At 37.9% G+C, this 144,179-nt stretch overlaps 8 protein-coding genes and 1 non-coding gene across 27 annotated transcripts; 5 read left to right on the plus strand and 4 right to left on the minus strand.

Moving 5' to 3' along the window:
- Window positions 1-3,082: 3,082 nt before the first annotated feature.
- LOC141589749 (protein FAR1-RELATED SEQUENCE 7-like) lies at window positions 3,083-5,562 on the plus strand. The gene is made up of 4 exons (XM_074410374.1): window positions 3,083-3,094; window positions 3,146-3,164; window positions 4,648-4,931; window positions 5,200-5,562. Exons 1-4 carry the CDS (start codon window positions 3,083-3,085, stop codon window positions 5,560-5,562), a joined length of 678 nt encoding a protein of 225 aa, XP_074266475.1.
- A 2,856-nt stretch (window positions 5,563-8,418) lies between these two features.
- Window positions 8,419-10,167, minus strand: LOC141590906 (uncharacterized). Its single transcript, XM_074411420.1, has 3 exons — window positions 9,583-10,167; window positions 9,304-9,481; window positions 8,419-9,205 (listed from the first exon to the last, which is right to left on the minus strand). The coding sequence occupies exons 1-3, from the start codon at window positions 9,738-9,740 to the stop codon at window positions 8,570-8,572; spliced, it is 972 nt and encodes a 323-aa protein (XP_074267521.1). The 5' UTR covers window positions 9,741-10,167; the 3' UTR covers window positions 8,419-8,569.
- A 24,243-nt stretch (window positions 10,168-34,410) lies between these two features.
- Window positions 34,411-35,328, minus strand: LOC141590907 (glutathione S-transferase U25-like). 2 transcript variants are annotated; one of them, XM_074411422.1, is made up of 2 exons: window positions 34,980-35,328; window positions 34,411-34,772 (listed from the first exon to the last, which is right to left on the minus strand). In XM_074411422.1, exons 1-2 carry the CDS (start codon window positions 35,298-35,300, stop codon window positions 34,449-34,451), a joined length of 645 nt encoding a protein of 214 aa, XP_074267523.1. In that variant the 5' UTR covers window positions 35,301-35,328; the 3' UTR covers window positions 34,411-34,448. The 2 variants fall into 2 exon arrangements, with proteins under 2 accessions (XP_074267523.1, XP_074267522.1); XM_074411421.1 differs by having other exon boundaries at window positions 34,411-34,793.
- A 2,419-nt stretch (window positions 35,329-37,747) lies between these two features.
- LOC141591797 (uncharacterized protein OsI_027940) lies at window positions 37,748-41,814 on the minus strand. Of its 9 annotated transcripts, none has more exons than XM_074412272.1 (8): window positions 41,708-41,814; window positions 40,667-40,853; window positions 39,872-40,022; window positions 39,719-39,756; window positions 39,583-39,637; window positions 39,526-39,543; window positions 39,412-39,447; window positions 37,748-38,119 (listed from the first exon to the last, which is right to left on the minus strand). In XM_074412272.1, exons 1-8 carry the CDS (start codon window positions 41,710-41,712, stop codon window positions 38,043-38,045), a joined length of 567 nt encoding a protein of 188 aa, XP_074268373.1. In that variant the 5' UTR covers window positions 41,713-41,814; the 3' UTR covers window positions 37,748-38,042. The 9 variants fall into 9 exon arrangements, with proteins under 9 accessions (XP_074268373.1, XP_074268372.1, XP_074268369.1 ...); XM_074412271.1 differs by having other exon boundaries at window positions 39,412-39,486; XM_074412268.1 differs by having other exon boundaries at window positions 39,412-39,528; window positions 39,595-39,637.
- A 1,788-nt stretch (window positions 41,815-43,602) lies between these two features.
- On the plus strand, window positions 43,603-46,770 carry LOC141591798 (uncharacterized). Its single transcript, XM_074412273.1, has 3 exons — window positions 43,603-44,108; window positions 46,028-46,149; window positions 46,352-46,770. The coding sequence occupies exons 1-3, from the start codon at window positions 43,763-43,765 to the stop codon at window positions 46,466-46,468; spliced, it is 585 nt and encodes a 194-aa protein (XP_074268374.1). The 5' UTR covers window positions 43,603-43,762; the 3' UTR covers window positions 46,469-46,770.
- A 2,348-nt stretch (window positions 46,771-49,118) lies between these two features.
- LOC141591799 (cyanidin 3-O-glucoside 5-O-glucosyltransferase (acyl-glucose)-like) lies at window positions 49,119-54,801 on the plus strand. The gene is made up of 13 exons (XM_074412274.1): window positions 49,119-49,481; window positions 49,876-49,939; window positions 50,625-50,677; window positions 50,907-50,982; window positions 51,081-51,152; window positions 51,246-51,333; window positions 51,461-51,716; window positions 51,809-51,924; window positions 52,093-52,313; window positions 52,662-52,690; window positions 52,790-52,883; window positions 54,255-54,357; window positions 54,477-54,801. The coding sequence occupies exons 1-13, from the start codon at window positions 49,341-49,343 to the stop codon at window positions 54,724-54,726; spliced, it is 1,563 nt and encodes a 520-aa protein (XP_074268375.1). The 5' UTR covers window positions 49,119-49,340; the 3' UTR covers window positions 54,727-54,801.
- A 2,294-nt stretch (window positions 54,802-57,095) lies between these two features.
- On the plus strand, window positions 57,096-63,841 carry LOC141591801 (uncharacterized). Its single transcript, XM_074412275.1, has 4 exons — window positions 57,096-57,813; window positions 58,883-59,055; window positions 61,214-61,272; window positions 63,221-63,841. Exons 1-4 carry the CDS (start codon window positions 57,660-57,662, stop codon window positions 63,531-63,533), a joined length of 699 nt encoding a protein of 232 aa, XP_074268376.1. The 5' UTR covers window positions 57,096-57,659; the 3' UTR covers window positions 63,534-63,841.
- An 810-nt stretch (window positions 63,842-64,651) lies between these two features.
- On the minus strand, window positions 64,652-71,451 carry LOC141591802 (serine/arginine-rich splicing factor SR30-like). Of its 10 annotated transcripts, none has more exons than XR_012520988.1 (15): window positions 71,319-71,443; window positions 70,960-71,051; window positions 70,308-70,373; window positions 68,407-68,481; window positions 68,209-68,311; window positions 68,070-68,116; window positions 67,881-67,938; window positions 67,699-67,748; window positions 67,540-67,596; window positions 67,267-67,370; window positions 67,078-67,167; window positions 66,300-66,455; window positions 66,035-66,068; window positions 65,589-65,761; window positions 64,652-64,933 (listed from the first exon to the last, which is right to left on the minus strand). XR_012520988.1 is itself a non-coding variant. In XM_074412276.1 (14 exons), exons 2-14 carry the CDS (start codon window positions 71,044-71,046, stop codon window positions 64,930-64,932), a joined length of 951 nt encoding a protein of 316 aa, XP_074268377.1. In that variant the 5' UTR covers window positions 71,047-71,051; window positions 71,319-71,451; the 3' UTR covers window positions 64,652-64,929. The 10 variants fall into 10 exon arrangements, 4 of the variants coding, with proteins under 4 accessions (XP_074268377.1, XP_074268379.1, XP_074268381.1 ...); XR_012520985.1 differs by having other exon boundaries at window positions 66,300-66,606; XR_012520987.1 differs by having other exon boundaries at window positions 67,078-67,170.
- A 19,434-nt stretch (window positions 71,452-90,885) lies between these two features.
- On the plus strand, window positions 90,886-90,992 carry LOC141593655 (small nucleolar RNA R71). The gene has a single exon (XR_012521728.1). It is a non-coding gene; the product is annotated as a small nucleolar RNA R71 (small nucleolar RNA).
- The last annotated feature ends 53,187 nt before the right edge of the window (window positions 90,993-144,179 follow it).

Consider the following 144,179-nt stretch of genomic DNA (forward strand, 5'->3'; position numbering starts at 1 on the left):
CCGTGTTCCCAAATGAGATTTAAATTTCTTGGATTATTATTGTAGGATCTTATTTACCCTCTCCTTTTCCCTTTGAAACAAATCTCACAAACCTCTTAACATTCCCTACCATCTACTGCCGCTGCCACCGCCACCGGTCCTGACTCGTCGGTTGCTAGACACCACCGGAGTCTTGCTAAGAATAATTAGTCTGATTGGAAAAATTAAACCATATACCAATTAAATTAATTTAATCCTAACAAAATTAGGTAATTTACTGATAAACTAATTGATTTTTGGTTTAGTAAGAGATTGAGATTCAAAATCAAATATTTTCGGAGGAACTTAATTATGTTTTGGGTTAGGAGGAGAGAAAATTTCAAGGAAAGGGTGAAGTGTAGAAATATTACAAAAGAGTACACGATTGAGTAAATCGTGTACTTAAACGAATAATTACTAGTTTTATGCCCGTGCAAATTGTACAGGGTTGTCGTTTAGGGTTGAGACTTGAGAAGTGGTGGTGTTATTAGGAGAAGCTCTTTTATGGTAATGTTAATTTGGGAATTCTAAAGATACAGAAATAAATTCTCAAAATTTTAAGAGTTAACAAAAGTAGACAAATTTGAAAGAAATAAGTACAACAAAAAGCTGCTATGGGAACCAAGTGGTGTTAGTCTAGTGGTAGCCGGGTTAAACCTTGAAGCTTGCAGAAGTGCAGGAGTTCCCGGGTTCGACTCCCAACTGGGGCGATGATCACTTGGCCACTGCAGCCCCCGAAAGGGGTGACTTACATAGTCCATGTGGTGGTGCGGGAATGCATGGGTAGCTAACGCCATACATTAAATCGGGCCTGGTGACCGTCAAATACATGAGACTTCCAACCACTTGCTTAAATTGAGTTTCATCAACTTTAACACCTCCCTCATCTTTACTCAATTTTGTGCCTGGCACTATTGGATTCTTTACAGCATTGATGTCTTCTAAACCAAACCTTGCTAATACTTCTCTTGCATATCTTCTCTGACAGATAAAAATTTCACTTGGATACTGTCTGACCTCTACTCCAAGGAAGTACTTCATTTTTCCCAAGTCGGACATATCAAATTCCAACATCATTGACCTTTAAACTCATCACACATGCTTCTATTATTTCCAGTAAAAAATTAAGTCATCAACATAAAGACTTACAATTAATAATTTACCTTCTTCCGACTTTGTGAACAATTTGTGCTTGCTGGGACATCTTTCAAATTTTTCCCGTTGGAAGTAAGCTTCGATTCTACTGTACCAAGTTCGTTGTGCTTCGATTCAAACCAAATAAATATCTAACAAACCAATCATTCTGTTCAATGGTTTTAAGTAGAGTCGTAACCCGAATCGAACTTGGAGTATTCTATACTCGAATAGATGCAAATAAACACAACGCATCCCTCCTGCATTAATAATGAAACAATGATATAACTAATGGAAGTTTCGATGACGCGGGAATTAACTGGAGCAAAAACAAACCCTGAGAATAATTATCATCAGGATCTCAAAATCATATCCACTGCCACCTGCATTTAGACGAATGAAAATTATATGTCAAATAGTTCATCAGACTATATATATTGCATGGAATAATAAGACCGACACTCCATTACTGTGAATATTACCACCACTTCCATTGTTCCACTGTCACAGATCTTCAATTCTTCATACACTGAGATTAACAGTGAACGTTAATCTCACTCAATTATAAAATCCTATTCGATTGATCTCTGTATTAACTTATTATCAATTGATTCGTTGATTTTGATTTTTCGATGTCAAAAATGGCGAATTCGCCATTGTCGATTATATTACACTCTTTTATGATCTCGCTTCTCTTTAATGTCGCCCTCTCTAAAACCCTCAAACGTGATGGTATAATTTTATAATTTTACTTTTTTTTTTCCTGTTAAATTTTGTTCATATTCATGTATGATTTGATACTAATTTAACTGTATCGTGTAATTAGTGGTATTTTTACTGTATTTTAATCTGTAGACAAATTATTGTATAAGACGGTCTTACTCTGCGAGACGGTCCCCTTTTGCAAAAAAATTGTTCATTTATTACTAATAAATAGGTTATGTTTTTTCATTATGAGACCGTCTTACACAGTAACTACGGGCTCTTTTATTATCTCTTTTATTATCTGGCATAGAAAAGTAGAAATTAAAAATTGATTTGATAGTAAAAAACAAAAAAAAATATCTAAGTGTCGGACCAACAGAGTCCAATTAGTTATAAGACTATGTGCAAGTAAACAAGCATGAGTATTAGTTTTACAATATATGAGAAAATCATGCAAATCCCATGTGTTAGTGTTTGACATAGTTATTTAGTTTAAAATTTAATTTCGAAAATTTGGGAAAACGGTACAAAGTACCTTATTTGAGTAATTGAAACACAACTATTACGTATCATTTAAAATGATATTGAAAGGTCCATAAAAATTAGAGGAAAGACAAATTTTAAACCCGTGCAACGCACGGGCACAAAATCTAGTTCCCTATATATATAAAAGGGAGACGGATACAAGTTTTGAGCCATTACGGAACCGTCTATGATTATGTTTGTAGGTAAGGTTAACCAGGATTAGATCTTGAATGATGACACAAGACATTTAAAGGTAAAGATAAATGGACCGCTTGGAGTTGGAACTCATATATATATATATATATATATATATATATATATATATATATATATATAGAGGTAAGATCTAATGAGTCCCTTACCTCACTTAAGTCCTTAAGTCCTTATAAGGACCCTTAGATGGACAACATCTATGGTGGAGATTATTTACAAAATGTAGGCCAAAAAAAAAAAGGGAAAAGCATGGCTATGAGAGAGGACAACAATTCCTGCGAATTGTTCTTACCAATGATTATTTCCAGCGGACAAAAACATATATCCTTTGTACTATGTTTCCACTTCCCACATTCTTCCTTCCTCAACACACTTAATTTCAGTCTTTTTCTTTCTTTCTTCTCTCTAAAACTGGGTTCTTTCATCTCCAAACGAAGATAAAGTTCTCTCTAAATCCTCCAAATCAGCGTAAACATGCAAATAATAGATGGCATCAATGGTATTTCTTCATTTTATTAATTGTTTTCAGTCACATTTTCATATTTTTCAGTTGAATAGGAAGGATGAAGGTAAACATTACGATTTTGCATATTTGCATGTCATTGAATTTGTTCATTCTTGTTTTGATTATTTGTTACTGGGTTTGAAATGAACATTGTTAGAGTTAAATCTTCCTGCTGGGTTTAAATTTGCATGAACGCATCCTGACAACATTTACATGAACATTTTAGTTGTAGTTTTACATTTACACTTTTTATTGTTATATTTTTTATGTGAGTTAGCATTCTGACAACATTTACACTTTTATTGACATTTACACTTTTAAAGCCTCACATTTACACTGCATTATTGCTCACGTTTACACTTTCCCTGTACTTTTAAATTTACACTTTTTTACTGTTATAGTCAACTTTGCATTTTAATTGTTATATTTTTTATGTGAGTTAGCATTCTGACAACATTTACACTTTTATTGACATTTACACTTTTAAAGCCTCACATTTACACTGCATTATTGCTCACGTTTACACTTTCCCTGTACTTTTAAATTTACACTTTTTTATTGTTATAGTCAACTTTGCATTTTAATTGGTATATTTTTTATGTTAGTTAGCATTCTGACAACATTTGCACTTTTATTGACATTTACACTTTTAAAGTCTCACATTTACATGCATTTATTCGCTCACGTTTACACTTTTCTGTCATCATAATCGCACACTTTACATCATAATACATTTTCACTTGAATCCCCTATAACTTAACAATTACACTTCTAATTACTTAGCATTTACACTTTACAATTCATAACATTTGCATTTTTATTGTTATATTTATGTTGACATTTCCACTTTTGTTGACATTTACACTTTTAAAGCATAACATTTACACTGCATTGCTGCTCACGTTTACACTTTTACACTTTTGTTGACATTTACACTTTCAGACAATCACATTTACTCTTTTTGCTATAGTTTTACATTTACACTTTCTGTTAATATTATAGTTTTAATTTGTCTTGGCATTCTGAAAACATTTACACTTTTGGTGTACTTTTGAAGACACTTTTGGTGTACTTTTGAAAACATTTACACTGCATTTCTGCTGACATTTACACTTTTGCTGACATTTACACATGACATTACAGCACATTTACACTTTGTTTCTACTGACATTTACACTTACACTTTTGGATGTTTACTTTTACTATAGTTTTGACATTTACACTTTTGCTGACATTTACACATGACATTACAGCACATTTACACTTTGTTTCTCGACATTTACACTTACACATTTGGATGTTTACTTTTACTATAGTTTTGACATTTACACTTTTGATGACATTTACACTTTTGAAAACACATTTTCACTTTGTTTCTACCGACATTTACACTTACACTTTTGGATGTTTATTTTTACTATAGTTTCGACATTTACACTTTTGATGACATTTACACTTTTACAAATGAGAAAATTTACACTTCATATCCGAGAACATTTACATTTACACTTACACTCTGTGCACATTTCTGAGACTTGGTAAAACAGAATGGGGTTCAACCCGTGTGCAAGAGCTGTGTAAGGAGGTGGAGAAGAGGTTTACACCGTACATCGGCCTGGAGTTTGGGGGTGTTGATGATGCAGTGACTTTTTATAAGATATACGCCATTGCTTGTGGGTTTGATGTACGTAGGTACACAACAAAAAAATGGCGTGGCGGTGAGATCAAGTCAAAGCTCGTTGTCTGCAATCGAGAAGGTTTCGCTCACAAGAAGCCCATAAAAGATCAGGATGGCGGACTGGATGGAGAGAATTCAAAGAGGATATTCAGGGTCACTAGAGTGGGGTGTAAAGCGAGGATACGACTATATATGAAGAATGGTGTTTTAGTAATTGACCGGTTCCACGAGGGTCACAATCACGAGCTTATCTCACTCGGGACGGACAGTTCGTAAATTGTCAAGAACATATGATTATCACAAGATGATAATCGTGTCAAACTCAAGGGTTTGTAATACATAATCAGTCTCTATACTAAATAAATAATTCCATTCATGTTATTTTTATCGACGTATCATTAATGATTAATTGGCGGTGAAGATAGGAGCAACAAAAACATACAGAATCTGCAAAGAACAAGTGAATGGATACGAAAACATTGGAGCAAGCTTAAATGATTTTAAGAACTTCCATAGGGATGTTAAATGTTTCATTCACGAACGGGATGGTCAGTTGTTTGTTGACCATTTCAAGGAAATGACTGAAACAAGAATAGGTTTCTACTTTGACTATGACCTTGACGATGATGGCGCCCTACGTAGGGCCATATGGGCGGACGGTACCGCCCGAGATAATTACAAAATTTTTGGTGATGCGGTGTCATTCGACCCAACTTACTCCACCAATAAGTATTCTATGGTATTCACACCATTCACAGTGTTGACCACCATAAACGATCCGTGACGTTACGTGGGGCTCTAATTGCAAGGGAAGATTATGAGTCGTTTAATTGGGTTTTCAGCCGGTTTTTAATAGCAATGGGAGGTAAGGAACCCGAGTACATAATTACAGATCAGGACCCAGGTATTATCAAATCTGTCCCTCTTGTTTTCAAGACAGCGCGCCATCGCTTCTGTATGTGGCATATAATGAACAAAATGCCAAATAAGTTTGGCGTATCGAGAAGCGACTATAATGACTTCATCTGTAAAATTGATGACATTATATGGGACGATGAGCTTGAGGCAGCAGAATTTGATGGTCTCTGGGAGCAAATAGTTCAAGATCATGGTGTTGGCGTAAATGATTGGTTTGCAGATACATATGCTATAAGGGGACAGTGGGTGATGGCGCATTGCAGAGACTTGAGGATGGCGTCGATTATGAGGACAACTCAAAGATCAGAGAGCGAAAATAGCTTTTTCAAGAGGTTTGAACACAAGTCAGGAACATTGGTTGAGTTTTGGATGCGTTTTGAGAGCGCTATGGACCAACAAAGACATACACAAAAGCGACTTGACAACATGGATAAGCACTCGTCCGCAATGACGTCAACACATCGGCATTAGAGATTCATGCGCAAAGGTGTACACATATTCAGCTTTCAACACATTCAAACAAGAAGCCTTCTTCTCAATTGATACATGTAGAACAGGAGGTTTCACTGAGAGAGGCGAAATAGAGATAACTATTGTCAAAGATTCAACCAGAAAGAAGAATTTTGAAGTTGTGTACAGTACAGGTAGTTTACACTTCCTATGACATTTACACTTTCTGTTTTTACCTCTTAAATTCCTATAACTTAACATTTACACTTCCTATAACTTAACATTTACACTTCTAATAACTTAACATTTACACTTCCCATTAGTTTACATTTACACTTCCTATTAGTTTGCATATACACTTCTATTAACTTAACATTTACACTTTACAATTGATGACATTTACACTTTACATCATATGACATTTACACATGTAAATCCCCTATAACTTAACATTTACACTTCTGATACCTTAACATTTACACTTCCTATTAGATTACATTTACACTTCTAATTACTTAGCATTTACACTTTACAATTCATGACATTTACACTTTAGATCATTACATTTACACTTCTAATGACTTCACATTTACACTTTACAATTCAATACATTTACACTTTACATAAGTCTCACTGTTTTTAACGTTCACACTTACATGATAGCTTTATCTGATGACGAAGGTACACGTAGAGCAAGCTGCAGTTGTACGATGTTTGAAAGAACCGGAATCCTATGCCGCCATATAATATGGATTTTTTCAGCAAGTGGGATAAAGACTATACCAGAACATTATGTTCTGAATAGATGGATGAAAGAGTATCTCCGATTAAGGATTTTCACATCTAATGGTGAAGGAACAGAAAACATGCAAGTCATCGATGAAAAACAAATTGCAATGTCAATAATGTGGTCGAGAAGTTCATGAAGTCTGTAGGACTCCTTCGAGACAAAGGAATAGCGATGTTGACAGCTTTTCCATCGTAATTAGATCATTTAGACAGTCCCTCTCACCATTAGAGGAAGTGTTGAATAAAAATCAACAAATGGAGAAATTTAAGAATTGTACGGCATGTGAGGTAGTCACGATATTGCCACCAAAGAATTCGAAAAACAAGGGGACCGGAAAAAGATTGCTGTCAGACAAAACAAAAGCAATGGTGTTGGCTAGGAAACCCAAACGTAAGTGTAAGAATTGCAAGAGAATGGCAAATCACGACAAGAGAAACTGCCCTAACCCCTTCTCAGCACACACACCATTGTGCGAAGGGTCGTCTGAACCAGAAGAGGATGAAGGAGAGGAGGAGGAAGAGCTGGAGGGAGAAGAATAGACGTCAGATCAGTGACAAGTGTTGCTTTATATATTTTGAGTGTGTAACTTAAAACTTTGATGTGCTATAACTGGAGCAGGCGATAAGGAATTGGTCTCATGGCAGCGTAACTTTGAAATGCAGTTGGTGTAACTTTTAGTAACACCAACATTAGAGTTACACTGGCATAAGACCAAAATCTCTCTGTTTTATTAGATAGCCAAACATTGTGTTACTTGAACTTATTTTGGATTACTTATGTTATTTCAAGTAACAGTTACACTTATTTTCAAATAACTAGTGTTAACATTTACACTTCCCATGTCAGCACATTTACACTTCCAGTAACTTCACATTTACACATACTATATCCTCACATTTACACTTTGAATATCTTCACATTTACACTTCCAATTTACTCAGTGTTAACATTTACACTTCCCATGTCAGCACATTTACACTTCCAGTAACTTCACATTTGCACATACTATATCCTCACATTTACACTTTGAATATCTTCACATTTACACATACTATATCCTCACATTTACACTTCCAATTTACTCAGTGTTAACATTTACACTTCCCATGTCAGCACATTTACACTTCCAGTAACTTCACATTTACACATACTATATCCTCACATTTATACTTCTCCTATATTCAAATTTACACTTCCTATTTGTTGTTAGTTACACTTTTTTTGTTCACATTTACACTTGGGCTGTCACCACATTTACACTTCCCATGACACCACATTTACACTGCATTCAATTTAAATTCAGTGTGTTTATATTCAAACTTTCAGTATGTTAAAGTTGACACTGACAGTGTTAACATTTACACTTTAAGTGTGTTAACATTTACACTTAAAGTGTAAATGTGACTAAATTACAAGTGTGATAACAGTTACACTTGCAATTTAGTCACATTTACACTTTGAATAAACTATGACTATAAATGCCAACAATTACACTTCATTACTGTAAAGCTTCATTAGTGTAATTTACAATTACACTTCATTACTGTAAAGCTTACACTTGCAAAACATTATTTACTAAGTTCAAGAGTGCCAAACAAAATACATTTTAAAAAAAAAAATGTCCACAAATTGTTCACTTTTTCGACAACACAGCCTTAATTTTGCGCTTCTTTTGTAACTTGGCCCATAAATCTTCTTTTCCAGCGATAAACCCATTCAACTTTGCTTCAAAAATGTCTCTGTTGACATTTATGTCAGCTAGAACAAGCGTCGCCACCAACTCGACTACCAAGTACCGTCGATTCCTCTTCCTCTCCAAGTCTGGATGCTCAAAAGGTAGACCCTCGTACATCAGCATATACATCATACAGAAAACCCCTGATTCTGTTATGTTAGGAAGGGGTGTTTGGCGCCTGAACGGGATTTGCCGATGCTCAAAGCTAGTAATCTCATATCCCCTGTCCGTTCTGACGTCCAAATAATCGCTAACAGCTGATGCCACTTGGCGAGTAACATTGCACATCTCAGACTGATCCCAGTTGGCATGATGTTGGTAGTCAAGGAGATCCACAGTTTGTTGTCCAAAATTTATACACACGCATGCAAAGTGACCACCAATGTTGACAGGTACGAAGATAAACTCGGCATTCAGGTTGAAAGTTTTATCACAGTCCTGGATGAAGGTATCCCAAATGTGATACAGCCGATCAGTGATGTCATTAGACTGTGAGCCTGCTTCACGTATATCCATAAGCTGCATGATACATTCCTGTTCAGGGGAGTGAGTGAGACTTCATAATAAAAGAAAGAACTAATGTATAACTTTGAGGCTTTGTGCTTATTTGGGAGGAGGGGGGGACGGTGTACCATATGACGTATCCCAAAGAAGGCCATCCTAGGAAGTAAGTGTTCAGCAGACTCCAAATGGTTCAGCAAAACAGCCCACGACTCAATGACAACAGGCGACATTACAACCTCAGGAAGCATGGTCATGATGTCGGACCGGCGCAGCGTCGCATGCCTACTGTACCAAGAGATTGATTCACTGCAATAAAACACACGTATAATAGTAAGAAATTGAGAAGTAGTTACAAATTAAATATCGTAACGAATTGGCCCTGTTATAAGAGACTGGCAGGAACTAACGAATTTTCAAAGTTGTAGTCGTCTAACAGGCAATAGTCCACCGCATGCTTTCGACGTGATCGAATACCCCGACGGACTTTGATTGTTCCGTAAGAAGGTCGAGACAACAAGAGTTTGCGTACCAGCAGCCCCACAGTCAATTGAGCAACCCAAGCCATCCCCCCCGCCCCGGGGACGGCTCCGTACGGCTGACAACGGTTGGCTACCCGACGACTGCGCTGACGCTTGAACAACAGCGGGGCTGCTTTCCGCCTGTATGGCTACAGGATTGACCACAGGGCTTCCTTCTACGCGTTTAGGGGTGGGCGCAACACGAGGTCGTTTGCGTACGTAATCTCTTCCTCATCGTCCGGACTCCGCACGTGCAACATTGGAGACCAGGTTTTCCAGCGGGTTCGGACCTTGACCATACTTATCTCGAATTGGGTTATCCTTGAGCGAACGCTCTCCCTCACTTTGTTATGGTCACTCGGGATAAGAATGGACACCACTTCAGCCCGGACGAGGTTCAGAACGTCCATCTCACCTAAGGCGCGATCAAATAGCTTCCCATTGAAAAGCAAAAGCATGTGTATCATCATGTACACCCCGCAATCAAACGCAGAATAACCCGTGCCTTGCCATTTAAATTCGACATTCACAAATTTGAACCAAAGAACCTTTGATCCTCGACAAACCCTTTAGACTCGAGATACGCACCCATTAAATCACACTGTAAAAGGAATTTAAAAAAAAGTCAATTGAAGAACAGTGTTTACAATTCGAATACATCAACATGAAGAACAAATTACGGAATGCTATTTATAATTATTACGCAATGCGGGAAATTCCAAAATATGGAAGCTTCTCAAAATCATCGTCGTATCGACGGTTGTCCAAATACTCTATCTGCTCGGAAACGAAGTTTATGCATGCACAATTTGTAATGATCATTATTGCCGGATAAGATCGGGATGAAGACACTGGCGGGTGTGACAACAAAGACATAAAAGATACACTCAGTAAAAAATTCAGATTTACTTTTTCAATAATTCGTCACATTTACAGTCCCTGTGTCATGACATTTACACTTTCCATATATTCACATTTACACTACATATGTCATGACATTTACACTTCGTATTTAGTCACCTTTACACTACCCGTCTCATAGCTTTTACACTTCACTATATCTCACATTTACACTTCCAAAGTGCTCACATTTACACTTTCCATATTCACATTTACACTACATATGTCATGACATTTACACTTCGTATTTAGTCACCTTTACACTACCCGTCTCATAGCTTTTACACTTCACTATATCTCACATTTACACTTCCAAAGTGTCTTGACATTTACACTTTCCATATTCACATTTACACTTTAAATGCGATCACATTTACACTTCCTGTTTAGTCACCTTTACACTCCCTATGTCATCACATTTACACTTTCTATATGTTCACATTTCCACAATACATACATCATGGCATTTACAGTTCACTGTGTCTCACGTTTACACTTCATATGTCATGACATTTACACTTTACATATTTTCACATTTACACTTTATGTGTGCTGACATTTACACTTTCTATTTAGTCACCTTTACACTCGCTATGTCAATATATTTACACTTTCTATATAATCACATTTACACTATACATCATAACATTTACACTTCACTACGTATCACATTTACACTTCATGTTCCATGACATTTACACTTTCTTCTTAATCACATCCAGGCATTTACACTTTCTGTGAAAATCACATATACACTTTCGGTGTGATGACATTTACACTTCACAATAGGTCACATTTACACTTACCATATCAGATCCAAGTTGAAATGGAGACAAACAGGATTGAATCCAAGCATCCCACCCAGCCCAGATTTCGTCCTTTTTGTCAAGAACAATGCCTTTCTTCTTGGCTTTCCAAATTTCCAGTGCAGGGCTCTGTTCAAACAAACGGGCGCTTATTAAATTTAGACACTTACTAATCAATTAAATTGGAACTATAAAAATTGCATTGAGTGAGGATAGGGCAACACGAGTGTGACTAAGCCCGAAGAAACAACGAGAGGATGCAATCAGTGCGGTTTGGTCGTACATCATCTTATTGATTAGTAGGCACCAACAATCGACACAGAATTCATAACTTCTGTCCAGGTTCAAGGGTTAACATGTCTTCCGTGACACGAAGAAAAAGTCGAAAAAAGCGCCAATTCTTCCCTACAAAAAAGTTTGATTTATATAAGGCAAACATGGTTACGACAACATATAAGTATTAATATGTTTAACATAGAAATTAATCGACTCACCCTTTCAACCAAGCTTCTGATTTGTTAAATACGTAGTCCAGGACATATTTCCTTTCCTTAAAAACACCCCTAAATAAATTCTTATTCAAATTTGCAGTCTCTGAGAACAAAGCCCTGCTCGGGCATGGGTTCCCCACAATCCATGGTGCAAGTCAGATTCTCAGGGACCACTTCCATGCACTGTAAGGGCTCAGGTGAATGAAATAGGAAAGGGTGGTGATCCATATTACTACGGGGGACATAAATTTCCCGACCATCCGCGGGAACGGCTGGTTGAGAAGGGCCTGCCACATCAGTCTTTCCAAAATCCTCACCTGGAACCCCCTTAAACGCCTCAGCTAGCTCTGCAGTAGATATAAACGTACACTGAAATTCCGGCAACTTAAACTCGGAGGATGGTGCTTCAACAATAACCTTATCTGAACACTCTGCAACATCCATGGGCTTGTCATCATTCGAAATGAACCAGGGCAACCGGGTTGTTCAAGAGGGCCCTCACCTTCCTCGTTGACCATGCCACTACCAATCTCTAAACCTTCTTGCGATGCATCTTCACGCACTGTGGTCGAAACAACGCCAGGCTCACCGTCCGGTGCTTTCGTGTACCACCGACTTGGTGTCGGTCAACGACATTCCACTCCCGGTGCACCGCTAGCTTCCACAGCCTCACCAGGCACTAGTCCAACCCCGAGTGGTTCGGGCCCGCGGCAGGGCCCCTGCTCTTGGGACGGCTCCATGTCCATGCCCTGCACGGCCTCATCCTGGACTGTCAGTGCACCACCCTGTGCCACTTCAATGTCACCGCTGTCTGACAACTTTTTCAGCGCATTATCGATATCAGCTGTCGCTATAAATTTCAACTCAAATGAAGATGATCCATCTTCAATTGACGGGACTACCACATCCACACCCACCTTGTTTACTACTTTTGAAGAAGACGGCTCCCCTTCGCCATAAACAGGCCCCTGTTCTTGAGCCAGCTCCATATCCATACCCTGCACAATCTCATCCTCACCTATCTCAGACGCAGACCCTCCGCCACTTCACCGCCACCATCCCCAACATCGCCAAACCTTGCAGGCGCATTATCAATATCGGTCAAAATAAATTTTAGTTGAACGAAGATGAACCATCTTGATTGATCGACCTACCACATCCGCATCACCCTTATTCGTTGCTTCTGACTTACACTTCTGGACAACATCTTCAGTTTTCTCTGGGCCACCACTAGTGTCAGGCACTTCCCCTCCCAAACTTTCCTGCTCCTCGTTCAATGAGGACTTTGTGTACGCTTCTTCAACTTCATCCGGGCTATAAATTTTCTCTAGAATCTGCCGATCAGTGTATTGAGACAAGTCGTCAGTTAAATCTAGCCCGCATTCCTCTTCCTCTCGTCGACAGGCTTCGTTAAGTTCAGCGGTGTTGTAGAAATCAGCGGTCTCCATTACCTCTGACATCGCCGCATCACCTGCTTTATCATGTAAATCAGAATCTTCTGCAAGTGATACAGGCTCTACAGTAGGCGTAAACTCGAACTTAGGAGCCTTCGTCTTTCTTTTCTTGCTTGCCTTTCTTTTTTTCTTGGCCACCTTCCCAACATCTGACAATGAGGGAGCGTTGTCATTATACTTTTTCATTTGGGAAGCTAAATTTCCAACTTCTTCAACATATTCCTTCACCTTTGCTCCTTCAAAAAAAGCTTGCGTCGCTTGTGAAGGAACAAGATCGATTGAAGAAGTAGCACTGTTGTTAATTTCTTAAGCATTTCAAATTTGCATCCGTATACCGGGAATAGAAGGCCACGGCGTTCCTTTGAATCTTCAAGTACAGCTCGTGTACACCCTACAGTTGGTAACAAAAAAAGATTTAAGACTCTAGATACACAAAATATACCTGCTCAATATATATATATATATTAAATAAAAATATGCGATTAATTAAACATTCATAACATAAATCTTACATCTACAGCCCTAGCTTTCAACTCATCATCATCTTCAACACCGGGAGGGAGTTCAATCTGAATAAACTTCTTATCGGGTGATGTACCCGACGTTGAAATCAGAAGAGGCGTGGGGCTTGCCAATGGCGCCTTGGGCACGCCAAACTATAGCCAACATCGTATTACCGGTGTCCTTCTCATCGGGGTCTTGTTTTGACATCGCGGGTACATCACCTTCGACAAAGTTAGGCGACCCAGTGGACCCACGTCCAACTCATCCTTTAACCTCTTCGATAGAGTTTTGAGATCCCAATCTTTGAATAAGTGGAAGGCCATCGGGCAACTCTTGCCACGGTAATCATACCGCTGAAAATAAGTAATCATAAGGAAAGGGATACAACCAAGCAGATGTGATCGCACATTGCGAGCCTCGGCTGCAGATTAGCTAGACATTCCAATACATACGAGCACCGGTCATACTCCGGTATGGCACTCACATCTTCAACCACTTTCAAAAGTTTGATTTCAATGCCGTTGTTCAATGTCGGCGCAAGGAATGATGAAATGCTAAGAAGCACAAACAGCCGGCAGAATTCATCACCTCCATCTTTGAATTGCTCTGACTCAATATAATTGAAGACGTCTCCTAAAGGAATAGAATCAGAATTTGATTTCACTTTGAACTTTTTGCGCCACAGTTGTTTTATGCGCACATATTTTTCATCTTTAGCACCAGGCATGTGTCCAGTAGGTACTATTTCCATCTCTCTCTCACCAACAGGTAACATGAAACAGTCATAGACATCGTACTTAGTAACCATAAACTCCTTCAACTCCGACGCCCTGAAAACATGAGAACCATCGCTAAAAGCCTCAAGAAATTCAGGAACATGTGAAAGCGGGAAACTTCTGAGTTTAAGATGAAGCAGCCCCCCAAATCCAATCCTCGTACAAGACTCGTTGGGCAATGTTAAGCTTACCAATAAGCTTGTGAAGCCGGTTGGGGCGACACTTGACGGCTTGAGGGGTAACTTCGGTTGTTGTTCACCTCCAGGTACTTCTCCATCGATACCATCCGAATCAGAACAAAAACTACATAAGAAATGCACAGATGATCGTCAACCTATAACAGTCTACACATTTACATTTACACTTACTCTATCCTCACATTTACACTTCCATTATCTTCACATTTACACTTCCACTTTAGTCAGATTTACCCTTTATTTGTTCACATTTACACTTCTCCTACACTCACATTTACACTTTCATTATCTTCACATTTACACTTCCACTTTAGTCAGATTTACCCTTTATTTATTCACATTTACACTTCTCCTACACTCACATTTACACTTTCATTATCTTCACATTTACACTTCCACTTTAGTCAGATTTACCCTTTATTTGTTCACATTTACACTTACTCTATCCTCACATTTACACTTCCATTATCTTCACATTTACACTTCCACTTTAGTCAGATTTACCCTTTATTTGTTCACAATTACACTTACTCTATCCTCACATTTACACTTCCAGTATCTTCACATTTACACTTCCAATTTAGTCAGATTTACCCTTTATTTGTTCACATTTACACTTACTCTATCCTCACATTTACACTTCCATTATCTTCACATTTACACTTCCACTTTAGTCAGATTTACCCTTTATTTGTTCACATTTACACTTACTCTATCCTCACATTTACACTTCCAGTATCTTCACATTTACACTTCCAATTTAGTCAGATTTACCCTTTATTTATTCACATTTACACTTACTCTATCCTCACATTTACACTTCCAGTATCTTCACATTTACACTTCCAATTTAGTCAGATTTACCCTTTATTTATTCACATTTACACTTACTCTATCCTCACATTTACACTTCCAGTATCTTCACATTTACACTTCCAATTTAGTCACATTTACACTTCCAGTATCTTCACATTTACACTTCCAATTTAGTCAGATTTACCCTTTATTTATTCACATTTACACTTACTCTATCCTCACATTTACACTTCCAGTATCTTCACATTTACACTTCCAATTTAGTCAGATTTACCCTTTATTTATTCACATTTACACTTACTCTATCCTCACATTTACACTTCCAGTATCTTCACATTTACACTTCCAATTTAGTCGATTTCTGAGTTTTAGTGTTCACGTTTACACTTACTCTATCATCACATTTACACTTTGAATATCTTCACATTTACACTTCCAATTGAGTCAGATTTACGCTTTATTTGATAACATTTACACTTCTCCTATCCTCACATTTACACTTTCTGATTGTTCACATTTACACTTCTCCTATCCTCACATTTACACTTACATTTGTCCTCACATTCACGGTCCCAATTACATCACATTTACAATCCCCAAAAACAGGCTCGATTAAAACCCTAACAAATACATTGTCACTACCCATCAATTCAGATTTACACTGTGAATTTAATTAAATATTCATACACACAATAAAATCACAGAAATTGAAACACACAATAAAATTGAAACACGCAATAAAACAATTACGACTGAAGCATAAATTGCAAAATAAAAAAATTTAAACAAAGAAAAGAATAAAGGATGATCAATAAATTACCTTCAAACTGAGATAAAGAAACAAAGATAGGAACTACAAAGGTTTGAATGCGATAGAATACAGAAAAGAAATGGATTTGTTGTATTTGGTAAGCAAGAGAATGGAACAGTAAGGAATAGAAAAGAAATGAAGAAATGTGAAATGAAAGACAGGAATAAGGAAGGACGGTTTTTTGAAATTATGAGGAGGTTGTATGATCAAGTGGAGGGAAGTTGAATAACGTGCAAGTGATCGAGGGGAAACATACATGCAGAATGAACAGTAAGTCTAATAGCCTAAGGAGAGAGGTAATTAGTCTACATATTATTTTAATGTTATAAGTTGCTTTTTGGTGTAATCTTAGCCATTCATCCTCACAATCTAAGGGCTATAAATGGGACTTATGGACTTAATGACTTAAGGTGGACTCACTTGATCCTTCCTCTCTCTCTCTCTCTATATATATATATATATATATATATATATATATATATATATATATATATATATATATATATATATATATATATATATATATATATATATATATATATATATATATATATATATATATATATATATAGTAATAAGATCATCTAAGTCCATGTCTTACACTTGAGTCCATGAGTTCTATTGTCATCCCTTAGATCATGTTATTGAATGGCTTAGATTAAAAGTAAAAAGCAACTAATAATATTATTCTAATGGCTAAAATAATTACCTCTCTCCTCCTACCACTCATAGGGTGGGTATTAGCATGCATGCAAAGCGAGTTGTCAATCAAAACATCACACACACACACGTCCTAAAAACTTCCCCCACTTTCCATCTCTTAATTATTCAAAATTAATTTTCCCCCAAAACATTTGCCCCAAATTAAACCACATTCATTTCAAGATTTAAATCGCTCTAAAAATCCCCCAAATTTATCGTTTTTTTGCTACCTTATTATCGTTTTTTTCTCCATTTTCTTTGCTCACTTGCAAACTGCCATTGTCGTCCATTCAATCACTTCAGAAGGTAATTTTTTTTGGGGTTTTTATAGTTTTATGATTTTTTTCTGGGTTTTTACAGTTTTATTATTTGTTCTCTTCATTTATTTAGACGTTTTTTTTAATTTATTGGACATTGTTATGCTATTGGACTGTATTTGATCACAGTACTTTGTCACCATTGTTGATGTCTTTGTTCTATTTGATCACTTGTTTTTGGTTTCTTCATTTTGATTAGCCAGTTATTTTTAGCACATTTAGGACATGAACTTACGTTATTTTTTATCATTGTATTTTGTCAACTAACGTTTTGAGTATATATGTTCATATTCATTAAGATTAGTCATATTTTTTGGAGAAATCCTACTTTTGTTGGAGAAATCCCACTTTTGATTACCCTTTTGTTAGAATTACACTTTTGATGCTAAAATAACACTTTTCTCTGCCGCAATCACACTTTTCTTTGCTAAAATTACAATGTAATATGTTAAAATAACACTTTATCTTGTTAGAATTACACTTTTCTCATTTCAAATCACACTTTTCTTTGCTAAAATTACAATGTAGTTTGTTAAAATAACACTGTATTTTGTTAGAATTACAATTTTGTAAGCTAAAATAACACTTTATTCTGCTACAAATCCCACTTTTGACCCTTTGTTAGAATCACACTTTTGTTGCTAAAATAACACTTTTTTGCTACAATTAGACTTTTTTGTCACTAAAATCACACTTTTTTCTCGTTAAAATGTCACTTTGTTGCTGTTAAAATAACCCTTTATTTTGTTAGAATTACACTTTCCTCTGCTACAATTACACTTATGTTAGTTAAAATAACACTTTGTCTTTGCTACAATCACACTTTTCTTTTCTTTGATAGTTTTTAATTTCCCTGTTAAAATAACCATTTATTTTATTAGAATTACACTTGTGGCTGCTATAATTACATTTTATCTTTGCTACAATTAGACTTTTGACAGCTAAAATCAAACTTTTTCCTGTTAAAATGTCACATAGTTTTTGCTCGTTAAAATAACCCTTTATTTTGTTAGAATTACACTTTCCTCTGCTACAATTACACTTTTGTTAGTTAAAATAACACTTTGTCTTTGCTACAATCACACTTTTCTTTTGCTGATAGTTTTCTGTTGCCTGTTAAAATAACCATTTATTTTATTAGAATTACACTTGTGGCTGCTATAATTACACTTTATGCTGCTACAATTTTAAATTTTCTTTTTGTCTTATTTTTTTGTATTTAACAATGAATTTTGAGTAATGTTAACAGATGTCAGGTGGAAATGAGGGTAAATCAGGCAAGTCCAAAAAAGCAAAGGTGCCTGTTAAGTCGAGTAAGGAGCTTGTTGTTGCCAAACCAGCCAAACCAGCGAAACCAGACACGAAGAAAATAGCAAAGGTGGCTGTCAAGTGCCGGCCGAAGCAGCTGGTTGAGCTCCTTGAAAAGCTCAATGATGCACAGCGAGATGCGGTACGGAGGATTGGTTTCGGTGGTATTCTGGAGCTTAAGCTCAAAACATATCCGGTGGGGTACGTTAAAGATTTTCTGAAAGCATTCAGTGATGAATCGTATATTTTTCGGGCCAAGGATAAGGAGTTCATGGTCACCAAGCATGACGTGTATGACTGTTTTATGTTACCACTTGGTCCTAAAACTCTTGATCTAGTACCTACGGGCCGCCAAAAGGATTCTCAAGCGCCGGAGAACAAGCAATTGAAAGATAAATGGCGAAAAGCGTACAACATAAAAGGGGTTAATGAAGGCATTAATTTAGGAATTGTCTTCCAAGATATTTTAAAAAAATACAAAAAGGAGGTCCGCACTCGCAGTCGTTTGTTCCGCTCGCAATGTCATCATTCCTAACTCCAACGTCATAAGTGGGGTTGACTTCAAGCTTTTGAGAGTGTTGAAGATGTGGACTCGATTACGCAAAGACGATTGGTGTTCTTATGTCCGGAAAATTTGGTGAAGGTCGCAGACATCGGTGAAAATAAACAGACGCTGCTGGGGTGTATCCCCTTCTTAATGATTACGTACTTTCAACGTTTCGATTTCCGTGGTGAGAGTTGTCGCCACACCCTGCCCCTCATTAAGCACTGGGACCGGCAGACGCTTTCTGACAGACTACATGGTGAGCTTGACAAGAGCCGTTTGGGTCGGCTAACTTGGTCCGTGGTTAAGTATCCTCGGTGCCTACAAAAAGAACTGTTAAGCATTGGTGGGGTGCCTGATAACAGCCAAGTGTTGGCCATTGGAAATGTGGTTAGGGATACGGCATTACAAGTGACTTCAACTTCAGACAGGAAGAAGTTCATCGAGATTGAACTCCCTTCTGGTGTTGATGATGACGAGGAGTTGAAAGCTCGGGCTGTAGATGTAAGTGCTATTTTAATGTTTTAAAGATACTTTTTCTTTCACTACAATTACACTACAATTGTAATTGCGATATTAATCAGTAATTGCTTAAATTACAAGGTTGTCAGTAAAAATTATACTTTTTAAAGTTAAAATTATAGTGTAGTATGTTACAATTACACTTTTGTCCGTTAAAATAATACTTTTTAAAATTAATATTATACTTTTGTATGTTACAATTACACTTTTGTCCGTTAAAAAAATACTTTTTAAAGTTAAAATTATACAAGGTTGTCAGTTAAAATTATACTTTTTACAGTTAAAATTATACTTTTGTATGTTACAATTACACTTTTGTCCGTTAAAATAATACTTTTTAAAGTTAATATTTTACTGTTGTAGCATACAATTACACTTTCGTCCGTTGGAATTATACTTTTGGACCTTAGAATTACAGTTGTTAAGGTTAAAATTATACTTTTTAATGAACACTTTTGATCGAACAATTGTCCAATTATCTCGTATTTTAATGTAGGATGTGCATGAGCTTTACTTGAAGATGCAAAGGAATGCTACTGTCTTCTATTCATGGTATGCAGATGCAGCCATGACGCTCAAAAGGTTAACAGGAGGGATGAACCATCCTAGTGACCCTGTCGCTACACAATGCACGCAATCATTCTTTCAAAGCCAAAGGATGAAGGATTATGTGGAAATGCAGGAGATGGTGAACGAATAAATCGTTCGTGAAATCGCACTGCTCGCAACAAAGTCCAGGTGATCGTGATCGAATGATGAGGTAGATGACGACGGCACGAGAAAGATGTTGGTGACGATGATGAAGAGGAGGACAATGGTGATGAGGACGAGGGAGATGACGAGGATGTTGATAATGTTGGCGATGAGGAGGACGGTGATGATATGGAGGATGATGGATCCGATAATGAGAAAGAGGTGATTGCAGATCTTGGTAGAGACCGTGAAGGCCCGGTGGCCGCGTCAATTGTTTCGGATGATGCAGCTAGTGAGAAAGCACTGGAGGTGTCTACACAACTGATAATGGAGGCCGTGCAATATTACGGCTCCGCTGAATTTACGGACATCAGTCACGAGACGAGTACGAGAAGGACACCGACGTGGATGTTGGTAGTACTCGTGAGATTTCCGTTATATACAGAAGGAGGAAGGCGGATGGAAAGCGGTGGCTGTTAAAGAACCACCAAAATTTGACCGCGAAGCTCTGGAAGATATATATTCAAAAGAAGAGCTTGATGAGGATGAGAAGAAGTTCTATGCGAATCTTTGCGGAAAATCGCAAAGGAAGAAGAGCGAGACGATGGATCCGGGACGTGCATGTGGCCGGGGATAATGAGATAGCCGACAAAAAAAATGAGGCCGCAGAAGAGCGGAAGATGGATACGGACGTGCGGTGGCCGGGGATAATGAGATAGCGGGAAAAAAAATGAGGACGATGGGCCCACCGACGCTGTTCCACCTGTCTCTCAATCGCGATTTCGTCTCGCGGAGATTATTGAAGCAGAGGCCGCCGAGTGAAAGGTCGGCCAGAGAAGACCATGGAATTGGAGAGGTAAGAGAATTTGTGAATGTGGCCTCCGACACTACGGGAGCGGATGTGTATGTGAGTGAAGCTCTGAATGCCGAGGCGGGAAAGGATGATGACAAGATTGGGAAGGGTAATGCTGAAAATGGTCTCCAATGTTCAAGTTCAATTGTGGTTTCTGCAACCCTACACGATGCTGTACAAGTGGACTCTAAATCTTTGGAATTTAGAGGGCCTGATGCCGGGGAGACTGAGAAGGCGGATAATGCTTTGGCGGAAGTTCAGAACACAGAAGTTCCCCCCCCCTGCCACTCAGTTGATGTTCTCTACTGCTGAGATATGCGATGCAGAGCGCGCAGCCGAACAACATTATCAAGAGGGTGCAGGAAACGTCGGAGGCGAAACCACTGACGAGCGGGTGTTAAAGGAAAACGAGCAGCCTGAATATGTATATGCGTTGCAGGCAAAGGAATTTATGGACGTAGAATGGACAAGCACTGTATACTCTTCTGTAGACCTGGCAAACGGGTCAACCGGGTCGGGTTCGGGTCGGGCTAGTTTGGGTCGGGTCATTTCGGGTTTCTCAAATTTTCGGGTTAGTTCGGATCGGGTCAGTTCATTTCGGGTTACGGGTCTATTTCGGGTTTGTTGGTCGGGTGTGTTTCGGGCACTGGTCGGGTTAATTCGGTCGAGGCCATTTTCGGGTCAAAGATTAAGAGAAGAGAGACATTTCAAGTCTATTAGGGTCAATTAAAGTTATATTTTGTCGGGTCATTTTCGGGTTGAGTGGTTTCGGATTGGTCATTTCGGGTCGGGTCATTTACGGGTCCATGAAAGCTCGGGTCATTTTCGGGTCGGGTCGGGTCACTTCGGGCTTCGGGTGTCATTCGTTCAGGCAATTGGTCGATTTCGGGTCTCGGGTCATCCTTTTCGGTCGGGTCAATCGGGTCGGGTTGATTTTGCCAGGTCTACTCTTCGCGGAAGTAAACGCTATTGCTCGAGGAGCACCCAATATCTGTCAGGTTGTGTAAATGAGGAGGGTTGGAATAATGATGAGCCAAATTTGGATATAAGTTCTCGGACAAGGTGGTAGAGAAGGTAGTGGATGGGGTCAAGATCAAGGATCACGGAGGTAATGCCGTGGATGAAGTTATTTAGTTAGAATTACATTTTTCTATTTTAAAGTTACACTTTTGTTATTTACAAGAACACTTTTTTGCCTTAGAATGACACTTTTTCTCGCCGCAATTAGACAATTTGTTAGTTAAAATCACACTTTATTCAGTTAGAATTACAATTTTCTCTACTAAAAACTACACTTTTTTAAGTTAAAAATATACTTTTGTAGCTTACAATTACACTTTTGTCTTCTAGAATTAGACTATTTGTAGTTAAAATTACACTTATTTGTGATAAAATAACACTCAATTTTGTTTGAATTATAATTTTGTCTACTGAATTATACTTTCTTCTCTGCCACAGTTACACTTACTTACTGATGATGAAATAACACTATTTTTATTACAGATGCGGCAGTTGAGGATGTTGCCGGGAAGTCTTCGGAAGGGACTGTCGAGAGAAGAGAGGTATCAGCTGACGTTCTTCCAGAGGCAGAGAACGTTGACATTCCTATCCCGGTCCCGTACGTCCCTCACAAAGTGATCTGAGCTACCATCCTTTTTTACTTCACTCGAGTGAGCCCTTACCATGCATGGATCACGTCATTGAGAACCTTGGGTGTTCTCTTGATTGTGGGGCACCTAATCCTGATTTGTGCTTTGCGACGAAAAACCTAGCATTCAATCGGGGAGCTCCTAGTGCCAATGTTCAAGTGACAGGAAATATGTGATTGACTATGCGTTCAATCAATCGCCGACGTGTTTAACGAGTTGTAAGTGTATTATTCTTTACAAGAGCCTCTTAACATTGCTAATTATATATATATTTGTTGGCTAATTTCATTTTTTCGTTGTAGGGAACAATTGGTCCAATTCAGCGAGTGGTATTTCATTACCCGGGAAGATATTGCAACTTTGAACCCTGGGGAGCAAATCATGACCAGTGTTATTGATGGTTGGTGCTTGCTACTCAACCACATCATGAAACCTTCGGACATATCCCGTTCTTTCTTTGGACTAAGTCACACTGTAAGTTAAAATGTTACCTTTGTGTGTTAAAATTACACATTTGTCCGTTAGAATTATACTTTTTAAAGTTAAAACGTTGGTTTTGTATGTTAAAATTGCACATTTGTCCGTTAAAATGATACTTTTTGCCGTTAGAATTACACTTTTGATTGTTTAAATTATACTTTTAACATCTCCCTTCTGAGTTAATTCTAACACTTTTTTTTGGTTAAAGTTTCACTTTATTTTTATAAAATAGCTCTTTTAATTATCTGTTCACGCATTTAACACTTTTCAAATTACAGTCCCCTGCAATTATGATTTGGGACGCTCAAAAGCTTGGGAAAGTGTTGAACAAAGACGAAGACATTTTTGGTGGCTGGGATTCATGGGCTGAAATGTGTCGTGCCCCATTCCAGCTTGATACGGACATGGTAGGTAACAAAACATGTAATCTTGTCTCATGGTTTTTAAGTTTTAATTGTTCTGATCTTAGCAACACATGGTGCAGATCTTTCTCCCCGTTTTATCCGGCGACGGTGATCACTACAGCTGCGTGTGCATCAACTTTCTCACCGAGCAGATTGACTACCTCGACAACCGCAAGTACGATGACCCAATAGAAACGCTCCCTTACGGAGGGATAGCGCGTATTTCCGTAAGTGGCCGATATCTACAATTACTCTTTCTTTGTTAAAATTACAGTTTATCCATTTTTGGTTGGAGAAATCCCACTTTTGATTACCCTTTTGTTAGAATTACACTTTTCTTTGCTAAAATTACAATGTAGTATGTTAAAATAACACTTTATCTTGTTAGAATTACACTTTTCTCAGCTAAAATCACACTTTTCTTTGCTAAAATTACAATGTAGTCTGTTAAAATAACACTGTATTTTGTTAGAATTACACTTTTGTAAGCTAAAATAACACTTTATTCTGCTACAAATCCCACTTTTGACCCTTTGGTAGAATCACACTTTTGTTGCTAAAATAACACTTTATGCTGCTACAATTAGACTTTTGTCTAATAAAATCACACTTTTTTCTGTTAAAATGTCACTGTTGCCTGTTAAAATAACCCTTTATTTTGTTAGAATTACACTTTCCTCTGCTACAATCACACTTATGTTAGTTAAAATAACACTTTGTGCTGCTACAATCACACTTTTCTTTTGCTGATATCTTAAAAGTCAACGAATTTTAGTGGGTCGTACTACGTTAACTCAATGACGTTTTTTTGTGTCCAGGCAAATATAATGGGGAAGTATTTGGTGTCTAAAGGGCTGTCTAAGGGGGCAAAGGTCAGCGGGTTCAAGATTGTCAACATTGAGTTCAGCTGGCAAGGTCAAGGGTATTCGAGAAATGACTGTGGTGTTTTCATGATGCTACATATGATGTTCTACCGCGGAAGCCCTTTTCAATGTGACCTCGGGAAAGAGGATGCTATGAGTTTGTACCGTGTCGAGATTGCCGCAACACTCGTCCTCTCGTGACATTAACGATGATCGAGAAGATATCCTGACCAGGGTTGGTTTTTTCAAAACGACTGCTGGACATCCGTTGACAAGAAAGTTGAATGCTGTTAAGAGGAAAACAGATGATGACATAGGGCCGGAGTCCACAAAACGTGCTCGCAGAATCGAATTTGAAAAGCCCATTCTCGGGAGGTGACGCCGGTTGCCATGCGCATTCCATCCGGTCAAGCGCTATCACCGTCAAGAGCCATCCCCGTGGAAAGGGGGACGGGTTGGGTCGCTCTCTCGACCGTGGTAGGGTGGTGGTCTCAACACAAATGTGGTGTCGAAGCTGCTCCGGGGCAATCAGGCGTTAATCAAGGATATTAAAAACAGGAGGAAGCATGTAGCCGACTATTGCTTGTTAGATGACCACACTTATGATGAACGGTCTGTCACGCTGGCTTAATTAACGCCTTCTTTATTCAAGGATACTCAGATTATTTTTGACATTTATTTTACTTTAATTAACGACATCTTTAATATTACGGAGTGCAGTGAACAGCTGGTCTGGTACACCCGTCACGCAACGCTTCGGAGAAAAGACATTATGTCCTTGATGCCTGAAAACCTTATGTCGTTAAATGTGATCGAGTGCTGGTCGATTTTGATGAACCATTTGGAGAAGGAGGAATATGGCGACCAAATGAGGATGTCATTCTTTGGTATACGTCACATGGTAATTCCATTTATCATTGCATAATATTTATGTCCACTTGTATTACACCTTTGTTGCTTAGAATGTCACTTTTCTTAGTTACAGCGTTTTAATGTGAATGTTTCACTTTAGTTCTTTTAATCCACAAAAGTGTCATTCTAACCGTGTGAAGTGTAATTTTAAGGGACAATAGTGTAATTTTGGGTGACAATGTAAACACAGTAATCATGTTCACTATTGCCTTTTCAAGGATTTACTGTTGCGTATGCTCGGGACGTTTGAGCAACCAGGCACACAATCGACAAAGAACTATGACGACTGCACCAGACCGGGACACCTTCATCGTCGACAGCGACCGCACCGTTAACTTGAAAACAGACTTGCTATTTGTCCCGTTCTGCATTAACGACCATTTTGCATGCGTTTGTATCAATCACAAATCAAATACAGTCGACTTGCTGGACGGGCAAAGGCATTCTGACTTGAAGAAGTCGCAGTTTGGCAAAGCAGCGCGTTTAATTGTAAGTTATTTTCGATCGCTTTCTTCCGAATGCTATCTTTTTTGTTCAATCAGTTTTTATAGGGTAATTATGTACATTTGCTAGTCTAGCAGATGAGTGATTATTTAGAATCACGGGATAAGGAAAAGAAGAACACTAGGGCACGGAAAATTCCTAATTATGTGTGCGCGCGATACCTTTCAGCGGGATGTCACCAACTCTCAACCAACCGTAGTCGGGTCTGTTTCACCATGATGGCGATGCTCTTATACGAGGGTCTTCCTTTTCAACATGAAGATCTCGAGAAGAAGAAATCACGGCACTATTTGGTGATCCAGTTGGTAGCTACCCTCGTTCGCGCAGACATGAACATTTTGCGCGAAGGTGTGCTCGAGAAGGTCAAAGCTTTTGTTAGCACGAAGGACAAACCGTGGAAGGTATTACAATGAAGCGTAGACAGCCGTCCCAATGTGAAAAAATAACAACCTTAATTTAGTAGTTCTGTTTTTGTTGGAATATTCCCTTGGCTATGTAAACACTTATTTCATATTTTGTATTATTTGCATAAATTGTTAGCAAACTTAATGTAGACAGTTATTTTTTGTGTAAATAATCTTACGACATTCTATAAAAGAATGCCTTTTCCTCTCAAGCAAGACGCAGCCCACAAATGTCTTTCAATGTATCTACTTCAACAATATAGAGTAATATGTTAGCTAAATCATCGAGAAGAAAGTGTGACCGTAATACACAAAATTGTAATTGTAACCTTGAAGTGTAATTCTAACAGCCATATCAAGTGATGATTTACCTTACATTACATAAAATATAAATGTAATTTTAAAAGACAAAAGTGTCATTTTAGTAGTTTTATTTATGAAAAGATAGTAATGTTGTTTTACCTATCTGAAAGATGTTGCAAAGTAATAATCGTGTACTTTGAAGAACATAATTTGTCATGATAGTCAAGCGTTACATATTTTAACTTAAAAAAAGTGTTACTGTAAATAACAAATTATTTAGTTAGAATTACATTTTTTAACTTAAAATTACATACTTTGAAGAACATATTTAAACTTACAAAAGTGTAGTTTTAGTAGAGAAAATTGTAATTCTAACCGAATAAAGTGTGATTTTAACTAACAAATTGTCTAATTGCAGCAGAGAAAAGTGTCATTCTAAGGCAAAAAGTGTTATGTAAATAACAAAAGTGTAACTTTAAAATAGAAAAATGTAATTCTAACTAAATAACTTCATCAAAATACATTGTAATACCAACGGCGACAGTTGTCTTCTGGCGATTTGATGTCTAAACACAATACGAAACATCATGTTGTACCTCGTATTTTGTGTAGACATCCCAAAAAATTGCACTACTTATTACGTCTTAAATTGATTATTCTAAGATGCCTGCTTCTTCATCTTCTTCGTCTTCTTCTCCTTCTTCTTCGTCTTCGTCTTCTCCATCTTCTTCTTCTTCCGACGAGGTTTCTGACGATTGCGAGTCCGGCGGGTGCTCGCGAATGGGTTAGGGCAGTTCCTTTTGTCATGGTTAGCTAATCGCTTGCAGTTTTTACACATACGTTTTGGCTTCCTTGCCAAAGCAATCGCTTTTTCCTTCTTCGACAACATTCTCTTTCCGCTCCCTTTGTTCTTGGATTTCTTGGGCGGCAAAATGGTTATCTCCTCGCAGAGGAGAACATCCAAGAATTTTCTCCAACCGTTGACGTTTATTCAATGGTGATCCTAATGGTGAGAGTTTCTCCTTAAACTGTCTAATTAGACACGAGAAGTTCTCGACATCATTCTTCAATTTGCCCATGAGCAACCCAACTGTCTGATGAATCTCCGACCACATTATCGACATCGCAACTGTTTTCCATCTATTATATCAATGTCCTCGTTGCTTCACCATTACTATCGAACATTTTAGACAACCTTGCATCTTTACACCATCTTTTAACAATACATTGTTCTGGAATAATCTTCACTCCGTTTGATGAGTAAATCCATATGACATGCCGACAAATGATGCCTTTCCTCTCAAGCATTCTCAGCCTACAAGTGGCTTTCGGTGTATCTAGTTCAACATTATAAAGTAATATGTTAGTTAAATCAGTCAGACGAAAGTGTGACTGTAGTAAAACACAAAAGTAGCATTTTAATCAATAAAATTGTGATTCTAACGGATAAAAGTATAACTTTAATCAATTTGTAATTTTAACTACCCAAAGTGTAATACTAATCAATAAAAGTGTTATTCTAACTGATTAAAGTATAACTGTAGCAACCCAACGTATTATTTTAACAACCCAACGTATAATTCTAACAACCCTAGGTGTAAATCTAATCAACAAAAGTATAATTTTAACGGATAAAAGTATAATTTTAGTAAACAAATGCTGTAATGATACCTGGGCAAAGTATGTGACCTCATAATTTCTCTCCCGCTTGCATCTCTTACAAAGTGGTCACTTCTAAAGAGCCACACTCGTGAATCCTCTACTTTTACAAGTACCAATTGACCACTTGGCCTCTTCTTTAAATTCCTCGAATACTTTATGACCGTACACTTCCGCCCGTGCACTTCAATAGCTAGATGCGTTGATATTTCAGGGAAACCGTGTCTCATTACGGTTGTCAACTGCTTTCGTGTGTGTGTCTTTGCTGGTCCATCGCGCTGTCAAAACGCATCGTAAACTCAACTAATGTTCCTGACTTACTCTCAAATCTCTTAAAAAAACTATTTTCGCTCTCTGATCTTTGGGTTGTCCTCATAACACCTCCCATATCTAGGTCCCTACAATGAGCCATAACCCACTGCCTCCTTTTAGCGAACATTTCTTGGAACCAGTCAATGTTATTAACATTGTGTTCCCTGCCAATTTCTTCCCATTTTGCATCGAACTCTGCCGGTTCAATGTCTTCATCCCAGATTATGGCATTCAATTTCTTTAGAAACACTGAATAATCATCTCTCGCCATTCCATACTTGCTTGGAACCTTGTTCATGATATGCCACATACAATAGCGGTGGCGCGCTGTCTTGAACACCAATGGCACCGCTTTAAGAATACCAAAGATCCCGATCGGTGATAATGTACTTAGGCTCTTTGCCACCCATCGCACCCAGGAAACGGGTGAACACCCATTTAAACGAGTCCCCGCATCTTCATGAGCAACAAGCGCTCCACGTAAAGTGACCGACCGTTTATGATTATCAACCCCGTGAAAGGTGTGAATGACATGTCATACTTATTGGTGGAATACGTCGGATCGAATGACACCGCATCCCCAAAACCGAGTAGTTCCTTCTAGCGATCCCGTCCGCCCATATAGCTTTACTAAGGCTACCGTCAGAATCAACATCATAGTCAAAGAAGAACCCTGGTCTAGTAACAACCAATTCCTTAAAGTGGTCCACGAACATCTGACCGTCCCGTTCATGAATGTAGCATTTTACATCCCTGTGAAAGTTCTTAAAAGAATTCAAACTAGCACCGATGTTTTCAAACCCATTAACATGTTCCTTCGTAATTTTGTACGTCTTCGTAGCTCCTATCTTCACTGTTGATTAATGACAATCTTTTAGATTTACTGATTTCATTCATCAAAAACATAATTAAAAAAAGATACAAATATATCAGTTCAAAAAAAGAAAATTGTTGTTTTAACAATAGAAAATGTAATTGTAGACGCAAAAAGTGTAATTTTAGATGACAAAAGTGTAATTCTAACAAAATAAAGTGTAATTTTAATCAAGAAAAGTGTAATTCCAATCAACTCAGCCTTGAATTATAAAGGATTATCATTTTGTGATAGTCTGTTATGTTGCATGACAACTTTTGAAACTCTCTATCTCTTGCTGATAGAGAAAACAGATACAAATGTATAAGTTCAAAAAAAAAAAGTGTTCTTTTAACAAGAAAAAATGTAATTGTAGACGCAAGATGTGTCATTTTAGTTGACAAAAGTGTAATTCTAACAAATTACTGTGAAATTATAACATAAACAAGTGTAATTTCAATCAAGACAAGTGTAATTTTAATTAACTCACCCTTGAATTATAAAGGATTATCATTTTGTGATAGTCTGTTATGTTGCATGCCAACTTTTGGAACTCTCTATCTCTCGGGTCGATACGAGTTCATGGTTGTGCCCACTGTGGAATCTGTCAATTCGTAATTCCCCCTTCATCAAGAAACGACTTAATCCTCGCTTTGCAACCAACACGCCCGACTTTGTGTCTCCTACCCGAGTCCCGGCCGCCACTACACTCCAATTGTCCCTTCTGTTTGAACCCCTCCCGGTTGCAAACCAACAGTTTAGATTTGATCTCGCCTCCACGCCATCTCTTAGTTGTGTACTTACGCACATCAAAACCACAAGCAACAAAGATAAATTCTATAAAATGTCACTCGCTTCCTCTATTTCCAGGAATTTCGACCAACATACGGGGTGAACTTAGCTTCAACATCTTTGCAAAATTCTTCTTCGTTCGGCTTTTGTTTTCCATTGTGCTCAATATTATCTGACAATAGCGTAATAATTATCAATTGTTTTCATAACAACTTAAAGTAACCCATAAATTTGTTCAAATTATATATTTCTTAAAATTAGACTTTTCGTAGTTATAATTACACTTTTGCCTGTTAGAATTATACTTTCTACTATTACAATTATAGTTTATAAAGTTGCACTTTTTTTTATACAATCAACCCTTTGGTTGTTAAAATTACACTTTTCTTTCTTACAATTATACTTGTTTCTATTAGAATTACATTTTGAAAACTGTCAGAAATTGTCTTTTGCAATCACACTTTTGCCTGTTAAAATTACAGTCCAATCTGTTAGAATTATACTTTTTATTATTACAATTATAGTTTATAAAGTTAAACTTTTTCTTACAATCAACCCTTTGGTTTTTAAAATTACACTTTTCTTTCTTACAATTATACTTGTTTCTATTAGAATTACATTTTGAAAACTTACAGAAATTGTCTTTTGCAATCACACTTTTGCCTGTTAAAATTACAGTCCAATCTGTTAGAATTATACTTTTTATTATTACAATTATAGTTTATAAAGTTGCAGCTTTTCTGTTACAATCAACCCTTTGGTTGTTATAATTACACTTTTGTATGTTACAATTATACTTGTAATTATTACAATTACAGTTTGAACACTGACATATTTCGTCTCTTACAATAACACTTTTACCTGTTAAAATTATACTTTTATCACATATAATTACAGTTTTATAAGTTATACTTACGATATTGACAATTTTAATTTAAGATACAAATATTACACTTTTGAAATTCAATTCTACCATACTAATTACAATAATACTTTGGTGGCTTACATTCACACCTTTTGCAGTTAAGATTACAATTTCATCGAATTCACTGTTATAAATTTCAAGCCTGACACTATGATGTTGAACTTATTATTCACAGAGTTTAACTTCCATCATGGAGAAGTTTAACAGATTTTACATAATAAAAAACAAGCTTCAAAAACACTTCCTCGTCATATTTAAAGAACTGTTAATATCTAACCTAATGTTTTCATAACAATATTAGATATTAAGGACTCAAAACAATATTATATATAAACTAACATGAAGAAAATAAAAAAAAAAACAATCCAATCATTACCATGGCCAAATGGAACCATTTGCAAATCCGTCATTTTTTACGTTGGACGTTGGTCTTGTTGTTTGTCTCTCAGCTTCGAGGATAATAATGGAAGATGCTCAAGGATAATAATGGAAGATGATCAAGGAAGCTGATAAAGGAAGATGGGAAATGAAGAAAGTAGGATTCGCTCTCAATTTTCGCTGATCGATGAGTATTTTTTTTTTCAAATTGTGTTTTGGTGGAGTATGTCTAAGAAATGTGTTGAGGAAGGTTGTTGAGTGATTATGCATGTGTTTGTGTGTGCACAGTGGGTAATAGCAAGTTGTACCGACATTGACCCTTCTCTTTCCCGCTCACCCTATTTCCTTTTTTTTTTTCACGCCTATAATGGGCTTAAACTAGGCAAATCTCCACTCTCCATTCTTCTAATCCAAGAGCCCTAATAAAGACTTAGGGACTCAAAAGATATTAAGGACTTAGAAGAACTTATCACTATATATATATATATATATATATATATATATATATATATATATAGAATTAGGTTCAAGTGAGTCCCATTAGATTAGATGAGTCCATGAGTCCCATTCTAGACCTTTGGATCAAAACAAATGAAGGGTTAAGATTAAAACAAAAAAAAAGATGACATATAAAAACAAACAAACCCTAATTACAAACTAGTTCCCATTTCATTTCCTCACTTCCTTTCTTCTCTCTAAACACTCTCTCTAAACCCCTAAAATTTTTCCACCGCCGTCAGCCTCTTCTCCGCCGCCTCACCTCTCTCCTTTTCTGCCTCTCTCGGACTCCACCCGACACCACTTCTCTTCTGCCGCCTTCCTTTTTTTTTTTTTTTTTTTTTTAAATCTGAGAAATGGAGTGGCTGTTGTTGTTGTTGTTGTTGTAGGTGTGGGGCTTGTGGGGGTGGTGGGTCAGGCCGCCGCCTCCTCGTTTCTCTTTTTTTTCCTCAGATTTGCTAGGTGGTGGCGGGCTGCTGCTTTTTTTTTTTTTTTTTTTTCAATTTGGGGGTGCACGGTGGTGGTGGTGTCGTGGTCATGGGTGGTGAGTTTTGTGGTTGTGGGTGGTTTTCGCCGCCTCCTTCCTCGTTTGTTTTTTAATTGCGTTGGTGGTGGGTCGTGCTCTTTGCTGCCGCCTCATTCCCGACTCTCCTTTCCCTTTTTTTTCTTTTTGTTTCCGTTTTTGTAGGTGTTTGTTAGTGATGTCGTGGTGGGTGTGTTGGTTCTCCTTCCTCGTTTTTTTTTTCAGATCTGGTGGGGTGCGTGGTGGTGATGGGTGTTTATGGTGGTGGTTGGATTGACTATATAAAAGGACTCATGACTCGCAAGTCGACTATATAAATGACTCATGACTCGCAAGTATTAAAGTTTCACTCGATTAACTTTAAAGTTTCACTCGATTAACATTAAGTTTCATTCATAAAACAGTGAACTAAATAAATATTAGTCACAATTACCTTATCACAATAATTCAATTTTTTATATTAGAAATCGCCTTAAAAGACTAAAGTTCCATTTTTAACCATTAAAGTTTCATTCGGTTAACATTAAAGTTACATTCATAAAATCAGTGAAATTAAATAAATATTCAAATTTTTAAATAAAAAATGGCCTAAAAATATTAAAGTTTCAATTTTTAGCATTAAAGTTTCACTTGTAAACATATAAGTTATATTCAAAAAGCAGTGAAATTAATTAATAAAATTTATAAATTAGTATAATTAATTAAATTTAAATATTTATATTAGAAATTGTCTAAAAAAATTAACGTTTCAATTTTTACCATTAAAGTTTCTTTTGTAAAATATTAAAGTTACATTTATAAATCAGTAAAATTAAATAAATTCAAATTTTTATATTAGAAATTGACTAAAAATATTAAAGTTTAAATTTTTAGCATTAAAGTTTCACTCGTAAAACATTAAAGTTATATTTATAAATTAGTAAAATTAAATAAATTCAAATTTTTATATTAAAAATTGTCTAAAAAAATTAAAGTTTCAAAATTTAACATTAAAGTTTCACTCAAAAATCAATTTTATATATTTAAAATAAAATTTTCTAACATAAATTTAAATTTTTATTTATAAAATAACCTTAAACATTAAAGTTATAATTTTAAACTATTAAAGTTTCACACATAAATTAAAGTTTCGTTTATAAAACATTAAAGTTTTCATCTTAAAATTTCAAAATCTCAATCATCAATCTTACAAGATCAATGGCTAGGATTAGGACTTAGGGACTCAAATATTTAGGTGGACTCATTTGAACTTGACTCTATATATATATATATATATATATATATATATATATATATATATATATATATATATATATATATATATATATATATATATATATATATATATATATATATATACATATATTTTTGGTACATAGTTGGAACTCATATAGTAAAACGTCTTTTATTAGTACAAAAACTTCCACAAACATATTTTTCCGTATTAATATAGCAGAGAGAATAAAACTAGTATGCAGTCGTCTAAAAAAAAGGAAAGAACATAACATAATACTCCGTAGTAGAGATCAGTGTATACAACATAATACATTAATATTCCGTAGTAGAGAAACATATATAAATCAGTGTGTAGAATACATATTCTTAATCGTTTCCAAACCTCTTCTTAAGCTCCAAAACATAGTCATGGATACGAAACTGGTCAGGAAGACAAGTTTTGACGCTGTCTCTTTCCATGCACCTCTTTCCCCATGAAACGAGTGTCGGACACTCGGCCTCGATGTTTACTTGAGTGCATTTCTCAAAGGCGTAAAACCAGCTATAATCCGGGATTAATACAACGTCCAGATACCCAAATGTATCTCCACCAAAGTAAGGTTTATCTCCGAGCTCTACTTCTAGCTTTCTTAACAAGTCTACGAATTCCTTCTTGTCTTCCTCATTTGCTCCATCCTTTTGTCTCCATACCTTCCTCAGAGTGTGGAAAAACTGTATCATTCTCAATTTAATTAGTAAATGGGTAGATCGATTGAATTAGATTTGCGAGACTAAATGATCATTATTACATTCTCTTAAGTAGAAAAAATAAAACATGCAAGAACGCACACAATAAATATATAACTATGGTAATTTTGGCGATAGAAGTGCAAGAAAATAAACGAAGAATGTACGTACCATCTTATCATTAAAATCAGCCCAAAAACGAGCTTGAGCTCGATGATAAGGGTCAGTAGGCAACAAAGTTGGAGAATTGTGTTTCCACTCCTCGTCTATGTACTCTATAATTGCCAAGGACTCACAAATTGGTTTTCCATTGTGAATTAAAACCGGGATTTTCTTGTGAACCGGGTTCATGGTCAAAAGTAATGTACTTTTGGATTTAAAATCCTCTTGCCTAGAATCATAGTTGGTGATACCCTTTTCTTGTAGTGCAATTTTGACCCTAGTAGAAAAAGGACTAGGCCAAAACTCCAACAACACGATCTCATCCGCCATAATTAATTTTATTGTTCTTTGATTTGCAAAGTTGGAGTTAGAATATGGGTTATATATAGAGTAATTTGAACTCTATATGTATTTTAAATAATTTGTTAATGAAGATTGATGGTGATCAATTTGATGTCATTGCTTCCGTAATCTAACTCTAAAAAGCCCGTAGTACGATGCAAGCACTGACCTTTGTTTGGACCATGGTAATTGATTCATTCATAGATATCATTACACGTGTAGTCTTGTAGATTAATTACTTTACATTATACAATCCTAATCAATGACAAAAGCAAACTTAATTTTATCCAATTATCCATCCAATTAGTCTTACTGAAGACGGGTCGGAGCAAGTGACGGGTAATGTCACTCACAAAACGGATAGGGGGACAAGGTGGGGGCACCCCCATGTGCTTCCCTCTCTCCTCTATTTGGGTCATTTGTAAGAGAAAATGGTATCCGTCACTCCAAAGTGACGGATACGTGTCGTCTTCAATGAGATTTTGTGTTATCCATCTGTTACATTTTTTAGTGTTCATTTATATCGTGGGTGTACAACAGAAGGGAGTTTAACTATATTTCAGACGAGTCAAGATCCACTTAATAGACTATCTCTTGATGTGTAGTGTTATTTCATCCATCCCACTTATTTATTGTCTTATTTTATGTTAGGTGTCTCAGTCAATTGTTATCTAATTAATTTTAGAATAGTATTTGATGAGCAATTTTATCCTTCACACTTAATTTGGTTAACGTGTCATCTTATAATTGGCATCATCCTCTTTCTTTGTTCTTTGTGTTAAAACCAAAGGACAACAATTAACCGAAACCGTAACCTAAAGTACAAATTCAATGTAATTAGATTTCTCCTCCTCCCTCTAACTACTCTCCATATTTTTCTATACTCCTTCAATATGCAATTACTCAAATTATTTTCTTCCTCAATATCGTTTTTAAAACTATTTTAATTATCCATCTCTAAACAAAATAAAAAATTTAATCAATAATTACAATTTGTGGTGGACAAAGCTTCTATGATGGAAGATACATCAAATTTACACGACGCTAGAACTTTATGCGGGAGCTTATCAAATTTATATTTGTTGCAGCTTAGCTTGTTCTTTTGAATTAATAGAAAATCATTTTAAGTTTTTGGGTGCTCATAATTTCTGGTATTTTGACTTTTGATTTCAAAACTATTTTGCATGTAGTTTTTTTTTTACCCGTATTTAATTGTTGTTTTATCAGTTTTGAAGTATTTTATGTAATTCGTTGCCATTTTTTCGATTTCAATAAGTTTTCTCTCTAATTTTTTGTCTAATTTTTCCATTTTAAAAAATTTTGATACTCGTTTGTAATTATATATTGAGTTTTATTTCAATCACTATATATATTTAAATGTTTACTTTTTTACTTAAAAAAATGATCATAACCATTTTCGGTTCTTCAAATCGTTTTTTATTATTATGCAATCATATCAATTATTAAATTTGTAATTATTTGGATTTGAATTTGAATTTGTATATTTATTATGTATAACAGTATAAATCATTACGATGCATTTGTATTTTGGGATTCATAAATTTTGGAATGAACAAATGCAGAATCCATTTTTGAAATAATGGTCAAAAATAAAATATTTGTCGTTTTGGGTCGGTTTTGAAAATATTTGTCAAAATGGTGTCCACGTAGGCTCGGGATTTCTGGACCTAAAACACGCCACTACCAATGGCGTGTTTATAATGAGTAGGGAAAGAAACTTCATTTTGGGAATGGCGGGTTTCGGAAGGTAAACACGCCATCCCCTATGGCGTGTCTTATTTATTATTATTTTTTTTTTTTTAAAAGTTCAGTCAGTTGAGGAAAAAAATTGTTGTAAAGACACGCCACTACTAATGGCGTGTTTCCTTCAGAAAACACGCCACTAGTAGTGGCGTGTTCAGGTTTAGAAATCCCGAGCCTACGTGGACACCATTTTGACAAATATTTTCAAAACCGACCCAAAACGACAAATATTTTATTTTTGACCATTATTTCAAAAATAGACTCACAAATGCACAACGAACAACGAATTAAAACAATGTTGGATAATTAAATGACATATAAAACGTGGGCCTTAAAATCAGGAAAAAAAGAGTAAATTTTGACTTGTTAACTTTTAACCACATAGCGCCACATAGGCTCTGTGGTTGTTCATTTAATAAAGTAGATATCATTGTAAATTTGTAACGCTCTGAAAATTTTCTTCCTATGGTCGATTAAAAAAAAACAACTAAAATTTGGTTGGCCACTTCGAGCATTAGTTGAGGTTTAAAAATGGACCAGTTGCAAATCATAATTGCATTTAACCTCTCGAAGACCAATTTTTACTCCACTAAATCAACTAAAAACCCATCCCATCTACCGCGATAATCCACCCACAAAAAAAAAAAAAGTACGTGTTTAACCTAATATAAGGATCAATTTTAGTAAAAATATCATAGAACCAGGTCATGAGTATAGCACACAAACATTTCTTCAACTCCGGATATCACACAAACGTTCGAGGACCATTAAATCCATGAAAATTCTCAGGTACAAACTACTCCAGTAACTCTACCAACCATATAATAAAATCAAACACCTAGACAGTCATCGATAAAAACGGACCACCCAGATTCTAAAACTCAGCCACCCCAAACACAAGCAAATATTTTCGAAGGTATAGACTGTTGGGTGTCCGCCATTGCTAGCTCAACTATGCCGATCATCTCAAGCTGCTTCCGTTTTCTCAGCTGCGGCTGGCTTATCATCAGTTTTGGCGGCTTCTGGTTTCGAGGCTTCTAGTTCTGCAGTTTCGAAGTTCCATTTTTTATTAATAAACACCTCTTTAGCAAGAAAAGTTATGCTCATACAAGTTTACCACAGAAAACAGACATTTACAACAGAAGTCCTACAAAAGTTCGACTTCATAAAAGAACAGGCCAGCATAGATTTGCCAATAAATGGCGACAACAGTCGGAGCAAAATCGCACTAGGACTATTGTCAGTTGTCACCTTATATATATCGTTCTTGGAAGGAGGCCACTATCTCCTAATAGAAACACTATTATCAGCACAGAGTGTCTCAAGGATTCAAGCAAATAGCCAAGTAGGAGGTCGAATGTACTAAACTTTACCTCTGTATTGCCAACATATACACTGTTTCAGCAGGACTTAAAAACTTTGCATAGATAGCAAGTATATAGTGGAAGGGGAACACTGCAAACTACCTCCCACACATACATATTAAATAGAGTAGATCTTAACAATAACGCAATGCGATGAGCCTATGAGTGAATGTCCTATATTCATTATAAATATACTCCGGGAAAGGATATATAAATGACTACACAGAAACAGAGACAATTCAAGAAGAAAGACCGACAAGGTGATCACTAGAAAATAGGCAACCTATGTTGCTCGGACTCTTCAATATAACCTCGCGTACCCGTGTCGGATACTCGACACTCGGACATGGGTAGGACATTCGGATACTTCATTTTAGACCAAAAACATGATTTTTTTTTCATAAAATAGACGAAACCGACACTTGGACACGCACCCGTGTCGGATACTTCTAACCGAGTCCGGGCAACATAGTAGGCAACACATAATGAAGAGCAAGTCTGCACTAGCTCCTACAACAGGCACTGCTAGACACATCCAAGCTTTGCAGTCTACAATCCACTTATGCTTCTACGAAGGCCCTAGACTTTGAATATACATAGTGTTACTTTGAGAGGTAGGATGATGCTAAGTTAAAATTATGATAGATACCAAATCGCTTTATGATTCAATTGTTCCAGTAGGCCTATCAAGTCCCTGGTTATGCCGAATTCAATTCTACAAAGTTTAGGCACAACATGAAAACATAGGGACACTCTTTAGGTTTAAATCAGAGTTCATGAAATACATATGAGAGGAAAACCTGGAGAGCAACTCAATGAAACAAAGCAGAATAGAAAAGAGAGAAAATATTACTATTTTAAATTCCCTAGAAAAAAAATGGTAACAGGAAACTTCAAAGAAAATGTGATAAGCATTTAAGCAAATGGCATGCGAGGCACAAAAGATTCGAAAGAGTAAAAAAAATAATTACCATCATCATCACTATCATCTTCGAACTCCTCAGGACCTCCCATTCCACCCATTCCACCCATTCCTCCCATCAATCCTTCCATTCCGCCCATTCCTCCCATTCCACCCATCAAACCTTCCATTCCACCCATTCCTCCCATTCCACCCATTCCTCCCATTCCACCCATCAAACCTTCCATTCCACCCATTCCACCCATTCCTCCCATTCCACCCATATCTCCGAATTTCTGCAAATTTTCAAATAGATTAGGTGGATGAAGCAAAACAGATTATAAGTTTTAAATATTGAAAATATGTTGCAACCATACCGAGAAATCCATTCCCCCAAGATCAGGTTCTGCCGCACCTAAGAGAGCAAAGATAATAATAGATTCAGTAAGTTAACACACATTCAATGAGGTTTAGTAGAAAAAACTTCCAAGACATTCACAGAAATGAACAGAAAGAAATAGCTTGCTTACTAGTATCATCATCTTCATCTGCCCATTTGTCCCAATCAACCTTCACATAGTGTGGAGGCTTTCCTTCTTTCAGAAGCTTATTCCACCATTTCTTCTGTTCCTTCACTAGAACACAAAAGATGCTCCTAAGTCCATAGTTGATTTTGCTTTCCTAGAGTAATGGAGAACACAATAAGTGTGAGAAAAATAACGACTCTAACCAGAAACACGATTACAATTAGAAGGATGACAGCAACAGAAGCATGTACAATATCAGATCCATTTGCCTGTTTTGAGTCCATGTCTTGTACAGTTGTACTGTTAAAGTCAATTAACTCTGACAAATGAAGCTTGACGATATTTTAAAATAACAGTGAATCTATACATTCATCTCCTAAATATTCAGCAAGTTTTGAATGTTGTCTACAAAACATTCCATCATCATAATAAGCTAGACCAATCAACCTCAGCTAACAGTTAACAAATCTGCAGCTAGCTTTAGGAGTATCAAACTACCCACCAAATACTCTTCAACACACAATCTAAAAAGCTATTCTGAGCAGAACGTAACATTGGAAAAACTAACAGAAATACTTGGTAAGATAATATTAGGGGTCACGCCAAGACAGTAAACAACCAAACTCACATCTACATTGACTTAAACAGTACCTAACTACCAAATACTCTCTGGCCTATTAACTGATTCAGGATGTTTTAAGCAGAGAATTAAATAAGAAAAATAAATTAGACATACAAAGTTCTTAACATAATACTTGTATTACACAGCATCGTCAAGGATGAACAGACGAAACTCACCTCTACGTTGACTTTGTCACACAGATCTAATTTTAGTTCATATTCAAGATCTCCTGCTCCTCCAGTAGCGGAAAAGGTAAAGGTTCCTTCAGGACCCAAATTAACTTTTGGATTTTTAGCATCAGGCAGCATCACAGTCAGAAATACTTTGTCTTCCCTTTCAGCCCATTTCACTTCCGGATGACGACTGGCACCAAATATTGAAAATATTAAGTACAACACCGTACAAGACACGCATTGGGACACGCCATAGTTAGCTCCAATGGACATTAGAAAAGCATTAAAAATTCAGCATCAAGATGCCCGTTATGCACAATGTATTGGCTACTCATAATGCCTAAACCACATAAATGAAATCCACCCTTTCACGAGAAAGCATATCTTTCAATGCCAGCAAACAAGCTCTCTCAAGAACATAAATTACTACCAAAAAAATATTTTAACGGACAGATTTATATGCAAACGACGGCAGACCCAGATACGAGCAATGAAGCTTCATGCATTTAGCATCACAACACCACCACTAAACATCTTTAATTTAGCTTCTTAAAATTATTTATATGCATTATTATCCTCGCTCAAGTGCTCAACTACACCAAATTTCTCAATCCTCTTCATCAACAGCAATCGATAGCTGAAAGTAACATGACTGTCGAGAATTCCATCAAACCAAAACAAACAAACAAACGTAACAAACTGTAAACCTAATATATCGGTCATTTCGCATAATAACAATACAATCAATCGCAACTGTTCTACAGTTCAAGCTATACCCAATCAAACTATACGAAATAATCAGCGCATAATTATAAAATTCGAATTCTAGAAATATATACCATTCAAGAAACAGATTGCGGAATCAAATGAAAACTAAAGCAGCATTTCAAATGAATAATTGCGATACGAAGCAACAACTGAAAAACCCTAATCCCTAAACCCTAAACCCTAAACCCTAACTATGAAACTCGAGGAATTCAATCAATAATGATACAAGAAAAGTATGTAAAACAAGATTATAGATTGGATAGAGAGATGGATTACCTCATGGTTGATGTAAGAGAGAAGAGAAGAAAACCCTAGAAGAAAGTAGAAAAGGGGGAAATTGATTTTTTTGATTTTAGAAATGACGGTCCATATTTATAACCAACAAGCAAAGGATATTCCGGTCCAGAAAAATTGTGCTCGTAAACATTTTTTTTTTTTCCCAATAATTCTTACTTTAGAGTTTAGACGTACGTTATCCGTTTAAAGCGGTAGACGTCTATACGGATAGTGTTCCTCTTATAAAATGAGAATGGATACCCTCATTTGCCCTCCCACTTGCATTTTGTGAGAGGGTCACTATCCGTCTACAGTTTTAGACGAATAGTGTCCGTCTACAATGAGACGGATTTTTTTTTAATGACGAGTGATCCGTTGTCGCTATTTTTGGTGTGGATTGAGTAAATCTTCGAATATTCGTGATAAACTGCAAACCACTACACCCGGTCAACCACTCTTTTCAGGGAATGATTACTAGAAATCATAAATAAGTACGTCGTTTTTTAAGTTTGATGTCTACACCTTTTCAAACCAGTATTTCAGAACGTGTTGTCTTAGTGTATTGTGTTACTACAATTTGTATGTCAATGGAATAAATATGAGGAGAAAGTAGATCAACTCATAAATTCAACATTGTTGAACATGAGCATATGCCCATGTACTTTAGAACCGACGTATGTGGTCATTGTATTCAACATCTTATGATGTGTTAAATTCGCAATGGTAAAGCAATGACGAGATACAAACGATCATGATTCACATGATCGACTCTTACTAAGTGACAACTAAAATTTGAATGAATATAATCGAAAACATACGAAAGTGAAATTATTGAAGGAATATTTTTTCGTAGGAATTAGAGTTTTCTGAAACTTATTCAAATTTCGATATATAGATGAAATTTTCAAAGGTTATATAAAAAAAAACACTAGTTATTTATATTTAAAAAAAACAAGGGTGTTTAATTTAGGCACTACATACATCAATACTAGAATTGATTCATGGTGACTATTTCAAGACGAAGATGAAACTTATGTTGAAACTTTCGTTTTTACAAAACAACCATAAATTTACTTTATTTATCTTCATTTCAAACCTTTGTAATTAAAGGTTTTAAAACCAATAATGGGCACCAACATTAACCATCACTAAACACCCGCATTAATAAGAGGTGGTTAATCAATATGCACCGAAAATAACGGCCGCGGGTTCCCTCGTTACCAAAAAAGGAAAAAAAAAAGAGGTGGTTAACCTAGTGGATCGCCCACTCTAAAATATAATAATATGGCCGCCTCTCCCCTAGTCATGCCTAATCGTAAAAAGAGTCACAAGTCTGGCTAGATCCCTCTCTACATTACACTCTAATACCTCCTTGATACTAGTATGTCTTAAGCAAACTTAACTAAGGCCCAAGGGTGTTTAAATCACTTAGCAACGACATTAACCATTATTGAACACCTGCATGATAAAAGGGGGCTAGCCTATGGGTAAGCCCATTTGGGCAATCCGTCTGCCTCTTTTTTGACATGTCAGAAATGTCCAACTTATTCCAATCGAAACGTGAGCTGAGATACGGTCATGCATGTGCAATCCCGACCTAGTCTGCACCTCCTTTGAGCTAAGGGTAAGGTGAAGCAGCCCGTAGAAAGCACGATCCATGGTCACCCACTCACCCCTACACAATAACCTCTTCTCTTTTTCATAGAATTGGGTAATGAAAAAATTTTCAAAGCCCATATTGATAATTTTTATTAATTTTAAACTTGACTTAAAATTATTTATCGAAAATGCCTACCTTATTTTAACAAATTAATATAGACAAACATAACATTATGTTCCTTTCTTTTTTCCCTTTAACAAGTTTTTTTGTTGTTTAGACAAAAGAAATTCGGAGGGTAAATGTGGAATTTCCCTTCTGTAAACTATCATCCATGGAGACCTACTACTTAAACCCCTTCTAAAACCCTAATAATTTCCCCCAAAAACAAACCCTAATTGTTTCCCCAAATCAATCCCTAACCCACACAAACCCAGAAAAATCAATCGAAATCACAAATGGGTAGATCAAGAAGAAAGTACAAAGCATCAAGAGCTAAAGTACAAGTAGGTCTTCCAAAGAAGAACCCTAAAATCGTGAAACCAGCATTCAATTTACCCCCAAAATTGCGCGCACTTATCGATCCTTTAGGCGTTAAATGGGACGCACAAGGCAGCGTTATTTCCAATTACAAGCAATTCGGCATTGTTTCGAACCCTAATTTGCTCGGTGTTAGATGCCGCACTTCGCACATGATTGAGAGTGATTCTCTTCAAGTCCCACCTCCGCGTCCTGAAGATCCTGCTGACATTAAGATTGATGAATTTGCGCCTATCGATTCCGGCAGTGACCTCGAAGAAGATGGTTAGTTTCGATAATTTATTGTGAGACCGTCTCTTATTTTTGATTTTGGGATATCTGGAAACAGTCTCTTTGTGTTGCTAACATACGAGTCACGGGACACTGGAAATAATTTGTTTGATGTGCATTTTGTGTAGTTTTTGTGCTAGGAATATTTTAAAGTTTTGATTTTTATGCTTCTTCCTAATCATTTGTTTACCTCGGATTAAAACATTTATCGCGGAGAATTAAAAACTAAACAAATCATTGGTACTAAATACTCCCTCCGTTCCGGTCATTTGTTGTCATTTGGTTTTGGCACAAAGACAAGGAAAGAGGAGAGAGCCAATTACTAAATGACATGTGGATGAAATTGAGGGTGAATGATCAAATTGTTCATCAAATGCAATCCTAAAATAGAAAGGCAACAATTGAGTGAGACACCCTAAAATGGAAAAGGACAACAAATGACGGGGACAGATGGAGTAGTACAGAGTATATAATACTCGTCATAGTTTAAAATGCCGCATAGGTGTAAGGTTGCGTAGCAGACAACCAAAAGTCTTGAGGGACTTGGTAATGTTGTTGCTGTCTTATCGTACCAGACGACTAAAAGTAGCGATGCTAAACGCTCTAGGGTGTTTAGTTGTTAATATGTTATCTATGAATGCTAAATTTGGGAAGCGTAGAGTAGTAGTTCCATGATTACATTTCTTGGTTTAGTAGCGCCCGGATTTGTAGTTAGTGTGGGAACAAATGTAAGGGATCGAATGAGTAATACAGGGAATTCTAAATAGGAATCGGAGAATTTGACTAGAATGTTCATTGTCGGGGTGGCTCCGTTGATATTTGGTAGTAATGAAATGGTGGTGTAACTGTTGATGTGGGCATAACATTAATTATGAACAGGAGGAGTATGATCTTTTCACTCGTTCTGCGTACATGATTCTTTGTCTTGGTTTTGTTTTGCTGTATGGAAGTGGAGATGGGCTGTCGGCGATCTAGGTTCATGTAACCGACTTTGGCGATTGAACTCAGCAAAGTGAGAAGTGTATACAGTTTAGCGATTTGGTTTGTGTATATTTGCTGGGTAGCTGATAATTTGATTACTGGTTTATGTTATTGCTTATTGAGGAGCATGGATTGGTGATTTCCTTTACCAATCCGACACCTTTTTTGTTACTCCTTTCAAATTTTAAGCCATACTGTTAAACATCTCTCTCACTTTTAAATGCTCTAAAATTTCAAATTTATGAAAAAGTTTTTGTCTTACTAATGTGTACTCGTGCATGTATTTCATATTTCAGAATTGAGTCCCACTTTTGTCAAAAGTTGTGCCATTCCGACAAAAAGTGGTTAAGTTTCTAAAACCGTATCTCTGTTGTAAATTTTGTACTCCCTTTTAGAAGGCTTAATGCTCTGATCTTGGGCATGGCTTAGGGGAACTGGTGATCAAATGGTGATGTGTATCTTTTCAATATGAGTCTTACTCTGCGTTTCTTTTCAATAACATCACAGCTTGACAACGTAAAGGCTGGATATGGATCAAATGGCTTAACTGCTTAATATATTTGTTTGATGGCCTATCTAATCCACATGATGTTGGAAATCCTAGGAATTAAGTAAACAAGTTCTTGTTTGGCTGCCAATATTTTTGGGAAGTAGAACACCCCATGAATTTTTACATGAATTGCAATTCTCTTATCGCAACTAAACAACTTTTGTCCAATTCACGGGTCATGTGTATTTAAAAGCTTTTGATCTCATCTTCCCATAGCGAATCAAACAAGCACTTAGGTGTTGTTAGATAAGAGCTATTAGTATTTCTGGGTTCTTTTGCAGTAACCATTTATAAGCATGTCTTTTCACCATCAACAAAATCGAGTCGTATAATACTGTAATGAGAATGTACACTAACACACACATTCTTGACGTTTCATTAGACCTCAAAACAGCCCTCGGGAAGAAGCGCAGGGATGGCAAACGAGCACCATTACAGCCATTGACAGCTATGCAGCGCGTCCATATGCAACCCTTAATTGAAAAATATGGAGATGACTACGAGGTATGATGTGAACAACTTTATTAACGTAAAAGATGTATATGGTTCAGTCTTGTCTACAAGACCAACCAATTAACCCTATAATTAATTGCGTTATTCATAACAGAATTTGTGAGAGCATGTAATACAAGACTTATGATTAATAACTTGCTGGGTTTTTGAATAATTACCCCACGACCTTACACAACTTTCTTGTTTTATGCAGAGCATGTTTAGGGACACAAAACTGAATGCCATGCAGCATTCGATTGCCACACTGAAGAATTTATGCCAAAGATACCACCATTGTAAGGACAAAAATCCTTTGATTCAAGGCAAGTGAAGGCTAGTCACTCAGCAGCAAAATGGCGTTGGTAATTTCTCAAGCAGATTGCAACTCCATCTGTTAGTTCCTATCTTACTCCGATATTCGTCAGAGAGACTTCTTGTATCCTTTTATATAGCACTTTCATTATGTAATTTCATAGGCAAGTGAATTATTGTCAATGACTGCTTTATACATGGATTGCATTCGATCATCAGCGACGTTCTGGAGAGAAATGCTTTCTCTGTGGCTTTTCTCTCATGGTTGCTGTTTTTGTTCTTTATGCTCAAAAGTACTGGCAATTTTTTTTTGAACTGTGATGTGATTGTGCAAGATCCTCTGACATGACTGTGGGCTGTAGCGCAGTTGGGCAAAGCCAGTCCCTACCAATATTGGTCATTCGTAAACACTAGTTGACGGTTTTACATAGGTGCTATTGTAATTGGCAAACTGGTCTTAAGAACGGTAAATTTGTCATACGAACATGGAGTAATATTGACCGGGACAAAGTAATATGGATCCTCTCAATCGCTGGATCCATAGTCTTCGTATCAAAAACAAATGATCATTGGTGGTTTTACATAGGTGCTATTGTTAAATAGCGTTTACAAGGTTCCGGGACACCAGAGAATTTAACTTTTCGTGTATTTTGTCCAATTTTAATGCCAAAAACAAATTGTAATTTTTATGCAAGTATGTTTAACATTTTTATCGCCACCTCGGAATTTTTTTATAGACCCGTCATTGATGAGTTATGACTACTATACTGCAAGTTTAAGACGATCGAATGGCTAATGGGTTTTAATTGAAGTTATGGGCTATTTAAAAATTATAATTATAATCTTATTATGATACCGTCTCATTAGGTCAACAGGTATCTTATTACTAATATCCTAATGTGTTGTACGGAATGATATGGTTACTTTACCCGAGTTCAAGTCTTGTAAAATTGTTTTTTTTTTTTTTTTTTTTTTTTAAAGTTTGTTCTAGTCAATTGTTTATTTTCGATTATAATATTTACTAGTTTTAAACCCGTGCAAAATTGCACGGGTATGTATTTGGGTCAGAATTAATGTTTTTTTTATGTATATTTCTTTTTGCATTTCTATTGTATCTATCATTGTCACCTACCAATTTCGGTGTCTTGTGGTGATAGTTCGGATCCGAGTTTTATATTCCAAGTATATATGCCGTTATTATTGTTTTTTGAAAAAAAAAAAAAAAAAAAAATTGTACCCTGTACTTTTAAAAAATTACGTTATGATTTCGTGGTACAATAATATTAACAAAAATACATGTAATTCATTTTTGTAATTCATTTCCGTTGTATGTTCGATCCCGTATATAACTGTAATTCCTTTCTGAAATTATGTAATTTTATTGTGTAATTTTGTTTTAAAAATTATGTAATTTAATCACATTTACTCGCATTTGTAATTAATTCTGCGTAAATGTTATGCATTTTCTTTACACGGAACGTATAAAATTTTATCATAATATTAATTCGAAGAAGTATTCTATAAGATGATTTTATATAATTTGTTGCATTTTAATTTATCGCGTGTTTGAAAAGACGGATATCTTAATAATTAAATACGCCAGACACCTTCGGCCCCACTATAACCTAGATTTTCCAAAAAAAAAAATTGCATTTATGACGCGTGGCCAGTATTTGTCTGATGAGTATTTCTTGAATTTATATAGATAAGATTTCGGAAGAATTCTAGAGCAAACCGATAATAACAGCTTAAAATACTTATAGCGACACCGGAATAAAATTTTCTGTCTGTCACCGCATAGGAGTAAGGAAACGATAAATTGTGTGTGTCTGGCATTTCTCCGAGGGTTGCTGTTTTTGTACTATATCTGCTCAAAAGTAATTGCAAATTTTTGTAGAAAAATAATGTGTTTGTGTTAATATAGAATCCTCCGGCATGACAGATTGACAGTGGTCCAATTTGGGCAAAGCCAGTCCCTATCAACAACATTGCTTATCGTTTTCTTCTACCGGACCGTCTTTCTTTATACGATTATTTTCGCCTGAAATCTTCAGATGGAATATATGTAATTCATTTACAGTTAAATGTCACCCAGTTTAAAGTATTTTATCATAAAAATGCGATGTAGTTGAAAACTTGAAATGACCACATTTTACCATATAAGGTCATATAAGGCCTTCTGAAGGCTAATCCGTCTGAAATAAGAATTAATGTTCTTCTCTGATTTGTCTAAATATATTTGTCGTCTTATCCTTTCGGAATCCTCTATACCTCTCAACTTTAGAAGGTGAAATTGATCATTCAAGAAGACCCATAAGATTTCTTTTCATATATCACTTTTTTAAAATGCTCATCGTTTATCATAAGATGGTCACTCTTCATCGATCACACGCCACACGATACAATGATCGTATACAATTCACATTTTTATTGCTGGGAATACCACCACTGATGAAGATAATCAAATTATCTTTCAAGTGCCTTTTCTAGAGGGTACAATCATCAATAGTAAAGATTAGAAGCAAAAAAAAAGTAATAAAAAAAAAAGAAAAAAAAAAAGAAGAAGGTGCGTGTAGAAACGCAAATTCTCCCTTGTGACGGGTACTATTCCGTCACAAACACTCTTCACATTTGCGACGGGCCAAATGTGACCAGTTTTTGAGAAAATGTGAGGTATGAACTACTCGTTCTGTCTTAGTCAATTTTTATCATTTTTTTTTTTTTTTTTTTTTTGTATACGTTTGTCAAAACTCATTTCATTTCGTTAATATCTTTACTTCCATGAAGTATTCTCTCCGTCCCAGTTATTTAATTGGTTTATCCACTTTATATAAGGAAGAGAAGGAGGGAGAGTGAGTGAGTGAGTGAAGAAGAAAGTAGTAAGGGAAGACATGGTATTCCTCAAAGTAGTATTATGGTTTGCTGTGGTATCATTGTTATCAAACAACGTTTACGGTGCCGATACCGTTACGTTTGAACGACGCGACTTTCCTTCTCATTTCATTTTTGGTGCTTCTACCTCTGCTTATCAGGTACTCTCATCTCCTTCTTGTCCTTGACTTTTTTTTTTTATCGCGTAAATCATTTGAAATCGTTTTAAGCTTATGACCTTTTCTTACATGTTACTTGGTTTATTGACTATATTGTAAGCTTAAAACGTTATCTATAGAGAATATTCCAGTCTTCCTAATTAAGTTAGTTAGGAAGACTGGAATATTCTCTATATTATCGTTATATATAGACGTTATCTTTATAGGGGTCCTGTGACGCATTAGAAAATTGGTCCGATATGGGTCTAACATATGTGGTGTTATTTTTGGGTAACTTCATGAAAGGACTCGTACTATTATAGTTGGTGGAGACGCTCTAAATATGGCAACTTGATAATTTGTTCTAGTTTCTGAAGTCGTTTTACGTGTGATGAAGGTGGAGGGAGCGGCTTTCGAGGATGGAAGGACACCGAGTATTTTTGATACTTTTGCTCACTCGAGTTAGTCACATTTCCTTTATGCATCAATACTCATCCTGCGCGCTTTCTCTAATTTTCTGAAAGATTGAGAAATCTGTACACGGTATCGCTGGCAATTAGATGAGTGGGACCAAGATTGAGAGCATACTGAATGATTGATGAGTCGCACCAAGATTGAGAAATCTGTACACGGTATCGCTGAATGATTGAGAAATCTGTACATGGTCTGAATAACCTGAATTTTTATGGCTTGGCTAACACAAATTCTCATTATAGACGGGCACTATCCGTCTATACGTATAGACGGATACCATTTCCCCTCACAAAATACCCATTTGCCATAAAGTGAAAAGCACATGGGGGTGCCCCACCTTGTCCCCCCTACCCATTTTATTAGAGGTCTTTACCCGTCTGTTCGCCCCACCCGTCTATAACAAGACCTATTGCTTAGCTAATTAGTTTGTTTGAATACCGGAATCAGATGTAGATATGAGCGTTCCATGTTTTTTAGCAGACGAGAAACATGTTGGTTGTAACCTACTAGTGCTTTCTTGTACTGATTGCTCATGTTTTCTGGTGAAAGAGTAACGAAAAACCAAAGAACGCGTTAACGAATAGAAGAAACCAGTAAGGTGATAGTTGAGGACCAACTATTATATTTATTCTTATTAATTTTCTCCTTTTGATACTCTTTGTTGGTTTTCAGATCCTAAGCCGGGAAATGGAGATGTAACATCTGACCAGTATCACAAATACAAGGTGACTACTCTGTATTTTTTATATGTTATACTCAGGTTAGGTAAACAAATGACCGGGACAGAGGGAGTATATTTATATGTTATACTTAGGTTCATTACTCATAACCATTTAACCCTATAATTGTTTTAGCAATAGTATGTAATGTTTTACTTTGGTTTCACATGTGAGTCGATCTTATACAAAGCTCATAGTAAAAAGTTATACTCATACATTGTTTATCATATGATAGGAAGATGTAGAACTGATGGCCGAAACAGGATTGGATGCTTATCGGTTCTCCATATCCTGGTCAAGACTGATACCGAGTATGAACAATCATATACACTCGTCTTTAGAATACTTATACGGAGTATAAATTACGCTACAGTATCTTTTAGTCTAAGTATTTTCTATTTATCTTCAGATGGCAGAGGACCTGTTAATCCAAAGGGTTTGGAATATTACAATAACCTCATCAATGCACTCATAACCAAAGGTAATAAAAAGTTCACTGTATCATTCTTACATATACTGCTCGAGATTTCGTTTTAGAATGATATTTTCTTTCTTGGTCAATTTTAATGTACAGGAATCCAGCCACATGTTACATTGATTCATTCAGATACACCTCAGGTACTTGAAGATGAATACGGGGGATTTGTTAGTCCAAGGATTATGTATGTTCCTCCCGTTGTCTTGTTTACTCGATGATTTAAAGGATTTTGTTATAATAATACTGCGGCTAGTAACATATTTCATGCCGTGAGTGAAGAGTTGCTGACAGACATTGATCTATGAATGCAGAGAAGATTTTGTGGCATACGCTGATGTTTGCTTTAGAGAATTTGGTGATCGGGTTTTACATTGGACAACGATCAATGAGGCGAATATATTCATTTTTGGTGGTTATGATGTCGGAAATTCACCCCCTTCTAGATGCTCTTTCCCTTTTGGAATTAATTGTACGAAAGGAAACTCAATGTTAGAGCCGTACCTTGCAGCTCACCATTTGTTGCTTGCTCATGCATCAGCTGCAAGGCTGTACAAAGATAACTATAAGGTACTCCGTTTGTAAGATTATGAACTCCGTCAACTATTTATTCCCTATAACACAAATTCTAATATGCGAACTTTTGTAATATTACTATTCAGGGAAGACAACATGGATTTCTAGGATTCAGTTTGTACGCGTTTGGTTTTATTCCTTTCTCGAATACCACAGAGGATGTTACTGCTGCGCAACGCTCCTATGATTTCTTTATAGGCTGGTGAGTTTCAAAATTAGTTGACAACCAAGTAGTGTTTGTCCAGTGGTAGCCGGGTTAAACCTTGAAACTTGCAGAAATGCAGGAGTTGAGAGGTCCCGGGTTCGACTACCAGTTGGGGCGACCTGGTTTTTCCGTACTACAAGGTAAATGCATTTCATTTGGTTTCAGGTTCATGGAACCCCTGATGTATGGAGACTACCCTGCAATAATGAAGAAAAATGCTGGCTCCAAACTTCCCGGGTTCACTCAAAAGGAAACCGAGTTGCTGAAAGAATCATTCGATTTTATTGGACTAAACTACTACGCCGTCATTAGGGTTAAAGACAATTCTGAAAAGCTCAACAAGGAAGCCAGAGATTATCTGGCTGACCAGGCAACATCATGGTCATGTATGTCTCTCAGATTTTTCACAACTCATATTTTCTGAGACGATGATGAAAACAACATCATCAAATTACTTCAATGCCTCAGTGACTCCCACTCGTGGAAGGGTGAGGCCGTGAGGAGATCTGTTGTACGCAACCTTACTCCCATGTAATTTAACACACAGAGACTGTTTCGGAGATAATGACAACAACATTACCCTAATGCATCAATGACTCCCGCCTGAGACAGGATAAGGGAGTCTGATGTAAGTAGTCTTACCCCTGTGGGTTCTCGACATTATGATAAGAGACGGACATGTGCATTTATTACGCATTTTTGTGTAAAACTGCTTACATTTGAACTTGTCACAGATTTAGAAGGCAGTGATCCATTTAGTGGGGTGAGGACTTTTGTTTCAGTTTCTCAATTATCAACTGGTTTTTAATTCTTAATTAAATTCTTTTATCTAACTTACTTTTCTTCGACTTGGTTCGTCTAGAATCCATTTATCAATACACCATGGGGACTCCAAGGAGTACTGGAGCATTTCAAGCAAGCATATGGCAATCCTCGTATCTATATCCATGAAAATGGTTCGTCGATCTCTTGGTGTCTCTTTACTCTAATACAATATGAATTTATTCACTGCAACCTACTGAATAATTGCTTTTCATCTTGGGTTAGTCGGAAACAGCCTCTTTCTGTTGCTAGCACAAGGGTAAGGTTGCGTGTAAGCCATTGAGGCAATGGTGGTAATGTTGTTATTGTATCATTTTTTCTCGAGCCGTACGAGGAGAAAACTTCCTATACGTTTCCAAGGGGGGTTAAATCTATCCCAATGAGCCGTCTATCGAATCGTTGCAATTGATGTTCGGTCCCGAAGAGAGGGAAGAGATCTGCAGAAAGTAGGTTTTTATGATCCGATAAAAAATCAAACTTATTGGTTGGGCCATGGGGGTGAAGGTGGTGGTTTGGGATGATTCGGTTTGCTGGATTGTGAGTTCGTGGCGGATTAACTTCTCGTGAAATTCCGAGAAGGTAATCGGGGTGTCTCGGGCATTGACCGCATCAATGACGGATTGATACGATGAGGGCAAGCCGTCAATGATGTGGTCGGTAACGTCTTCTTGGGAGAGAATAGTACCAAGAAGAGCGAGGTCATCAACAGTAGCTTTGATTTTGTTTAGGTATTCAGTGATGGAGGAGGTGCCTTTGGTGGTGTGTTTGAGTTTGTGACGGAGTTGTTTGATGTGACCACGAGACGGACGAGCGTAGGATGACGCAAGGGCATCCCACGCATCCTTGGTGGTGGCCAATCGGTTGAGAATTGGGTGATGGAAGGGGTGAGTGTGCTTGCCACGAGACCGAATAGAGTCGATCTTCAGGAACCAAGTATTGTACGCAGGATTTGGAACGGGTTGTTTATCTTTTTCCTCCAGAAATTTTGGTGGAGGAGGGCGCCATCAATGAAGGAGGACGAGATCATAACCTTGTAGTAGCGCCTCAAACCGAATGCGCCCTTTGTTGATAGTTGGATCCATCAAATTTTGTGACGGCATGAACATTGACGAGGATGAGCGGTTTGGTAGGCTCAGAATTGTTAGGAATGGTGTGTGTCGACATTGCGAAGGGAGGCAAAGGGACACGAGTTGTGTTGGAATTTTTTTTTTTTTTTTTGTTGTATTTTAGGGTTGGGTATGGAGATCGAACCTTTCTCCTGATACCATGTAAGTTATATTATTAATGTGATGAGTTACAAGATGAAAGGTACATATGTATATATAGCTAAGCAGGATGTTAGTTACCTATATCTAAGGGATTAGATTCCTAGTATGAGTCTAATAATAAGGAGAAGATAAAACAAACTTTGACTATAGCTATACAAGATATACGTAGGATGTAAATCAGTTGCTAATAATTGTACCTACTGAATAATTGCTGTTGTGAATGGAACAATTTGTCAGGCCAACTCAGTGATCACAGTACTGACTACGATACATTACTAAACGACCAATCGCGTGTAGAATATTTGCAAGGTCACATTGGAGCTGTGCTTGATGCAGTAAGGTAAAGTTCCTAGACCTACACTTCAATTTATATATACCATGTTAGGTGTATTAGTATTATCGTTAACCTTTCATTCGCATTCGCATTCGATCGAAACCATGTTCTAAAATTATTTGCAGAAACGGGTCAAATACGCAAGGATACTTCGTTTGGTCGTTCTTAGACATGTACGAGTTGATGTTCAGGACCAAATTTACCTTTGGCCTATACTATATTGATTTCAATGACCCGAAATTGACCAGACATCCCAGGCTCTCCCAAAGATGGTACTCCAGGTTTTTGAAGGCCGGAAAAGTGAGCATTGCTCGACAAAATACCTCCGCCACCTCGAGAAGAAACCCTCGTGTCCTAGGCCTTAACTCTTCCTAAGGATTCGAGTCTCATATTTTTTGAAATATATCAAATTCATTACATAGTTTCTGAAAATAATGCCTACTGTTTTGGCTACTTATGATCTTTACAGCTGTTTAGTGCTTTGATAATATCTGTATTTTATTGAATTTTGTATTATGCAAATTTAAGACAAAGATACCCAAAGTTTCTGACTTGTGAGGACAGTTAGGCAGTAAGAACCATCAAAACATTTGGCCTTATTTTGTAATCCCGCTATTCTTGCTTGTAACGAAAAAATAGTCCTTATAATCATAACCGCTATTCTTGCTTGTAATGAAAAAGCACTTGTGACATCTTACAACAACCTTTATTTTTTATCATTATTTAAACCAGTTGTGAGACGTCGCAAGCTTGCGACGCTTCACAAATGAGAATCTGTGTAATCTTAAATGGCTTGATGTTGAATCGGTAAATGAAATGTTTGTTTTCTTTAATCTGTTGCACCTCATGATGTCAAGTGTATCCTCTCTATTTCCTCCCCTTTTCATTTTCTCTCAACGGTTTAGGTGTTATTTCAAAACGATCTACTATTCATATTTTTTTAGTGATGGATGATAATGTGTAGGTGAAACAATATGGAGTGTATAAAATTGATGCTATGATCCTAAGTATTCCGTACCCCGCATGAAGCCTATATAGATATACATTGTTTCTACTTTCTAGTTTAAGATTTGTTTAGGTTGGCGGTGGAAACACTCTTATAATTTGCAGTCGCAGTATTATTATTCCCTTAAATGCACGCACCATGACAAAGTAAATGTATTTTTTTTTTGTTAACCAGTTAAATATGACATGTAAAGGTTGAATTTTATCTTTAACTCGTTTACAAAACACTACGCACATCCCATTTAAAAGTGGAACTTCATCAATAGTTTTGTTAGAATATTCGCTTGAAAAAAAAATGAATTCCGCCTTTCTTATTAACTAAGAGGTTAAATACTACTTCCTCCGTTCTTATATGATGTACCCATTTATTGAATATATGAGTGTAATATTTTAATAAAATGGGTATGTAGACACCGAAATTTTATATTTTGGTATCTATTTATTTTATAATATATTTTGTATTTTAGAGATAATTATCAGAAAATATTGTGATAATATCTTAGAATATTCTAGAATATGTTGTCTTGCCCTCCAAGCTACTAGACTATAAATACAGCTCTTGTGTTTAGGGTTTAAGAGGAGAGCATAGATGGATTAAGTCTCAAACGACCCCGTCTTCCTACTACCAAATTGTAGGTAGGATGGAATAAGTCACAAAAAGACCCCATCTTTTCTCCCTACGAGATTAAGTCGATAAGACCCTCGTAGCCCTATCAAAACCCTAAATCCTTAGAGATGGAATCAAGAGAGTTACGGAAATTGTAACCCTTAATCTTTCAATAATAAAATTCTTGTTCTCCGTATTATTTTTGTTCCTCTTTATTTATTATTGCAGGTTCAATTTTTATGGTTTACAAATTGGCACGCTCGGTGGGACGATTTTCGCTCTTCATCTCCATTCTCAAGGGTCAAATTCAGTAGCAGATTCGAGACAAAGTTGCAACCGACATCAAAGTCTCTACAACCAGTCTCGAGGGGGCATTTGTAGACACCGAAATTTTATATTTTGGTATCTATTTATTTTATAATATCTTTTGTATTTTAGAGATAATTATCAGAAAATATTGTGATAATATCTTAGAATATTCTAGAATATGCTGTCTTGCCCTCCAAGCTACTAGACTATAAATGCAGCTCTTGTGTTTAGGGTTTAAGAGGAGAGCATAGATGGATTAAGTCTCAAACGACCCCGTCTTCCTACTACCAAATTGTAGGTAGGATGGAATAAGTCACAAAAAGACCCCATCTTTTCTCCCTACGAGATTAAGTCGATAAGACCCTCGTAGCCATATCAAAACCCTAAATCCTTAGAGATGAAATCAAGAGAGTTACGGCAGGTTCAATTTTTATGGTTTACAGGGTACATCATATTAGAATGGAGGAAGTACTACTCACTCGGTAGTCACTAAAACTCGAAAATTTAATCATCGACTAAGTCTTGTTCTTTTGAACTTAATTTCAATTCAGTTGAGCTCAGTTTCATTCAGTTCAGTTCAGCTCATCTCTTTATAACTCCTATTTCAGTTTTGTCAACTCTCAGTTCAGCGCCATTCAGTTTAGCTCAATACTGTTCAACTCTTTTCAACCGAAAAGACCAAGACCTAAATCCAAATACATTTATCATTATTTATATACAGAAAACAGAAACATAAAAATATCTCGCCGAATCGTACACGATGGATGGTCATTAACAAAAGTTATAAAATTATTAAATCCAACCTAAAGCCAAACACTTAGTTAGTTATACCAAATTGCAACCAAAAACACATCAAACATCAAACATTAGTTAGCTTTCCAACTTATCTGTCTATCATGTGATCCTTCTTTACAAATTACATACATACATCCACTCTAGTCTCTCTAGTTCTACTATACAATAACTACAACAATTAACAATTTGGGGAGACAACACCACGGAATGTACGCACCACGTAACACTACAGGTGTAATTCATACAAATTACATACATTACCCACAAGAAACGCATTAAAATTAATGCAACAATTTCTAATTTCATATACATAATTCCCAATTTCAAAGAGCTAAGAATAATAATAATAATAAAGAGAGAAATCAATCAAAATTAAGATAATAAAAAAAGGGTATAATTTTGATTGCTGTGTGTGATCATATTTCTGGGTATTTAACCCAGATTTTTTGATCCACAAGATTTTTTATGGTTTTTAAGAGTTGGGTTTTTCTGGGTTTGTGTTAAATTTGCTGTTTTTTGAGTGTGGAAGAAGAAAGTTGGGTGCTTTTTTTTGGGGGAAATTAAGAATTTTAAGGAAAAAGTTGTTGGAATAATGGAGAGGATGATTGAAGAAAGTGAAAATAAAGAGATTGATTTGAATGTTGAACCAGAATCAGGTGTACCATGTTCTATATGTCTTGATTTGGTGATTTATGATGGGGAAAGATCAAGGGCTAAATTGCAATGCGGACATGAATTTCATTTGGGTAATTTTTTTTTTTGCTCCATTTTTGTTTGTTTTCATTTGATTTTCCAATTTTGCTTGTTTCTGTGGATGATTGTTTTTTTGGTAGGTGGTGAGGATGATGAATTAGTGATATTGAAAATGTTTGAAGTTTGAGAATTGATTGTTGTAGTGTGTTTGATTTTGGTGGTGGTTTGGGTCAATAAGTTTGGAACTTTATTTTATCGCAAATTCTTGTGTAAGGCGGCCTTACAGGCTTACAGGAGTACATTGTAAACCAAGTTAGTTTGATAATTGCTTTTCGACTAATATGGATCATGATTTTTTTGGTGGTTGGAGCTGTTTTACACAATATTAATGTAAAACCGTCTTACAAGAGACTAGTTTCTGTATAGCATTGCTTAATTGAATGATTTATTTCAAATGCTGTTGAAAGTTGGTTTGTAATAATGTGTTGCATGTGTAAGCATCATCTTCCACACTGAAGCAAGGACTTGTTTCAGGTGTGTTGATGTTATGTCTGTTACATTATATCATGAGAAGCTTTTAGAGCTTAGGATTTCTGTCTGATGAGTTACAAGTATCGAATATCACATAGAATAAATGTCGCCATGTCATAGTTTTATTCTTGACATGAATCAACTTTGCTAAGCCTTAAAGCAATGACCATTGGGTTGTGAATTGTGATATGTACATGAGAAATTTGTCGGACTGTTTAGTTATCGTAAGTTCACTAAGTTTGCAAGGAATATTTGATCTTAGGAATGTAGTTATGCCAGGTTTGTGTGACTAAAAAAAAAGAATAAGTTCTGTCTGAATTTACTTCCTATGTTTTCAGTTCCTGACTGCATGCTTATGTTTTTGATTATATGCTGCTACGGAGTATCTTGCAATCTTGCATGCATAGCTAAATCATGCAGAAAATAGATTGAAATTGCATAAACTGCGAACATTATTCACGTTTCAACTGTGAAGTAATATTTGTTTGCTTAAGAGTTCGTATGCCTACTATTTCAAACAATTGCATGATTCAACAATCTTAATTGAATTGCATAATTTCTGACTCTTGTTCTTTGTCAATATCTGTGCAGACTGCATTGGTTCTGCCTTCAACATGAAGGGAACAATGCAATGCCCAAATTGCCGGAAAATTGAGAAAGGTCAATGGTTATATGCAAATGGTTCTACTAATTCATCTCTGGAGTTAAGCATGGACGATGCAGGCGTTGATAATTATCCCTTTTACTTCGGTTTTACTGAAATGGTAACTATTGATTCTTCTCCCCGTATGTGTTTTGCTGAGGTATTCTATTTGCTTAACCTATTTGTTTCCATCTTCAATGAAGATTTTGTTGAGAGCAGTAACATGTCGGAAACCATACCCTTTAGGACAGCGGGTAAATTGCCACAAGAACCCTATACTCCAAGTTATTTTTATGAGCTCGGACAGTTTCTGCAATCAAATACAGATGTGATTACTGGTTTGGTTGTTGATGGTAGTTGTTACACATACTTGCCTTTAGTTCTGTTGAGAGTTGTTGTGATAGGAAATAAAAATAGACATAATATAGTGGCCCTGTTTGGTAAACATTGGATTAATATTGGCAGAAGCAGGTTATGAAAGCGGGTTATAATTAGCATAAGTATTGACAGATCTGATTACCATATACAATTAGCAGAATTTGTTAAAGGTGTTTGGTAATCAGCCATTAAGATTAACAGATTGTTTCCGTCCTTTGTCAAATGACAGATAAGGACAGGAACAAATTATTGATTAAATATTGTTAACTTTTTCAAGGGTAAAAAGGTTTTAGAAAAAAACACAAAAAAAATCCTATTCTACTCATTCAATATGCCGGGGAAGCAGCATATTGAAAAATAGTAGAAATCAAATCTACTACTCCGTACTTGTTTAATACGGAGTATGTTGTTTACCAAACACCCATATTAGCATATTGGTTAGTCAAAGATGCCAAAAGCCCTTAATATGCTACACTTACCAATCCGCCGTTTACCAAATACCCCCTATTTGTTTTGTCGTTTACTCTATAAAAGGTACTTAGAATTCACTGAGAAGGATGGAGTAACAAATAGGGATACTTTTAGGACAAACCAAGATAGAAAATTGGACGATATTAGTAAAACGGCTGTGTCATGTTCCAACACTTTGTTTTGATGAGGAGACAGAGGGAGAACGTCTTGATTAATCATTACTGGACCTTTTAAGCGAGGAGATCTCCAATAGTTTTGATGATGGAGAAATTGTGGAAGATTGGAGCCCACAACAGAAGATTGACCCTTTTGTTTTAAGCTATTTGCAAGTCGAACTTTTTTGCAGGAGTATCTACCACACAAGTACACGGCAAATATATAGATGAAAATTGTTCGGTATTATCTGAACGTTCTATTTGGGGGACCCCGACTATTGTAGGACTTCACAGTCTTCTTGTTAGCAGAAGATTATGTAGCTACTTGTGTGAAGTTGGTGACTGTGGATGAGATCATATGTTTAGGATATCAACTTTTTTTTCTCCATCATAACAATTTAATCCAGTCTAGGTGGCTCATGTGATTGTCGAGATGAAGTGTCGAGAGCAGGCAAGCAGACTGTCTAATCTCTTGCTCTTTTATCAGCTCATATAAGAACATATTTTACTTTTCGAGGATAAAACATCATATTCCCATTTCCAATGGAGCCAGAAAGTCGGTATTTTTTCATTTTCGACTATTATGAAATAAATCTAAATGATAGTCTAAACTGACGACTATTATGTCTTTTCAAACACTAGGGGCTAGGGTAATGTTGCTCCCTTGTTATCCAGGCATAAAAGGCCAAACCGAACCTTATGGGCACATTATTATGATTAGCTAGATATAGAGAGACTCCTATTGTGATACTCGATAAATTTATAATATTGGGAATATCTCTTCATTTATGTTTGCATAGGGGGTATTTGATTAGGCTAAGATCTTACTTAATTTATGGTTAGGAGTCTAGTAATTTTTCACATAATTTATCATTTTCTTTTCTTGTTTGTCAAGTAGCTTTCAAGCAAGACATCCTAATTTTCTATGTATATTGCTAGTAGGTTTCTTACTTGGACTTTTTCTAAGAGTAAGTCTTCTAAGAGATTGTCTCGCGCTAAGATAATACTCCGTATGAGACATTTCCTATAACACACTGGTTGTTAATGCTTTTGAGGTCTTTTGATTGTAGTATTATGTTTTAACTATTCAATTTTTCATGCATTTAATAGATATCTAACTTTTAAAACTTCTTGATTCCTGAAAGTTTGCCTGCTTTTAGGTGGTGCATGCTTTGTGTTCTAGATGAAGTAACTTATGGAAATTTATGCACTCTGTTAAAATTAGTTCTCGAAATGATGGTGTCCCTCTAATTTAACCCTTTCTCGTTTTTGCAGCCCTATAGAGTTCATATTTGTCCTTTTCGAGGATTTTCACAGGTTCATCCATCGCCAGAGTAAGTATTACACAACTACACAAGTATAGATTGCCTTGCTAGTTATTTTTAGCAGCTTTTGCTTCTGCATGCCATGTCTCCCTCTTGTCGTCCAATGAGAAAATTTGAATACAAAATAAAAGAAATTAACCGTACATTATGCCTATGGTATTGTGTGGTATTGTGAGTATTGTCTATCACTCTATTGGCTTTAAATTCTGATTATCCGTTTCTGGTTCTATTTCGATATGTTACAACAACAACAATGTCTTAATCCCAAAATGATTTGGGGTTCACTGACATAAATCATCCTTTGAGATGGTCACTGACCAGTTGCACACCTAACAACAACAACAACATTACCCCAGTGCCTCAATGGCTCCTGCAATTTTCAAATTGCAGGGTAATGGGGGGTCGGATGTACGCAGCCTTACCCATGTGTTAGCGTAAAGAGGTTGTTTCCGAATGACTCAAGATGAAAATTGCGTCGAGAACTGCATTGAAGGACCGCTACTTCACAAAAGAAAGAAGCGCAGCCACTTTAGTGAGCCATTTTGATTTATTCCATTATAATCCATAACCAACACAATGAGAGAAAAAGATAAGGTAGAAAAGGAAAAGATAACTCCCGACACTCGTATCCTCATTTTAGGACAGGTCCATGTGCTAAAAATTGTAATCATACTGAGTCGCACACGTGGATATGTACTCGTGTGCGACACTCATACCCAAGTCAGATTAAGGGGTAATGTAAAAGGGCGGTTCATGAGTTCAATTAAGCCAAAAATGCTCAACATCCTAGGGCATACTAATGATGCTTGATCTTTCAAAGTGCCTAATATAAAGCACTTGATAATCTGCCGAAATTTGAGAATTGGTCAGTTTATATCTTCAAGTGATAGGCTGAAGGGTGGAGTAACTATCAGTTGACGTCATAGTCTTAAGGAAAATTTTTTATCAGTAAACTAAGGGCTTAAGGCCCTGTTCTTTTGGACTTAAAGTCACTTAATTTAAGTTCACTTCAGATCCTATAAGTTCAGTGCACTTCAGATCCTATAAGTTAAGTTAAGTTCAGATCAAATCCTATCCGGTCCAAAAGAAAAGGGCCTAATCTGTGTAATTTCTTCTAGTTTTGGTTTTTGATTGTGATTACTTCCCCACTAGCCAAGGAATAGCCAAGGAATTCAATTTTCTTGCTCAGCTTAAGCTGCTCTCTCTCTCTGCTTCTTTTGTAGTTTTCTTTGTCCGGTCCCATGTCTTTTTTCAAAGAATTAAGTATGTTTTTCGTTTCTAGACATTTTCGAATGAAGAAATATTTAGAATGTGGTTTATTCGGTATGTTAAAACATTTTTATTTTTCATGGAGACAAAACATTGCTTTAGTGCTAGGCATGGGTAAGCAATTTTGAAGGTTTTTGATAGGAAACTCAATTCACTGCGATGTTTCTTCAGTAGCTACCTTATTTTCTTTTTGGTATGTTTCTTTGATATCTTTCAGTTGGATTTTGAAAGACCAATTTTAATGTAATAGATAATTTCCATTTTGGTGCCGCAAGATTTCACTAAATTTCAATTTGGTGAAATTTCACTGAATTTTGCATAGACAAGCTCAACAATACTTCCTTTGTCCCGGTCATTTCTTTAGGTGGTGGGGTGTCTTGGTCATTTCTTTACGTGTCCGTTTTTGGTTTTAAAAGTTATCTTTTCTTCTCATGTGCATGTTGCTTTTTCACTTTTTGTATTTCTTAAAGCATACAACTCTCCTTTTCTTGGTCTTTTCACCAAAAGCAAACGTAAAGAAATGATTGGGACGGAGAAAATATGTCATTAGGTTGCAACTACTCATCCACACTACACAAGTAGGAGATTATTATTATACCTCGATGGATTCAATGTTTTCTTAAATCTTATGCCATTATAATCGAAACGAATTGAGAGTAGCTTATTTATGTCGATCTTATGTTGGTAGGTCAAGCCTCGGAATGATGAACACAATGACCCCCATGGTCAACCATCAACATCCCGGTGGAAGCAGCCCACACCCACATGGATGGCTCCAGTTTCATCATACTCCATTTCCGCATCACCCACTAGCATCAGGCTTACCTATGCCTATTGGGAATGCCGCTGGGAGATTCGACACTCAAAGAAACTTGCCAAGATTTGTATCACCCGGACGAGTTTACGATCCAAATGGAGGTTTCTCTCCCTATGGCGAAAGTCCTTTGAATTACTCCCATTCGTGGGTAAGCGATAATAATCCACATTTTCCGTTGCAATGATGGGTTGTATATATTGGAAGTGACCCCAAACTTAGCACATACTATGGTTAGTCTCATGGTCTTGGGTGCATTTTGCTCCGACTATGATGTTAATAGTATTCCTTGGCCATGAAAATGTGGACTTTGGTGTGGCATTTTATCTTTGGTTTCAGAGGTGTACGACCAAAAACGACGACTTTTCCCCCATGGTTCTGTACATTTAAGCTGAAACTTGATGTTTCCGTAACTAATGTAAAGAAGAGTAGCCCGGAATATGGGACAATTGTATGTGAACTATAAATGCTCATAAGCCAAGTTTTGTGAGAAACTCCTACATCATTCCGACAAAGCCTTTGCCAAGTATTATCGGCCTGTTTTTGGCCCTCGAAGACCTGTGACACTGACGTGTTTTGTTTCAATTTTGAATTAAACTAGTAAGACAGATCCAAATCATAAGGAGATTATGACCCGAATTTATAAAAGAATACTCCGTAATTATCAAAAGAACCCGTTTAACGTTAGACTGTAAATCACTTGGACTAAGGTATGTCGTGTCACTCGTGTGTTAACTGTAAATCACTTTTGGCTTGTTATTTTTAAGAAAAAATTCTATTTAATTATTATACTTGATACATTTGAACCCTTCTATAATATTTAGGGAAATTTTGAGTCTCCAAAGTATTAGAGGGAGCGTGCAAAATTCTCTAGATTGTGTAATTTTAGAGAATCAAAAGGCCGTTTAGCGAAGTGGTCTTATAAAAACCAGGCATAACCTTAGCCAGTCGAAGTGCCTAACAGAGAGTTGATAGGTTAACTGCAACATAAACATAGGCTTCGACGACCAAACAGCTGTTTCAACGTTCTCAATTAAAGAACATTAAGAGTAACATCTCCGGAGTAGTTCACACTTTGGGCCACTAAATACTTTGTAATAAACGAAATCAATTAGCCGCATCATCGAGATTGGGTTGCATCAAATCCTAACTGCTTGAGGTGTATCCTATTTTAGCGGACCTAAATCTCGAAGAATTCAATCCAAATCCGGCCTAGAGCCATCATGTCCATAAATTATTGATCTAGATCCTCCCTATTAAGTATACATATGAATCAAAGCTACTGAAAAAGATGGAATTGGCATGTAATTAAACTGAAAAGCTGTCGGATTGATCTGAGCAACAACGGATTAAAATCAGTGAAATTGCAACGATGTTTTAACCAGTAATGTAACCTAAGGAAGAGAATACCAAAGTTTTCAGGCATCACAAAACAATGTGTTTGCCAACATCAAGTTTTGATACAGTAAAATAGACTATTAAACTGAAATCATAGCTGCAACTCTTGCAAAGCCGCCTTCCTGTTGCTACTCCATTAGCCGTCTTTCCATCACTCGGAAACTTTGTAGATTGCCAGTACAATTTCACCTGTTAGGAGAAATTTCAGAATTCCAGAGGAACAACTTTTTAGAAAGTGAGGTTAGATGTGGCAATTATTGACACGACACAAACCTGACACGAAGTTAGCGGGTTGGGGTCACGACGTTGTGACCCAATTAAGTAACTGGGTAGACACGGACATGGCACGAAACTTAAATGGGTCGGGTTAGGGTTGAGCTCTTTTGACACGAACCCGACACGAATAACCCGCTTATTTGAAAGTGTCCTGATATATTTGGGTTGAATCAATAATCCACCCAAACAACTTAAAAATAAGTATTTTCATTCCTCATTTTTGGGATAATAGCTTATAAAGCTTAGTTTATTGTATTAAACGGGTTATGTAGGTTAAAAATGACCCGTTAAAAGATAAATGGGTTAAACATGACCTGCTAAAAGATAAATGGGTTAAACAAGTCGGGTTGGCTTATAGAAAAATTAAATGGGTTGGGTTAGGGTTGATGACAAATGACCCGTTTATGTAATTGGGTCGGGCTAGGGTTGGGCCCCGTTGGGGTAGTGGTGACCCGTTTAAAATTGACACGAACACGACACGACCTGATCTGTTTGCCAGGTCTAAGTGAGGTATTCAAAACTCAAAAGGGCAACGAAATCATATAATCAGGGGTCTTAAAACTCATACTGTGAAAGACTCCTGCTCCTGCTTCGTGCCCTAACCGGGCTCGGGCTCTTGCTCTTGCTCAGGCTCCTGCTTCGTTCCCTAACTGGGCTCTTGCTCTTGCTTAGGCTCCTGCTCCTACTACGGCGTGGGCTGGGGCTACGCTTCTTCGGGCTTTTACTCACATTTTTCTTACGCTGCAGATAGAATTTTAGTATAATAACGCAAGTTTTACATGAAACAACCCTCCCAAGTTCTATCCCTATAAGGAACCATAGCTTTAGCCGATTAGCCAAACCCTTTTGGTTACCAAAAGAAAAGAAAATAGCAAAAGATCAGCTTAACTTCCGCTTTGGTTTTGAGATATTACCACCGATTTCAAATTTATGGTCACCATTTAGCTTAAGCAGACAACCACTACGAAATTGACGACATTATGTTACTACTAGAATATGTCAAGGCACACTTACAGATGGCACCGGTGATCTGGATTTGGAAGGTGATCTGCAAAAAGTTCCAGAAACAATGCAATTTAATATCAACTTGTCCTGCCCAACAACCTTTCAGACCCTGACCCAAAAGCCTTGATGCTTCGTGCACGCCAGTGTTACCAATTTCATACTCAAGAATAAACATCAATTGGGACAAAGACAGAAGAAAACAAGTATCTTTAGCAAGACAGGAAACAAATTAGTAACTCTATTGCATTTGAAACCCAACAAACTAGATGTGAACCTTTTAGAACAGCGTCCTATAATTTAATGCATACAGCATCCTTTTCCAGATTGTATGACCATATCCATAGAATCCAGTAAGCTCCAAAATTCCACTAGCATTTAGTTCCCAGTATTCCAGCTTTAAAATGCCAGTCCATGATCTTCTGTGTCCAATCTAGCACCCATGGATATGTGATGCTAAATGCATTAGAACAAATAGACCATGAAGGTACCCAACGCTGTGACTCAAATAGACTATGAGTTGAGACACTTGAAGCATATCCAATCCAGATCCTAAACTGTCATCCCCGTATTGCCGCACATATCTATGCAACCATACATGCATCAATCACACAAAGAAATAAGATGTGTGAAACAAGGATGAGGCAGTTTCCAAGCAAATAAACAACCCAACAGACAAATTTACAGAAACATCCTCTCCTTTCTCTCATGTCATTAGGTAAGATTGTTGTGAAGTTTGAAGGGACTATCAGCTAGCGGAGTGGTTCCCTGCCCCCATACTCTCAGACGACAAAACATACTCAGCTCAACCTCCACTTCCACAGATCCTCGAAAATAAATACGGTATACGAAGAGAGAAACGTAAAAACAATCCGTCGAAAAATATTATAAAATGAAGGAATCAATATATGTTACACGTGCATGATTAAACTTATGAACGTAAACCATTCAAAACTGTCGACACAAACAGAATAACTCTGCGCATGATCAATAAGAAACTATCTTCATAGGAAGCACTTTCCTATAGAACATCAATCAAAAATGATAATTCATACCTTGAAACAGGAGACCTCGAGCGAGAACGTGAAGAGACTGAACGAGATCGAGACCTAGCAGGCAACCTGCGAGAAGCCTTCTTTGGTGACCTGCTGCACAATATCCAGGTACCCCAGCAAATAAGAAACAAAGAAATTTCAAACCAAGCTACTGAATCTGCACTCCAGAAAAATATTAAAGAAACAAACCTTGGACTTCTGCTCCTGCTATAACTACGACCACGGCCACGGCTGCGGCTGCGGCTTCTGCTCCTTCCTCTTGAAGGACTAGGGCTACCTTTATATTCCTTCACCTGAAAATAGATGAAAATGAATGTGAGGAAAGGTCCAACTTAATTCCAGACATTAAAATATTATGCTTGACACCTTGCAGATGAATAACTACTGAAAGGTGTCAGAGATGAGGTTATATCCACCAAAAAAAATCAAAATAGATACAAAAAGGATAACTTCACGCCATACCCTGACATATGCTCGAGAAAATGCATTGCGGAACTCTGTGTCATCAAGCTTTCTAATCTGCAGCACCAAATTCATCGTTCCGATGATTGTGTCATCCACTACAATAGGAGTACAAATAAAGGAGAAGGGGAGAGGGGAGGAGAGAGGCAGGAAGTATACAGCATTTTTCATGTCTTCATAATTTGTATAATCCACAATTCCAGTTGTTCCTTCATAAAATTGAAATCAAATGTCATTAACGAAACAAAAAGTAACTCATAGTCCCAAAATTGTAATTGTTGCTCGTGACTTGTGCCCATGCTAATATTCTCGTAAGATTGGAGTATTAAGCAGTATATTACCGCCACCCTCGCGAAAAACTTGAGAGAAGCAAACATCTCCAGCTTTACGCATGTGATCCTAAGAAGAAAAGTAAAAAACCCATCAGAAACTGTAGCATTGAAGCAAAAATACAAGACATTTATGCAAACATGAGGATGAAACGAATGACTGAACCGAACCAACTTCAAAAAGCTAAACAGCATCAATACCTTCAAGTCTTGCCAAGAAGCAGAGTTTGGTAATCCCGTAATCAGCACTGCACAGATCAGAGTTAGACCAGAGATCCACACCTATCCACTCTATCAGATTTCAGTTGAAAGGACAACTATACTTAAAGAGGAAGATTACCTCGATATTCGGTGTGTTTTGAGACACCACGGCGCCCACCGCTGAAACTGCTATGGCGGTCAGTTGATGCTGAGTGACCACGTCCACCATGAGCCAACTCAACCTGTGAAATGATGAGCCAAATTTCACACTACGACACAAATTATGCAGTCTCAACTATAACCATCGCCACATAAGTGTAGTTGATAGTTGACATACCCGAAGACGGTGCCCATCAAAGTCATAGCCATCACGGCCATCAATAGCATCTAGGGCATCACGAGCCTCCTCAAACTGCAAGATACAATTGTCAAACAATGAACGAGGTGATTCATGAAATTATCTATTTTCATCGAAACATGCTTCAAGAACGTATCTTTATGTAAGCTTATCAGTTTACACGCAAAACATGGTTAACACTTAAGTAGCTTACGAAAGGTGAAAATGTGAAATGATATGTGCACATTGCTCGTATGAGAGAAAATCATGAAACTTGCAAATTTGACCGGAACCAACAGCAAATGCTATGCTTAAGAGTCTTCAGTTCACAAAATACTTTATTTAGATAACAAGCTAGCAATTCTTAGGAGTCGTTTGGTTACCCACTAAATAATGCAGGAACTTAAATTCATGTGAATTGGAAAATGGGTATGTTGTTTGGTTACCCCAATTCACATGAATTGGAAGTTCCCATGAATTCCAATTCCTCCACAATGGAGGAAGTTGCTTACCTAGGCCCCCCTAGGTAAGTTAGAATGCCTACATGAATTGCACTTCCTCCATGGCAACCAAACATTTTTTTGCAATTCACATGAATTCCAAATTCACGTGTTTTATGACTTCCTAGGCAATACAAATTCCTATATGCAACCAAACGACCCCTAATGTGTCTTGGTTTCAAGAATAAGGGGAAGGCATTATAAAATATGCCAAACTATTTTTCCTAATAATACTCTTACGAAGTATTTTAATATTAAAAAAATCAAGCGTACTAGCACATTACAAGTTAGCATATTATATTCTTGTAATGCCCCAAGAATCAAATACTCTAGTAATATTTGTATTGCCTAGAGCAGATTGAGTATGGCAAGGGACAAAATGTGTATCGCGACTAGCATAAGCTTCATGAGGCATGCTTTTGGGAATCTTTATTTAAAACAATGTTCAGAATTTTTTTTAAAAAAATAGCAAAATAGGGTCCACATAGGCTCGGGTTTTCAAAATTTTGGTCCGCAACAAACACGCCAAGTCCGGCGTGTGTCCATCCGGAACACCGCATATGCCATAGTGTGTTTCCTTTTAAGACGAAAAAAAAAAGTAAAATAGTTAACGAATGAGTTTATGAAGCGAAGGTAAAGAACTCAATTGGTCATTGATTGGTGTTAAGTTCCCTGTGTGACTACATGTCAAGTGTTCAAATCCTACAGGAAGCAAATTGTTTTTCTAAATTTATTCCAAAGACAGCATATTTATGCTACATAAAACATTAACAAATGGTTGGCCAGAGATTAAAACCTACGTCTCCAGGCTAGTATATCATCCCCGTAACCACTATAACACAAAGCAACTTGTGTCTCTGAAGTATTCAATCATTTCAATTAAATATAAGAGCTAAAATTAGTAAAATCAACCACGCAACCCACCATGGCGTTCCCACAGTGAAAACACCATACGAGATGGCGTTTTTCCTGTTCCCCAACTTCGTGATTTCCGATCTACATGGACCCTATTTGGATAAATATTTTTGGAATACACAATTAACTATTTATTTTTCAAACATTATTTATAAAAAAGGCTTCTGCTTTAGACACAAATGTTTGCCACAATAACATCGAAAATCCCTTTGTATCAAAACTGAAGGGCATGGCAGTTGTTTCAACTGTCAATAAACACGAATCAAACGAACACTTTTTTCAAACTGAAATTGGTATTACTTTGTCCTTTCATTCAGCCTATCCTCTTTGTGCCTCTAACCCAATACTCTTATCATCTCAAAACCTCAACCCAACTTGAGGACATCAGAAGTTCAGAACACTGCCTTAAAGCAAAATGCAGATGTTTATTTAATAAACATTTACAAGAGAAAAGTTTCGAGATTTCAGGTGCACAAAAAATCCTACCTCAACAAATGCATAACCTGGAGGCCTTGGTGGAATCTTCAACTCAATGTGAGCAATGGGTCCATACTACAAAACAGATTAAAAAGAAAATTATAAGACCAATTTGATTAGAAAAAACAAGAGAAACAAAATAAGGCTATACTAGTTGATCATCACTGAGCACGGCAATCTTAATGACATGTTCACTATCAACATCAAGAACGACATGCTATTGAATAGCAAATCACAAAACCTACCAATGCTGAGTGTCGTTTTTTTCAAAACACCCTAGTTGTGTAATGTCATCCTATTTATTAATCAACCCTACAAACTTAATGGTGAACCGACTCGAAAAACCTACAAATTCAAACATTGTGAATCCAAATGCTGCATTTCCAGCAGACAAGATGATTCTAATCCCAACAAATGACATTCTATTCCCTAAAAAAAAAGAAAAAACACATTCGAAGTAAAACATTAGCGCCTCAAACTAAGTACGAGGTAAATACGAATGAATAAAAACCGAAACTAATCAAATAATCCCTCCGTCCCAATCATTTGTTTACCTTTTCGATTATTTAATTTATGTTAATCAAATCAAAGGTAAACAAGTGGGGTATCAAATTAAACGATAATAAATCAACAAAAAAAAAAAAAAAAAAAAAAAAAAAACCTTGTAAAATAGATCTTCGACTTCTCTCTCCCTAATATCACCAGGAAGATTGCCAACATAAAGTGTTCTCTTAGATCTGCTGCTCATTTTTCCTGAAAAAATAACATTCAAAATCAACAATTTCAATAGCAATTCAAAATCATCGTAAAAGAATAAAAGGATAACACGAAAAAATCGAAATAATTACAATCGCGATTGACGGAAACGGATATAAAAGAGGATGAATTGAATTTCTAGGGTTTCAGAGAAGAGATAGATAAAGCGAGGAGATGGAAATCGATAATCAATTGACGAAAAGCTGAGGAACCCTAAATTGAAGAAAATGCATAAATTAAAAAGGGAAAGGAGAGGGAAATTACCGAGTGAAAGGAGAGTGCGTGATTTAGGAGGACGACGACAACGGCGATGTTAAGATAAAATGAGCTTTTTAAGTGACGGATTAGATTACAATACACGACACTAAAATATCAAGTGTACTACTCACGTGCAACTTTTTTTTTTTCCGGTCGTCAAAACTCAAAAGTAGAGCTGATTAAGTGCGGGCCAGTTCGTTTGGCCTGTTCTGTTTGGATTGCTTTATAAACGGGCTTGGACATAAAAATAGGTTAAATTATCGGGTAATGGGCAACAAAAATAGGCCCGCTAGAATTGATGGGCGGTTATTAACAAAGAGAAATATCCATGGGCAGGCCTGCTATGCCCGTTGAAAATAATATTTTCCTATCAATACTATATATTAAATCCAGAAACCAAAAGATTTTAATGTAATTAAAGAAATTTATACAAATTAATTATACTATATAGTTTTAAATCAACAGTACTGTGTGATGGACCCGATTAATTAAAGGATCTCAATGCAAATATTATATAGTTTGGGTTAAAACTAAATTATATAGAAGCTTGGTAACTTTCCTAAACATTTGTAAGAGACTAAAACATGGTCAATTTCCTTAAAATAAAATAATTAATTAAGATGGTCAATTTCAAGGAGATTAAAATAAAGAAGATGCTTGGTAAGTTTCCTAAATATTTATAGAAGACTAGAAAATGGTCAATTTCCTTGAAACAAAATAATTAATTAGTATAAACATGCACACTTATGGTATTAATTATTATCATCATAAAATTATATATTAAATTTAAAATCTATGCAATTTTATTAAACTTTATTTATAGTTTATTAGATGTATAGAGATGTTAATTATTTAACATACAAAAATATAATAAGTAGGTTATAAATAATTCAAGTTACATTCCATAATATATAATATTGCATAATTCTTTCGATTTGATTTAATGCATATATGTAATATATTTATATAAATATATAATCCTCTTAAAACTGCATGTCTAAGTAGTAAAAGTAATTTCGTTAGTAAAGAAAAGAATTGTAGTAACATTCACTCATTTGAATAGTAAAAGTAACAATATTATCAGCGAGATTAGTGAAAGTAGTAGAAACAACAACGGGAATAGTGAAATAATCAATATTAATGCGGCAATAGTGAAAGTAACAATAATTACGGCGGGAGTAATGAAATTATCAATATTAATGCGGCAATAGTAACAGTAACAATAATTACGACGGGAGTAGTGAAAGTGACAATGATTACGGGCAAGTAGTGAAATGTTATTACTATTGTTTCATTAATATAAGAGTAAAATATTAGTAACGGGAGTAGTGAATTTGTCTCAAAATTTATTTCATCGTAATTTTAGGATATGTCATAGAAAAATATATTAATGATAAATTTATGGGTTATGCAACTTTAAGTAATTTTATTTAATGGAAAAAAAAAAATCAATGGTAAGTAGAGGTAACCCGGGCGAAGCCGGGCACCAATACTAGTCTTTATTAATATGACAACTTCTTAAACATAAAAAAAATTGTACTCCGTATTTAACAATATGCTAACTACACTTTTCTTTTTTTTTTTTTAAAGAAATTATCAATTCATTAATAAATAGTCTTACGACAACTAAAACTTGTGTCAAATTTGACCAGATACAACTCGACTAGAACCAAATAAAATAAAATCTCGTTCAAATAAAGATCTGTAAACTTGAATTGCTCCAAAGCACATTGGTAACTTCCCTGTTAACAATGTGATTGATTGGTGCATACATAGAACTGGCTCGAAATTACGGCAAGGGGTGTAGGCAACAGTGATTTGGGGTGTTGTGTATCATGTCTGGCAACAACGAAACAAATGCAAAATTGAAGGACTTCTAATCAGACCAGATAAGCTATCAGACCAGATCATTGAAGATGTGAAGGCAAGAATTCGAGGTCGGGATTTCCAACATATGACTAAGGCAGATTTAGATTGGTTACGACATAAGAGTCTACATGTAATTGTCGCCTGACAAACCTTTGTATCTTCTTTACTATTTTTATAATATATATACTCACATTCCACCAAAAAAAAAAAGCACATCCTCTATCATATCGCCGCAAACAGTTTTTCACAAGAGGATCATAAAATCTTGAGCCTTGACGAGAAACGATTTCCTCTAACCAAATTGAGTGCAACCAACAAATCAACAACATGTGTAATACCATATAACGATCCATTACGAAACTGATCTTTCGCGTCTTCACCATATGAGAAACGACCAAAGGGCTCTTATCTATATTTCCAATAGAACTAAAACCTAGAAAGACAATGGCTGAAAAAACTCTGAAAATAGAGACGGACAAACGGATTTCATACTAAGAATTGATAAATAAAACTATTTGGGGCTTACCATCGGTCAATAGTTGATTGATGGAGGTTAGGGTTTTTTAGAGAGAGAGAGAGTCGTAACACCACTTTTCTTAGATAAAATTAAGCAAAACGAAGTTGAGCCCAAAAAAAAGTTTATAAACCTATTTTGTTCTTTATAATAGGGTAGCTTTTTTAGGATTATTGTCGACAAGTTTTTTTGTTATTGTTTTAAGCCCACGAGCCCGCGGGTAGACCCGCCTATTTTGATGGTCAGGTATGGACAATCCAAATAAACCCGTTATAATGGGCACGGGCAACAAATTTAGGCCCGTCGGACATTTTTTTAAGTCTATGCCCGTCCATGATCGGCCCAAGCCCGCTCTTGATCACCTCTAGTCAAGACTCAATAGATTTGTGTTTTTTGAATTTATATGTGGTATTCTTTATATATTTTAAAACATTACAGATATCCTTAAATTTTTAAATTGTTTATAAAGTAATCAAACTAATACTTTATTCATTTCATTCAATTCTATACATTTACTTTATACACGTATATTAATGCTCGTTTTCTTTTATTCATATCTTTAGTTACATATTAATAAAAATTATAAAATTTTGACATTCACAATGTACTTGGTAAGACAATTTAAACAAGATCTCACATGACTATCTTTTATGTTATATATTAGAAGTTGTATAGAAGATTCTCCCTACTTATAAATAGTGCTCAAGGCAAACATATAGATATGAATGGAATGGAAGTAAATTTTGAGTATTCTAATAGTTAAACTAGTTTTATGGCCCGTGAATTTCACGGGATATTTTGTTTTTAGTGTGATGTTTTTAGTGTTTCTAGTAATTGAGACTTTATAAAATATCAAATCACATAGTAAGATTACCTCATGAATAATTCATGATAGATCGTGTACTAAAAATACGGGCATTGACATGTTAACATAAATATCAAAGTCGATAAATTAAAGAGTGCTATTTTTTCAAAGGTAAAATGATGAAAAAAATCAACAAATACCAAAATAAAAAATACAGTTGAAAAAAAACTAAAAAACTATTACTCATTCACGTTGATGTCGTCAATCTTACACTTAGTTTTTATATATAGTTATATATATATATATATATATATATATATATATATATATATATATATATATATATATATATATATATATATATATATATATATATATATATATATATATAGTTCTTTAAGCAATCCTAATATTTTACTTCTCCATATAATCTTCTTTTTCCAATGAATCGTCCTTATAAAAAAATAACTCAGTAATTAGTGCGAATTAACCAACAAAACAGTGGAATTTGTTTTATACAATATTATCGTTATTAACTTAAACTTCTCTTAAATAGAGAAAGAAAGAGGGAATAGGAATGAAGTCTTAGAGATGAGTATGTTAACCTTTGAATAGGTCAACACCACAAATTTTGGTAGACCCTAAATGAGAACAAAACAAATACATACGATGAAGTTGAAAAATGTGATCAAAACTTTATACCAATGGAACTTGCACTAAAAAAGAAATAAATTAGTTAATAATCTAAAACCTTAATATATTTACCTTAATTGGAATAGAATCATAGGAAGATTAGTGACACATTTAGTTCTACTAACAATAGGGATTAGAAGAATTTTGGTTTATAAATTTTGTCTTCCAACAAAAATATATAAACAATTAAGGATGCGTTTATGACTTTTGAGCATCATTTTTTCATTATTATTAAATTTAATATAAATAAATATGAATCAAGGTTCATGACTTTTGAGTTTTGAGCATCATTTTTTTCATTATTATGAAATTTAATATAAACATAAATAAGGAGTAAGGAGAAATGGAATGTATAAGGTTTGCTTGATTACCAATATTTTTTTTTTTTTTTTTTTTTTTTTTTTTACAAAATCTACTTTATACAAGAGTGGTTTAAGATATTATCGTATGTAATTAAATATGACATATAGATTATGGTAGATAGTTTGGCTTGCCTTTTAATTAGATTTATAGATTATAGATTTTTTATTTAGATTATAGAGTTATAGTTTTTCTCAGTATTATGAACTCTAATATAGACATAAATATGGTGTAAGGAGAAATGGAATGTGAAAGGTTTGCTTTATTATTATTATTATTATTATTATTATTTTTTTTTTACACAATCTACTTTGCATGATAATGGTTTAGAAATTCTCTTCCGAAATTAAAATATGACATGCAGAATAATAATGGTAGATAGTATCACTTGCTTTTTAATTATCTTATGGAATTAAAGTTAAATAAATAGGTAGATTAATAACCAAATTTATGAGAGGAAAATAAAGAGTTTATATTAAGTTTTTAGTGATTGCAACTACTGTTTTTTTAAATTTTTTTTGGTACTTATAAGCAAGTGACAATTTTGGAGATAATTAACTTTTTAATACATAGTTTTGCCTTTTTATAATATTGTATAAAAATAAATAATTAAGTAATTAATATAGATGAATTAGTATTGACCTCTATAAAAATGCCATTTGAACTAAAATTAAATATTTTAAGTAGCCTTTTGATTATATTGTATAGATAGATTTTACCTCAGTTTCGTGCCTTTTGTATTTCTTCCCTCTTTAGATTACCCATGTGATGTTTTGTCTTATCTGCATTCACATACATTTCACGATGCTTTAAAATTCATATAAAAAATATATTGACCAAAAGGTAAACATCAACATGGCAAAAACTTCACAAACGAATCAACATTGTCACATGTAAATCATTGAAATTAAACCAAATGGAAAACATGAATTTAAATATAAATCAAAGGATTTATAAAACCAATAACATAACAAATTAAAATATACTTTATTGGACATAATAACAACAATACTCAATATACTCTCTCTAATCAAATAAATATATTAAACCATAAAATATAATCCACAACTTAGAAACTCATGGGCAAATGAGCAATAGATTTTAAATAAATATTGTGAATAGAAACTATCATAGGTATTATAAGTTTTATAGCCATCACACAATCATAGACTCCCATATTTTAATTTTATTTTTAATTTATTTTGTGGTATTATTAAATTAGATAATTGATTACTGAGCAATTCAAGAGGTGAATTAAATAGGGAAAAATGTTAATGAAAATTATGAGTATTAAGTAGTATAAAAAAATCTAGTCAATTTATTAACATATTATATTATAAAAATTAATTAGATAGAAAGAAATTTTATTTAATTTGGTGGGTGTTAAGAATTATGAAGAGTTTTAATCGATTTATTATAATATTTAATTAAAAAAATTAATTAAACAGGAAAAAGTGTTAATAAAAATGGTGGGTGCATGTTAAGTAATATGAAAAGTTTTAATTTATTAACATGTTTTATTACCAAAATTTCAATTAAAATGTCAATTTTAATTATAAATTATGACATTTATTAACATGTTTTAATTACAAAAGTTCAATTAAAATGTCAATATTGATTATAAATTATGAAATTTTGATGTAAATTTGTAAGGGTTACATAAATTAAATTAATTTATAGAAAAATGAATTAAATCTATAAAATAAGACAATTACGTGGCAATGAGTTTTGATGCTCACATTTACGTGGCATTTACGTGGCATTTTTGGATCCTACGTGGCTTTGTCTACGTGGCGTTTATTAGTCAATTTAGGGTAGCCTTTTAATTATATTTTATAGATTTAATAAAGAAAATATATTTAAGATTGAGTAAATGGAATTATCCCAAAAAAATCAATAGAAATGCATAAACTAAACATTTCAAAATGACGGATTTGAGCTTTTTGGGCATTTTAAGAAGTTTTTATTAAGTTTAGGGTATCAACAATGTTTTCAAAGATGAGGGGTACTGTGTAGAAATCGAAAAAATACGCGGGTATCACATAAGATAGCCCTTTTTTTTATGGTGCACCAAGTATCTGTATAACCACGTATACCAGGTAACTGAGTAAGTCACCAAGAGTGATAGACTCGAAATGTAGAAGGCATAGCGTCAGCTAGACCAGTCAAACGGGTCGGGAAGGTCGGGTCCGGGATCGGGTCATACGGGTCACAGATTGGGTCAGAATATGGGTCAAAAAATAGTTTATAACACTTTTACGATTTTTTTAATCAAAAAAATATTTAAAAAAAAAGTAAAACATGATTAAAATTAATATTTTAGTCGTATTCAATGTGACAATGTTTACATTAGTTATAATAGCATAATTATAAAAATAAAGTTTTTTTATTAATTAATTTATTACTAAATGTTACAAATATTATTTAAAATTGGTTTTTTGATTGAGTTTGTAATTTTAATTAATAAAAATAATAATTTTTAATTATTATTTCAAATATAACATAAATATAATATTTTAGTAAAAAAAATTGATTTAACTTTGACCCAACGAATCGACCCACTCGGATCAGCTCTCAATCTTAAAATAGCGGGTCATTTAGGGTTCGAGTCGAACGGGTCACAACTCACAAGAGTGAAAAATTTTGGGTCTTAACACTAGAAAAATGGGTCAAGTCGCGTCAGAATTTTACAGGTCTACCCTCAACCTTCAGGCCATAAACATTCACAAAATTGTTCTTAGGGAGGATTGACTTGAGTCCCTTGGAAATTTCACCCCAAGTTTTAATCACTATACTCCACCCTTGCGCGGTTGCGCGTGTTGATTGTAATTATTGGCAAGAATTTTTCTAACTCTGTAAGACTCTGTCACATCAGCTTTCCACCTATATTTATTTTTTACTTCAAACTCTCTCTAGACTCAGCTCAAACTTTATATATTATCCCTCACCAAATTCACTTAAGAATCTCATTTTTTTCGCTTCATTTTGCTTGTGGCGTTTTTAAGAAAAAAAGGGAAAAAAAATGAGAGTTATTTATTAGATGACATCCCTAAAATGTTGTTCCAAGGCTCATGTAGATTATAATTTATAAGTTGATTATTGGATTTTAAAGACTGATGAGTCATAATTATATACATTTTTATGCCTCTCTTTAGTTGCTTTTGATATGGTTTTCGTGCTAAATTACGCCATTTATATGCCATTTAAATTAGAATGTCGATACTTCCGCTATTTGGTGTTTATTGCAGGTTTAATGCATTTATGGAGCAAAAAGAATGAAATGGAACACCGCAGATTGGCATGACGGAACACACGAAGCATGACATGGAAATCTAGAAGATTGGAAGAAGAGAAGTAAAAAAGATTATATGAAGAAAGTGCTGAAACATAAGGATACTCGATCGAGTTGTCGAGTGTCTTGTACTCGATCGAGTGACTTACTCGCTAGAGACTTTGTTCGGATATTTCCTAAAGTTGTTTAACTTGCAATATAAATACAAAACTCGTAGGTTATTATTAGGTTACGCTTTTATTATCATTAGAACTCCTAAAAACTCTAGTTAGTCGATTACTTTACTGCTTTTCAGATCTACTTTGCAAAACTACGGTACTTTGTTAATCTTTCCTCGTTAATTAGTTATTCAAGTTATTAATTTCGCAATTGCTTCTTTGTTCATCTTTCTTATGTTCTTAATTATGTTTTATTTCAATTGCATTGTTGTTAATCACATAAGTATGAGTAGTTAACTTCCTTATCTAGGGTGAATGGGGATCTAGTATTTTAGAAGGGGATTAACTGTTTAATTGTTACTTGTTAGTAATATCGCATCAATTATCGTCTGTTTATTGTTCTACTTCTAATTAATCAGTTTAGGCCAAAGTTGTTAGTTAGTCTAGCGAATTAGGATTTTCTCCGACAGGGTAAAGACTGATAAAGGCTACGATAACTAGATAGGTATTGCTTAATTATAGCGATTGCATATTAACCTAAACCTAAAGGGCATAATTGAATCAACTGATCTTGTGACCTTAGAAAATTCGATTGATCTTACAATTAGTTAATTTGCATCCCCGGATAACATATCTAATGAACCTGAACCCTAGACCTTTTTATCTTATTGATTTCACCTTTTATTTATTTGCAATTAGTTCATAGCTAAACAAACCTTCAAGAAAACGGTTATTTTAAGACACTTTAAATATTAGCAAACTAGATAATTAACGCCTCCCTGTGGAATCGATACATGTCTTACCGCGAGGTCAAGCTAACAACCATCCAAACAAGCAAAGAGTGCTCAAATAAACCCAAAACCAATCTCATGGCAATAACCCATTGAACCAAAGCAACATATGACTCAAATTAACACTTTTCGGCACAAAAATGAACTTCCCAACTCAAAAACTTCATAAGACATGAAAGCATAAATATCATCTTTTTTTCCTCTCTTTTTTTTTTTTAATAATCTTTTCTTTTCATCTTTTTTTTTTTCTTTTTTCACTTCTTTTCTTTTTCTTCATTTTTCATATCATTTTTTCCTTTTTCACTTTTCTTTCAATTCCACATCGGGAATCAGTAATCCCGTCAATTTCACATCATCAACATCAATATAGATTAAGAACAACCCATGACAAGAGCACCCTAAATTCACTAAGATGGTTACTAGCTCAACAAGGTAGGCAATTTGGTATGTAGCTAGAAACAAAAAAGGGGGTAGAATATAGTGAGAAAAGGCTCAAAATGGGTGATGCATGTGAGAAATTATAACAACAAGGCTTCATGTGCAAACTATCATAGCATGTCTAAGAATAAGGAATAAATGTCATACTTGTGCGTTTTGATATAACGCACACCAAGAGGAGAAAGTACAGACACCTAAATGGGACCAGGTAAAGATGCATCGGCCTTTTGGAGGCTCTACCTTACCAAATATGTAGCTTACCAATGTCAAGATCAAGTCTACTTTGTCCAAAAATCCATCCAACACCCACTATGTCAAGACATCCCTATGCAAGCAAACCCGTCAAATGCGTGATTCATTAGCTTATAATAAGGGAAATGAGAGGAAAAATAACATTATGCAAAAGGCATATGGGCGGACTGATAGGCTTATCGTGTACCTATGCAAAGATAATTACCCTAGACACAAATTAATGTAGGAATTAGGGTCGAACACAAGAAGACGAGAATTGTGTTGTGAAATGCTATGGAAAGATTTCAATCAAGATCGATTTCGTTTTGGGTTTGTTTGTTGTTTGGTTGATGGATAACAATTATAAAAATGTAAACTATATGATAAAAGGGAGTCTAGGGGAGTCGGGTCGCACATGCAAAGGTAAAAATACGATTATGATAAACTCGGTAGTAATAACATTGTCAATTGTTTAGGCTTAGAGACACCCACCTTACGGTATTAGTGTCAACCATAGACCGGGTCCTAGAGAAACTCTCGTCCATGACTAGGTCGTCCTACTACAAATGCTTAGTCTAATTCAATTCCGTGCCTCTCGACTTTTAGAACGAATGAACAAACTTAATCGATGAATAAGGCCTTTTAAACATAGATTAAACGTGACGTTGCAAACATGTGATAGAAACAATTAGACAATATTATATCAACCTAATTTAACATTTTATATATTTGATTTTGCATGGCTTCCCTAGCCCCTAGACTAAGGAATTTAGCTACTCATATTAAAGTGTAAACTACAAACTTTATTAAGAGAAATGTTAAACATGCTAATAGAAATGATGTAAATTAAATAGTAAAGCATATAATATAGAATTAAACTATGTGGTATAAAAGGACTAACGATGAAAACTATGTGAATATTATAATGAAAATGTAAATTAGAAAACTAGAAATAAAAATACCGTAATGGAAATGAACTTGTATTGCAAAGAAGAAAGTAGAACCAAATGCTTGAATATATAAATAACCAAGTGTTTGATAACCAAATGCTTAACAATATTGAAAACAAATATGAAAACTATTGAGAGAATTATGCTTAAGGCTATTATAAAGTATATAAGACGTGAGAATGAGATGCCCTCAGCTAGAAGTGCCTCCCCTTTATATAGGGGAGAGAAATGAAACGTAAATATCCTAGAAACAGCCAACCCCGATCGGGGTTGCCAGCCCCGATCGGGGGAGTGGTTATCCCGATTAATTCTCTTAATTCCTCGCTTAATTGCTTAGAGAATCCTATGTTGGTGATTAATTAAGCGATTCATCACCCGGTTAAGACCTTAATCCTTAGCATCCTAGGTATGTTGGAATCTTATGCTTTCCACCTTGACTTGGACTTGAATTTGGGCTTGACTTTGATTGATGACAACATTTGAATTACACACATTAGTCCATCAATTTCTTCATGCAAAACCCATGCAAATACTTCATGTTAATCCAATACTTGGTCTTGATTAGCCATTGCACTCTAGCTTGCATTTTTGTTGGATTTTGGCTCCTAAAGCTTAAACTCCTACAAAACATGTGGAAACAAGCAATTGCAACTATAATAACAAATATTAGCTCAAAACACTATGATAAGTGCTAAATGACATGTAAAATGGAGCTAATATAAGGGGTAAAAATATATAAAATATGCACTTATCAAACTCCCCCAAGCTAAACCGTTGTTTGTCCCCAAGCAAGAAACCACATCCCATCAATTACAATATCTTAAACAAGCTAAGCATAATAATTTAGAAACCCGAAACAACATGGGCAAGGAATAAAGCAAAACATGGATGAGATTTACACGACGGCGTAGCATGGAAAACTCGAAATGAACCTTTAAGCTCTTGCATGATCTTTTGACTTATGGACTATCACGGGACACTCAAACTCATTTTGATGTGAAAGAACAGTTTTGTGAATAAACATTCAACTATCCTCGACTTATAATAATATACCCGCAATCTAATATGGTAATCAATCAAAACTAGTAAGCCAAAAACAATCAAATGCAAGCATGATAAAGAAGCCAAATGGGTAGGAAGAAGGCAATATGTAATGGATAAGAAAGGGGAACAAATAAATTATGGATTGTGGAGCTAATGTCAAGTTAGCAACAACCAAATTCAAGGATGCTCAATCCCAATTCTAACCCAATTTGCAATTCAAATCATAAGAAAACTCTCCAAAATATATGAATAATGCATGAGAGTTTCTCACATCAACTTCTTCTTCTCTTTTTCTTCTTTTCAATTCATACTTCTTTTTTTCATTTTCTTTCCATGCTTTTTTCCATTTCTTTTATTTTTTTTCTCAACTTTTTTTTTTTCAATTTTCCATACTTTCTTTCTCTTTCATGTTCTTCTTTTTTCTTTCTTTCTTGAGCATTAAGACCAGCTCACACGATATTCAAACTTTGAAACAAATCCCAATTGAGCACCCAAACAAGACCAAACAAAGCTATTAGCTCAACAAGGTAGGCAAGTTATAATGTAGCTAGGGAAAAATGTTTGTAAAGGGGTCAAAAGACAAATATATTCATGTGAATGACTCCAAAATGCTATAACAAATGAATGCATGCTTACAAAGAGATGACATGAGAACCATACTTGTGCGTTTTGATGAAACACACATCATAAGGAGACACCTACACTCATCTAAGAGAGACCGGATATGGATGCATCGGTCTAAAGAGGTTCTACCTTACCATTTTGTAGCTTGCCAAAAGTCAAGATCAAGCCTATTCGGTTCATTCTTCGTCTCCCACCTACTATGTCAAGACATCCCCATGTAGCTATTATCCCATTATATAAGAACAAATCATTAGCTAAAGGCTATCGTTAGGATAAGCAAGATGGAAAATAGGCTACAAGCAAGCAAAAAAAGCACAAATTTCTCTATATGCAAATGCAAATGCAATCTCCCCCCAAGCTAAACATAACATTGTCCTCAATGTGCCAACAATTAAACTGCCCAACGAAACCATAAAAATGGCTCAAAGCACAAAACAAGAAGGACTAGAGGTCATATTTAATGGGTTGCAAGACCGAAACTAAAATGCAAAGCAAATAAAACTTACTAGACTTGCTAGCCTCCCCCCAAGCTAGCATGTATTCGGGGGACTCTTCCATTCATCAAAAATTCAAGAAAAGGGCCAAACATTGAAAATTTGAAGAAGGAATGATGTTTGCAAGTGATTAGGCAATTTTTTTAAAAAAATTAATTTTAATTTTTTTTTGGGGAAAAAGTTGCGTCCCCGATCGGGATTGACCATATCTTAGCAAATTTTGACTTTTTCCGCATTTTTTTTTTTTGGCAAAAAAAATATCATTTCATTCAAATTGAAAGAAATTACAAGAGGATTTTTTTGCAAAGACTATCCACTATACAAGAAGCTCATAAACTAGCAACAATAAGCGAATAATGCTTATGATGAGTCCACATTAACAGGCGTGTAGAGACAAGAAATTTGACCTTCCTAACTATTTCATTAGCAGTAGCCTTCCTTCCTCTAAACAGACGAGAATTACGTTCATTCCAGACCTGATATACTGCAGCTGCCAGTGAAGTACAAAACCAGGCCATCCTCCAATTCTGTTTACTTCCAACACCAGCCTGTTCAAGTTCAGCAAGTAAACAAGAACCAACACGATTTATACCCATCCACTATAGAAGCTGTTCCCAAATATCCTTAGAAAAAGAGCAATTAAAGAACAAATGGGCATGATCCTCAAGAGCTACTTCACAAAGAGAGCATTTATTCATCATATAAAAACCTCTATGCTGCATGTTGTCCACAGTAGCCAACTTCTGTTGAGCCGCCAAAGAGCAGATAATCCTATGACTAGGAACAATACGAGGATGAGTCAAAGCTTTAGTCCATGGACTAGCCAAAACAGTACCTCTCAGATAGCTATAAGCTGTTGTAACTCTGAATTTACCATGAGAATACCAACGGTTTAACAGAGAGGAGGCATTATTAATACTGCCAGCTAGAGCAACCAGCTTATCTCTTACAGTCAAGATTCCCTTAAGACTAGAGGAGAAACTATCCTGGGACTGGACACACCAGATAGTTCAAGATGTAAGCCTGATGCCAGGAAGCCCAACTTCCCACAGTAGCATGAGACAACAGATAAAGCCATCTGCACTGCAAAGCATCATTCCAAGTGGAGATATCCTTTATGTTGAAGCCTCCTGCATCCCAGGGCAAGCAGATCTCCTTTCATTTTTTAAACACCAATCTTCTACCTTCAAACGGTATACCCAAAAAAAAATCCTTACAGAGTTTGTTGATCTTATGCAGAACCTCTTGGGGTAAAAGAGCACAAGAGCACCAAAAAGTTTCCATGCCAAAAATTACAGAGTTAATCAGCTGTACCCTACCAGCATAGGTAAGAAAATTAGTGGAATAGAGTGTTTGATCTTAAGAATGAGGGAGTCAAACACTGTCACTGAGATTCTAGAAGTGGACAACGGTACTCCTAAATATCTGAAGGGAAACTGACCATAAGAGAAACCTGTTGCAGCAAGAATAGCCTCCTTCACATCAGGAAGCACCCCTCCAAAATATATGTTGGTTTTCTCTATATTAGCATGAAGTCTAGAAAGCTCAGCAAAATGATTAAGAGTGCTCTTAACTGCTGCAACAGAGGGAACATCCCCCCTGACAAAGACCATCAAGTCATCAGCAAAGATCAAATGATTAAGATTAAGCCTAGAGCACTTAGGGTGATAAGAAACAAGAGACTTATCACAAAGTGTCCTGGGATATCTAGATAAGACTTCCATGCTGAGCACAAACAAGTAAGGGGAAAGGGGATCACCTTGCCTAATCCCACTTTTTCCTTGAAAAAAACCAGAAAGCTCTCCATTGTTTTTTAAAGAATACCAAGGAGTTTGAATGCAGCCAAGAACCCAGCCAATATATTGCTGAGGAAAACCCAAACCTGATAGCATATTATCAATAAAGGACCATTGGAGGGAATCAAATGCCTTTCTTATGTCCACCTTGATCATGCAACGAGGTGAAATATTAGCCCTATTATAACCTTTAACCAAAGTTTGAGATAACATTATGTTCTCAAAAATGCTACGACCTTTAATAAAGGCAGCTTGTTCAGCACCAACAATGGAGGGAAGAACACTTTGAAGCCTATTTGCTAAGATCTTACTAACTATCTTATAGAAGACAGTCTAGGTTGCACGGATACTCCTCCTGATCAGTGTTCCCGTGTCAGACACTCGTCGGACACACATCAAAACGTGTCGGACACCTGTAAAGTCGTGTCTAACTTTCATCTTTTATTTGGGCACGTGTCCGATGCGTGTCCATGGTATTTTGAGCCGTGTCCATGGTATTTAGACACACCTTCAAACGAAAAGTTGAATTTAAGGTAAATGACGTGAATTGTTATATGGTTGAATTTGGTGGGCAAATGATGTTCTTTAGACAAGTAATGAGATGTCAAAATAGATTGATTATAAGTTGGTTTTTGGTTTTAGAAATGAGAATAAGTTATATTTAACGTCAAATTTTTCCTTCATTTATTTAAATTTAATATCAAATACTTTTTCAAAAATAAAATCACACATATGTAACTACAAAATATATATTTTATTAAATTTAAATAACGTGTCCCGTGTCCTAAATTTCATGGGATGCCGTGTCACGTGTCTGTGTCGTGTCCGTGTCGGTGCTACCTAGAAGACAGTACAGCAAGAGATAGGTCTATAATCAGTAACTGCATTAGCAATGGCCTTCTTAGGAATCAGTGAAATAACAGTTGAGTTAGCCTGCTTTGACATTTTGCCAGAGGAAAAAAACGGATTCACAGCTTTGCAAAAATCCTTGGCAATGATCTGCCAGACAGACTTAAAGAACCCAGCTGAAAATTCATCAATACCAGGACTACTATTAGAATCCATACTGAATAGGGCATCTCTGATTTCAGTAGGAGAAATCTCTCTAGTCAAGAAGTGGCTATCAGAGGAACTAACCACAGCACCAGTGGAGATAAAAGCAGTATCTAAAGGAGTAATGGGAGAGCTATGCCCCAACAGATCCTGATAATACTGATTGAAAGTTGTACTAACTGGAGAGAACCCCATATGAAGCTTGCCATGGTGATCATGGATGGCACCAATAACCTGCTGATGAGTTCTCTCAGAAATTTTTGCAAAAAAATATTTAGAACTACAATCAGAGTCCTGGATATCCTTTATTTTAACCCTCTGTGAAAGTATAGAAAACTCATGATCTTTGAGCTTGGTATAATCAGCAATTAAGAGCCTCTCCTCCTGAATAAGAGCATCAGAGAAAGGATTGGAAGCAAGGTTTTGTTGACACTCCACCAAGGCATTCTTAGCAGACTGAACTCTTTGAGAAATATTGCTAAAATTTTGCTTATGAAAATGGGTGAGGGCATGCTTAACACTTTTTAATTTCTGTAAGAAATAGTACATAGGACTACCATGCAAAGGAGTAATCCAAGCTGCCTTTATTGTTTGTAAATAGTCAGGATGGCCAACCCAACTATTAAGAAAACTAAATCTTTTAACAACATTTTTATCCCGATAAATTTGGACTAAGATAGGAGAATGGTCAGATAGACCAGGCTCCTGAAAATGACCAAAAGCATTGGGAAAAGAAGTAATGAAACCTGGATTGGCCAGCACCCTATCCAGTTTGGACCAAACCCTAGACATAGAATCTTGCTTGTTAGTCCATGTCATATCAGCCCCTGTGCAAGTAAGGTCATCAAGGTGATAGGAAGCAAGACAATCATTGAAATCAAGCATATCCTGAAGCACATGGGGAGTGTTACTCAATTTCTCAAAAGAAGTTCTCACCACATTAAAGTTACCAAGCACCAACCATGGTTCTGCAGTAGAAGCAGCAACAAGGCTATACCATAGCCTATGCCTATCCAGAGGATCATTACACCCATAGACTATACTTAAATGAAAAGTCGAGCAGGACTCATGATGGTGCACCTTAAAGTGAATAATTTGATCAGCAACTGTCTTGCTAATCATAGTAACAGTACTAGGGTTAAAGAAAACTCAAATTCTCCCATTATAATGATGAGAGTAATTGCAGACCACAGTCCAATTACTAAACTTCCTTTCAATAATTTTGGAAGCTTTATGCTCCTTAACCCTGGTTTCCAAAAGAGCCATGATATCAATCTTATTAACCCCTAAATAGTCTTTAACTTCACTATGTTTAAAGGACAATTAAACCCTCTTATATTCCAGGAAGCAATCTTCATTGAGGTTTATCAGGAGGAACAACAATCTCAACATCCAACATATCAGTGGAACATTCTGAATGCAACTCAGAAGAAAGACAGAAGAGGAAGGCATTACCACTGAAGATCTCTGACCTAGCATAGAGCATCCCGAGTCTACATTCTGCAGGGTAGATAACACACCAATTTTGGCCCCCCTGAAGTAGCACCTAGTTCCATAGAGGTCTCAGAAACAGTCTCAACAGGCTCCAGTATCTCCCCTGGTTCCAAAGCCTGATACTTATTGGTAAGAGGAACTGAAACATTCTGGGAAGAGGAAATAACTATATTATCCTGCAAAACTTCTCCAGGAATTTCTGTAAAAGTACCATCTAGGAAAGGGTCAGCATCATAAGGCAATGGAACCTCATTCAGCTTTTCCGCATTTTTTTAACTCCTCCGTTTGTTGAAAGTTATGACCCCGAGCGGGGTTGTATGCATGGGGAAGCGTGAGTTTTCTCCTTTAAGCCTCCTTTTCTTCATTGTTCACCTATAAATCACAAAACAAACATCATCAAGTCTAGTATTTTATTCTTAATTCTACGAAAAACAGTAAATTGCGGAAAATTAAAAACAAGAAATAAATAAAAGCAAATAAAAAGTTTGGGTTGTCTCCCAAGAAGTGCTGGTTTAACGTCCCGCACGACGTAAGAAGCTATTTGATCAAGTTTCATCGTTGCGCTTGCCATCACCCAAGCTCCATTTCATTGCTATCTTTGCATTCCGTAACCATTTGAAATTGTTCAAATAAAATTTTCTTTTCTTTTTGGCACTCTTAGTAATAGTGCCTCTAGCATTGTCACCTACAAAACAAACAACACCAATATCTTCCTCCAATGGATCTATTAGCAAGGATCCAAGGGTAGTAGAGGCATTAGGAGAGTCCACAGTGCTAAATTGTAACACCCCACGTTAATTGAAGAGGTCCAGTGATAGGCTTAAATGACTAGTGCTTAAAGAGATTAAAAGTACTACTCATGTCAACAAAGTGCACTTTCTTTTATGGTCATCCATGCAAAAGAACTCCACAGTTAAGCGTGCTTGGCTGAGAGTAGTCTTAGGATAGGTGACCTCCTGGGAAGGTTTCCGAGATGCGCATGAGTGAGGACAAAATACGCTATAAAGGACCCGTGTTGATTTGTGGGCCATGTACACAGCCTGGTGAGCTATCATAAGTAATTGCTCCCGACCCGGTTTGGGCCGGGGTGTTACATAAATAAATAACAAGACTCTTGTAATACTGGGCTTCTAATGGTGTTGTTTTTGCTAATGGAGACCCAATCATCACCCACTTCTAATGTCAACCTCCCATTTTTTACATCAATTAGCGCACCCGCAGTGCATAAAAATGGCCTACCCAATATAATTGGGGTTTGTGAGTCCTCGGCCATATCAAGAATGAGGAAGTCAACGGGTATGAAAAACTTGCCAACTTTGACGGGTACATCTTCTAAGACACCTAAAGGTCGCTTTAAAGAACGGTCCGCCATTTGCAATGTGATACTTGTGCATTTTAAAGCACCCATGTTAAGTTTTTCACAAATGGAATAGGGCATGACACTCACACTAGCACCTAGGTCGCAAAGGGCCTTATCAATGATATATATGCATAGTGCAAGGAATAGAATAGCTACCGGGGTCCTTAAGTTTCGGGGGGGGGGGGGGGGAATTATTTTGTAAGAGTGCACTACACTCTTCGGTGAAAGCAATGGTCTCAACCTCATTGAAGGATTGCTTCTTTAAGAGGATTTCCTTCATAAACTTTGAGTAGGAAGGGACTTGGGTAAGTAATTCAATAAATGGGACGGTGACTTGCAAATTCTTACAAACTTCCAAAAACTTACCAAAATTACTTTCCTCCTTGTGCTTTGCTAGACGATGGGGAAACAGTACTTGAACAATTTCCTTTGGAGGAGCATCCTCCATATCTTTCTCTTTCACTTTCCCATTCTCAATGGGAACTTCCACCTTCTTAGAAACGACATCACTCTCTTTAGCATTAGGAGATACTTCCTCAACAATTACCTCGTCACTTCCTTTGGGCATAGGGGACTCAACATTCTTGGCATCAAGCTTGCTCTTTATTTTCAGCATCAATAACCGATGAGGAAATGACACACGATCCTTAACAAGAGGCTCTTCACTAGCCTTCTTTTTGTCATTTCCCTGAGGCTTAGGCTTTTTAACAACCACTTCGTCATCCAAAGTCATGGACGGCCCATCATAGCTTGTACCACTTCTCAATGAAATAGAATTAACGGTCTCGTGTGGTTGTGTACCTTGGGGTGGTAGTTGACCGGTTTTCCTTTGAGAGCTAGAAGCAGCTAGTTGAGCCACTTGTTGCTCCAACATCTTGATTGAGGCATTGTGAACTTGATCATTCTTTTGGATATGAGCCAACAATTCTCTTTTCATTTGTACTATCAAGCCCTCAAGCTTTCCTCCCCCTTGGTTGTTTTGTTGGCCATTTTGACCTTGATTTTGTTGGTAATTTTGTTGAGGTGACCTTTGTTGGTTTTTATAACCCGGTGGAGGGTTATAATTTTGTTGTTGAGGGTCATAGGCATTTTTTTGTGGTGGGGGTTGAGGGTTAAGCACATTGTTGCTAGTATAAGACAAGTTCGGATGGAATTTTGAATTCGGGTTGTAAGTGTTGGAAAATGTACCCGGTGGATATGAACTTTGTCTTAGAGCTTGAAAAGCATTTACCTCTTCAATAGGAGTTCGGCAATGAGCGGTGTAATGACCCGCACCTCCGCAACTATCACAAACAATTATTTGACTTGTTGAAGACACGACATTGAGTTGTTGTAGGGAATCTCTAGCATCTCTTTCCGCTAATTGTTGTTGGAGTAAGGCAATTTGAGCTAGCAATACGGAATTACCGGAGGATTCTTCTTTACCTTTGATTGGCACACTTCAGGAATTGACATATTGTGCATCATGGACCGCCATAGATTCGATCATGGCATGAGCAATATAGGTGTCAATTTGATCAAACCGCCCATTGTTGGCGGAATCAAGAATCCTTCGGGACTCAGCACAACATCCATTGTAGAATGTTATAGCTAGAAACCAATCATCTAACCCATGATGTGGGCATTGTCTTTATAACTCCTTGTACCTCTCCCAAGTTTCATATAAGCTCTCAAGAGCTTGTTGACGGAATCCGGTGATTTGGCTCCTCAAAGTTTGAGTTTTCTCCGGTGGAAAAAACTTTTGATAGAAAGTAAGAGCCAATGTTTCCCAATTGGTGATTCCCATGGTGGTGCGGTCAAGGTATTGATCCAAAGCTTGGCCTTGTCCTTCGAAGAGAAAGGGAAAAGTATTTCCCTTATTTGGGCTTGAGTGACGCCCATTTGACGGATCATGGAGCAATAATCGCAGAAATTTTGCACATGCAAATTGGGATCCTCCAAAGGACTTCCCCCAAATTGCTTCCTCTCCACAAGGCTAATGAAAGTCGGTTTGATCTCGGAGTCCGGCGCGGTAATTTGAGTAGTTGTGATACCGGCCGGAATCATGGTCGCGGTGGGCTTTGAGTGATCGGAAAGTTTCACCATCTTTTTAGTGGTAGATGGTGGTGGTGGTGGAGATGATGAACTTGAAACCTCCTCCTCTTCAAGAACTTTTAGATCGTCTAGGTAAGACTTTCTAGCACTATCAACTTGTACGGGAGAAGCGGCTTCTTTCACTTCCTTTCAAAAACGTCGTCTTCTCCTAAAGGTTTTCTCGGGATCGGAATCCGGTGAAAGTAATTCTCCACTACGAGAGGACATGGGCATAAGACAACAATTTCTAGAAAAAGATAAGTAACGGTCTCAAGGAACAAGTGTTCCTCAAGACAAAAGAAAACAAGATAAAAATCGACAATTCAAAAAGTAATAAGACCGTGCTCCCCGACAACGGCGCCAAATTTTGATAGGCTTATCGTGTACCTATGCAAAGATAATTACCCTAAACACAAATTAATGTAGCAACAGGGGTCGAACATAAGGAGAAGGGAATTGCGTTGTGAAATGCTATGGAAAGATTTCAATCAAGATCGATTTCGTTTTGGGTTTGTTTGTTGTTTTGTTGATGGCTAACAATTATAAAAATGTAAACTATATGATAAAAGGGAGTCTAGGGGAGTCGGGTCGCACATGCAAAGGTAAAAATACTATTATGATAAACTTGGTAGTAATAACATTGTCAATTGTTTAGGCTTAGAGACACCCACCTTACGGTATTAGTGTCAACCATAGACCGGGTCCTAGAGAAACTCCCGTCCATGACTAGGTCATCCTATTACAAATGCTTAGTCTAATTCAATTCCGTGCCTCTCGACTTTTATAACGAATGAACAAACTTAATCGATGAATAAGGCCTTTTAAACCTAGATTAAACGTGACGTTGCAAACATGTGATAGAAACAATTAGACAATATTATATCAACCTAATTTAACATTTTATATATTTGATTTTGCATGGCTTCCCTAGCCCCTAGACTAAGGAATTTAGCTACTCATATTAAAGTGTAAACTACAAACTTTATTAAGAGAAATGTTAAACATGCTAATGGAAATGATGTAAATTAAATAGTAAAGCATATAATATAGAAGGGTTATTTAATGACAATACTCCAAACTATTGGGGTGCTTCTTAAAATACTCTGAACTTTATTTTAACTACCAATATACCCAACTTTCACACTTATTCCCTTTTACTAAAACAGGTGGACGGGTTACCTGCTGAACCGGTTTATTTCTATTTTACCCCCTTTTTTTTTCCTTCACCTATTTTTTTTACTTTTGTTATGAAAACACCAACCCCTTTAATAGTCTTTCATCTCCAGAATGCCAAACCCCATTAATCTCTTCCAATTAATCCCTCTTTACCATCTCCATTCATATGACCATCATCTACCTCAACCTCCTTAGCTCCTCATCATCCTCCTTTAGCTCCTCATCATCATCTACCTCCACATTCGTCCCCAATTTCAAATCACCATCCGCTAAATCTCGCTTATCATCTCGATTTTCTCCAAACATCACTCATAATCCATTGCTTCTCTGACACAACCACCAAATCCTAGCCCTAACCCTAACCTAAATTCCGTGATTGTGCTTCTTCTCTCATATCATCATCAACAACAATCTCAGCAAGAACATCTTCAACACCATATCATTCGCCAAAAAAAAGAAGAAGAAGCTGCAGCGGAAACCTTCTTCTTCTCATTCTCACTCTCGTCCTCTATCTTCTTCTATGCATATGAATTAGCAGAAAGCGCGGCGAAATTAATGACGAAGTTACGGTACAAATTTTAGTGTTAGTTGTATCAGATTTGGTAATTAATGGTAAACATAAGATCTGGTATTCTGGGTTTGTATTGTTTTTAAGGTTAATTTATTCCAACTTTAGTGTTTTTAAGGAGAGTGAGAATGAGAAAAAGAAGAAGGGCGAGTACATTGATAGTGCTTAATTGATATGAACACAATAAAAGCTCTCTATAGTTTGTTTTTTTAATGTATAGTTGTTGAGATTTGGTATTTGGTATTGTGGATTTGTATGGTCATAAATTCAATTGGGTTAATTAGGATTGTTGTGGGTTTTTATCGATTTTTTGGTAATTTGAAGTTGGGGTTTCTGAAAATTTTAGAATAGGGAGGAGGTAGGAGATGAAGATCATCTACAATGAAAAATGTGTTTTTTTTTACCTGCTATTACAAGTTAATAAATGCTCAATTCTATTAAAAGCGAAAGGGTGTAATAGTTGATTATATTGCCAGTTAAATTAGAGTTTGGAGTATTTTGAGAAGCACCCATATAGGTTGGAGTATTCTCATTAAATAACCCAATATAGAATTAAACTATGTGGTATAAAAGGACTAACGATGAAAACTATGTGAATATTATAATGAAAATGTAAATTAGCAAACTAGAAATAAAAATACCGTAATGGAAATGAACTTGTATTGCAAAGAAGAAAGTAGAACCAAATGTTTGAATATATAAATAACCAAGTGTTTAATACATGTTGTGAGTCTTTTCGTTGGTAGTGTTTGAACTATGTAATGGCTATTGTTGGTAGACTTGAGTTCCACTTGGATAATGGTTGTAATGTATAAACTAGGTTTATGACCCGTGAGATTCACGGGTTTATCTGTTTTAGTTTTGTTATTTTTATCGTATTGTTTATATTTGTCTGAGCAATTAGTTGATTCATTTAAAAAAATATAGTCATAAAATACATAAAAGTTAGTTGGTTAATGCCTTATTTCTTTTTCAATTTTGGTTTATTTTCAAAACTATATATTGTATTTTAGTTGTTTTTTTTATTAATATACTAAAAACATGTGGTTTTAAAAAAAGTTATCTTTCAATGAGTCCAATAATACATGACACCGTGTAAAAAAAATTTAAATGCTTAAGGTTGCTTTTTTATTGGATTGTATAGAATTTGTACTAAATTTTCTATATAAAAGTTTGAACGCCGCTTTGTCTTCCCGCACATAAAATTAGTAAGTAAAGACGAAAGGGCAAATTAATGTATAATGAATTATTTCTCTTTTTTTTTCCATTTTTTTTAGAATCATAAATCTCACAATGTAATGAGCATAAAACATATAGAATTATAAGGTTTTTTATCTTCTCAATATTTTAATTGTCATAAATCATATAGTAGCATAGTTATGAACTTTAATAAATGCTAGTCTTACTATATCATCTATACCAATTTGTCAAAAATTCTAAATTTTATATTTTTGCATAAATGATAAAATGAGTTAAATAATAGTCTACTACAAATCTCATTGCAATCTCTTTCTTTACGGCTGCCCAAAAAAAAAGACATGTACGCATAAATATTAGATAATAATTTACATTTAGCCATTATCTATATCAATAAAAAAAATTTGTCCAACTTGTTAAGAAGATTGAGATCCTCGCAACTCCTATTTCATTATATGAGAGTTGCTTTTCAAAGGAAAAATGATGAATAAAAAAGAAACACATACCCAAATAAAACATATATTTGAAAGTTTTTGAAATACTAAATTTTATTTATGAACCTAAAAACAGTTAGTCATTCACATTCATGTAGTCAATTTTGTAGTTAGTTTATAACATAGTATTGTGTGGAATAGAGGGAATATTTGTTTAATTAATTATAGCATTTCTCTTCTTCAATTAGTCTTCTTTCTCCAATGAACTATCCCTAAAAAAAATCCACTGATTGATTAATAAAAAAACAAAATGGTGGAATTTGATTTATGTAATATTCACCTTATCGTTATTAATTTAAGTTTTCCCTTAAATAATGTAAAAAATAGGGTATTGAATCATAAAGATGTAAGTATATTTACCTATGAATAGCACAACTCCACAAATCTTGATAGCCCCTGAATGAGAACAAAACAACATATATGTGAAGGTTAAAAATGTGAAGATTACTTCATAACCAATGGAACTTACAAATAAATAAATAAATTATTAATTTAAAAATGTGAAGATTACTTCATAACCAATGGAACTTACAAATAAATAAATAAATTATTAATTTAAAACCATAATACAATGATAAGAAAGATTATTGAAACATATATATAATTCTTTTGGTGATGGGGGTAAAAAAATATTCGTTTGAATTTCGGCTCACAAATGTTGTCTTCCATCAAACATTTATAGCCAAATGAGGATGCGTTTTATGACTTTTGGTTTTTTTATTATTACCAAATTTAATATATACATAAATATGTATAAATGTTTTGACTTTTGAGCATTCATTTTCATTATTAGCAAAGTTAATATAGACATAAATATAGAGTAATGAGAAATGAAATATAAAAGGTTTACTTTTTTTTTTTCTTTTTTGCTTTTTAAAAAATTCACATTGTATGAGAATTGTGTAGGGAGTTATCTTACGAACTAAAAAATGGTAGATATTTTGTCTTCCCTTTTATTTATCTAGAAATTGAAAAGGGCAAAATTTAATTTATCTAGAAATTGAAAAGGGCAAAATTTAATGTTTGTTATATGCTAATTTATTTTTTAAGTAAATATTTTTAAATTTGTGTATCGTTTTAAATTGATCATTATACGAACATGAATTACCTTCTTAATTAAACATGTCACACTATATGAAGGATTGGTGACGTGGAATTTTGGTAATGCAAGGTGGCATTTAGTAAGGTGAGGTGGCTTTGTCTATGTGGCTTTTAAGGTTTACCCTTTTAATAATATTTATAGATATGTATGTGATAGAGGAAAACAGTCTTATGGGTATCAGAATGCTTGGCGAGTATATCTAGTGTCAGGGCGGATCTTTGATTACCCATAGCTTTTTAATATCTACTTAGTTAAAGTTTGTATTTTCATAGCTTGGCTTAATATGAACTAGTGTAGATCCCGCGCAAATGCGCGGCTTTTTAGATAATAATGTAAAAAGACATTAAATTTTATATATCAAATTGCGAACATGATTAAGCGGTGTAATAAGAGAGAATATTTGATAATTTTCACACTAAATAAGATTGACGTTTTAACTCAACCTAATTATATACATTAGGGAGTATATTATTATACGATTACATTTATAAAAATATGACTTAATTATACAATAAAACTGAGCAACATATTTTGTCTCATGCGTATTATTAATGCAATGACATAATATCCCATTAATGTGTGTTTACAAACTAAAATTTAGTAGTAATATCTCCTATTTATGGTATGTAATTAATATGATATAATTATGATATATTGTGAAGAGTGAGGACCAATCATAGAGCATTTCAGTTGAGCGGGAAAATTTTAGAGAAATTTTATTCTCTTAGTAGTAGGAGGATTTGCCAATGCTACTCTGTAGTAGTTTCATACTTTTATATAGTATATCTCGTAGAATCAGACGTTCCATTAAGAGATTATATTATCTATATGATTCTGTCCTTTTCCGTGACCTATGATTATTGCCAGATTTGTTAATATGAACGCTTTCTTGTTGCAGTGACAGTTTTTTTGTAGGACCAACCATTCCGACGATGGTAACTAATTATCAAAATTGGGTTATTGAGCTACTAAAAGTGTATCCTCCAACATATCCATGAATCTCGTGCACTTCAGAACTAGGTACCGTCCATATTATCCTCTGAATTACTGGTTGTGTCAGGGTTTTCATGATTGTGGAATTAGGTTCATTTCGAACTTTTCTTGGTCAATGAGCATTAGGGACCGAGTTATGATGCTAGACTTAGAAATAGATGGCGATAATAAACACTTGATAGTGAATGAGTAAATCATCAGGCTAACATTTGCTTGACGTAACAAATAGATGACGATAATAAACACTTGATAATGAGTGAGTTAATCGGGCCAACATTTACTACACCATGTTAATGAACTTAACATTGCTTTCCGTATCCGCAGTCTTAACATACTTTAAGCTTGGTCAAGTATTGCCTTATCTCTGAGATGAAATATAGCTTGCTTGTATAGTTTGTTATACATCACAGTCGTTGATTTTGAATGCATATTAGTTCTGTGCGCTTTGAGAGCGAATTCAGTCTGTCATAAGGTATATAAATTTTGTTGGGATAAGATCATATTGTGTTGAATTGAGATGCATTTATATTAACATATACTCGTCTTTGATAGTTAACAATCAGTTTTGCAATATATCCTTATTTTGACGTCTTTTTTTAAACTGGTTGTTTTAATTTTCGTACACATTTAACTACTGGTATGTTTATGGGTGAGCAGAAAGCTTTGCATATGGAACATATAATGTCAAGTCTCCATGATCAAATTTGGCAGGTCGGGAAACACGTGATGTATAAAATCAAGTCTAATGATGCTACTTGGATCATGGAGAATATCGGGAGCTTCAATTGTCTGAGTAGAATATGATTATTTATTTTGTTTAGCTTTGAATATTAATGTTGATTTGTAATGGCAATTGTAATTAATTATTATCTTTATAAAAAGTTTACATTCACCAGAAAAAATATATTGAAAATATATTTTTTTTAAAAGAAAATTAATTGAGAAACGATAACGGTTGTTAAAAAGTATCATAGCCTTTTATCAAATTATGGCTACGGTTTAACCTTAATAACCGTAGCCAAAAGTCACTTTAGGCTATGGTTTCCAGATATAACCGAAGCCAAAAGTCATTTTAGGCTACGGTTCCTAACCGTAGCCGTAAATACTTGATCTAAGGCAATGCCCCGATTTACTACGGTCGAGGACCGTAGTTTAAAGCCTCTTTAATTCGTAGCCAAAAGCCATTTTTGTACTAGTGATGGTTTGGCCTGATACCTACAGAAGATTTTGTGCTCGACATTTATGCAAGAATTTCAAGCGACAATATCCTGGATTATTAATGTACAAACTGTTTTAGATGGTTCTAAATGCAATATCATTGTACACATTCAAGAAAGCTTTAGGGCAAGTTGTGTAACATGGAGGAATTGGTTTTGCAAGATGGTTTCTTGAATTGGGGGACAAAGAACAATGGGTTAAGCATAAATTTAGTCCAGAACTCTCATATGAAGATAACATAAGCAATTTTATTGAGAGTTTTAATAGTACTCTTGGAGGGCATACTGGCATAGAACAAATCCAATTCCAAGTTTATTGAAGGTCAATGGTAGTGCAAAGCTTCGTTTACTTGAAATTTTTCAGTTTACGTACTATGAGTTTAATTAAATTCTCATGTGTGTTACATGTTAATAGATGTCAGAAAAATGACAATGGTAAGAACTAAGAAATGCTTCTAGACAAAAAGCAGCTCAATCATGGCCTGATGATGAAGTTTGTCCAAATTAAACATAGTAAAAAGGTTGAAAAGCTTTGATAAGAGTTAAGATTGTGTTATGTCTATACAAGTGGAAATGGTGAAGTTGAGGTTCGTGATGGTGGATTCCACTTCCATCTCTCTCGAGGACATGCTTATGTGGTCAGTGGCAGATAAGTGGGGTTCCCTGCAAACATGCCATTATGACAATTTTATAGGTAGAAGAGATCCAACAGACTATGTAACTGACTGGTTCTTTGTGAGAAGGTTCAAAGAAATATATGGGTTGTCCATTCATATCATAGTTGACAAAGTCCAGTGGCAAGTTTTTTATGTTCCTTACTTGGAACCTCCAACCCTAAGGAGGTTTATTAGTAGGCCATTAAGAAATACAAGAAGAGAACCACAAGAAATAAAAGGGGTTTGTAACTGTCAAGTGTAAATAAATGTGGGTGCTTTGGACATAATAAAAAGAATTGCAGGGGTGGATATACGTCAAAAGAAAGGCAACAACTTTAAGGAAAGTTCAGTAAGAAAGGTGGTAATCAAAGGTTAAGGAAAACATCCACTTTTAATTTTGGTTCACTGGATGACTTGGAAACAACAATAATGAGAAGTGCACCAACATCAACTCAACACCACAATACTCTTAGTCAATCAAGTCAGCCACAGTTAAAGAGAGAAAGGAGGAGGAGAAGGAAGACTGCCTAATGGATGTTAAAGAAGAAAGATGCATGTGAAGGCTTAGTTATCTGCTTGTGATGGCTTATTTTGCTGACTATAATGACCTTGTGTAAACCTCTGAATTTTATGGCCTTTTTTTGTTGTTTTGGCAAGAGGAGAGGTATACCTTGCTTGTTTTTGTGATGGAAAACATAATGTTAAGTTTGCCAGTGTATATAAAATGAGTTTAAATGCTAAGTTTTGTTGGTCCACATTTCATTTAATCTCTTTTGTGGATCCGGTGGAAAAAAATAGAACAAAAAAATTGATGTAAAAGAAGTGGAGGGAAATTAAATGGAGGAAGGAGAAGTAAAAGAAGTAGAGGGAAATTGATGTATAGGCATTTACCAAATAAGAAGCCAAAAAGAGGGAAACGAAATAAGATACATGTCAGCATAAAGAGTCAGCCACATCACCAAGTTAACAATCAAAATTGACAGATTGCGAAATTAAGGTCATGCACTCATGCTCATTAGTTTATATAGAGTACAAGGCTACCACCAAAAGTTTAATTAAATAGAGGGGTACCTTATAGGAATCGAAAAAACTGAGAGTACCTTATAGAAAAACCCAAAACTATATCTTTCTCGCTCATAATCTGACGATATAAGCGGATATGCAAATTTCGAATTTGAGTGTTTATAAGGTCTGTAAAATATGGCTAAAACTTTTCACTTATTTACCTTGATGATAGAATTATTTTCAAAACTTCACTTATTTACCTTGATAAACATAGGTACCTACAATTGAATTCCAATATCCAGACACAGACACTTTTTTTATTGATATTGAAAATTTAATTGTAAAAAAAATTGCTTTTTTTAGTGGGAGGAAATTTAATGAATGAATGAGTTATCCTTATTTAAGAAATGATAATTTCATAGGAAATAATGAAAGCAGAGAATATGGAAGGTTTATTTTGAGAATAGGGAAATGTTCAGAATTCACACTTCTAGAGAAGAATGGTTGAATCATTAATTGAATTTTGTTTTTATACTTCTTCTACTTTGTAAAATTTTGGATAGGGATTGGTCCTGGGGCCCTGGTCAACTGAACAGGTTGAACATGGGTATAGCCGGTTCTGGAAACAACTAAGTGTGTTTTATTTTAGATCGTTGTTACAAATTATATATGATATCATAAATGTCTGAGTTAGTTGAATAAGCACATTATAGAGGAAAAATATAGAACCAATTATTTAGGGTCTTGATTTTCGCAGTACACATTTTACTCATTGTAGTACACTGTTGACAATTTACCCCTCTCATTTCCCCTTTATTTTTCCCTTTCTAATTTCTTTCTAATGTATTCTCTCTCAATTCAAACACCTATTCTCCTATAATTTCATATCCTCGCTATATATTTTCGGCTACTGTTAACGAGGTCGGGGGATGGGTTCCTCGTCGACTAGGTCGCCAATGGTGAGAAGCACCCGTTAATTTCCTTCTTGCCATACTGGGTGATTTGGTGGGTGACCAAATATTCCATCTAGGCAATCTGCCAACCATGTTATACTATTGCCAAATAGTGAGCAATTTTAGTATTGGTTAATACATTGTTTAAATCTCTAAGAAATTAAGAATTTGTTATACAAACAAGAATTAATTTATGTTGGCTTTCGACAAAGTTTGGGGTATTTGTTCAGTTAACCAGTTATTCACCTTTGTGTTCAATTAATCTGAAATAAGTTCATGTTCCGTCAAACTAGTCACCGACGACCCTCTGTCGCCCTACTCGACGGCGACGCAGGCCATGTGGTGGCATCCCGGTTACCCAATACTCCCGACATCTTACACCAATTAACCCGTGATTAATTTTAACATAAACCCTAATTAAAAAAAAATACAAAATTATAGCAAAGAATCAATTTAATTAGTAATATTGGATTACATGAATTAGATACTTGCTCTACTCGATTAATCATTCATAATTGAATAATTTTTGAGGTAGGTAAGAGTTAACAATAGAGAGAGGCATAGAGAGAATTAAGTTTGATATTTTTTAGTTAAGGGTAGACAAATGGAAAGTCCGGTACAAAAAGTACTTTAATGAGTAAAAAAGGTACTGCGAAAATAAATTATGATTATTTAATGACAAGTCACTACAAGAAAAATGTCACTTAACAGCCAATGTGTGCGAGTCACAGTATATTGGTTGCAAATTGGCGACCAACTACATAGTAGATGCAAACTAGCAACCAATAACTTATTCGTCGCTAGGAAATTAGTTTCTGATTAGCAACAGTTTTAATACTAGTCTCAAAATTGCAACCAAAATTTAAAATTACTCGCAGATTTGCAACTAATATAGCGACCAACTCATTTTTTACCTAAACAAAAAAAACTTATAACGGAAAGGTACGTAATTGACTAAGACACCTGAAATGTAACAGGTAAACAAACAACCAAGATGAAAGAAGTATGGAATCAGAATAAGGGATTTTCTATCATATACCCCTATATCTTTCTACAACATACTTCTAAATCTTCTAAGTTTCTACCATCTACCATTATCATCATGGTCGTCTCCGAGTTTTCGGGGGCCCTGTGCGAGATTTTCAAAAGAGGCCCTTATAAAACAATATTTATGTTATTATATGCTCTCAAATATTATTTTTTCAATGTAAAGAGTATATATTTAGAAGTTGTAAATGTTATTAATGTGGCATATTCATGTATTAGTAATACTAAAAATATAGTGAGTAAAAAAAATTAAAAACATAATTGCATATCTCAAAGTAACAAAAAATCAAAAAAGACTGGAAGAAAATATAATTTGGAATAAGTAAAGGTTATTGTAAATAATAAATATTAATATAAAAAGACTAAATAATAAGGATTAATAAATAAAAGTACCAAACAATTGTTAGAAATGTAGTCTTGGAAAACAACAAAATAAAGTCTAAAAAAGCGGTCATAAAAAATCTTGCAAAACAATAAAAAGGAGTCTAAGAAACCGGTCATTAGAAGCTTCGAACCTGAGACCACTAGACCAGCAAGAATTTACTGTCTTTCTTGTGTACCAATTGATATACATGAGTATATTCATTCTTTTCTAATAGGCCCCCAAAATTTGGGGGTTGTGTGTGACCGCACGGGTCGCACATGCTAAAAGCTGGCCCTGATTATCATCATCAACTAACCCAACATCTCCCTCCTTTTCTAGAGTATCCATAAACACCGCCATCCACCACTAATCACTCACAAATAATGGACCCACCACTGAAACACCTATCCCACCACGACCACCATTATTTGTTATCCAGACTCCATATTGCCCCTGTAACCTCTCGGAAACCCACCGACACGGCTGTCCTACTCCCTACTCATACTTCTTCTACGACACAACCACCACCGCGATGTAACAAGAGCGTGTCAAACTCTCCAACTATTGAGACATTTATCCTGAAATTCTGCCAACGCCCACTCCCCACCGATAGTTCTGCCTTATGATGAGGTTATTTTGAGTGTGTGGATGAGAGGTGGTGGCTATGGTGTCGTCTGAACCCGCCGATCGGGATATGTCGACATCGTTGGGGCATGATTGTGGTAGGGTTTTTGTCTCGATTGAAATAGTTGGTTGGTTTTGTGGTGGGCCAGTGGCAAGGAGAAGGTTGGTGGTGATGATGCACAATTTAGTGAGAGGAGGGAAGGGGAAGAAATTAATGTGATTAGGGTATTTAGATACTAATTAATCAATTAAATCAATGTTAAATAACATAATAATAAAGTTAATTGAGTATATGGTGGAAGATTCAAAGAATTGTGGGTATATAAAGCTAAAAAGCGTAAGAGTATAAGGTAGAAACATAAAAAAAAACATAAGGATATATGCTGGAAAATCCCTAATAAGAATAAAGATAATAAGAAGGATTTTTATTCTTATACTTCCTTTTGTCAAGTTGTTTACTTATCTTTTATATTTTTTGTGATAAGTTTTTTAATTAAAGGTAATCAAATAATTGGGAAAAGGAATTAGTTAAGAATGAATGAACGGTATCTACAATATTACACCATATAATCCACATCAGGATAATATTATACAAATAATTTGTTCTTATAATCTCGTAAAATCAAGCAAATTATTCAACGTAAAGAAGGAGTTCGATCTTAAATACTCCCTCCGTCCCGGTCAATATTTATCTATTTCCATTTTGGGATGTTTCAGTGGATAGTTATCTATTTCCTTATTTGGTCATCTTTTGTGGACATCTTTCATGTACATGTGGGTTATAGGTTTTGTGTGGTCAAAATTCATTGATTTTTCTTTCCTTAATCTTTGTGCCAAGAGTAATAGATAACTATTGATCGAAACAGATGGAGTATATTTGTAGGAGCATTCGGTCAAATTACGGTTAGAAGTAAAGGGGCATTTGGTTCATATGAGGGTAAGGGAATGGAATCAACAAAGGAAACAATGAGATTACCCCAAGTTTACTTCATTGTTTGGTTACTTTATCACTAGTTTTTGAACCCGTGCACTGCACGGGTAGTAACAGAAATAATTATTAAAAGTAAAGACTTATGTATTTTTTTTTAGGGTTTTTCTACATGATACCCTTGTATTTCTTCAAATTTTACGTGGTACCCCTCGCTTTTTAAAAATATCAATGGTACCCCTAAACTTAATGAAAACATCTTAAAATACCCAAATTCCTCTATTCCGCTCCTTTTAAATGTTTAGTCTTCACTTTTTTTATTGATTTTTTGACAATAATTTGTCATATCATTAACATAAACATTGTTTAATCAATCGTAAACATATTTTCTGTGTAAAATTTAACTGTTTAAAAACGTGATTTTTTGGTTTGGGTATTTTGAGACATATAACTAAATTTAGGGGTACCACTGATGTTTTCAAAAACGTAAGGGTATCACAATTCGAAAAAAAACAGAGGTATCTGTAACACCCCTATACTCCAAGTGCCTTATCAGGACCACTTAAGGCATAGAAGTGCTACCATCTCGGTCATCCGAGGCAATGTATATCAAATAGACAATAACGAAACGTACTTTATTAAATAAGTTTAAGTGATTACATAACAAAACCAACTGTAAAGTAAAATACAACTGTTCTTAAACTATAAACCAACTAAATTAAACTGTCTTAACAAACACAGCGGAAGACTAAAGACTCTGATATGTGATGACTCCATCCCCAGCTAGATCCCTTGCGTATCCAAGATATACCTGTCAAACAACTGCTCACCACCCCCAAATGGATCGCCACAGTTTTTAAAACATTTAAACGGGCTGAGTACTAATTGCATAAAAACAACAGCTGCAATGAAACCATATTATAAACAACTCAAACAACACATCTCTATCTCCACAACTCCACCATATCTCCACATATCTGTCTACACACCGAAGTGTGTAGCCCTGCCAAAGTACCCATCGCAACAGATACTCCTCGCCGCCAGTGGGGGACCGCAGCCGTTTCCACCTAAGCCCCGCTCATCTCCATCGAGCGATAAACCCATGTTCATTAATGTGCACATCCCATTATGTGCGGGCTTCACAGAGGGCGAATCAAGGGCGTGAAACCACTCCCGCAAGTGACTCCACTCAGCCAGGGACGCACCCCAAAGATCACAGACAGATAAACAGTAATCACAACACAAAACCAACAACCGTTTGAATCAATCAATAATACGAAATCACAACCGTCTGAATCAATCAACAATCACTAACTACAGCACAACCACCACACATTATGTAATTAATACTGAGTAGGGAAACCCTACCTGGAACAGCAATCACCAAGATCGTCACAATCAGCTAATCAACATCGTCCTTCAATGAAATTACTTCCTATTAAACATACAATCACAATCTAACATCAACAATACTCCCTAAAACCCCCAAATTACCCAATTAGGGTTTTAACGACTAAAGTCAATGAAACGATATAAAAACTATACTAGGATCTTACCCACAATACGACGGTCTCAACGACGTAAATAACACAACGATCCGATGACTCTAGCCCTTAGGATTTGATAGCAATGCGAAAGAGGAGAGTAACGTAACATGTTTTCACTCTTTAAGAAACTTGGAAAAGGGTAAAATGAAGAAAAATTGACGAAAGATGATTTTATATCCTTCTCGCGTTACTATCAAAACCCGACAAAATAACCCGTAAGACTCACTTACTCGATCGAGTAGGTAACTTACTCGATCGAGTAGGTAACTTACTCGATCGAGTGCCCCTTACTCGATCGAGTGCCACACATACTCGATCGAGTACCCATCAGGCAGACTACTGTTTCGTATAAAAACATACTTACTCGACAGAGTAAGCTCCACTCGTATAAAAACAATACTTATTTTAATTAACTTACCCCACAACAATACTTATTTTAATCACCCCACCCACAATAATACCCCGCAAAAACTTTTCTCTCTCCAATTACCAAACCCCACTACAATACTTCACCTTATTTTAATCCATCTCCTTAATTTTAGTGTCCCCACGAATAGGGGGTTTATCTAGAATACGAGGGAGTATTAAATAAGTAAATATTATAAAATTTTAATTTACCTATCCATACATTTTTTATAACTTTATGTTGCTTAATTTTATTCGTAGTACTCTACTTTTTTTTCCTCGACTTTTTAATTTATGCGACATATGTTATTTTTCTACCCGTTAGCATATCAATGTTTTAGTTCTAATACGCATGTGAGTAAGGATAATTAATATTATGCATATCATTATTCAAATGACATCTAAATTCAAAATTAAATTCATTGCAAATTACACGATCAAAACTTATATGAATCTACTTTGCTTTATTCTCGGCCTAAATCCTTTAAATGAAAATAACGTACAAATTTCTAGCTAAATAAAAAGAACTCTCTGCCTTTGCCTTTGTTCTTGGTTGGTTTATCATTGAATATTTCAATTGAAGTTGTCTTTTATCCAGTATTGGCAATCGACATCTTAGTGATCTTACTATAGTCCAACAACTCTAGTATATCTTATAATCTTAGGTAAACCAAATAGTAAGATTTTTCCCTAAATTCCCAATCTTGTTTATTCACTAACTTATAACACAAATTAATTGTCGATTCACTTGCTATTCACTATCAATATATATATATATATATATATATATATATATATATATATATCAAATCATTATTAAATTATTTTCTTACAAACATAATATTGAACTAGATATTATACTATCAAATAAAGAGTAAATATTGGCTTATTTTATTGAGTACTCCATACAATATTGCGAGTAGTAGATATTACACTATCAATTAGATATTATACTATCAAACCGTTATTATAGTAAAGCAAGCTATTAACTAATTCCAATTTTTAGAAATTTACCAATTTTATTGTATAGTTTAAAATTTATCGCACATTATAAAATGTAAAATTATCATGTGCGGAGTATGTTACTATAATAACGGTTAGAGCAAATGTTTCCATATTTATTATATGAGATTCGAATTACTTAAATTGACATAATTATATTCAAAATTGCGTTTAACACATGACAAAATATTTCCTTTTTTCTACTTTCACATCCGAAATATCTTTGAAGCGTGTTTAAAAAGTTGACATTTTTATTAAATATATGGAATAAATGTGAACTTTTTATAATAGGTAATCAATCATCAATATATCTTAAAAACGTTATAGTGTATAAATGTACGCATATATTGACATAAATGTGTAAGGAATCTTCTAGTTAAATTGTGGATGACAATTAATTAATAAAATTGTATAATTTGTATTTCCTTATTTATGCTAATCATAATCTTACGGTGCAATAAAGGACATAATAAATATTTCCTAAGATGTCCAAAATTAACCTAAAAATATTTTACGTGATTGCCTCTATTTTTATTTTATTTTTTAGAAATTCAGCAAATTACACGTGGCATATGAATAGGTGTTGACACGTGGCGATCAAATAGGTTGATGGTTGTTGCTTTAATATAATACTAGTTTTAGAACCCGTGCATTGCAATGGTGGTTACAGAAAGTATTATTAAAGGTTAAAACTTATGTTTTTTTGGATTTAGTAAATAACTATCTTTTAAATTTTTTTACTTTGTCTACCCATACACTTTTAGTAAATTTATGTTGCTTAATTTTATTCGAAATACTCTAATTTTTAACTTATGAGAGGTGAAATGTGAAAAATGGATAAAAAATTATTGTAGATTTGATAACCTATTTATTACACAATGTACATTTAATTTTACTCATTTTTGTACACTTTTTATCATACTACCCCTCTGATTTGTTTTCCTCTCAATTCTCTAACTTCTCTCTCATTTAATCTCCCTCCTACAATCAGCGTTCGCCATTACTGACGGACTACCTCAAAACCCACCAGCACACCCTCCACCGCATTGGTGACCGCACCCAACATCTCAGACCACGACATCCCTCTCAACCACTATCTCTACACCCTCCCTCCTCCCCCGCAACTAACCACCACGCACTTTGCAATCCATATCCTACGTCTTCCAACTACCCTACTCCCTCTTGCCCTCATCATCCCCTACGTCCTGTACCTCCAGCATAAATACCATCCTAACCCCACCTCATGCGTGACCTCTTAACCTTATCTCTCACCCTATCATAACCAACTCATCGCTACCTCTCCTCTTTATATGACGACTTCCCACCATCAACACCGCGTCACCGCCCATTCATTCGCCTTTCAAATCGCCAAATACTACTTTTTTTATTTCTTTGCTTTTGTTTATTGAGTTATATTGACATTTGCCTCTCAACATTGTAAAACATTTTGTCATGCAACACACTAATTGTGACACCCTTAAAAAATTAGCGTTATCTAATTACTTAAATGCGTAAATTCTACGGAAAAACTGGTAGGATATGTTTGTAAATGGTTCAACTAGTCAAAAACCTGCAATTTCAAAATTTTTTTCTAACTAAACCATTCACAACCAATCCAACTCAAGAAGACCAACAATCCCAGAAGCGGGTGCCAAGACCCTGCAAAAGCTGATGAACTACTTTACATGCCATAGCTAAATAAGAAAGTAGAATGATACAAACCCAAAATGGAAAAGGGAGACATATGTCCCTTCAAATTATATACAAACCAAAAGTTAAAAGGTTATATACATAACCAAAAGATAAAAGGTTTCTACAAAAGAAAACCAAACTAGGTCCAAGGTTCCTTGCTCACTAGCTCGTCTGTGACCCCCAACAAAGCATCAACAACCTGTCAATCGCATTTTATACAAACACGAAAGCCACAATTCAGTGGGGAGTAACTTCGAGTCCTCCCAGCCACGAATCGTCAAAATTAATGTAACATGTAATGTAACATGTAAACAATTTGATAAACCATTTACTTATCATGTATTCTAGAAAATGACCCCTAAACTGACCAAACTAAACTATCATGTGAATCATATAACAAATAGTAATCCAAACTTTATCAATCAGAACCGCTTACATCTCACCTATTACAGTTCATAAAATCACCATACAAGAAAGGGCAATATATCAAAGACAGGCATAAGTTCTTAGCACGATCAATAGTCACTTTGTAACTCGAGTCTATACCACGAGGTAGGGAAGGTAATCGAACCGGTATCTTGGCTCAGCGGTTAATATTAATAAAACATGGCCAAGAGACAACACAACCCTAGCCTAAAATCTGCTTGAGACCTAGACATGCGGATACACACCACCGCACCCAAGACCTACAACTTTTTTTTTTAAAACAAAGTGAAGTGAGTACCCTAAGGACACCACCGAAGGGTTGGCTAGTACTTAAGCTGACCACTTACTATCAAAATAAGTAACTGAGGTCATGCCCCAACTTGGATAAACATCCACTAGTCAGGAACACAAAGGCTATCAAGCAGTGAACATATACTCGTCAAAGACTATAAAGACCTATCTATGATGAAGGCCGAAGTACTCACCTAGGACCTAGTCCCAGCTAGTCCTAGCTTGAATACTTTAGCCCACACCACACAAGACTCACCACACCGATCAAGTAAGACACCCACTTAACCATAAGAGGGCAATAAGTCCTACTTACAAACATAAATTCTAATATTCTATCATGTGAAAGGCTATATAAATGTCTAATCAATGAGATAAACCAAAGAATCCTCAATACAAATTCAATACTAACTTCCAATTCTAGCAATTTTAACAATATTAAAGGCTTTAGGGGAATCTAGGGCCATTACTACAAAATAAGAAGCTATTTAAATTCAACTAACTAAATAAGAAGCTATTTAAATTCAACTAACTACACATGTGAAATAGAGATATAATAAATGGCCTAAAACAAGAAAAGGGCCGATTATCTAATTCATTCAACCGAATTTTTACCCGCAACCCCCTGCGGCAGTGCGGGTCAAATTGCGGCTGACCAATCACTCAATTAACTGACATCGCATCAGTTAAAGGGACTAAGGCTCAGTTTTCGGCACAATCAACAAAGCATTACAGTTATCCCTATACAATTCATTCTGAGCCTATTATTTACAAATTCATTTTGTAAACTATCCTAACATGTGATAACTATTGATATAAGCATAGTTTTATCATTAACATAATTTTTATTACTTATATGATTCAATTCCTAAAGTGTACTCATACTAACTATGTCATTAATAAACCTGAAATGACCAATTTTGCAAGGAAAACCGCGAAACAAACAACGGACCGACCCGGGCCAGCCGTGGGCTAGCCGTGGGCCTGCCACGGGCCTGCCACGGCCTGCCGGCCTGCTGCCCCACCCTTAATCCTCTTTTTTTTCATTTTTGTTTAGTAAAAGACCGTCTGAACATTAATTAATCGTCCCCAATTCAACTTTGTTAATTTAAACTAACAAAAGGCATAATTTAAGCTAACAATTGACATGCATGCAACCATTCTAGACATGTGAAAATTACTACACCAACAAAAATTACAAAACATACAAAAACAACAAAGATTGTGACGATAATCCGTCGAGTAACTCGAAATATGTTACCTTAAGCTAGAAAAAGGAGCAATTAGCACCACAAACCCAAACCCTAACTAGCAACTATCCGCTATCTTCAATAATATACGAGTCCCCAAACTCGTCTTCCAATCCTTCACCTAAATAAACAATTAAAACACAATAATAAGCACATAAAACCGAATTTCCGAAAATTGGTCTTAAAACAACTTAATGAAAATTGAAATTAGAACATACTAAGTTGTAGATCTCGGCGGGGATTAGGAAAGGTAAATTATGCAAAAATCCGATAAGAAACGAAGAAATTGTGACGATTTTAAGCTTGAATGTATAAGAAATGTGTTTGGTATGGTTTGATGTTGATGATGATGAAGATAGAACAAAGAAATCAGAAAAAAAAGAATAAAGGGGAAGGGGATGCCGCGTGAGGGGGGAAGGAAAGGAGGAAAAGGAAGTGCGGGATTTTTAGTCGGGATTTTTACGAGTCGGTTTTGACTTGTTTCAATAATAATTAAATCCGTAAGTCAAACGCAAATTCCGTCAAGACCAAAGTTCTTAAACATGAGATTACAATAAAATTGAGTATTCATACGACCCATTTCCAAATTCGTTTACCCAACGTTCAAACGAATTGTCATTTTCCCCCCGATACGCCCTTATTTCGAAATAAAAGATTTTACACGGTTTAAACTATTTTTAAACATTTCAAAACTATCAAAATAAATACTTTTCTTCAAAATATAATAAAATTATATTTCTTTGAATTATTTTTTACTTTAAATACATTATTGTCAAATTTTACTTGATTAATTAATTATTTTCGAAATATATTAACGGTCCGAAATTTACGGGGCGTTACACTAATTTGAGATAATTTAAAATGGGAGATTAAACAATAAAATTAAAATGGATAAAAGAAAGTAAGTAGTTTTTTTTTTTTTTTTTTTTTTTTTTTTTTTTTTTTCAAAAACACCTTATGTACTCATTACATTTCAAGGTCATAATATTATGTATTAGTGGTTAGATAATTTTTTAAAGTCACACTAACTTATATAAATTTAAAATAATACTATTTAAATTGAGTTTTTGTTAATTATTTATAATCTATTGCTCAATATATGTTGTAGAATTACTTGAGAAATTTTAGCTAATTTATATTTTGTTTTTCTATACTAACTTTTTCTAAAACTGAATATCAAAATAAAGTAAGATTGTTTCAAGGTAATGAAATATTCTCTTCCGTTTCTTTCGTTAAATGATGCACTTTAATTTAGAGAAAGAATCAAAATTTATGATTAGTAGCCAACTTACTTGTTATAGTAGTTTATGAGATGCGATTTCGACAGTGGCTCATTGCGTTGTGAGAAAAGATTCCTGTTTAAAAAAAAAAGAATCTTGATTTTAAGAGAATATTTACATTTTAATTATTTTGTGAGGAGTATTAAAATTACGTAATTGCTAAATCTCGCGCACCAGTTTATTAAATCCCACGCATTTTACCCCTGATATTCCATAATTGCCCTTCGTCTTAAAATATAATTAAAAATAGTTCTCTCCCTTCTCTTTTTTCTAAACCAAACCAACTCGTTAATAGTTTGGCAACAATGGATTGTAATTCGCGCATATCACATGTAATTTCTTCGTTTTTAATGTGTCTTTTAATCGACTTAACTAATGTTTTTTATTAAAAAAAAGGTTTGTTTTAAAATTAGGGTTTGGATTGATGTCAATTACAATTAAAATCGGGTTGTTGAAGGGGTGGTTATGGGGTCGTCGAACAGGCCGGAGTATGGTGGTCGGAGGGCGCATTATGGGTGGTTGTGCGGTTGCATTTGCCATTATTAAGAATCGCTCTTACTATTAAGACAACGCAATGTTGCATTTTCACTGAACCAATAAATCGAGCGCGCTCAACACTCAAGGATGACATTCCATCATCGATGTTATCAAGCAAAGCAATTGCCACTCTGGCTGAAACAATCAAAGATCTGAAATTTTTCAATTGGCAAGAATGTCCAATTACTTCAATTAGTAAACTGTTGTCGGTGGAGGTAGGCGAGAAGGGATTCGTAAATTTATTTTTTGGATTTTTAATTCTCTCATGTTTTTCTCTCTTGTTTCTTCCTTGGTGAGGTGAGAAATGAGAGGGGTATATTCGGGACTAAAGAAAAATATGCGCGAGATTGAGTAAATTAGTGCGCGGGATTTAGCAAGTCCCAAACATTAAAGGTAAACAAATTATTTTCTATTATATAAAGGTAAACAATTTTTATTATTTTGTGAGGAGTATTAAAATTAAAGGTAAATAAATTATTTTCTATTACATAAAGGTAAATAATTATGATTCACGGTTACCAATTGTCTGAATTACCATGAATGAGAGATTATCCTCGAACCTTATTAGTAGACGTAGCGAAATAAAGTGTTGAAGGGAACTGATTCATCTTAAATTTCATTGATAAGTGTTCCGGGTGTAATTCCAGAGCAGATTTGTTACCACGTAAGCTTGTAAAATGATGACTTTGCTTGACTCTTTCTTTCGGCCTCTCCTGAAACAATGAACAAACTGAGGGCTCGGCTTGGTACCGAGCGAACTCACTCCGACGCTCAAGTCAGTAAACTTAAAAGGGATTAAGTTGTGTGTTACTTGGCACAAAGTATATTGTAGAGAGATAATGGAGTTTATACCAGATTAGTGTGTTTAATTGATTATTTTCGGATCCTTTCCTCAATGAGGGTTGATGAGTATTTATAGGCTTTCACCTTTTGTCACGTAGTGGCCAAGTGGCTAGCAGGTGGAAAGACTGTTCTACCCTCGGCCGGGGGACCCATGGCAGGCCGGCGGGCCTTGTTGACTCCATGCCGAGGGGGCTTGGATGTGAGTACGCGGATATGTCTCCCGGCTGGCTAGTTGCCCAGCCGAGACCCAAGTGACAGGCCGACAGGCTGCGTCGGTTAGGCTGTCCAAGGTGTTGACTTCTTTGTGGATATCTTTGACCTTGCTCAATATGTTGACTCGGTCAGCGGGTGCAGAATATGCCCCATCAATTTGCCCCCAGCGTAGTCTATGCCGTGGTATGGACCTTCGATGAGTGTTGAGCGTATTCTGCGCAAGTTGAAATTTCTTCCCCGGCTTCTTCTTCCTCGGCTTGGTTCTGCTCAGGCCGTACCGTATCCCCCCTCCACATGGATGTGTAAAGGGCATCAAATGTGGAAAAGAAATGGCGCTGGCCGAGACCGGGGTTGTGAGTGCCGTGTGTTCTTGATTGCCCCCAGCCGGTGCTGCCAAGCTTGGTTGAATCATCAGCGGGCCGTTTGGCCAGTAGATACCAAGGATCGTGTTTGAAGAAGATACGTCGATTAGCATTTTGTCAAGGAGCGTGTTGAAGAAGTTTTGTAACTGTTTGTCGATTGACATTCCATGGCTGCATGCTTGACACGTGGCTCGGCGTTGATTGGTTGACGCTTCATGGGCTTTGCTCTGATTGGTCGGATTGAGTGGGCTTTGCTCTATAAATAGGGCAGTTAGCCCCTCATTTTGGCCTTCCAAATTTCATTTTTTCAAAAAATTTCCTCTCGTTTAGTTTTTCTTTCGTAGAGTTCCTTTCTCTTTCTAATTTCTCGAAGCGTTACTCGGTGTAACATTTCCTTCCAAGGTAATCAAACAAATTCTTCAATCTTTTTCTTGTTAAATATTCATTGTCATGTCTTCTGCTGATGCCGGACCTAGTAATCCTGCGCCGGGGGGTTCCCCGTCGCGCCCTGATGAAGAGGAGGCACTGGCCGCCATCCCGATAAGGTCCGGGGGCCCTAGGTCTCCTTCTCCTGAGGTTGATCCCAAATATCTGGAGGATTTCGAGGATGATGATGATGGTGATGATGACGGTGATGATGTTGATGATGATGGTGATGATGAGGAAAGGACTCATTCCGCTGAGTAGAGGCCGCATCTCTTGGATCACGGCGACGCCTGTAAGATCGGTCCTGATCGTGCTTGGACGAACAAGTTCGCCAGTTGTTCTAGTGCTGAACTTTTCGAACATCATTTTTCCTTCGGTAGGGAGTATAGGATTGTTATTCCTAAAGAGTGTCAGGCCGTCTGTTGCCCTCCCCCGGGTTGTATCGGCGTATACATCAGACACCTAGAGTATGGGCTCCGGTTTCCTCTGAATGCATACGTTGCTGCCATAATTAAAGCAATGAACGTCGCTGTGGCACAGCTGCATCCGTTGGCCATTAGGACGATTGTTGGCTTTGTGTGCCTATGCCAGTTTAAGGGGGAGGCCCCAATGGTGAACCTCTTCCGCCGGCTCCACCATCTCAAAACAAGTACCCTAGGCGGCCATGGATGGTATAGCATACAAACCGAGCCGGGCTTCGCCACCATGACCAAGCTGACGTCTTGCAAGGACTGGAGGGGGCGGTGGGTGTACGTTGAGGTTCCGGAGGATTATCCACTGCCCCGGTCCTTCCAGCACCGTGTCAATTTACGGTGTGAGAGTCGGGGGGAGCGTGAGAAGTATGTCTCCCGGCATAAGCTTAAGATGGACGCCTTGAGGGTCCATCTCAATGAGGACGAAAGGCGGGCAATGAAGCTGTTTGAGGCTGAGAAGGATGGGACGCCGAAGGGATGGATGCCCCCGACGCAGATCATTCTTCAGGATGAGCCGCTTCCGCACGTCGGCCTCATACCGGCCCTCGAACGGGGGTGAGTGGGGTCGGTGTGAGGCCCATCTCTGCTTTTAATGTTTCTGTTTTTGAACTTTGATTTACTTCTTTTACTTAACTCTTGCTTCGTTTCCTTTGCAGACCGCTTTGGCCCGGAACTGTCTGTTGACGTCCTCGAGAGGTTGGGACTTGACAAGAACAAGAGAGTTGTTGAGTTGCATCCTAAGGCCGCGGCACGTGATCGCAGACCGGCCCCCAACGAACTCATGGATTAGCAGTTGAAGGTTTTGGAGAAGGGGGCGGCTCAGAGGAAGATCGCCGGTAACATGCCGCGCCAAAAGCCAAAAGCAACGTCTACGGCGGCGACGGCGTCAACTTCAGTTCAACCTTCAACCCCTGCAGTGCAAAAGGAGGAGGTGGTGGTCGTTGTTGATGTCGATGAGGAGGTCACCGTTGCAGAGGAATCTCCTCTTCTACATAAGAGAAAAGAGACAGCCGTCTGCGTCTGCGCTTTGCCATCTTACCGAGGTCGGCAAAGAAATGGGTCCTCCGCCCAAGAAGGCCAAGCCTCGGTACGGATCTAACCTGTGGCTCGGATTTAGCGGTTCATTAGGCGTTCGATGACAGCTCTCGGTATGTCAAGTAAATGTTGACATGGATGCTTTGTCCGAATTTTTTGTAGATCAACCGCCGCCGTCTACCGGTCCCTCTGAATGGCTATTAGAGAAGTGGCCTGTGCAGGCGGGTGATAAGAATGCTGCCGTTGTCTCCTCCTCCCCGAAGCCTTCCCCCGCCCAGATTAGGAAGATGCTGGCGAAGTGGGCTGACGTGGCCGGTGCTCACATTATGGAGCAAGAGAAGGTCATGGCGAGGCGGCTCCTGCGCTTGAACGACCGAGGCTTGAGCTTGATGCTTCTAAGCAAGAGGCCGAGAAGGCGAAGAAGGACTCCCAGGCCGCCGAAAATGACTTCCTCGCTGAGCGCAGGCTCAGGGAGGAGGCTGAGAAGGCGGTCCTAGCCGAGAGGGCCAAGGTTGAGGCTGCGGAGGCTGACGCCGTTAAGCTGCAGGAGAAGCTGGCCAAGGTTCAGCCTGCTTTCGACTTTGCTGTTAAGAAGAGGGAGGAATGGAAGTCTCTGTATTTGACTCAGTCAAAGGCACACAGGAACACAAAGGCAATCCTCACCCAGAGGGAGGAGGACATTGAGACGCTCCAAACTGACGTCATCCCTAACATGTGCGCCCAATACCGGGACCATGCCGAAGAAGCTGCCAGGGAAGTAATCAGAGAGCTCTTTCCTGATGGCTCTTTCCCGTGGCAAAAATTTGAACAGCTGCTTGATGATAAGGTGGCTGCTGCGGAGGCAAGGGTTGCGGAGGAGGCAGAGGCGAAGAGGGCCACTGAGGAGGCTGCAGAGGAGGCGACCCGTGCTGAAAAGGTGAAGGCGGCCAGGGAGGAAGCTGAGAAGGCAAAGGGTGAAGTCGAAGCGCCAAGTCGGATTCGGGTCGCCTCGAAGACGATCTTTCGCGATGTCGGTGGTGAGCAAAGAGCGAGCATAGGGAGATGGGCGGTCGTCACCAGATTCACCCGGCATCTCGGATAGCTTTAGTTGTTCGGGGGCCAACTATTGAGCCTTTCCTCCTTGCCATCTTTTGGCACTTCATGTCTTTATGTCTGTACCCTTTTGCTGTTCTTTTTTGTAAACTTTGGTAGCTAGTGTTTAGGCAAGCCCTATGGGGACGGCCGTCGACTTCTTTCTTTGTTTTACCTGTGAACATTTTAATAAGAGCTGGTTTATTTTGCCTCCGGCTTGGTCGAGGTCTTTATCTCATTTTCATCTGAGTTGTCTTCTTTCGTTATTAATTGAGCGTTTCTTTTCTGTTTCTACCATCGGCCTAGCCGGGGCAGTTAGAATGCGTAACTCAACTGTACTTAACGTTTTTAAACATGTTGGCGTGTCGGTCGCTTCCTCCACCGCCCGAGGCGGTCAGATTTGCATTTCCCAATCGCCGTTGTGAACATGTTAGCGTATCGGTCGTTGTGTCCCCGTCACTCTCGGTCTGGCCGAGGCAATCGGGGTTACGGCGCGACAACGTTCGTATCTGTAGACGTGTTGATCACTTCCTCTTTCACTCCCGGCCTGGCCGAGGCGTCCGATTTGCGTTTCTCAACCGTACTTATACGTTCCTAAGCATGTTTGATCAACTGCTGTGAGGCAAGTCGCGTTTCCCTCGTCACTCCCGGCTTTGGCCGAGGTGATCGAGTTTACGTTTTGACTGCTGTTGTAAATATCTTGGTATGACTATGGGAGGGACACTTCATTCTGATAGAAAACTTGGAACATTCTTCATTAGATGTAATCAAGCGTTGGGGTGCCCACAACGGTCTTGGACACCTCCGCCGCTATACGAAGTATTTTCTAAGATTGTCGGTGTTCCAGTGGCTCATTAGAGGCACTCCCTCCATGTCTGTCAGCCGGTATGTACCCGGCCTCATTTCTTCAACCACTTTGTAGGATCCTTCCCAGTTGGCCGTCATTTTGCCATGGATGTTTCCTTTGTTGGTGGCGGCCGACTTTCTTAGGACTAGATATCCTACTCTTAGGTCCCTTTTGTGGACCCTTCGGTTGTAGGCTCTTCTCATTCTGTTTTGGTAAACGGCTAAGTTGAGCCGTGCCGTGTCTCGACTTTCTTCGACCAGGTCTAGGGAGGCTTTCAGGCCTTCCTCATTTTCGACTGGGTTAAAGGTTTGCGTTCTGAACGTCGGCACCGATGCTTCAATTGGTAGGACGGCTTCAGACCCATAGACAAGGTGGAATGGACCGTATCCCGTTGCTTCTTTCTCCGTGGTTCTAAGGGACCACAGGACGCCGGGTAGTTCATCAGCCCACCTTCCCTTTAGATCTTTGTAGATACCTCATTTCTGCACCTCCCGCAAAACACCCGGTGATGATCGGGCCGCATGTTTGATACGCGGAACGTTTTGTGACAGTTCGTAAGATTATCGTCAAGTGATTGCTCAAATAATAATGTCGACCTCTTAGTTGTCATCTACGTCCTGATACGGTCGTTTTGGCAGTAATTAGAGTACATTCGGAGTCCGGGTCAAAAACCGTCTCCATTTTCTCGATAACTCAATTAAATCCCGAGTCGAATGTTCGGAATGTTAGGATATTTCTATTCCATATTTCATAAATTCTATCTTTTGGCAAATAATATCCCGTAATATTCATAAGATAATCAAATTATTTCCGTCCTACCATAACTCAAACGCGGAAATCTTTCTTCAGCAGGAGGAAACCTCCTGGGAATAGACGCAGCAGGTGCTGCGCCTCTTCCAAGAGACGCAGTGGCTGCTGCGCCTTTTCCCAAGCCCTTCTTTGCATGATTTACGTATCTTTTCATATCTTTCCGAGATTCACTTCCAAAGAGTCTCCGAAACCCTATTCCTTCACGTGATTAGTATAAATAGGAGCCTTCGTTCCTCATATTTCTCACGCGAGTGTCCGCCCTTCTCTTCTCCCTTTGCATTCTAGACTTCGTTCTTACTAATTGGCGCCTACGTGCTTGGACTTCCGACCACGTAAGCTCGGATCTTTCCGGGTACCAGCCTCTCCGTTTGCATGACCGACCAATTTGACCAACTACACTCAATCAACCTTAATTAATCAATCGTTTTTCTCTTACGAGGGCACTCTCTTTGCATTCGCGTCGAGCATTCACTAGTCGATATCTTAGTTCATCTCGTTTCGTCAACATGTAAGTCTGAGGGTGTATGATCCTTATTTATTCATTGTATTTTATTTATCGTATCACCATTGTAAGATCTATGTCGAAAACACCATTAAAACCGATTTCTAAAACCGTGCTTTAAAACTCTGTTTTTGCGGATTTCCAGTAGACAGACGTTGAGAAAAGACGCAGCAACTGCTGCGCCTCTTCGAAGGAGCGTTAGATTCTGCCGCGCCTCTTCGTGAGGGCCGCGATTCTCGCTTCTTTTCTTCTTCCTCGTCCTCTGTAATTCGTTCCTTTTATTTGTTATTTGGTCGTATGTTAATTCTTTGATATAATCGCCATTGATAATTCACATGTATATTGTATCATATTAATCATCATAATTAACTTGTTGTAATCATCTTTAATCCGACTTAAATCCCTTATAATTCATATTTGTGGGTTTTCGTCATTAAATTCAAACCCGGGTTGTAGAAGTTCAATTTGTTCATATTGAGTTTCTGGAATTCGTCATTAGTATAGTTTTAATCTGTCTTTTGTCATATTCGTCATTAATTCATCATATCTAATGTTGGTTAATCTATTTCAATAGAGGACTCATTTATTAACATCGCTTCATCATGTAGATAATTCGTTTGCATCCGTCTCATTCATGTTTGTCGCTTTTATGACCATCATTCACATGTAATTGATCTGCTAATCACTTTCATCCGAGTAAATATTATCAATAATCCTTAAATTCACTAATCGACATTAACAGTTTGCAGTTCCGGCTTCACAGCCAGAACTCACCCTTGGAACAGACGCAGCGTCTGCTGCGCCTCTTCCAGAGGGCGCAGTCCTGCTGCGCCTGTTCCAGGCTGAGTTCTGCCTCTGAACTCCTTTCCTGCCTTGACGTAATTAATTAGGCTACGTATTAATTAACTAATATCCGTATTATCACCTTCTGTTGTGTTCGTTAATTTATTCTTTTATTCTTTTTCCCAAATCATCCGTTTTAAAGGTATTTTCGACATAAATCGCCTATTCCATTGTAATTATTGTAATTTTCATTATTGTAATTCATAGTTATTGTATTTCTTTTATCATTTGTATGTTTTCACATGTAAATCAACCTTAAATCCTACTTCGACCCAATTGTATGCTAATTACGTGTTTCACCGACTTAGTTAATTTTCACATGTTAGGATTAAAACAATGGATGTTGCATTGCATGCATATAGCCGACGATATATCAAGTACGAATAACTTCCCTAATCATTAGTAGAGGTCGCTATCGAGGCGGGCGGGATTAGGTGTTCGATCAAAAGAGCTTCCTAATACGTACCCTCACCCCTTACTCCAGATCTCCGTGAGCACCCGTGTTCATTGGCATCCACGAGAGTCATTCTAGACATAGAATGCTAAGGGTAACGATTGCTTAGTGTTCATGTCACTACTTTGTGTCTTGACATGACACGAGGTATTCGAACGGTTCCAATTTCCCATAAAAATTGGTGGCGACTCCATACAAAATGCAAACGCTTGTCTCGTTTCTCACCAAGCGCCCCGTGGGCGGCCCCGTCCACGATTTGGCGACTCATTGGGAAAATACACTTACGTGTAGCCAAGGGTAAAACTTGAACAAGGTTAGGGAACAAGTTTGTACAAGACAATTGTCGGTTTTCATAACTCGATCTTCCTAGATCGTTTATTCGGCCTTCCTAGGCCCAACCCAACCCATTCGACCAATCGTCCCGTCTAAACGGTCCTAATTCTTATTTGGGCCTGAGGATGGATAGCGGTTGACGTCATCCATACCATGATGCTTACTCTTGTTTGTATCAAGGGCCTTCACTACTTGAGGAAATGGACTAGGAATCGGCCTTACTCTTGTTTGGCACGAGCCTCTCCACAGACTTCGGGTTTGATGGTTCGGTATGGCAACCCACCCTTTAAACCAAAACCCTTTTAAATGCACTCAGCATCCCGTTATAATGCTTGTATAAATGTGTAAACCTTATGTGATCACCATTTCTAAACAAGTCATGACGAATTTTCAAAAATCAAAACCCAATTTCAAAACAAAATTTCGAAAAAAAAAGGGGCATTCAATTAACGCAAAATCCGGTCAAAACTCTGTCCGTTTGTCGTGTCAAAATTCGGGCCCAAAGCCCATTTCAATCCTCACTTCGAGTCCACTCCTAAACCTACACTACAGTTGACTAGGACACACATTTTCAAAGACCTTGTCTTTCTTCAAAACTCACTCGACACAAGTGGCACACACCCACTTCACGAGTCAAAACTTTTCCTCTTTTAGCAAGTGTGATAGAATGGTCGATCGTGTTTTGATTCGTCGCCGATCTCTCATCCAGTTTCCAAGATGCCCGGATCAAGTGAAGAAACGAATCTCCAACAAATTCAAGATAGTAATGATCGAATCCTAGCCGCGATAGCCCAAATGCAAATTACCCAAAACCAAACCTATGACCGCCTTGAGCTCATCGAAGGCCGTATCTTTGATGTAGAGGGAAGATTGCCTCCCCTTAAAAGTGAAGTACTACGTTTTTCTGATGACGAGTCTAAAGACGAGAATCCTCTCATAGGGACGACTGCAGCTGAGAAAAGACTTCAATACCTATAGGAGCAATTGATGTACCTTAAGGGGGATGACATTTATAGGGAAAACAATCGCAAGTATGAAGCCGTCAATTCCAAATTGCCAACTAACTTTAGCATGACGGATATCCCTAAGTTTAAAGGGCACGAGAACCCTTTGAACCACATCCGTGCCTTCAAGGATTACATGTCTATCAAAGGCATCAAACCCGAGATGTTCTTAAGGATCTTTCCTTCATCTCTTGACACCATCCCGAAGCAATGGTTCTACACTTTAGATAACAAGAAGGTCGCTACTTGGGAAGACGCCGCAATCGAGTTCTCGAAACAATACGCGGATAATGCCGAGATCCAAGTCAACATGCGTACTTTAGAGGTTCTTACCCAAAATGACAAAGAAGGATTCACCGACTTCCTAAGTAGGTGGAGGAAGACTAGTACTCAACTAGTTGAACGCCCGGATGAGGCTACTCTCGTGGAGAAGTTTGTGGATAATCTCAAGCCCATATATGCCAACCATTTGAGATATCAAAACATCAAGACTTTCAAGGACTTAACCGTACTAGGGACGCGAATTGAAGATGACATCCGTAAAGGACTCTTGTCCAAAACGGTAGGTAGAGGATATCAAGGGTCCACAAGTCGTTCATACGGCTCTACTAGCAAGACCGATGAGGTTAACCTTCTCGAGCCATCCAAGAAAACTACTCCACCAAGGAAATTCACAAACCTTGGGGATACGTACTCCAACGCTCTAAAAAGGTTAATGAAGCAAGGTAAACTCCAACCCATTGGACCTACTCCCGAACCCGAAAAGAAGTCCAAGTTTTGGGATGAAAATTCCTACTGTGAATACCATAGGGGCAAAGGGCACGACACAGAAAAATGCCACAAGTTGAAACACGTGCTTCAAGATATGATTGAAGATGGTCGACTTCCAATCCCACCAGGAGGTAAGCCCAACAACACTCAGAATCCTCTTGGAGTTCTAGTGATTACAAGTGACGAATCTACCTTAGATTGCTCACACCTCATTTCTCCCACCGAAAATGAAATTCATGCAATTGAGAAAGAAAGGCTCTACTCCACTATCTCCCCTACCATTTCCGACTTCATCACATGGGCAAGGAGTATAGATAGACAAGTGTGGGAACTAGAAAACATGGTAACGACCTTGCGCAATCCCAACGCAATACCCAAAGAACGCGTACCATTGATCTTCTCTCAAAATGCCACTATGCAAGAAGTAGTCACCGTGGTCGATAAACTAGTCGATCAAATCATACGACTAGAAAGTGATATCATGAGAATGAAGGAGCTAGCTGCAGTTAATGGGGTTTGGGCCGATGATGATGAAGACGAATATCTCATTGAAAACTCCCTAGTCAAGGAAATAGTCCAAAATGGTGAAGACCAAGATGTGGATCACCTAACTCATTCGGGCCGTCCATATCAAAGCACTACTCAAAACGGTCCAACCAACGTCATCACACCAAATGACAACGAAGATGACCCCACTGATCATTTGCTCAAGCAATTACAGAAAACCAAGGCCGATCTTTCAGTCTGGCAACTAGTGGCAAGCTCATTTCCACATCGCCAAGCTTTACTGCAAGCTTTGGCCAAATTGAATGTAGCACATAACTCCACCCCTGAAGAGGTAGTCAACTTGGTCTTCCAAGAATCGCCTAAGCTAAGTAATCCTATTACTTTCTCGGATGAAGACTTGCCACCTTTTGGCGCTAGTCACAACCTTGCTCTATACATCACTGTCATTTGTCTAAAGAAAAATGTGCCAATGACCTTGGTAGACGATGGCTCCGCGGTCAACGTCATACCCCTCAAAACGGCATACAAACTAGGCATGAAAGAGTCGGATTGGACTCCTACAAATCAAGGTGTTCGTGCATATGACGGTACGCGACAAAAAGTGGTAGGACTTGCTAACCTAACCATAGCCACGGGACCAATCGAACGGAAGGTTAACTTCCAAATAGTGGACATCGAAGCTTCATTCAACATACTCCTGGGAAGGCCTTGGATTCATGCTTCCAAAGCGGTAACATCCACCCTTCATCAAAAGATCAAGATTCCACTAAATGGCAAAGTAGTGACGATCACTTCGTCACCCATCAAGGCAATAATCGAAAAGCAATCAAACAATCAAGTCCTTGCGGATCCCATATACGAACTTGGGGGCTTCCAAAGTGTAAACGTCATAGAAAGTGAGTTGGCACCCTTATACTATAATCCCTACTCCAACTTGGTGGTCAACCACATACTCAAATCCCAGGGATACTTCCCCGGAATGCCTTTGAACCCTATCCGAAAGAATACCTTCGCACCATACAAGGAAGGCAACTCAACAAGAATACCACTTGGACTAGGGTACAAACCCACAAAAGAAGAAGTTCTCGAAATGCTCGCTCAAGTCCAAAATCGCAAGCACGTGGGAGTCCAAATGAGGCCATATCTCCCCACTCTAAATGGGTACTTCGTTCAAGAAGGAAGTTCAGAACTCTTTCACGGATTTCCCGAACCTTGGCATTATCTTGAGAGGAAGTTAGCCGGAATCGAGATCTTTCACGATTGCTATTTCATTCCTCCCGAAACGGTTCCTACCGTCAAAACCCGTCAAGCACCTTGCTTCGACGAACAAGCTGTTAGCCTACTGTTTGGAGAAGATCGATTTGTTAGGGCCGCGCAGGATGAGATCATTACTATGATTCTTCAGGACGATCGCTTCAACCCCACCGCGTTGATCACGGGAAATCGACACAAAGCAGCAGAAAGGATGGAGAAAATCTATCAAATGGACCAATAACCAAGGAAGACTCTTCAAGCTCACTACTGGAGAAGGAGAGATGTTCAAAGGAGAACCAGAAGACGACGAGTTCGAGTCAGAGTCGGAGTCGGAGTCAGAGTCAGAGTCTAGAGGAGTCATTAGAGAATCTACTCCTATTGTCATCCCCACTCCCTTTGTTTCTCCTAACTTAGCCTCGAGTAGTCACAGTAGTTCGGGAAATGCCCCAATTACTGTCCCTTTGCCGCCACTGACCATGGATCAGTTGGCTTCTTTGTTTCAACTTTACTCAAATCTTAATATGAATAAATCAGGTTCTGCTTACTCTTTGCGTTATCTTGAGTGCAATTCTGTTTACGATGATACTGAGGATGACCAAGACCCAGACTTGACCGAAATACCTCCCTACGTAGCCAAAGAAATACTACAAGAAGGGGAAGGGGGACCTGTAATAGAGTATAGCGAACCCATCAATGTCGGAACCGAACTAGAACCCAAAGAACTTAGGATAGGGACTACCTTGAGCTCTACCGAACGGGCCGATTTCATAGACCTCCTAAATGAATTCAAAGACGTTTTCGCTTGGTCCTACAAAGACATGCCAGGGATCGACAGGGATATCGCCGAACATAGGATTCCAATTAAGCCGGGTTTCAAACCTGTGAAGCAGAAGCTTCGACGAATGAGAACAGAATGGGCTCTAAAGATTAAGGAAGAAGTGGACAAGCAATTCAAAGCCGGGTTCATCAAAGTTTCCGAGTATTCTCGATTTGGGTAGCTAACATAGTACCCGTACCCAAAAAGGATGGGAGAATCCGTGTTTGTGTTGATTTCAGAGACTTGAACAAAGCAAGTCCGAAAGATGACTTCCCTCTACCTCACATTGACATATTGGTAGACAATACTGCAGACCACGCATTACTATCCTTCATGGACGGATATGCGGGTTATAACCAAATCAAGATGGCCATGGAAGATATGCATAAGACCGCATTCGTCACCCAATGGGGAACATATTGCTATACGGTAATGCCATTCGGATTGATCAACGCCGGAGCTACATACCAACGCACCGCAACTACACTCCTACATGACATGATGCACAAAGAAGTTGAGGTATATGTAGACGACATGATCGTCAAATCCAAGGAAAGAGAGGGACATATTGCAAATCTTCGCAAGTTCTTCGCAAGGCTACGAAAGTACAACATGAGACTCAACCTCGAAATGCACATTCGGGGTAACATCTGGCAAACTCCTGGGATATGTCGTTAGTCAAAGAGGCATAGAAATAGATCCTTCAAAAATCAAAGCTCTGATTGAAATGCCACAACCTCAAACAGAAAAAGAAGTCAGAGGATTCCTGGGAAAAGTACAATACATAAGTCGATTCATATCGAAACTCACGATGATTTGCGAGCCTATCTTCAAGAAACTCAAGAAAACAGACCACACCATGTGGGATGATGATTGTCAAAAGGCGTTTGACCGAATCAAGGAGATATTGGCTAAACCGCCAGTGCTCATGCCACCGCAACGAGATCAACCTCTTGGTTTATATCTCACAGTAACTGAAACCGCCATGGGTGCCATGCTAGCTCAAACTGTAGGAAGCGAAGAAAGAGCCATTTACTATCTAAGTAAGAAGTTCTTGGAATATGAGTGCAAATACTCACAACTCGAAAAGACATGCCTCACTCTTGTGTGGGCAACGAAGAAGCTACGTCACTACATGCTTAGCTACTCCGTCAAGATATATTCCAAAATGGATCCAGTCAAATATCTCTTCGAGAAACCCGTCCTCAACGGACGTCTGGCAAGATGGACCCTGATGCTCTCAGAATTCAACCTTAAATATGTGCCACTGAAAGTTATAAAAGGTCGCGCCGTCGCCGAATTCTTCGCAGAAAATCCTATCAACGACGCACAAGCCATAGATACTTGGTCATTTCCCGACGAGGATATACTTCAAACAGACGTAGACTCCTGGGACCTATACTTTGACGGAGCATCAAACTTAAGAGGATTCGGAATAGGAGTGTTGCTCATTTCTCCTGAAGGTGAGCATACACCGATTGCTGTCAAACTCGACTTCGAGGTGACAAACAATCTTTGCGAGAATCACGAAGCTTGTCTCATTGACCGCAAGCGGCAGTAAGCTTAGGCATCAAAAACCTCCGAGTACATGGGGATTCATCACTGATCATCAACCAAGTTACAGGATCCTGGAAAATCCGAAGTGAAAGCCTCGCACCTTATCAGGCTAGGATAGACCAAGTCGCTCAATTCTTTGATCATGTAACCTACCTACACCTACCTCGGGAGGAAAATCAATTTGCAGACGCTCTTGCGAAACTTGCATCTCTAATAAATATGCCGGATCACATGATAGAAATGCCTTTGTGTATCGAAGCGCGGTCGAGCCGCTTATGTCCATCAAATCACCGACGAAGAGGAAATCGCACAGAACTCGGTTCCAAGCAATCCCGAATTTCAAGCTTAATGGTACCTATCCGCCGGATATGGACAAAAGGGGACAACGCGCTATACGCCTATTAGCTTCCCAATACATTCTGATGCAAGGAGAATTATACAAAAGAACACCTCTTGGTGTAGTCCTACGTTGCCTCGATCATTCACAGGCACGAAAGGTGATGGAAGAAGTCCACGACGGAGAATGCAGTCCTCACATGAGTGGGCCCATGATGGCAAAGAAAATCACACGCTTAGGGTATTATTGGACCACAATAGAATCCGATTGCATCAAATACGTGAGACATTGCCACAATTGCCAAATCTTCGGGAATGTACAACATGTCCCTCCTTCGTTGCTATACACGATGACATCTCCTTGGCCATTTTCTGCATGGGGAATCGACATAATCGGAAAATAACCCCAGCCGGAACAGGAGGTCACTGTTTCATCCTAGTGGCAATTGACTATTTCACCAAATGGGTAGAAGCGGCTTCCTACACTGGTCTTACGGCTAAAAATGTGGCCAAATTCATACAAAATAACATCATCTGTCGATATGGTTGCCCACATGAGATCATTAGCGATAACGGGTCACATTTCCAAGCCGAAACAGAGCAATTGCTAGCCAAATACAAGATTAAGCACCACCACTCTTCGCCCTATAGACCACAGACTAACGGCGCGGTAGAAGCGGCAAACAAGAACGTTGTCACAATTCTCAAGAAAATGACTGACAACTATAGATATTGGCCAAGCAAGATACCCTTTGCTTTGTGGGGGTACCGTACATCGTCAGGGACACCCACCGGGCTACTCCTTTCTATTTGACCTACGGCATGGAAGCCGTACAACCAGTCGAGCTAGAAATACCATCCTTGCGTATTCTACTAGAAAGTCAAATCCCGGAGGCCGATTGGAAGAGGGACAGATATGAAGAACTCATCCTCCTGGAGGAACGTAGGCTACGCGCCTTACATAATGTCCAAACATATCAAGCCCGTATCAAACGAGCTTTCAACAAAAGGGTTAGGCCAAGAAACATCAAAGAAGGAGACTTAGTACTCAAATCGGTTAGAGCTCTTTTACCCGTCGACCCACGGGGAAAATTCAAACCTAATTGGGCCGGACCATATCTAGTCAAATCCATACTCCCAGGGGGCGCGGTTAGAATCACAGACCTAGATGGGAATGAGTTTTCAAACCCCACAAACCTCGACCAATTGAAACGATACTATGCCTAGAATAGGACAAAAACGCGCCTCGCGTAAACCCATGTGTCGCTCTTGTGACACTAAATAAACGGCCCTTGGCCAAGCTGAAATAAGCTAAGTGTCACCATGCTCTTGCATTTTGACAAATTTGTCGTCCTCATATCATCAAATAAACTAAATTCGCACCTCCAGAGTAAGCAAAAGCTCATGCTTATTTTCTATGTTCATTACAAGCTCTTGCTTCGAACAATTATTCTTTTACATTTACTCGAACTACGCGCAAGGGTTTGATTTCGCTTTTTTTAAGTGAATACGTAGGCAATCCTTCACAGGATTCAACCCATTATACCTAAAATGTAAATAGAAGGACATTTGCGTTGCATTTGAAATTCGACAAGAATAATAAAAGAAAATCACAACGGTTTCATAACCATTCAATCTTTTTTATTCCATTCGCTTTCTAATAATAATAATACGTTACATAATAAAAATAGAATAGGCTAGGATTCTAAAAATCCCTCCTTTTTATTACAACAATAGATAATAATAATAATCAAATAATAAATAAAGACTCGGGCTATTCCTCCATCTTCCCCTTGCCCTTGTCATTCTTGTCATATTTCTTGTCACGACCTCGAGCCGGACGCTCTTGCACCACTTCAGACCTAATCACCAACGGTCTTTCTCGAGGCCTGACTCTTCCGTTCTTGCCAACCACCATTTTCGCAACAGGAGTAGTCTTTGATTTCTTTGAAGGATGAATGACCTGAAATCCAGCTTCTTCTTCTCCCTCTGTCAGATGCTTCTCCTTCTCTTTCTCTCCCTCGCGCACCTTGTAATCAACAGGCTCGCAATCTTTCGCGTTCTTCCGGAGTTGCAGCCTTTCTCCACCTCAGATAGGAATCCGACACCCACAAAGCATTGGCGGAGAAGCTCAAGAACCACATGTTTCTTTGGGCCCATTTGATAGCCCACTCTCTTCGGCTCTCTGTAGTAAGCGCCACAGCAGTCTGTGGAACGGTATCAAGCCTAGGGATCGTCTGCTTCAACCCAACTTGCCTCATCAATCTTTCCGGAAAGATGCATACCATAAACTCCAATCCCGGGATGCGCACGGACCTAGTGGGATCCAGAGAAGACACTCCCGTGACAGACTTGAGGTGCCACCATGGTACGACCCACCTAATCAACGGACCATCATCATTCTTCAGCTTGTTCTTCCAATAGTCACAGACCCGGGTGAAGTCCACCATGTACAACCGCGTCCTCATCGCAATCATACGGGAATGATAGGAAAGTGCATGAACTGGGGCTCGATCAATCGGAGCCGTTCCATAAGCCAAACCTACCAAAAGCGGGTATTAGAAAAAAAAAAAAAAAAAAAAAAAAAAAAAAAAAAAAAAAAAAAAAAGAGATGTCTTTTACCTGTAGGATGACGGGACTCCCCAGAAATGGCAGATCACGGTTGGATTTCCTATTATCCAAACCCAAGATAATCTCCCCTAAGCATAAGCAAGCTGGGCTCCTGCGCAGCTCCATTTGCTCGATAAGGCACAAAAGACGAGGGTCACCTCGCAAATCTTCATCAACGTGTCCTTGGAAGACATACACGTGCAGCAAACAAAAGCCAAATGCTCTTCTCCGGGCAACATAGGAAACAGTAGGGTCAGCCCTGTTGATGAATCGATCAATAAAGTCCAACATTCTCACGCCTTTCGGGGTAACTAAGCGATCCACCTCAAGTCTAGTCAGTCCGAACAGGTCTCTGAATTTGCTCTTATACCCTTGTGAAGTGGAAGGAATGGCAGGCAAATGTTCGGGGTCCCACCCACCAATAGCAGCAATTTCTTCGGGAAATGGGCAAATATCACCCCCCGGGAACGCGAAAACATGATAATTCGGGTCCCAATAGTCAAGGCAAGCATCCAAGAACGGTGTTACTATCTTAATGAGTTTCAAACTCAATAAAGACCCAAGGTTACAAGCACCCATGTCGTGCTTCTCAATATTCGAGAATTCATTAGTCCATTCCTTCAAACGGATCTCCAAAGTATTCATGATGACAATTTTCTCTTGAAAATTTATTTTGAGAATTTTATATGAATAGACGAGGAAGAGACGGAAGAATTGTGTGAATTTACGCCCCGTCGACGCTTCTATTTATACTAATTCTTTGTTTCAAAAATCCGAGAATAGACCGGCTTGGGAGCAGCGCGGCGCTCTGCGCCTATTCAAAGGGACGCAGCTCATGCTGCGCCTCTTCCCCAGGCTCACTTTCTGTGATTTCCGCGTTTGGATCTTTCCTAATTCTATAACGAATAATTTCCTATTCCTACGGGATTTTATTTTGGTAAACACGAGCAGTTTACCATATTTTAAGTTTCCTATTTTCGCGGGCACGCATTTCGAGGCGACGTCGACACCTTCGCCATTTTCATCACACTTAATTCTTCTTTTTATCATTATTTTAATTCATTTATTTATTTTTTAGGAAATAAATTTCATTTTCCTTTTGGGAAATAATTTTCTTTTGTTTTCATTTCTACACTTATATATTTCTTTTTTTTTCTTTTTTTAGATGGTAACCCTCCCTACCGTCCGGTCATTTCCGGCAAATTTTTTTTTTGCTTTTCCTTGTGCTCTTTTGAGTCTCATTTTGCGCTGATTAAAGGCCTTATGTATATAAAATGTATGTTTTGCGTAATTTCCATGTAAATTTCGGCAGCATGACGGCATAAACCGTTGTCTACCAAACCTGTTCAAGAACTAACTGTGTACAAGCAACACAACCTGACCCAAAGCAAAGGCACTCAGGCCACCATATATACACCAAACAGAGCAAATGTACAAGCAAACTGGGGGCTTGCGCCCCGAACAAAGTCCAAAAGTCCAAGCAAACTGGGGGCTTGCGCCCCAAACAAAGTCCAAAAATGTTCAAATCAGAAGTCCAAAATGTACAAGCCTACAAAACTACACAAAACTACTGCTGGGCGCCCTCCAACTCGGCAACTCTAGCCGCAAGAACGGCATTCTCGGCATCTCGAAACTCGAGCTCCCTCAGTAAGCGAGCGGTCTCCTCCCGAGACTGGGCCAACTCTCGCTCCAGCTCACGGTCACCCTGTAAACAAGAAATTGGCTCATGTCAATCAATTCAAGCAAGATCAAAAATCAAAAAACCAAAAATCAAAAGAAATCAAATGAGGTTCATACCTGACGGCCTCGACCACCGACGAGTGCCTCGATAGCAGTAGCTCGCAGCCGGTTGGCCACCCTCCATAGTGCCACGAACCGGGACGGCGCGACCTGCATTTTCAAAGGAAATTCTCAGCAAATTGAACAAGTTCAATCAAATGTGTTCTTACACAAAAGTTATATAAACAAGAGGCTTACCCTCCGAATCGAGATCTTTGCCCGATCGTCTAGGCCAAGATCCGTCACAGCTCTACGTCAAAGTCACGCAACTCGGAGATCGTCGTCCTCCCGGTCGCGTCAGTGTACTCGAGGGTCTCGGGGTACTCTGGGGGCTCGATGCCCGCCGCCTCAACCTCCTGCAAAGACAAATAGCTCTCGTTAATCGATGATCTTTCGTCGCAATTCTCGAAATCAAAGTTCAACAAAAAGTAAAAGATACTCACCACTACCGGCCGACGCCAACCTCCGTAGAGGAACGTCGAGTAGTCCTCGCCGGAGAAGAAGGTCGTCGCCCCGGCACCAGCCAAGTCCGCCTCCCTCTCGGCCTCGGAAGGCTTCCTAAACATCGTCTGGGAGGATCGGGGAACCGTCAACGCGTCCCGAGAGCACCGACGAGCCAACCGCTCGCCTAGATACCACGGGACCCATCGACGTCCACAATAGCGGCCAGGCTCGGGCTCTAGGTCGAAGGACCTCGGCGACAAAAGGAGGCGCTCTAGCGTACTCCGCCCAAGGTCTGGGCACCCACTGCGACAATATAAGGCAAAGATCATTCCTATGAGCAAGTAAAAGCAAAGGACAAACATAAATGAATACAAATAGGATACTCACGCTGCTCAGCTGAAGGGCGTTCACATCCCGCCGGTAGACGTTGTGAGAAGAACGCTTGCTCTTCGTCCGGCACAGGACCCAATCCCTCACCACGGGATAGGCCCTCTCCAACGGCCCCGTCCTCTTGGGCGCAAGACTCGGGAAGTAAGAGTACACCCACGCCTGTAAAACAGAATAATCAATAACGATCTTTCGTGATTTGATAAAGAAAGGAATTTACTTTGGTCTAAAGGAAGGTTCATACCTCGAAATTGTGATCCGAGTCCGACGGCGTCGGGGAGAAGTCTCCTTCTCCATCAACTCCGGGCGAACCATGGCCCTCATAAAGCGGATGAGGACCGCAAAACCAGTTGTGACCCAGTCCCAACGCCCTAGGGAACTCAAGTCAGAAAGGAAGGGAAGAAGCTTCGTCGATAGCCTCTCGCCCTTGTCTCCGAGATAAATCGAAGACAGAAACCACCAGAGCCACAGACGAGCCCTCTGCTCGGCTGTACAAGGAGGAGGAGCTGTCTCCCTCCCATCGATCGTCACGGTGCCGGGTCTTCCCAAAGTAGTCTCGGACGTAGGTGCGGTTACCAAACCCAAGATCGCTGAACGACCTTCGGCGACAAGTTCGGATCAATCTCTCGCCTCGGCCGAATCCGCCCTCATGGCGGTCTCGGCCACACCATCTCCTCGGTCCCCACGGCGGACCCGGAAATCATGCCGTAATCCTCCAAAGTGACTCCCACCTCACCAAAAGGTAGGTGAAACGTGGAAGTCGTATCCCAGAATCGATCCAAGAAAGCGCGGACTAGGCTAAGGTTGGCCCGCAACTTCCTCTTCACGATATCCCTCCAGACCTGAACCAGAGGACCGAACGCTCCACGCTCGATCATGGCCCTCTCCTCCGCCGACGGCCGCTCGTAGTGCTCCATCATTTGTCGTGTAACCCGAGAACGACGATGTTCCGGCCTCCTATTATGATTTGAAACAAGGCTATCTTTAGTTTTGAATGAAATTTGAAAGAAGTTTGGACAAAAAGAATGAAAGAGAATAGGTAATGAGTAGTGAATTCTTATTTACCAAGCTCTTCAATCTGTGGGACGGGTGACCCTCTCGCAGCCCACACAAGGTGCCTACTCTCCCGAGTCTCGGCCACGCAGAGCTCTCTCTCGGTGACGGCCTCCTCGCCGACGTTGGCCCGTCTCGGGCCTCCTCCTCCTCGGCGACCTCCTCCTCGTGAGTCTCGTCTCCGGCTGACCATCACGCGGCGGTGAAGGCCTGCTCTAAAGCCTCCTCAACAACAGCGGCATCTATCTCCATGGGAGTGCTCCCAGAAGTAGAAGCCTCATCACCTGCAACATTAAAGTAAATTCAGGCCGCGTCACATGACGACGAGCCTTTGTTAAGGGATTTTCGAGCCTTCCAAGCTCTAAAACTACTCCTCCCGTGCCATCCTTGGCCACGTTCCCGCCAACCCAATCACTCATGTGATAAATTGGGTCAAGTCAAGTCCAACTCAAAGCCTAGTTCTGGGTTCGAGCCGAAAATTCGGCAGCATTTCGTTACAACGGCGATTATGCCCTAAAAAGGTGTCCTGAAAAAGTTGTCACAAACCAAAATTCCGAGAGGGTAGGAAGTTTACCCATCGTCCAAGGATCCCAAATATTAAATTTCATCGCAAATGGGCAATGCTAAGGCTATTTTCGAAGCAATTTACGGTTTAGCTGTAAAACCGTCTCAAAATTCATCCAAAGGCTCAAAATTTGATGAAAATTCAAAGCAAACACATGGTTATGTTCCTAACATCACCTACTATCCATTTCTAGTGTCAATTTGGCAAGGCAAATCCATTTGGGGGAAAAGCCCCAAAATTTCGATCAAAAGGGTCGAAAACCCTAATTTTCGCGGCTCAAAATTCGACAAATGAAGAAGATTAATGCAAGATTAAGACACATACCTCGATTAGTCATGTTTAAAGCAAGCTTTTGAATCCAACCTTGACGGAAATGGTGAAGATTTGAGAGAGAAATGGCAAGAGTTGTGTTTCGAAATAATGAACATAATCCCTTCTGATTTCGCGTTTTTACGCAGGAAAGCCAATTTGGGGAAAAGACGCAGCAGGCGCTGCGCCTCTTCCAAGAGACGCAGCTCTTGCTGCGCCTCTTCCTTTTGTTCCCTCCACACGGATTTTCAAAAATTCGTTATAAGTTCGTTGTTTGTGGGCCCATCTTTGGTGCGCCTCTTCCTCGATGCTATTTTGCTCTTTTGGCCCATTCGACGATTTTCTTTCGTTCCGGCCCGAATTTCATCAGCCAGCAGTGGATTATGGCATATTATTATTCGTTTTCTCCAGCGCAGCAGTATTTTGCAGTACTACTCACTCAAGATTTCTTCCATGACGATCAAGATGTTCCTAGTCGTCAAAATATTTGTCCCCATCGCAGCGGTATTTTGCAGTATTGCTCACTCAAGATTTCCCCCTTGACGATCAAGATGTTCCCCCCAACAAGAGTCCGCTTGAGACCGACGCAAGCAGATTCAACCTCCAGTTTCGCAAGAGTTCGCTTGAGACCGACGCAAGTGGGTTCCCCCAGCAGTTTCTACCGACGTTCTGCTGCTTTCGATATTTATTCTTCACGGAGTTCGACAAGGGTGTCATTCTCCGTAGGCATCTCGAGAAAGAAGTTCCTTCAGGTTCCCTGTGACCCCTAATGCCTTGAGACACCAAGTTATCTTGGACCAAAGAGTTTTTGCGAAGCGTCTTGATCCGTTTCGCCCGGGGTATCTCGGTATGGTCTCTTCTTATGGTGGCGAGCCTCCTTACGTAGTCTAATGGACTTTAAACGACCCTCCCGGAAGTCGACAGACTCTAAAATGTTCCCGACGACAGGTCCTTGGTTGAGACCCCTTGAGCCGCCTCGCGTCGCCATAGTCGTCGAGTTGTAATCTTGATTGACTGATGGCTATACTTTGACTTTCGCCTTGTCCAAGCCTCGGTCAAAGTGGGGGCTCTGTAGATACCTCATTTTCGCACCTCCGCAAAAACACCGGTGATGATCGGGCCGCATGTTTGATACGCGGGAACGTTTTGTGACGATTCGTAATATTATCGTCAAGTGATTACTCAAATAATAATGTCGACCTTTTAGTTGTCATCTACGCCCGATACGGTCGTTTTGGCGAGTAATTAGAGTACATTCGAGTCCGGGTCAAAAACCGTCTCCATTTTTCGATAACCGTTAAATCCCGAAAGTCGAGAATGTTGGAATGTTAGGATATTTCTATTCCATATTTCATAAATTCTATCTTTTGGCAAATAATATCCCGTAATATTCATAAGATAATCAAATTATTTCCGTCCTACCATAACTCAAACGCGAAAATCTTTCTTAACGGGAGGAAACCTCACGGGAATAGACGCAGTCTTTGCGCCTCTTCCAAGAGACGATGGCATTGCGCCTTTTCCCAAGCCCTTCTTTGCATGATTTACGTATCTTTTTCATATCTTTCCGAGATTCACTTCCAAAGAGTCTCCGAAACCCTATTCCTTCACGTGATTAGTATAAATAGGAGCCTTCGTTCCTCATATTTCTCACGCGAGTGTCCGCCCTTCATTGTAATTATTGTAATTTTCATTATTGTAATTCATAGTTATTGTATTTCTTTTATCATTTGTATGTTTTCACATGTAAATCAACCTTAAATCCTACTTCGACCCAATTGTATGCTAATTACGTGTTTCACCGACTTAGTTAATTTTCACATGTTAGGATTAAAACAATGGATGTTGCATTGCATGCATATAGCCGACGATATATCAAGTACGAATAACTTCCCTAATCATTAGTAGAGGCCGCTATCGAGGCGGGCGGGATTAGGTGTTCGATCAAAAGAGCTTCCTAATACGTACCCTCACCCCTTACTCCAGATCTCCGTGAGCACCCGTGTTCATTGGCATCCACGAGAGTCATTCTAGACATAGAATGCTAAGGGTAACGATTGCTTAGTGTTCATGTCACTACTTTGTGTCTTGACATGACACGAGGTATTCGAACGGTTCCAATTTCCCATAAAAATTGGTGGCGACTCCATACAAAATGCAAACGCTTGTCTCGTTTCTCACCAAGCGCCCCCGTGGGCGGCCCGCTGTCCACAATCTTCAACCTTCTTTTTCAGCCCGTTTAGGATTGTTTTATTAGCTGCCTCCGCCTGCCCGTTGCTCTGAGGGTGGCAGACGGAGGAGTATGCAAACTTGATACCGAGTTCTTCTAGCCAGTTCATCACCGTGTCACTCCAAAACTCTCGGCCGTGGTCGAATACCATGACTTGGGGTAACCCAAAACGAGTTCTGACGTTCTCCCAAATCACTTTTCTTACGCCGCCGTGGTCTTGGCAGTGCTGCGGACGGCCCGACCCATTTGGTGAAGTAGTCAACGGCGACGATCGGTACTTTCTTCCTTCGGAGGCCGTCGGAAATGGCCCTAATAAATCCATCCCCCACTGTGCAAATGGTAGGGGGCTAAATCTTGGCTGCAAGTCTCGGGAAGGTGCATGTATCACCGGAGCATGCATCTGGCAATTCTTGCACTTCTTGGTCTTAGTTCTGGAATCTTCAAGCATGGTAGGCCAGAACTAGCCGGCTCGGAGAGCTTTGTGGGCTAGCGTTCTTTCCCCCATGTGATGTCCACAGATGCCTTCGTGAATCTCTGTCAGTATGAGCTCCGCGTTTGGCCGACACATTTCAAAAGTGGTCTTATCACAGACCTTCTGTATAGTTCTCCTTCGAACACCAAGTACCTTGCGGCGATTCTTTTTATCTTCTGAGAGAGACTGCGGTTCTCCGGTAACTCTGTTGTTAGTTTGTATTTCATTATTGGAGTCATCCACGTCGTCTCGGCTTCTATGTCGCTCACCATGCCGACGGTCTCAGTGATGCTTTTAGCATTCCTGATATCCACCAGCGCGGTTCGGCTGACATTCTTGATGGTTGAACTGGCAAGTTTTGAGAGAACGTCGGCTCGGTTGTTCTCGGACCTGGGGATACATTATATTTAGAAAGATTTCAATTTTGCAGTGTCTGCTTTTACCTTTTCCAGGTATCTCACCATTCCGTCGCCTCGAGCCTCATACTCTCCTCTGATTTGATTGGTCACTAGGAGTGAATCTGTCTTCAACACAATGTGTTCTGCCCCGGCAGCTCTAGCTAGCTCGACTCTAGTTATCACCGCCTCGTATTCGGATTCGTTGTTTGAGGCCGAGAAGGTAAATTTCAAGGCATACTCAAACTCAACCCCGTTTGGGCTGATGATAAGGATGCCGGCTCCTGAGCTGTTTGTCGTAGAGGACCCGTCGGTATATACTTCCCATACACCGGGCTGGGATTCTTCTTGGTATGTGCACTCGGCCAGGAAGTCTGCAAGTGCCTGCCCCTTTATCGAGGGCCTCGGCCTGTATTGAATGCCGAAGTCGGATAGCTCTCTTGCCCATTTGATGAGCTCAGGATTGTTCAAATTTTTCCAATGCTTTCTCCAATGGTTGGTCGGTTAAGACCGTCACGGGATGCGCGTCGAAGTAAGGTTTCAATTTCCTTGCGGCAACGACGATAAAGAAAGGCGCTTTTTCAATCGGCGGGTAATTTCTTTCGGCGGGAACATGATGTATGGTGACAAAGTAGATTGGGTGTTCTTTGCTTGTCGTCTTCTCACGATGATTACGAGATCGGCCGTGGCGAGGTAATCGCTATGTATAGATATAGCGTCTTCCCAAAGATCGGCCTGGACGGGGTCGGGAGAGTTTGAAGATGAGCTTTCGGTTGCACGAAAGGCGTGCTCTGTTCCTCCCAGTGAAGTCTTTATTCCCTATAAAACTTTGAAGAATGGGGTGTTCTTTTCACCGACTGAGAGATGAAACGGGCGAGAGCCGCCATTCTCCCGATCAACATCATAACCTCCTTTCGATTCCCGGCTCCGGTAGGGTCAGTATTGCTTGGACTTTCTCGGATTAGCGTCAATTCCCCGGCGCCGACAAGCACGCCGAGGAACTTACCTGCCCGGACACCGAAGTTGCATTTCATTAGGTTAAGCTTCATCTTTTATTTCCTTAGTGAACAAAATGTTTCGCTCAAGTCGGCCAAGTGCTCATTTGTCGGACTTTCTTTTTACAATAGCATCGTCGACGTAAGCCTCGATGTTTCGCCCCTTTTGATCTTGAAACACTTTGTCTACCGACCTAGTGTAAGTTGCGCAGCGTTTTTTCAAACCGAACGGCATCATTTTATACATGTATGTGCGTGTATGGTGATGAATGCGCACTTAGGCATGTCTTCTTGACCATGAATACACCGATGGTACCCGAAAAGGCGTCGGCGAGGCTCAAAGCATAGTGTAGCCTACCATTGCGTCTATTAAGCTATCTATTCGAGGCAAGGGATAGCAATCTTTAGGGCATGCTTTATTAAGATTTGTAAAATCAACACACATCCTCCACCCCCGATGACTTCTTTACCATTACAACGTTTGCTAGCCACTCGGGGGTAAGTATAAGGCATGATAAAGCCCGCCTCTAACAGTTTGTCTACCTCGGCCTTGATGGCCTCATCTTTCTCGGCCGAGGAGTTCCTCATCTTACGCTTGATGGGCGGCGTTGGAGAGCACGTTCGGCTTGTGAACGATCACCTCTTGGCTCACACTGGCATCTCGGCGGTGAGTACGCGAAGACGTCTTTGTTCTTCCTCGCGAGTCCAGGAGGTCGGCTCGAACTTTGGCTCCAGGCACCGACACCGAAAGTTACTGGTGCGCCCGGGTCAATTTCTATTTGTTCGGTCTCGGCCCCCTCGACCATGCGCGTTGTTGGTGCTCATCGGATCACCCTCCCGTCGTAAGGATGGGCTCTTCCCCTTCTCGATTTTTCGCCACTTTGAGGGATTGCATGTTACACCCTCAGCGATACTTGGATATTGTCAGTTTCGTCTCTCTCGTCCTTTGAGACGAGTTTTTGTGCCTCCCCCCGGTCCGAGACATATATCAGTGTCAGGGCCCGTATGGATATTACAGCATCGGCCTCGCTCAAAGTGACCCGACCTATTAAGACATTGTAGGCGGACGAACCATCAATGACCACGAACTCAGATAAAACGTTCTTGGCCGCGTCCGCCTCGCCGAACATCACCGGCAACCTGATTGATCCCAGGGGGACCAGGCCGGCCCCAGAGAAGCTGTATAGTGGGTTGGTGCGGGGGCTCGGGTCCTCAATCTTTGACCGAGGTTGAGGAAGCATTCCCCGAACATGATGTTCGTGTAGGCGCCTGTATCAATTAGGCACCTCTTAACCAAATGGTTGGATATGTCCAGGTGGACCACCAGCGGGTCGCTGTGCGGGGCTACGACTCCTTTGTAGTCTTTCTTTCCGATGGTTATATCGGGGACGGTGGAAGCGGGGTGATGCGTGTCTTTTATATGATGTTTTACATCCCATTTTACACGCATTTCAGAGCTCATTCGTGTAGTTTATGCTGCATTTCTCCCTATTTCCGTCTACTTCCGTGTTTTGTACATTATTGCAGAAATGTGAAGAATTCAACGGGAAAATCAAGCTAAATCCGTCCCCGAGTACCCTGCTTGCAAATGACGTAAAGGAATCACCTGAAGGAACGAGCTTGGTGCGCAATCCAAGACCCAAAAGACAAATCCACGAGTTTATAAGAGGCAAGTAGCAGCTCATCCAGTCGATCGACCACCTCCTTAATCGATCGACCAACTATCGGGTTCGAAGCTCTTGTTTCTTTGAGGAACGATCGATCGACCGATCTATCAGTCGATCGACCCAACTGCTATTTCAGACGAAAATTAGAAGACTGAGGAAGCGCAAGCCCGTGATGCTAGGTTTAGGAAATAAGAAGTTACGTTACTGTCTATATAACGTAACCTAGAAACTTTCAGTTATCATCAAGTCTATTATTCAGTTTTTACCTAAGTTTTATTCAGTAATTTTCATTAAGTTTCCGCATACGGTTCTTGATAGATAGTTAGGGTTTGGGATTATTGTGAGCATTGGATTTTTAATTCCTAGTTCTAATCTTTCCTCTGCAACTTGGTATTCTTCTGCCCTGCTTTTAGTTCATCTTTATTTTATCAATAGTTTAGAACTGCTAAGTAGATTCCCGCAACCGTTATCATTGTTTATGTTAATTATTTGTTTTACCGTCTTAAGCATGAATTCCCCTGTTTACTTTATTAATCTTATTATTGTTTTCACCCTTAGCATGAGTAGCTAAATAGTTTGTGCTAGGATGTAGGCAAATTGTAGCATAGGCGGCATTAGATTATACACGGCCTGAACCCGCGTGTTGGTCGATCGACCACCTTACCCGGTCGATCGACTGACCTCGTGAGGTTACCCTTCGTTTTAATTGAATTTAATCTTGTATTTGACGAATCGAATGCATGTGACCAGTTAGATGCTTATTTTATGACCGACCCATTAGATCGAAAGATAGGGAAAGTTGTTAGACCATCAATTGAATCGACTAAACTGTGCTAAGGTCGAAAGATAGGTATAGTTTAGACCATTAGTCACTTTTCAGAACGAAAGTTAGTATTAGTGATATTAGGGACCTATAGCGAGATCGAAAGATGCTATTTGTTAAGAGTGGACCGAGAGGACCTCTTTATATCCCGCCTCACCTGTGTTGACTCAGACCGACTTAGTTTGCTGCCGCCGAAGCTATAATGAACCGATCATCCTAGTACCTCTTCTTTATCTGTTAAACCATCTTTTTAATTTATTATATTTATTTGTTCTTAGCTATAGACCATCTCAACTCAATTCCCACAATTGTTACCTTAGACTAAATATAAATCAACTAGAATTTACATCTGCCTCCTTGTGGTTCGACCCTGTTACCACTAGCCTAGGTTAGTCTTAATAGGAAGTATAAATATTATCTTTGGTACTCACAACGACGGGTATCAAATTTTGGCGCCGTTGCCGGGGAGGCAATAGTCCTAATTTTAGTTGTTTTATTTTTTAGTCTTTCTTAGTTTAAGGGACTTCTGTTCCTTAAACTTTTCTTATATTCTTTTTGTAGTTTCCTCTTATGCGCAGGTCACATGGTGGTGAACTAGTGCCATTTGACCCTGAGATAGAAAAATCCTTGCGCGAGTTGAGACGAACACAAAGAGTACTACTGACAGAGGAAGAGCTGAGTACTTTGTCAAGCTATTACGAGAACAATCTGTTCAAGAAGACCCACAGATCTTCACCCATTTCCACTTCTTCACCGAGACGAGTTACTTCTCCGAAATTCAGTCATGGCCGAGGAAGCGAGTATAGCTAGTCATTCCGAGCCGACAAAAGTGAAAACTTATATAAGGGGTTCGAACTACCGGGAGATGCGGAAGTTCGAACCAAAGCCTTCATACATTAGCATGGTTGAGAAGAACAAGTTCGAGGAACCGCAAATGAAGATGCACTAAGCATATGGAGACCTTTATTGACCATCATTGTTCCATACCCCCCCACCAGGCGGCGTGACCCAAGACCAGATCAAGGAGACCGTGTTCATCTTCTCTCTTCGTGATGCCGCAAGGGAGTGGTATAGAGATTTGGACCGAACGTTCGGGGATCACGATTGGAATTCATTGGCATTGGCATTCTACAAGAAGTACTTTTACGCTTCAGGGACGATTGCTATTAGAGCTCAAATCACGGGCTTTAAACAAGGGCCAGGATGAGAATTTCCACGAGGCATGGGTCCGATTTAAGAAGTTGGTGCGAACCATACCGCACCATGGGTTCGAAAAGTGGAGCTTGTGCAATCATTTCTACAATGGGTTGTACGACGATCAGAGGGCCATTTTTGATCTGCAGACTAATGGCCGATTCTTCGAGAATTTGGGAGCAACCAAGGGGTGGAAGATCATTGACGATCTAGCTACCCAGGCCGAGTATGGGAATTCTAGAGGGAACCGGAGGAGAGCTGCTGAATCTTCCTCTCATCACTGCGCTTGAGGCTCTTCTTTGCGAGATTTGACAAGTATGAACTAGGAGGAGCTTATAAAGGTGGGATGTACCAAGTGAATCTTTGTGTCGACGGTCCCTTCGTCTCGTGAAAGGTGTGGAGCGAGGGCCATGTCTCGAAAAATCGCCCTAGTCCCTATGAGTCTTGTCCGCCTTTCAACACTATAGGCGGACCAACACCTACTATGAGCCGAATACCCATCCGAACTTGAGTTGGAGGAGCCAAAATGTCCTGAACCCAACTCAAGCTCCTCGCCAAAGAAGAACCCTATGTGCCCCCTCATCAAAAGCAACAACAATATCGAAACCTCCCTATGTGCCGCAAAGAAAGAACAATAGCAGCAGTCTGAATTTTCCGAGCTTAAGAACCTGTTGCTAAGGAGTCCCAAGAAAGAGAGGCCGGGATGAAGCTACTAGAGAGCCAAATTGCCCAATTGGCTAGCAAAAGCAACACTCGAGCTCCCGGACACTTGCCGACCCAAACTGACCAAAAGGAGACCCTAAATGCCATCACCTTGAGGAGCGGGTCCACCCTTGATGGTCCTGCCATGGTCGAGGACGCTGTTGAAAAAGATGAGCCGGAAACAAGTCAAAAGAAAGCTTCAATGAATAAATCAAAGAAAAGTAGTCTACCAGGTATATCGGTCGATCGATCGATATACCTAGTCGATCGATCGAAGCACGGTTACGGAGCTTAAGGAATCGTACATCTCGATCGATCGATCGAGGACGTGGTCAATCGATCGAGATCGCCCGATCTTTGAGGAATTTCGTCCTTTGATGCCAAATAATCTGCGAGACCACTTGTTTCGGGGTACCACGATCCGAAGACTTTAGGACAAGACCCGAGTGTCTTTGATGGGTTAGTCCGGTCTCAAGTTCGACCCAATGACGGTTAATGGTTCTCATTTGAGACGGTCTGAGGAGGGGTCTAGCTTCAACAAAGAGAAGGTGACGGACTTCACCCTAAGTCCAAGGATGCTTGGTGCGCGTGATTTGGAGGAGAGGGCTAAGGTACTTCTTGACCCCTTACCCGGAGAGGCTAGTGCCGACCAAGGAACAGTATCTTTCAGCAAATTTGAAAAAGTTATCCGTAGTCTGAATGTACAGGTCCCTTTTCTCGAGTTAGTTAACCAAGTGCCCGCTTATACTAAATTTATGAAACAACTTTTGTCCAAAAAGCGGTCACTTAAAACAGTGCACACTGTCGCACTTACTAAGGAGTCTTGCTCCTATTTGTCTCACACTGCGCCCCATAAGTTAGAGGATCCGGGTAGCTTTTCCGTCCCTTGCAAAATAGGCACCTTCTCCATTGAGAAGGCATTGTGTGATTTAGGGGCTAGTATAAGCGTCATGCCCTTGAGTCTAGCTAGGAAGCTTAAGTTGACCCGGTTTGCTATCACAGACATGACAGTTCAGATGGCCGACCGATCTGCGGTCGAGCCTATAGGAGTCCTAGAGGACATACCCGTCCAAATAGGGAAGTTTTTCTTCCCTGTTGACTTTGTTGTCCTTGACATGCCTAAGGATGCCCATATACCGATCATCCTAGGTAGGCCGTTTATGCACACTACTGGCGCAGTTATTGGCGTAGGCTCTGGAACTTTGACCTTCAAAGTTGGGAAACATTCTATCATTTTTGCCCAACCTGCTAAAAAGAAGGACCCCATGTGGCCTGTTACTTGTAATACAGTTTCTGAAAAGAAATCGTACTTTGTGCTTCCTGAATTGCCTATCTCTATTACCACTCCTGTGCTAACCCCTCCGCCCCAGATTAGGAGCAGAAAGGAGGAAGAATCTGTTGTTTTAAACATTGCAGGAGCTGGTTTTGGGAAGGATGAGCTGCAGGTCACTCTCGCTGCGACAAAGCCTATCATTCAAAGAGGAGGTCTTGGTTGCCTGAGCTATGGAATTGATGAGATAGTTGATGACGAGCCAGTCAAAGCAAAGGAGTCCGACTTAGATTCCGATGAGCCCAAAGAGACCCTTGATTGGGGAGATGACGAAGTTGATCCGTTGAGCTCTCCGACTGTCGAAGCTGAGAAGGGTACAGCTAATAAGATGAGCACCATTGAGGCTACCTCTAGTAGCCAGAAGCCAATGAAGTGGGCCATACCGTGGTCCTTGTTGATCAACTATTAGTTGATCGAGCTCGTTATAAACTTCATTTTATTTGCTTTTGTTAAAACAATTTTTATTGCTTTTTGTGTGCGCGAAAACTTCGCACTTTATTTCGCTTGTTTAGGATTCTTAAGTACTTTAGACTTTATTCTGGGTTTTGTGCAATTTTGGGCGCGTATTATTGTGTACTTGCAGGTATTTAGAGCTTGTTAGCTCAAATCATTGAGCAATTACGAAGAAATATGAGGTTGCAAAGAAGTGTTTTTCGATCGATGT

This window comes from Silene latifolia, chromosome 7, assembly GCF_048544455.1.
Source record: "Silene latifolia isolate original U9 population chromosome 7, ASM4854445v1, whole genome shotgun sequence".
Taxonomy (NCBI): Eukaryota; Viridiplantae; Streptophyta; class Magnoliopsida; order Caryophyllales; family Caryophyllaceae; genus Silene; species Silene latifolia.

What these genes read in the sequence shown, in the direction of transcription:
- LOC141589749 (XM_074410374.1), top strand. An exon ending in ATTCAAAGAGGATATTCAGG is followed by an intron (nt 4,932 to 5,199) that starts GTCACTAGAGTG and finishes TTGGCGGTGAAG; the next exon opens with ATAGGAGCAACAAAAACATA.
- LOC141590906 (XM_074411420.1), bottom strand. Translation starts at nt 9,740, where the DNA reads ATGGCTTGGGTTGCTCAATTGACTGTGGGGCTGCTGGTACGCAAACTC. An exon ending in GACTACAACTTTGAAAATTC is followed by an intron (nt 9,482 to 9,582) that starts GTTAGTTCCTGC and finishes GTTTTATTGCAG; the next exon opens with TGAATCAATCTCTTGGTACA. An exon ending in TCTTTGGGATACGTCATATG is followed by an intron (nt 9,206 to 9,303) that starts GTACACCGTCCC and finishes TCCCCTGAACAG; the next exon opens with GAATGTATCATGCAGCTTAT.
- LOC141590907 (XM_074411421.1), bottom strand. Translation starts at nt 35,300, where the DNA reads ATGGCGGATGAGATCGTGTTGTTGGAGTTTTGGCCTAGTCCTTTTTCT. An exon ending in CTGATTTTAATGATAAGATG is followed by an intron (nt 34,794 to 34,979) that starts GTACGTACATTC and finishes AGAATGATACAG; the next exon opens with TTTTTCCACACTCTGAGGAA.
- LOC141591797 (XM_074412263.1), bottom strand. An exon ending in AGATGAAGATGATGATACTA is followed by an intron (nt 39,757 to 39,871) that starts GTAAGCAAGCTA and finishes TTGCTCTCTTAG; the next exon opens with GTGCGGCAGAACCTGATCTT. An exon ending in TTGGGGGAATGGATTTCTCG is followed by an intron (nt 39,638 to 39,718) that starts GTATGGTTGCAA and finishes GAAAATTTGCAG; the next exon opens with AAATTCGGAGATATGGGTGG.
- LOC141591798 (XM_074412273.1), top strand. Translation starts at nt 43,763, where the DNA reads ATGGGTAGATCAAGAAGAAAGTACAAAGCATCAAGAGCTAAAGTACAA. An exon ending in CAGTGACCTCGAAGAAGATG is followed by an intron (nt 44,109 to 46,027) that starts GTTAGTTTCGAT and finishes ACGTTTCATTAG; the next exon opens with ACCTCAAAACAGCCCTCGGG. An exon ending in AATATGGAGATGACTACGAG is followed by an intron (nt 46,150 to 46,351) that starts GTATGATGTGAA and finishes TGTTTTATGCAG; the next exon opens with AGCATGTTTAGGGACACAAA.
- LOC141591799 (XM_074412274.1), top strand. Translation starts at nt 49,341, where the DNA reads ATGGTATTCCTCAAAGTAGTATTATGGTTTGCTGTGGTATCATTGTTA. An exon ending in CCAGGCAACATCATGGTCAT is followed by an intron (nt 52,314 to 52,661) that starts GTATGTCTCTCA and finishes AACTTGTCACAG; the next exon opens with ATTTAGAAGGCAGTGATCCA. An exon ending in GCAGTGATCCATTTAGTGGG is followed by an intron (nt 52,691 to 52,789) that starts GTGAGGACTTTT and finishes TGGTTCGTCTAG; the next exon opens with AATCCATTTATCAATACACC.
- LOC141591801 (XM_074412275.1), top strand. Translation starts at nt 57,660, where the DNA reads ATGGAGAGGATGATTGAAGAAAGTGAAAATAAAGAGATTGATTTGAAT. An exon ending in ACTTCGGTTTTACTGAAATG is followed by an intron (nt 59,056 to 61,213) that starts GTAACTATTGAT and finishes TCGTTTTTGCAG; the next exon opens with CCCTATAGAGTTCATATTTG. An exon ending in CAGGTTCATCCATCGCCAGA is followed by an intron (nt 61,273 to 63,220) that starts GTAAGTATTACA and finishes TTATGTTGGTAG; the next exon opens with GTCAAGCCTCGGAATGATGA.
- LOC141591802 (XM_074412276.1), bottom strand. Translation starts at nt 71,046, where the DNA reads ATGAGCAGCAGATCTAAGAGAACACTTTATGTTGGCAATCTTCCTGGT. An exon ending in CAGGTTATGCATTTGTTGAG is followed by an intron (nt 68,482 to 70,307) that starts GTAGGATTTTTT and finishes TGTATCTTGCAG; the next exon opens with TTTGAGGAGGCTCGTGATGC. An exon ending in CCAGATCACCGGTGCCATCT is followed by an intron (nt 65,762 to 66,034) that starts GTAAGTGTGCCT and finishes TTCTATCTGCAG; the next exon opens with CGTAAGAAAAATGTGAGTAA.